This window comes from Apodemus sylvaticus, chromosome 12, assembly GCF_947179515.1.
Source record: "Apodemus sylvaticus chromosome 12, mApoSyl1.1, whole genome shotgun sequence".
NCBI lineage: Eukaryota > Metazoa > Chordata > Mammalia > Rodentia > Muridae > Apodemus > Apodemus sylvaticus.
The window spans coordinates 38,524,120-38,642,092 of record NC_067483.1 but is presented as its reverse complement, the minus strand read 5'-3'; the positions used below and the strand labels follow the sequence as shown (position 1 = coordinate 38,642,092).

The 117,973-nt window shown below is 47.8% G+C and overlaps 2 protein-coding genes across 6 annotated transcripts; one reads left to right on the top strand and one right to left on the bottom strand.

Annotated features, from left to right (window-relative positions):
• Nucleotides 1-46,919: 46,919 nt before the first annotated feature.
• Mfsd4a (major facilitator superfamily domain containing 4A) lies at nt 46,920-77,411 on the top strand. Its single transcript, XM_052201001.1, has 10 exons — nt 46,920-47,198; nt 54,807-55,005; nt 55,904-56,155; nt 59,764-59,929; nt 60,321-60,436; nt 61,393-61,566; nt 67,371-67,518; nt 72,004-72,074; nt 73,647-73,767; nt 75,288-77,411. Exons 1-10 carry the CDS (start codon nt 46,969-46,971, stop codon nt 75,341-75,343), a joined length of 1,533 nt encoding a protein of 510 aa, XP_052056961.1. The 5' UTR covers nt 46,920-46,968; the 3' UTR covers nt 75,344-77,411.
• Nucleotides 77,412-87,356: 9,945 nt separating this feature from the next.
• Elk4 (ETS transcription factor ELK4) lies at nt 87,357-105,817 on the bottom strand. 5 transcript variants are annotated; one of them, XM_052201263.1, is made up of 6 exons: nt 105,411-105,817; nt 100,262-100,468; nt 99,151-99,366; nt 95,806-96,675; nt 94,807-94,923; nt 87,357-90,639 (listed from the first exon to the last, which is right to left on the bottom strand). In XM_052201263.1, the coding sequence occupies exons 3-6, from the start codon at nt 99,355-99,357 to the stop codon at nt 90,541-90,543; spliced, it is 1,293 nt and encodes a 430-aa protein (XP_052057223.1). In that variant the 5' UTR covers nt 99,358-99,366; nt 100,262-100,468; nt 105,411-105,817; the 3' UTR covers nt 87,357-90,540. The 5 variants fall into 5 exon arrangements, with proteins under 5 accessions (XP_052057223.1, XP_052057219.1, XP_052057221.1 ...); XM_052201259.1 differs by lacking the exon at nt 100,262-100,468 and having other exon boundaries at nt 105,411-105,810; XM_052201261.1 differs by lacking the exons at nt 100,262-100,468; nt 105,411-105,817 and adding an exon at nt 105,167-105,243.
• Nucleotides 105,818-117,973: the final 12,156 nt, after the last annotated feature.

Here is a 117,973-nt window from a genome sequence, read left to right as displayed (position 1 = left end):
AGGGCACCGGCACCACAGCCTAAGCTGCAGAGAGGTGAGATTGCAGCGCGTTTGATCCTGAGATCCCTAGAGAGGGCTCCCTTCCTCTGTACTCCTCTCATGGTCCAGGGGCTCCCCAATGTTTGGCTGAACTTGAAGGGCAAAGGCCAAGGGGGGTTCAGCCCCATGACCATCCTAACCCCTGGGAGCCTGGGTTCCCCCTAACCCCCTTCCCCACTGACTGTGAATGTCGTGACTCAGAGAAAAGACAGAGAATATATTTAATTCATGTTGTACAAAAGGTAGTGGGCAGTCTCATTCAGAAAAGGGGACCGATAGGACAACGCCAGAGACAGAGGACTCTGGGCGTCTGGACTTGCTTGTACATACATACGAACCGTTAAAGAATCTGGTCTCTGCACAGGCTCTGGGCTGGGGCTGGGGGATTCTGGCCTTCCGTGCTACACTTGAGGTCATATCGACTCTGGTAAAGGGTACCCAGGGTCATGGGTGAAACAGAAAATGCCCGGGCACCTGTGTTCTGTGTCCTGCCCTTGGTTCAGGGTGTGCCTGCAGTGACCAATGAGGATAGCCCCGAGAGCATCCTGAGGAGGGGCGTGGGCGCTGGCTTCCATGGGTCACTCGGCTTTGCCAAAACAAAGTAGCTCCTTGGCTTCTTGGGATGGGAGGGGCACAGAGATACAGAGAGGGTTGGGCCAGGTTTAGTAATGTATACTCAGTGGTGCACTCAGTGATGCACTAAGGAAGCAGAAAACAGTGGGAAGAGCTCTCTCTCTCTCTCTCTCTCTCTCTCTCTCTCTCTCTCTCTCTCTCTCTCTCTCGTCTGTCTCTGTATGTGTGTTTGTGTGTGTGCATGTATGTGTGTCTTTGTATGTTTATCTGTCTCTGTGTCTGTCTCTGTATGCGTTTGTCTCTGTCTCTGTCTCTCTGTCTCCCTATTTTCTGTCTCGCAGTCTGTCACTCTGTCTGTCTGTCTCTCTCTCTCTGGGGATGGTGAGCAGGGGTGGGGATAAGTTGTCAGTCAGTATTGAAGTGCCCATGGCCAGAGCAGCGGCCAGTGCAGACCTAACAAGTTCTCTCTCACCTCCTGCCGCTCTCAGAACACCTCCCTCACATCTGGCCGTACCTCCAGCCCCACAGCTCTTAGAGTGCTGAGAAGCCAGCTGTTTTCCAACTCACTGCTCAAATTTGTTCCAAGGCCACACAGGATGCCAAGCCCTAAGGCATGCCTCCTGGCCTCACCTGCTCTGTGGCCTGGTACTTGAGGGCGCTCCTGCTTCCTTGACAAAGCCATGGAAGCTGCAGTGAGCCTGGGCTTGGTCCTTGGCCTCACACCATTTCCCTCATGAGTCCCCATTAAAGCCTCAAAGTGTGGAACCTCTCAGGCAACAACTGGTGATTCCTATAAGGGAAACACAGGCTGGGATCCGGTGAGAAAGTGACCACATGCAGCCTGGACACTGAGTGCTCCCCTCTGCCCTCTGACCCATGACCCCTGCCCTCTGACCCATGACCCCTGTCCTCTGACCCCTGCCCTCTGACCCCTGGCTCCTGCCCCCTGCCCTCTGCCCACCTGCAATATCTGGACCCATCTCATCAAATCTCCACCACAACCTCTTCCTCCCTGATCTCATATATAAACATTTCAGTCCCCAGGGCTGAAGTGACGTAACAAATTAGTTCTGTGAGCCCTAAGTTCCATCCTCAGGACTGGGGGAGGGGTGTGTGTGCAAATCATCAACAACAAAAAAACCTCCCTAGACTTCCAGAGCCCCGGGCCTGGGTGCAGCCCAGCCCTCCTTGGTCCTCTGGGAGGAGAGGGTAGAGGGACACCTGGGAAGCAGGAAGCGAGCACGGGGAAAAGCTGTTGGCAGTTTCCTGCACTGGGAAGGCCAACATTTATCCTACTGCGGGCCCACCGTGTGCAGATGCCGCTGCATCTTCCAGAACCTTCCTGGGCCACTGTCCGTGTGCGTTGGCTCTGGTTGTGGGGATTCAGGGAGAGAGAGGTGCAAGGTCAGGGAACTGTCAACCCAGAATGCTGGTGGCCTACGGGGTGGGGAGGGCGGGGTTTAGACCGGAAGGACAAGCTTACTCTTGGCTTGGATGGACCCAGGAGAGGAGAGCAGGATGTGGGAGTGAGGCAGGGCTGAGCGACTGTCTATGAGCTGCCAGGGCTGACGGGCTGCAGGAGCCACCGCTAGTGCCCTAGGGACCAAGCTGAGCCGCAGCCCAGGCCTGGGCCCTGGAGCCCTGTTTCCTGGGTACCCAGAAGTCATTTCCTGATAATGTGGCACTCTCCTAAACAGAAGCCTTTCTGCTGGAGACCCTGGTGAGTCATTGTTCCCTCTGGCATGGCATTTACTGTCCTTGGTGCTGGGTCAGGAGTGCCCAGGGCCCCATCTGACCTTCCCTCCCATGTCCACTTACAGCTGCTGATCAGAAAGCCCTGTTTGTTGCTTGTTGCAGAGCAGGGTCCACGCTCCCACTGACGGGACCTAGGGCTGGGTCGCTCTCCCTTCCAGGTACCATAGGCCTCTCCTACAGAATCCATCCCCAGACCCTGTTAGCCTTCAAAGCCGGAAGTTCCTTGGGCCTGAGGACTCCTCACAGGTTCAGACACCCTTCTTCGTAGCCACAGGGAGGGTCTGGAAGATGCAGGGATTTCTAGACCTTGCCCTGAAATATGGAGCCTGGGGGTCAGAGCTGATGCCTGACAAACCTCTCTCTTCCTCCCTCAAAGCAGTTTGGCTGCTTATGGTCCATTTTTCTTCACCTTTGTTTAGACACTTGCTTCCAATTTGGGATTCCAGAACCTCCTCTGAAGCCCCTCTGTACAGACCAAGTTATCAACATAGACATTGGTCACAGCCTCCATGCCTGGCCCTGTGCAGGGCACCAGGACAGGTCAGGTACATGACACCCCTCCATGCTTCTGCAAGCTCAGACCTGCAGGTCAAGGTGGCCTTTCTTCAGACAGATTTTTGTCAGTGACTGTGTGCCAGACAGTGTGCTTGGCTCTCTATACAGCAGAGAGCTAGAAGGGAAACAAGCTTTGGCCAGCTGGACACAGGGCCGGAAGTTCAAGATGAGCTAAGATTGCACCAGGACATGTGAGGGCAGGGGTGGGCATGCTGGTGTGGCCAGAGGTCTCTGACAGAGTCAGGGGAAGTAGGAAGGGTAGGCAAGGAGGGAGCTGGGGGGGACAGCCAAGGGCAGAAGGCTCCAACGGAAGTCCTGAAGAGCATGCGCCTGAAACGGAGTAAGACACACAGAGGCTGGGGCAGAACAAGCCCTGTGGTGCCAGAGGCCACTGTCCTCTGCTCCAACAAGTGGCCCTACGTCCCCCCATCTCTCCCTCCCCCTCCCGGCCCTACCCCTCACCAACCTAAAAGGGCAGCAGGCCCTGCTCCTGCGCCACCGGTTATGACGGTGGCTGGTGACCTTGCTGGTGCTCTGTCTAGCTACAGATGAGTGTGCCAACTCTCCTGGGACAGACAGGCCAGGGTGCGCTGGAACAGTGACGAGATGTGACACCACTGGCCACATCCCTCCATATTAGATGTCTGTTCTTGCCTTCCTTTTGGCCTTCTTCCTCCGCCCCTCTGGGGTGTCGCATACCCTGTCTTAGCTTCTTCTCCTGTCGCTGTAATAAAATATCCTCACAGAAGTAACTCGGGGGAGACACAGCGACAGCTCACAGTGGTTCAGTCCCCCACGGCAGGAAACCCGAGGTGGTGGGAGGTTGACGTGAAGGTCAGGTCACATCCACAAGCAGGAGGCGGAGCTTGGTGAATGCTTGCCCCCCCCCCTCCCAACCTCTCTTTCTCATACAGTTCAGCACCCACTTTTAGGATGGCTCCCCCCTCCTCAATTAACCTGTCAGTCACTCTCAGGCCTGCCCAGAGGCTAAGCAGCCCATGGCGGATGTGCCTGGGGGCTTGTCTCCCAGGCCACGCCAGGCTGACAACACTAACCACCGCAAGCCTCCCCTTTGTCAAGTTGACACTCAGACACATCACTTATGCCATAATCTCAGGACCATTTTATAATACAACCTCTCCCCCACCATCTAATGCAACTTCAAAAGACCCTAGTCTTTAATAATTTTAATAATTTTATTAATGTATGAGTTCCCTATCTGCATGTACACTTACAGGCCAGAAGAGGGCATCAGATTTCTTTTTCTTTTTTAATTCAATCTCTCTTTTTTTACACTCCAGATTTTATTCCCCTCCTGGTTCCCCCTCTAACTATTCAACATCCCATACTTCCTCCCCACCCCCATCTCCACGAGGATGTCCCCATCACCCACCCTCCACCAGACCTCCCCACTCCCTGGGGCCTCCAGTCTCTTAAGGGTTAGGTGCATCTTTGACTGAACCTAGACCCGGAAGTCCTCTCTTGTATGTCTATTGGGGGCCTCATATCAGGTGTATGCTGCCTGGTTGGTGGTCCAGTGTCTGAGAGATCTCAGGGGTCAGGTTAATTGAGACTGCTGGTCCTCCTACAGGGTCACCCTCCTCCTCAGCTTCTTCCAGCTTTTTCCTAACAACCACAGGGATCACAATTTCTGCCCATTGGTTGGGTGTAAATATCTGCATCTGACAGATTTCTTTATAGATGATCTTGGGCCACCATATGGCTGCTGGGAATTGAACTTAGGACCTCTGGAAGAGCAGCCAGTGTTCCTAACCAATGAGTCATCTCACCAGCTCCCAATTTAACACCTTTTAAAAGTCCAAAGCAATCTCTTATATGTGAGTTCTAATAAAATAAAAGTTACGCATCAGAGACCAAGCTCAGCTTAGAGAGGGGTTCTGAGAAAAGGGTGTGTCCGAGAGCAGCAAAAACAAATCATGGGTCTGAGCTGGAGGTCTGTGTTCTGCTCGAGACAGCCTTCCAGACTGCCTTTCTCTGTTCTGCTTTCTCTCTGGAGATCTCCAGGTGGCTCCCCCTCTCCGTTTTCTGCTTGAGACAGTTCTGCAAGCAAGTCTCTCTTGCTATTCTAAAAAATTTTCTGGATAACTCATCTTTTGCAGATCATAACTCCAGTCCTTTATTTTACACATCAATCCAGTCACTTACTCTGGGTTCCCTTTTTGATTACCCTGTGGGTCAGCAACCCGTGGCTCAGACCCTTGATTCTTTTTTCTTTTTTCTTTTTTTTAAATTTTTTTTATCTTTTTGGTTTTTTGAGACAGGGTTTCTCTGTAGTCCTGGCTGTCCTGGAACTCACTCTGTAGACCAGGCTGGCCTCAAACTCAGAAATCCGCCTCTGCCTCCCAAGTGCTGGGATTACAGGCATGTGCCACCATGCCTGGCTCAGGCCCTTGATTCTTAGGAGACAGCAAGCACATTTTTTTTTTAACATCGCAAAGGAATTCAGAGATCTGCCTGCCTCTGTTAAGCACAGAGGATAAGCTAGCTGGGTGGAACCCTACCCTGAAATTACCATTTCTACCATGCCTGGACCTAACCTTGTTCTGTCCCAGACCATCTTTTAACTCAGGAATCTGCCTGCCTTTGTAAGCATAAAAACCTTAGCTGGGCAGGCTCTCCCGCAGTCATCACTCCCTGAATCTCTTTGTCCCCCTCCTTAGTACCGTTCAGTCAATATGGTTCCTGGTGCAGCTGCCTCTGTTCCTTTAGCTCCATGAAACTCCTTATACAATTCATACTACATCCTTATGTTTTACATAGTTGAGAAATTATATATTTTTAAGCTCATGTTTTTAGAGCTCTTTTCCACAGCCTTAAGGGCTATCCTGAAGATCCCAGCATTTACTATTTTGCTAAAACATTATCCACACTCATGCTGTCTCTGATGATCATGGAGTCATTAATGTTAACAGGGAGGACATTCCTTGAAGGAAGAACATAAAATATGTACATTATTATGCAGCAAGCCTTATGCCCACAGCAAGCCTTATGCCCACAGCAAGCCTTATGCCCACAGCAAGCCTTATGCCCACAGCAAGCCTTATGCCCACAGCAGCATCAACACTCGTGGAGGCTATGCCCTGTCCCAGGCTTGGGAGCCAAGTCCTTCCACCCCACCAAGGCTATGCTGGATCCTGCAGTTACATACTTCTAACACATATGGCACAGAGTTAACACTCCTGCCCCCCCCCCAAAGAAGACCCAGGGAATAACAAGGGATGATCAGAACAATGGAAGACCCAAAAACAAACCCTCAATTCCATAGGTCTGTGTTTGGGACTTGGGGATCCTGATGAAGTCACCTGGGCTCCTAGGGGGCTGGGTAGCCCTCCATTCCTCCATATCTGATGCCCGTAGCATAGAATTCTCTCTTGAGTCAGCCCAGCTCTGCACGTAGGTTTCCTCAGTGGACAGCCCACATCTCTAGCATCTCCAATATTCTGTGATCTCCATAGCAACTTGTGAAGGCATCACCTTCACAATTTCACAGTTGACTAGCAGGGACTTGGACTCTGCCACACGTCTCCTGGCCACAGCCGCTTTCTGTAATAACGGAGCAGGATTCCACGGCCTCCCTGATTTTGTACCTTTTGTATTTGAGGGGGCACAGACCCCCTCCATGATATGGCTAAGGTTTTTTACTGTAGATGAAAGAAGGAAATTATCCAAAGACATCTGGAGAGTCCAAAGCAGAGAAAGACCTAGACTTAACACAGCCAGCAGACTGGACACAGCCAGGGCTGGGGAAACTGGAGAGAATTGTGAAGAGAGCAAGGTAGCAAGAGATAGAGAGCAGAGAATAGCGAGAGAGAATAAGGAAAGAGAGGGGAAGAGAGAGACAGACAGAGAGACAGAGAGAGACAGAGAGAGCAGAGAACAGCAAGAGAATAAGGAGAGAGGAGAGAGAGAGAGGGAGGACAGAGAGAGAGAGAGAGGGAGGGAGGATATATAGTCTGGCTGTAAGGCTGAGTAGCTGAGCATAGAGAAGCCTGTGAGATGGGCGGAGTTTAGGGGAGGGGAGGGGTCAGAAGGGCCGGGGTGCTACACTGCCCTGTGCTACATCATAGCTACTGTAGACTTTGAAATATGTTAACCTGTACTTGTGAGACTGAGGGAGCCTGGGCCGGCATGGGCTTTGATGTGCTGCTCATCCCCACCACGGGCAGCCAGGCGTGAAGTAAGGGAAATGACTCCTTGCGGCAGATGGGGACTGGTCTACAAGTTGCTAAGGAATTCTGGCTTTTATCTAAATGCCAGCAATCCTCTAGTCCATCTTGAGCTCACTTCTGGACATACGCACTGCCTTTTGGAGTTTGGGGAACTGCCCTCAGGACACCTTCCTTATTGTCCCCAGGCAGTACAGGGAAGGTTGCTCTTCAGTGCACTGACCTCTAGCCATTATAACTGCTTTCTCAGAGCAGCCTGAGAACTTTCCTGCCTTGAGTTCCTCTACCAAACAAATTGGTCCATTTTTAAATTCAATTTCATTCAAGTTCACCCCCCAGAAACAGGTAAACTGAAACCAGAGTCTGGGCCAAACATAACACAGTCCTCAGCCCAGCTCCTGTCACAGTCTTGGTCCCTCAGACACGTCATGAGCCAGGCCTCCATGGCCGGGGTTTCTGCTGGCATTCTGGACTTCCACGATCCCACAAGAACCACCCAGAAGCTCTGCTTCCTCTGGGCGAGGTCTTTATTGGTTTGAACTTTCAGATGGTTCCACATCCCCCAAAAAACAATTCCAGAGGCTTAAGAACCACACAGGCTCAGGCTGGCTCATCGTGGCATGATCTCACTTCTCTGGATCAATTTTCTGTCTTAGTTTCTATTTCCATTGCAGTGATAAGATACACACAGGCACACATCCCACACATCTCCCTCACACAATAATAATAATAATAATGATAATAAATAAAAATAATACTTATTTGAAGTACTCTGACAAAGGAAAATCCATGAAGAAAGGATTTGATTCAGATCACAGTTCAATATACAATTCACAATAGTAGTAGTAATAAATTAATGCTCTTTAAAGTACCATGACAAGGGAAAATCAACAAGGAAAGGATTTGTTTCAGCTCACAGTTCAGGGACCGGTCCTAAGGGAGCAGAAGCGGGAAGCAGGCAGTCACATGTCGTCCGCCGCCGTGGAGCTGCTGAGGGTCACTTGTTCTCTCCTTTACACAATCCAGGACCCCAGCTCACTCTCGGGCTGAGTCTCCGCACCTCCGTCTAACGACAGACTAAATGGTCCCCGTAAGTGCGCCTGGATGCTGCTCTCCAAGTGATTCTACAGCAGTGGCTCTCAGCTTCCCTAAGGCTGCGACCCTTTAATGCCCTTCCTCCAAAATAACCATAAACTTATTGTTCTTGCTACCTCATGACTGTAATTTTGCTAATATTATGAATCATAACTGTTTGGTTTCAGACCCAGGACAAGGGACTCAAGTGCATATTTTAAATATCAAAGCAGACCTGGCCTCCAGGTTCTCCCAGCATTCCTTGGTCCCTACCTAGCACGCCCTGCCCCCATTTCCTGAACCCCATACCCAGAAGGGACTGAGCTGCCCTTCTCCCAGAGGCTCTTCCCTATATAAGGCAGATACTATTTTGGTTTCCTTCTCTCCCTCAAAACCTCACCTCTCTTCTTTCCCCCCTCCCTCTCCCTCTCTCCCTCCCCTTCCCATGGTGACCCTGGCCTCCTTCCTTGGAGCCCATGAACTTACTCACCAGAGAGCAGCTTCCTAATAAACCTGCATTTAATATATTCTAATCTGGCTTGAATTGGTTTTTTTTTTTTTTTTTTAGCTTAGCAGTAAGGTTTTCCAAAGGTCTTAGGCGACCGACCCCGTGAAAGGGTTGTTAGATGCCCCTGAAAGGGATCATGACCCACAGGGAGAGAACTGCTGTTCTCCAGAGTGTCAAAATGACAACACCAACCATCCAGCAGCAATGCGGTAGCTGGTACATTGGCACCGGTTACGGTGCCAACTACTTGACAATGTAGAGGCAAACTTCAGAGCCAGCCTGGACAACGCAGACCTTGTCTCTAAAATAAATAAATAAACAGCCCAACCCTGGGTCTTCCCGAGGAAGGAACCTATGGCTGTGCCTCCCTATTCATCCTGCCTCAAATCCCCAAACCTCAAATGTCAAGTATTTCAGCACCCCTATCCACTTCCTGGTGACGTCAGCAGATGACCTAGTAGGCGTGGGCCGCACAGCCAGAGCCAAGCTGCAGAGCACCTGCTTCTGCTCCCCTCTGGACTGGAAATTTAGCATCCGGTGCCTCCTCCCCCGCTAGTGTCTCCCTAGTTCCCTCCCGGGTACCTGCCATGCTGTCCTCTGTGCCACATGTAGTATAAACGTAACTCTACCTTAACCCGACCTGCTCTCCGCCCTCCTCCTGTGGCTTTAGGATGCGGCTTTCGCCTCTCCTCCTGAGGTTTCAGTCTTTCGGGGATGAGGAGCTGCCCACTGGTCATTCTTTTCCAAGTCCCTGGCCTGGATGTAGATCATGGGCAGAGCAATTACTTAGCATGTGGAAAGTCCTGGGCTCTACCCCATCCCGCATCCTTTCAGATGCAGCAGTAATTTTTGGTAATGCCTGTATGTTCCCTTGAGGAGGACTTAGGGGACACGGAACTGCAAATCTAGGAGTGCAACAGATTCAAATTCCCATCCCTATCCGCGGTGCTCCCGTGGTCATGTCACGTGACCTCTCCGGGCCTTCCTTTCTCTCTCTGTGGAATTCCTAGTGACAGGTGGGCGCTCTTCACAGAGTGCTCCCAAGAGCCCGACACATCCAGGACTCCGTGAAGCAGCGGTCTCCGTCTCTACGCGTGTTGCTTTCTTTCGCTACACCGGGAACTCCAGCTTGCTCCCTCCCCAGGGATCCCAGCCGAGGAATTAAAACTAGAAATCGTGTTTAGTTTTCTTTCATCCTTCGCCTGTATGATCTCAGTAAGAAGGTATTATTGAAAATATCTATCTAGCAAGGCTTTAAAAGATGACTAGCCCAGAGGGTTTTTTATTTAAATTTTATTTTATGTGTAAAATTTATGAGTGTTTCACCTACACGTATGTCAAGTGCATGGGAAGCCAGAAGAGGGCGCCGGGTCCCCTGGATCTAGAGCGGCCATGTAGGTACCAGGAATGGAACCTGGATCCTAGGGAAAGACAGCCACAGCCTTAACCAAGGAGCCATCTCGCCAGCCCCGGGGGGATGTTTGTTTGTTTGTTTGTTTGTTTCCCCAGCACTTTAAATGTGGCTGCAGTAAACATAGAAAAGGAGTTCATGACAAACAGCTTCCGGTAACAGGTTACTCAGTGTTGCCTGGCCAGCTTCTGAGGGAGTGAGCACCCAGTACCTAAGACCATTCAAGCAAACGGGAGACCAGTGAAGAGATGGAGATTTCTGTAGGCACCGCTGCTGAGTCACAGCAGGCTCCTAAGGAAGACAACCAGATCCACTCCTAGCCTGACTCTACCTGCCGCGCTCCCTTCAGTCACCTGTCATACGGAAGATGCCCTGCTTGCTGAGCGAATCCGCTGGCCAGAGTCCGGGCCAGTCTGGATCTGCCAGCAGCAGGCCTCTACCTCATAAATGCTATAATTACTCACGGATATCCCCCTGTCTCTGCCTCCTGAGTGCTGGGATTAAAGGCGTGGGCCCCCATACTCGCTCATTTTTATTAAAATGAGTGTATTTATTTATCTTTTTAGGGCTGGACAAGATAGCACACACCTTTGTCCTAGCATTTGGGAGGCAGAGGCAGGCAGATCTCTGTGCGTTTGAGGCCAATCTAGACTGTAAAGCAGGTTCCAGGACAGCCAGGGCTGTTACACAGAGAAACCCTGTCTGGATAAACAAAACAGAAAAAAGAGGGAATAGGGAGAGAGGGGGAGAGAGGGGAGAAGGAGGAAGAGAGAGAGAGAGAGAGAGAGAGAGAGAGAGAGAGAGAGCTTTTTAACTGGGCACCTTGCCATTGTCCCAAGTTGAGGTGGGCGGATCACTTGAACCCAGGGGCTAGCTTGGGCCACACTGTGAGCGCTTATCTGAAAAAGAAAAACAAAGAAGAAAAATAACACTCTGAAGAAAAACAAAGCACTCTGTAAAACAGGAGAAGCTAAGATATATGTACAGGATCCTTTCCTCATAGAGCCCTGCCTAGTCACGCAGCCGTTTCAGAAATGACAAGCACGGCTCCAAGTGGGCGTTGCCGGCATGTGAGTGTCACGGGTGTGAGCAGAGATGCTCACTGAGGGAGCCGCTACCTCAGGGACCAGTCGGTCCTGCACACAGTACCTGCAGGTGTTTCCAGTCCCCTAAACGGATGGTACTTCCACCTCTAGGCTCAAAGGTGCCTGAAAGTCTAAATTAATTAACATAAACAGGAAGCACCTGCTATACTGGGACCCTGTTAGAACCCACCTGCCAGCCAGGCCCCCTCTCCAGCTGCATGCTGGGGCCCCACCCACCCTGCCAGGCCCCCTCTCCAGCTGCATGCTGGGGCCCCCACCCACCCTGCCAGGCCCCCTCTCCAGCTGCATGCTGGGGCCCCACCCACCCTGCCAGGCCCCCTCTCCAGCTGCATGCTGGGGCCCCACCCACCCTGCCAGGCCCCCTCTCCAGATGCATGCTGGGGCCCCACTTCCATAACTCAGCCTTCTTTAGCCATCAATGTGCGGTCCTGTTTCCCACTCTATACCTGCAGATATTCCTCGCCACAGAGAGGCTCTGGAGCCTTCAGCACATGCTGCTGGCTGGCCTGTTGGCATGAATAAGGAGCTGTGCCTACTCCTCAGCAAGGTGCCCATGGCCGGCCCTTATTTGCCATGCTCTAGTCTTACTAAGGGACGGCCCACGTAAAGGGGCCACATCCCTCAAGCCTTTGCACCCCTTGCCTGGACGGCCTTTCCACCCCTCTGCAGCGCCTCTCTCCCTGGTGCCACTCAGTGAGCCTTGCTCAGGCCCCTCGTGCTAGGCGCCCGATTGTTCAGGAAGTGCTAGGGATGGGACCCAAGGCCTTATGCATGTTGACCATGTGCCCTGCCACACACATAGTAACGTACAAGCCTAGTTCCTGAAACAGGCCCCAGATACCTTCAGAATGTCCCCTCCCCTGTTTTGAGTATCATATCAACCCATCCTATACTGGATACGAACCCAGGGACTAGCACGTGCGAGGTAAGTGTCCTACCACTGAGCTACATTGCCAGTCCCACTTTAATACTTTTAATTTAATTAGCATGCAAAGGAACAGATTTTCTCATGGCATATTCTTTGCACGTGTGTGTGTGTCTCTCTGTGTGTGTGTGGTGTATGCATGCACACGTGTTTGTGTGTGTGTGGTGTATGTATGCACACGTGTTTGTCTGTGTATGGTGCACGTGTGATCACCAGATGTCAACAGTCTTTGTCTCAATTGATCTCACCTTTTTTTTTCTTTTTTAAGCAGGGGGCGCTCCCTGGAGGTGGAGCTCCCTGATTGACTACACTGCCTGGCCAATAAACTGGGGATTAGGGTCTGCGTGGGGGGGGGGGTGCACCCCACCTTGTCACGCCGAGTGCTGATCCTTGCTTTAGCCTAAGTGTCAAGGAGCCCACTTAGTCTTCATGCTTATGCTGCACACGCCTTACGTGGCTGGGTCGACTCCCAAGCCTTTTGTTTTTCTTTTTGAATATTATTTGTGTTTTATGTATATGGTTGTCTAACGTACATGTATGTCTGTGTGCCATGCACATGCAGTGTCTGCAGAGACCAGCAGAGGGCATCAGACTCCCAGGAACTGGAGTTACAGACTGTTGTGAGCCGCCATGTGGGTGCTGGGAATCAAACCCAGATCCTCTGGAAGAGCAGCCAGTGCTCTTCCCTGCTGAGCCATCTCTCTGCCCTCAGCCCCGTGGCATTTTCACACATACTTTATATTAGATGCTCCCTCCACTTCCTCTCCCCCCTCCCAGCTTATACCGTTCCACCCCCAGAATCCCCCCATTACAGCATGTGTCTGGTATTACTTTCCCCTACCTTAAAGTCTCCTCCCACCATTATTGGGCCCCTTTTTACTTTCATGCAATCTGCTTACACTCACTCACTCACACCCACAAACACACACACACACACACACACCACAAATTAGAAGAAAATCGAGTTCCATGCGTGTCATCCTTGCACAAGGGCGGGGCTAATCTCTGTCTCCGTCCATTACACCACAGGTGCTGTCCATGTGAGCACATCAGTGTTTTATGAGCTGTTTCCCCTCTCTTTCTCTCAAGCATGCCTCAAATCCCCTCTCCCAGGAAGTCTTCCTTGGTGTTACATCCTCCAGTGACGATGGCACAAGGGGCCATGGGGCCCACTCACTGCCACAAAGGCCATCCAAATCTACACACGTTAAGCATCATAGTGCTTAGGGAAGGATCCATGAATCCAGGTTATCTGAAATTCTTATCTATTGTGGTCTGCCTCTGGTCCTCAGGGTGTCAGGACCTGTGGGGGTCCCTCTTGGACTGAAGAGGGCATGTTTTCTACTTGGCTGTGAGCTTCCTTGGGTGAGCCCTTCCCCTGAGGCCTTTGTTTGGATAGTTGAGGACCAAGCAACTCCTTTGTAAGTACTGAGGTGTTTTCATGCACGGTAGTCCAGTTTTGCTTTCCAAGGGCAGAAAAGACAAGTCTGACAACTCCTTTTGGTGAATGTGGGAACAAATCTGAAGCATTAGCTCTCTGTACATGGTGATTAAGCGAAGCCCACCCCTCCCCCAGGAACATCCACCAATAGAGTCCTGCTTCCCTCAGTCATAACTTGCATCTGTTTTGTCTGCCAGCTTAGGTTTTAATCCCATCCAGTGTTGCAGCTGTGAGCAGAGGCTCCGGGGCTGGCAGGAGAACCAGAATAAGCAGATTTGACTTCTAATCTGACTCACACATCTGTTCAGAGTACTGTCAAACTGGGGAAGCGTAGCTATGTGTCCAGCCTGTGCCTCTCCTGCTTGCTGCCACAGCTGCCTCGAAGTCCCCAGGGGTACCCCTCCCCCCACCGGGAGCCCACAGTTGGCCACCTGGTGAGGGGTGTCCCAGGAGATGCAGCCTATCCGTGGCAGGCGGATGCTTTCTCTCCTCCACATTGTTCTGACCCGAGTGTATTGTGTGTGCCAGGAGCAGGCTGCCACAAGTCTCCTGGCAGGCTCGCAGCAGAGTCAGGCACCATTTCTAGAGAATTATGAACGCTGAGGCTTTCGAAAGCTCCGCCATTCCTTTGGGTTGGCTGAGCTTCCAGAATCCAGAAGGACACTAACGGAGACTCTGGAATTCCTGGAGGACAGCTTCAAAGTTGAAGGTTCCAAGGACCTTGACAGACCAAGGATTTCCCCAAGGGGTCTCCCAGGCTGGGCCTGAAGCCCATGGGGCCTTGGGAATGGGAACTGGAGGAGATCTGGCAGGGAGCTGGTGGGCGGATAGTATACAGCTGGGGACATCGGGAGAACCAGAATTGCATTGTGTTTTATTCACAGCTCCTGACCCCTAGCCTGAGGATGGGAAAGGGCCTATCACCTTCAAAAACTCCCCTGAACCCATCCCAGAGGAAATGGAAATTCAGAATTGTTTTTGGAGCAGCTCAGTGTTTGCCAGTGAGTGAGTAATGAACTGCTGTTAACTGGCTCATGGCGGTCCCCACCCCCACAGCCAGGGAAAGAATTTATGTCTGTACATCTCTTTATCATGCTAGGCTGAGGTATGCACTCCAGGCAAGCAATGGCATGTGTGTGTGTGTGTGTGTGTGTGTGTCTGTGTGTGTGTGTGTCTGTGTGTGTCTGTGTATCTCTGTGTGTCTATGTATCTGTGTCCCACTGTAAGGATTAGCTCACAGCAAGACCAAAAATTGGGAAGTGCCTGTTTCTTATAAATAAATAAATAGTCTCGTGGAGGTAAAGAATCGGTCCAAACCACACAACTACTTTGTGGCGGAGCAGAGATTTGAACCCAAGTCTGCAATCAACACTCCAAAGTGTACATCCTAAGCAAAGTTATTCAAAGTTCCAGTACAAAGACACGAGTTGATGTCAGCAGAGCATGCAAGGCTTCTGGGCTCTGTTCCCTTGCCCTGGGTCAGGGCAGAGATCTCTGTTCACAAGGATGATTCTGACCTGATTGCTTCACAAGGTAAGAAACTGCTTGGGGAGTCTCTGTTTTCAGTCTTTAGCCAGAAAGCACAGCCCGGTCAGAGAACACAGGAGCCCCAGATTGCTGCTAGGTCTCAGGACCTTTGCCCAGAGAGGGTGACCCAGGAAAAACATTTGGTCCTCTGTGCCGGTTTTTTGTTTTGTTGCCAATTTGACACGACTCTAGACATATCTAGAAACAGCAAATTTCAATTGAAGAATTGCCGCCCCTCCCCATCAGATTAGCCCGCAGTAAGCCAAGCCGTGAGGCATTTTTTTTTTTGTTTTGTTTTGTTTGGTTGATGATTGATGTGGAAGGGCCCCGCCCACCATGGTGGTGCCATGTCTGGGCAAGTTGTCCTGGGATGTATAAGAAAGCAAACTGAATAAGCCAACACATTTTCTTGTGGTTTCTGCTTTGGTTCCTGCCCTGACTTCCCTCGGTGCTGGGGTGTGACTTAAGTTGTAAGCTGAAATAAACCCTTTCCTTCTGGAGTGGCTTTTGGTCACAGTGTTTCACCACAGCAGTACGAACCTTAAGACATTCTCAGTACACAGATAGGACTGATCATTTCAGCCCCACCACCACCAAGAGAGATGCCTGCACCAAAAAATCAAGACTAAAGGGACCTTCCCTCATGGGGAGATTTCTGTTGTGCTGACTTTGCCAGGAAGGAGAACTTGGGAACAGAGCCTCTGCAAAGCCCAGAACACATTCTTCAGAACTAAGTGTGCAAGACCTTCCTGCCTCACAGTGTCTGAGGGGATGCTACCAATTTACACCCCTGGGTCTCACCTTGGGCTCCCAGCAACAGAACTACAGGGAGGGGGCTATAACTCTTTTTTAAAAGACTTATCCCCTGGCAATTCCAAAATAAATGGAAACTTGAGCAGAAGAAGAACCAGGAATGGAATAGCTTTGTGGTGTTGTTGAGGATTGAACATCTCCATAGACCCCAGACTTTCACATTCTCAGGGAACTCTGCAATTGCAGAGTCATCAAAAGCCAACATGAGAATTCCATAGCCGAGTCCTGCTTGGACACTCTGCCACCCTGGGTGACTGAGGCTTTCTGGGCCCCAATCCTTCCCACCTTTAATGGGATAAGCTTGCCACCCATAAGCATCACTGTGGAATTCTGCAAAGTGGGCAGGCAGTAGTTTCTGAATAAACTAGAAGAGCCTTCTCATATGTTTTGGGAAATACCACCAGGGTACTTCAAGCAGTCTCAACATTTGGGGAGTTGAGAGCCAGGTGTTGTGTGAGTGGTCACGTCTCAGAGTGGCCTATCAGTGGCCTGGGATACAGATAGGATGGCACTGAGCAGAGACAAGGCTAGATGTTAGGTTGTTTTCATGACTCTGAAGTAGACAGCATAACCCTAGCCAGACAGCTTCATGGGTTAAGGGCACAGAGTTCACATCCTTCCTGGACAACTTGCTAACTGACCACCCTGGGCCTCAGTATCCTATGTGTAAAATATAGTAAATGTACTCACTTCCCAACACAGAAAAGGTTTGGCATGCATTAAGGAATCAGTAAATGTTAGTCACGATTGCCTATGGATGGAAAGCTTTTGAGTGTAGGGGAATCCAACACAGTCCAGAGTCTCTGCTTGTATCCTTGCTGCATCCAAGGTTAGTCCTCGCCGCCCAGGCTGCAAGTAACGGTGATGAAGAAAGCCAGGGATCGGAGTTCGCAGGCTGGGCTTTCTCCTCCTCCTAAACCTCTCTGTGAATGCGGGGCCAGGAGGAGGCAGCACTGGCTGGATGAGAGGACATTCCCAGGAGTGTCTCTTAAGCCAGGCTTCTGCCTCCGTAGACTCAGCTTCCAGAGCATGGAAGGCGGGGTATGGGAAGGAGACAGACATGCCGATTGTGGATCTTTGCCCCTGAGGATCTAGGGAAGGAATGGAATTCTCTGCCTGCTCTGTCCTGTAGAAATCCAAAAGGCAGTAACAGTCACCCTCCTCCACAGAAGTGCTCCATGTGGGTGGGACTCTACTCCGGCCTCCTCCCTGTTGCTCTGTAGGGGCTGGGAAGGTTCCTGGGAGGGGTACAAAAGCCCCTGGGGCAAACATTATGACTTAGTCTTAAGGGACACCACAAAAGGCAATATAGCCTTGCTCTCTGGCGGGCCAGCCATCTTTGGAGAGCCTCTCCGCTCAGCTTTGGCCATTGGGGAAAACAGTGACATCTACTGTGAAACATGAAAGGACCTGACATCCATCCTTGGAAGAAAGAGTGTGGGGAGGGGGGAATGGGTGGAAGACAGAGAGAAGGCAGGAGAGGGAAAGGGAGAAGAAGGGGGAGGGAGGGAGTCAGGCAGCAAGGCATCATAGTGAGTGCCTGAAATCCTAGCATTTGAGAAGTAGAACATGAGGATTAGGAGTTCAAGGCCAGCCTAGGCTACTAGAAACCCTGGAGAGAAGGAGGAGCTGAGGAAGGGAAGAGGAAAAGGCTGTCTTTTTTTAAAGTCAGTATTTATAGGAAAGATTGGGGTAGGCCAGGGGTAGACGATTTCCCACACAAAATGCTTTCCACACAAAAGGTCTTAGATTCACCCCACCACCACCACCAAAAAGAAAATGTCACCAGGTAGAGAGCCCCAGCGATTAGTGAATGCAGACTGTAACCACATTGGGCAGAACACCAAGACTGCACCCTAGTCGGCAACAGAAAGGAAACACGGAAGTGTAGGAGGACTTCCGGCTAACTGGCCTGTCTGCTGGTCTGCCAGGAGGCAGAGGCAGCAGTAGGGTCTGGAGTCACGCCCCGCTCTGGGAACGCTTATCCACATTCTGAGCCAGGGCCTGGCCTGCACAGGGCAGCACAATGACTCACACTACCAGGGCCACACAGTGGAGGAATCCAGGCCAGCAGGAAACAGGTGGCTACCCTGACACAAAGGAGATCCTGATTCTGTTGGACGGTGGTAACATTGGAGCCAGACTGAGTGAATTTCTGTAGAACCAGGAGAAGCACCAAGGTCTCTTCCCAGAAACTGCAAAGCCTCCCCTGTGGAGATAAAAGGGAGGGCTGGGAGGCAAGCAGGGGGTCCCACTGAAGTGCTGTGCAGCAGTGCAGGCTGAGGGGTGTGATCATTATCTGTTAGAAGCAATATATGTGCGTTAAAAAAAAATGGAGCAAAACACAAGCTTGGTTTGCAGCCCAGTTGGTAGTTGCTGGGTAAAGACCTGGGTTTGACCCCCCAGGATCACATGGGCTGGCACAGCCCACAGTCACAGCAGTTAAGAGGTAGAGGGAAGAAGATCAGGCGCTCAAGGTCATTCTTCGCATAGGAAATTCAGAAAAACCCAGGATGCATGAGCCCAAAAGGGGGCGGGGAGGGATAAAGAAGAAAACTAAATTCACTATTACCCATGTGCTAAATCCCCATAATTAATCACTGCCAATAAACACTTGGATGCTTCACTTTCAGACCCTCTTCTAAGCATGACACCAAAAAGAATGCGCAGAAGCTGGGCGGCACACATCCTTAATCCCAGCACTCAGGAGGCAGAGGCAGAGGGATCTCCATGAGTTCCAGGCCAGCCAGGACTACATAGTTAGGTCCGGTCCCCAAACACACATAAACACACACACACAAACACACACACACACACACACACATGCACACACACACACACACACACACACGCATGCACACATACCAAGACACACACACACACACGCATGCACACATACCAAGACACCGTGGAGTGCACACACCTTACCAGGTACTCTCAGGGATCATTTTTGAAGATGAAGTAAAAAGATCATAAGAGTCAGAAGTATCAGGTATCTGATTCAAAACATTTGCTGGACATGACGGGACCATTGTATAAGATCAAATCAGGCAAAATCTCAACATGAACAAGGAAGGGACTCACAACATTCTACCCTGGCTGAGAAAATATTGGCAACTGGAGGGATATAGTTTCTAGGGGAGAGAGGGTTATGTTTTCTTCAGGGGTGTGGCCCTCAAAGGCTACCCATACTTTTGTAGATGGCCCTACACCTATGTACATAAGAAAAGCACTTAGTGAACCCAGTGGGTAAAAACGTCGGGGCTGGAGAGATAGCTCAGAGGTTAAGAGCACTGACGTTCTTCCAGAGGTCCTGAGTTCAATTCCCAGCAACCACATGGTGGCTCACAACCATCTCTAATGGGATCTGATGCCCTCTTCTGATGTATCTGAAGACAGTGACAGCATACTCATATACATAAAATAAATCTTTAAAAAAAAAAGAAGGTATACAGGGACTGGAGAGATAAGTTTGGCTCCCAGTACTTACATAAGGTAGCTCACAGCTACCTGTAACTCCAGGTCCAAGTGACCTGACACTGTGTGTGCACTGCATGCTCATGGTACACATACATATACTAAAGCACACATACACAGAAAATAAACAAATAAAAACGAAAAATCATATACAAAATGGGCTAGAGAGATTGATCAGTCCACAAAACTTGCGGACCTGACTGCACTGCTAATACCCATGTAAAAAACTGGCATGGTTTTTTACACACCTGGAAGGCCCACCTAGTTGAATCAGTGAGCTCCAGGTTGAATGAGAGACTCTGCCTCAAAAACTAAGATGAGCAACAATAGAGGAAGATACCCAGTGTTGACCTCTGACCTCTATATGCATGCTAACACAAGATATCCAAATGCAGGTACACACACATACACACAGGAATACGAAGACACACCCGACACATACATGCACAATACATATTGATGGGTGTAGTAATAGCAGCCTGGTGCTCCAGTGGTGACTCTGGGGGCTGAAAAGACTGAAATGAGGGTTTCCCAAGTCCCATGTCACCCTATTATAACTCAGTGGTATATTTCTTAGCATGTCACAGGCCTTGGGTTTATCCATAATACCACATGCAAAATTATAGACACAATATGTAGCATAAGGGTAAACAGTAGCTTGGTGGGTAAACAACACTTACTATGTGAACATGCAGACCTGAGTTCAAATCCCCAGGACCCATGTAAAAAGGTGGGTAAGTCCTATAGCCCTAGCACTAGGGGCTGGGAGCAAAGACCGGTGGATCCTGGGAGGTCAGTGGTACCAGCCCTACTTGGAAAGGCAAACTTCCAGTATGGTAAGAGACCCTGTCCCGATGGGGTCTCTTCATGCATGTGTACGGATTATACAGGCATGTACCTCTACAGATACTACACACACGCACACATTTATAACACATGCATGGAATCAGACAATACATACAGGTAGTATGTATTTTTATGTTGTGTTTTGCAGTGCTGGTGATAAACCCAGGACCTCCCACATAAGAGGCCAGTGTTCCATTACTGAGCTGAACCCCATGATCCTATAGGCATATTAGTGTAACAAAATCCATATTTTATGTTCAAGATTATGCAATACCAGTTGAGCATCCCTAAACTGAAGATTCAAAATACTCCACAGTCTGGAACTTTGGGAGCATTGACATGACATCACAAATGTTGTATCCACACCTGGCCCTCACACGCCAGGTTGCAGCTAAAATGCAAGTACAATAAAAATGTTGTGTAGAATTACCTTCGGGCTAGGAACAGAGCTCAGTGATGGGGTGTGTGCTCATTGTGTGCAGTGCTTTGGGTTCATGTTCAGTAATTATAATGGGAGGAGAATGAAGAGCAGCAGCCACCACTGCCTTCAGGCAATGTGAGTGAAGTGTACATTAAACAGAAGTAAGGCGGAGACCCACCTGCTACCACATATGGCTGGGTCATAGACGCACACAGGCCCACCTTCAGCCACACCATGCAGGTTACCCAGAGACCCTCCAGCCACATGCTTGGCCCACAGCGGGAGCCACTACAATGTGCAAGTATGTGGCACACAAATGGGAGAGAAAGAAGTAGAAAGTTTGACACGATGGAGTGCAGATGCAAAGATGGAGTCTGTTATGAGTAGCCAGCCCCACCACCAGAGGCCGCGGTGAAGTCCCAGTTGGTGCTGCCACGAAGGGCCACGTCTGGGTCCTCGGTCATGCAGCAGCAAGTGTCGGTGTTGATGTCTGTGGCTCACATTATCGCTAGAGACCACGGGAACACCCCTAGTCTGGGCAGCCGCCTGAGACCACATAGATGTTCAAGTGCTATGTAGAACTGACGCCACCCCACACTGCCTGAGGTCCTCTGGAGAGCTGGCCCCACCTCTCCCCGGCTGCAGCGCTCAGGAGAGCGGGCCCTGTACCTTGCTTAGGCAGCACAGCAGAGCCTGCCCTGGTGTTGAGGCCTCCAACCAAGGGCTAGAGCATGGGATGGCTGACCCTGCCACTCCTCTGTGGTGACATAGGGCAACAACAGGATAGCCAGAAGAAGTCCCAGTGAGGATCCAAGATTGATGGTGTAGCAGAAGCCAGAGGCCTTGAGCCGGAGCAATGACTCACTGCAGTAAGCATTTGCAAGTGAAGACGTGTGGACAAAAGGGTGTACTGTGGGACACACTGTGACATACTACGGCTTCCATGATGAGAGGTTTTCTAGTATTTGCTTGTTTGCTTTATATTTTCTTTTGGGTGGGTAGGTTTCTAAAGCAGAAGTCAGATACAAGGGCCCAGGGAGGTGCATGGGACTGGGGTACATGGTGAGAAACTTGCAAAGAATCAAAACAAAGTTGGGAAAAAAACATATATAAGCTGTGATCTCAGCCGCAAGACATCTGAGATATGTATATTGATATTCTAATTTTATTTATATATATATATATATATATATATATATATATATATATATATATATATATATATATATACTTAAATTTGAAACCCTTCTGGTTCCAAGCATTACCTTTAAGGCATAGTCAACCTGTATTAAAATAGTTTCTGAATTCAGAGCATATGTAGATTAACATATAAATTATTTAAAAATAGTATATTTAGCAGAATATTGTGCTTGTAAATAGTAACTCAGGAAGGACTGAAGAGATGGCTCAGCACTGACTCCTGAAGTGGAAATTTTTGGTTGTATCATATGATGTTTTACTGACGCAGACCTGTGAGAGGACACGTGATGCTTAGAGAGACTATAAGTAAGACACAACAGACAGTGACATGGCACTTATGTAGCTAGCTGTGCAATGCTTTGTTGGTCTCAGGTCTTTGCTGATCTTTACTTCACAAAAAAAGGCATGGCAGAGAACGTCTCCTGGGGTCCAGATGGTTCTGGTCGCTTCTGCTGACTCATGCCGATTTGGTGGAGGCCTGGCTGTTTCTGTTGGTGTGTGGTATCTGCCGAGGTACATACCTGTATAATCTGTGCACATGCATGAAGAGGCCCCATCGGGACAGGGTCTCTTACCATACTGGAAGTTTGCCTTTCCAAGAAGGGCTGGTACCATTGACCTCCCAGGATCCACCTGTCTTTGCTCCTAGCCCCTAGTGCTGGGGGTTATAGGACTCACACAGCCATGCCCACCTTTTTACATGGGTCCTGGGGATTTGAACTCAGGTCTGCATGTTCACATAGTAAGTGTTGTTTACCCACCAAGCTCTCTCTTTAGGCCCCTATGCTACATATTGTGTCTTTATTTTTCTCCTGCACCATGCCTGCCTGGATGCTGCCATGCTCCCGCCTTGATGATAATAGACTAAACCTCTGAACATGTAAGCCAGCCCCAATTAAATGTTGTCCTTACAGCAATAAAGCCCTAACTGAGATACTCTGTAACTCTAGTTCCAGGGGATTTGATGATCTCTTCGGGCCTCCTCAGGCACTGCATGCATGTGGTATAAAGACATACCTGTAGGCAAAAACACGCATAGACACATTACAAAAAAAAAATCAACAACTTGGTTTCAGGATTCTCATTAGAAAGGGCCAGAAAAATGCCTCCAGCATGCTATGAGAGCAGCTGTTTAAAACCAAAGGTATTCAGATGTCCAGATTACCATACTTGTTGGGCCTGGCGACACAACACCTATACTTAGCCCTCTGGAGGCTGTGCCAGGAGGATGGAGAGACTTTGAGGCCAGCCAGGCAGCCCCAGCGACTTTCAACCTGTGGGCTGCAAACCTTGGGGACTGAATGTCTTTTATACAGGAGTTGCACATCAGATATACTACATACCAGATATTTACATTATGATTCATAACAGTAGCACAATTACAGTTATGAAATAACGAAAATAATGTTATGGTTGGGGGGGGGGTCACCATAACATGAGAATTAAAGAGTTACAGCATTAGGAAGATTGAGAACTGCTGAGCCTGGGGCCATGTGGTGTGACTGGCAAAAAATGAAAATTAAATTTAATAATTTCCATTTAGGTGCGAGGGTAGAGCAACATCACTTTCCGACAAAATGGACTCAGAAAACCTGCAGACCTAAAGATTTGGCAACATGAGATCGTGGACAAGACAAACAGAGAAAGAAAGAGAAGGAAGAGGGAGGATGGGGAGCTGGGCCTGAGCATCAGAGAGTGAGCATCAGCCAAAGTACAGGGCAGGAAGCATTCAGCCTAAAGGAAGCAAAAGGGCAGGGCTCTGAGTGATGGGTCAGGAGAGAGGAGCCCGACTCCGCCCTCAGGCTTGAGTAGCTTGTCTATGTAGGAGGGACATACTTAGGACTTCGTTCTTGAAGGGGTTAATCCAATCACTGAATTAATAATGGATTAAGGGATTGTCTTAGTCATTCTTCTATTGCTGTGAAGAGATACCACAACCAAGGCAACTCTTATGAAAGAAAACATTCAATTAGAGGCTTGCTTACAGTTTCACAGGTTTGGCCCATTATCATCATAGTTGGGAGCAAAGCAGCATGCCGATAGGTGCTAGAGCGGTAGCTAAGAGTTATGTCCTGAACCATAGACAGAGAGCAAGACTGGGCTTTTGAAATCTTAAAGCCCGCCCCCCAGTGACACACTTCCTCCAACAAGGCCACACCTCCTAATTCTTCTAATCCTATCAAATGGGTTCACTTCCTGGTGACTGAGCACTCAAATGAGCCTATGGAGGCCATTTTCATTCAAAGCTTCACAGGGGTCAATGGGTTAATATAGGGTTAATCAGGAGGTATCTGATGAGGAAGTCTCCTGTAAGACCTTGTCCAGATGTGTCATGTGCTCTTGTCTTGCCACACTCTGCACCGTGCTACCTGAGGACGTAGCGGTAGACCACAAACAGGTGCAGCCCTGACCTTGAGCCACACTGTGAGCCAAAGCAAACTCCTCTATTGTGTGTGCAGTCTGTTATGACCAATAAGAATTACTCTAAGACACGGAGCAAATGGTTGAGGTACACAGTGAAAAAAAGAATAGAATGGAACAGGAAAGAATGATGATTTGAAACTCTGAATCACAGAGGAAACAGAAGGAAGGAAATGGGTGCTAGGCTACTGGATGGCTTTGCAGTAGTCAATATTTACATAAATATTCACAAAAATGTGGACCTTGTGCTGTGTTTAAACTTCTAGAACCAACACATTATCAAAGTATGGAAGACCTGATTACAGTTAGAAAATTAAAATACAAAATTACTTTAAAAAAAGAAAACAGGGCAAGTGAGACAGCTTAGTGGGTATAGAAACTTGTCTGTAAACCTGACAGCTTAGACAGATCCCAGTGAATCTGGGAAACCCAAAAATAAGAACTGGTTCTTTTTTTTTTTTTTTTTTTTAAAGATTTATTTATTATATTTAAGTACAGTGTGGCTGTCTTCAGACACCAGAAGAGGGCGTCAGATCTCTTTATGGATGGTTGTGAGCCACCATGTGGGTGCTGGGATTTGAACTCAGGACCTCCAGCCCAAGAACTGGATCTTGAAAGCCAGTCAGTCAGTCAGTCTGTCTGTCTGTCTGTCTCTCTCTCTCTCTCTCTCTCTCTCCCTACACACACACACACACACACACACACACGATATATATAAAATTAAAAATGTAAGTATAAAACCTTTAAGAGTGGTGGTTTCACCAGGCGGTGGTGGCGCATCCCTTTAATCCCAGCACTTGGGAGGCAGAGGCAGGCGGATTTCTGAGTTCAAGGCCAGCCTGATCTACAGAGTGAGTTCCAGGACAGCCAGGGCTATACGAAGAAACCCTGGAAAAGAAAAAACAAAAAAAGAGTGGTGGTTTCCACCTATAATCCCAGAATCTAAGGGGTGAAGACAGGTGAATGGCAAGTTTGGGGTCGTTCTCAGCTACATAGTGAATTTGAAGCCAGCCTAGACTATAAGGACCACCCTGCCTCAAAAGAACAAAAGAAAAATGTATAAAAGAAAAAGAGAGTCAAGTGTGTTCTTGAATTGACAAAGATAATTAACAAATTTATTTTAATTTTGTTTCAAGTAGCTAAATAAAGAAGCTATCCGGTCATATCTGGAGTGGGGGCTGCTGTTTGGATGATGCATGTGAGCTCCACCCTCAGTTTTCACAGTCAGAAGTCAATGCAGGATGTTTAAATGCGAGAAGCCAAGGAACAACAGCAGGGGAGTGTTTTAGACGCCTGCAAGTTGCCTCTGGGGCAGTGGCTCGCAATTCCCTTAAAGCCTCGACCCTTTAATGCAGCTCCTCTTGCTGTGCTGACCCCCAACCATAAAATTATTTGTGTCGCTACCTCATAACTGTGATTTTGCTGCTGTTTGAACTATGACTCAAGGATCTATATTTTCTGATGTAAGACCACCGGTGAAAGAGTCATCAGACCCCCAAAGGGGTCGTGACCCATAGGTGGAGACCCACTACCCTAGAGTAAGCCCTCGGAGCTGAGAGCAGTTGGGAAACACGGACGGATGGTGGGCAGGACGGGCAGGACTTGTTTTGTGAGCTCTTCTGTTCTGATGTATTTTTAACCAAGTGCACACATGACGTTGATATTGAAATGAAGGAACACCATGAGACAGAGGAGAAGGCGGAGGTAGGAGCTTGGGGCTGTAGCTGAGCCTGGGGGCCAGATTCGGATGAATCATACACACCAAACCCAGAAAGACCAGGTCAGGCGGAAAAGCAGCTCAAGAGGCCATTAGCCAAGCCAGTGCTCTGATGAGGACATTAGCCAAGCCAATGCTCTGATTTTTAACAAGGAGACAGAAGATATTTCTGGAAACTATAGACCAAGTGGCTCAATATAGAATCCTGGCAAAATTCTTGCACAGATTATTAAACAGATGGCTTGGGAGTGTTTTGGGTTTATTTTTATTTATACTCTGCCTCATTCCAAAAAGAGGGTTCTGCAGTAGTTTATAGAGATATGTACAGTACAACAAGACAGAAAAATTAGCAAAGACAGGGTCTCAAAAAAGCTAAACACATGCCTGCGATTATAGCACTGGGGAGGTGAGGCAGGAGGATAGTCATGAGTTCAAATGTGGCCTAAGCTACACAGTGAGAACCTGTATCAAAGAAGAAAGAAAGAAGGAAAGAAGGCAGGCAGGCAGGCAGGGCAGACAGGCACACAGACACATAGGCAGAGAAGGCAGGCACACAGACACATAGGCAGAGAAGGCAGGCAGGCACACAGGCACTCAGGCAGGCAGGCAGGCAGGCAGGCAGGGCAGGCAGACACATAGGCAGAGAAGGCAGGCAGGCACACAGGCACTCAGGCAGGCAGGCAGGCAGGCAGGGCAGGCAGGCAGGCACACAGGCACATAGGCAGGCAGGCAGGCAGGCAGGGCAGGCAGACACATAGGCAGAGAAGGCAGGCAGGCACACAGGCACTCAGGCACTCAGGCAGGCAGGCAGGCACACAGGCAAGCAGGAAGGCAGGCAGGAAGGAAGGAAGGGCCAAGTATGGTGCTGTATGCTTAAAACCTCATCAGATTATGAGTTCAAAATCATCCTTGGCTAGTGAGTTAAAGGCCAATCTGGGCTACATAAGGTCCTATTTCCAAAAGTTAAAACAATAATTATACTGAGCAAGATAAACTGGGCATTAAAAGCTTCATAGTAATTGATCCTATTTATGTGAAATTCTCAGACTTGGGAGTGGGGAAATGCTTCAGTCAATAAAATGACTGCATCTCAAGCATGAGGCCCTGAGTTTGAATCCCCAGCACCCACGTAGATACTGTAAGGCATACCTGTAATGCCAGCACTGGGGAGGCAGAGACAAGAGGACACCAGGGACTTATTTGTCAGCCAAGCCTAGATGAATTAGGAAGCTATAGTGAGAGGACCTGTCTCAAAAAGTAACGTGGAGAATTACTGAACTGAAGAATATGCCTAATATCAACCTCTGGCCTACACACACAGACACACACACACACACACACACACACACACAGAGAGACACACACAGACACACACACACAGACACACACACAGACACACACACACACAGACACACACACACAAAGACACATACACACACACCAAACCATGAAAATCCATAGAGACAGAAAATAAGGCCAGGCAGCACCAATGGATCACAGAAGCTTGCAAAAAAAACAAAAACAAAAAAAAAAAAAAAAACAAAAAAAACAACTTACATGAGATATTTTAAAAGGTGAGTTTTGTGGTATGTGAATTATGAAATCAAAACAAACAAACAAAAACAAAAGATAAACAAACATACCACTAAATGGAAGTGGGGGAGAAGGACAGAAAATCAAGAGAACTAAATTGATAGACAGCACATAGATGATAAGATTCTTTGCTAGTAAGGAGGATGGTCAATAACTTTGACCATGCACAGTTACTATAAGCTTGGAAAATAGCGTAAGTTAAATAAAATACTAATTGGTTGCTCAGAGAATCACAGCCTTCTCTGCTCCCAATGTCCTCTAGAAATCTTTCCACGCACTCTCATAAAGAAGACACACACTGCATTGGCATCCCTGAGAACCTCAGGCCTCACACAGCTCTCTCCTGGGGACCCTCGAGTTAAACATAAATCCCAAGAAGTGTAATTCACTGAACACATTTAATAAAGGGCCTCAATGGTGTGAGCTCCACAGCGGGTCTTGTGACAGGGTCAGGAGCTTAGGTCTATAACCCCAGCAGCAACTTCTACCAGGGATTCTACCCTGTGGGTCGCCACCCCTTTGGTGGGTTCTATATCAGATAGCCTGCATATCAGATATTTACATTATGATTCATAACAGTAGCAAGATTACAGTTATGAAGTAGCAATGAAATCATTTTATGATTGGGGGTCACCACAACATGAGGAGCTGTATTAAAGGGTTGCACATCAGGAAAGTTGAGAACCACCAGACCTAGGTCCTTGCAAAGGAGTCTCTCAAGGTCCCAAAAGTAACACCAAGGAGCCTCCAGTGACCCTCGAGGAGAAAGGAAAAGGGTGTCCCAGAGTCACTTCCTCAGTCTTGAACACGCTCAGGGAAGTGCTGGTGTCATACACAGCAGAAGAGCCATAGTGCCTCTGAGAGAGCTCTAAAGGCCACACCAGCTGTTAAAGGATCTATTCAGAAGGAGGCACAAGTTCCAGCAGCTTTCTGACACCGCTGTGGCTTAACCTGCAGCCAGGGGAAGCCCTGAGCCCAGCATTCCTGTCTCCTCCAGAATGGCGCCCCACAGGCCGTGTTATTGTGTTGCCATGAGGCTGTTCTGTTGTTCATTCAATAACAGGTCTGTGAGCAGAGATCTGGCTTCTTATGGAGGTCTACCTATGGGATCAAAATGTCAATGTACGTGTTCTAGTCCCTAAATATTGTTATTTTTAAACTGTGGACCATCTGGCATCTTCTCAAACCTGTACATTGGAGTTCCTTAAAGCCCGTCACCATTGTGAAGATCTCTAGGTGAACCAAGTCAAGGCCAAGATGCCAGGTCCTGGGCTCCGTAACGAAGGCTCCCGCACAATGCCTATACAGTTCAGTAGCCAGACAGTCACACAAAGAAAGACATCATCATCCAGTTTCCTGTCAGACTGGATACTTGTCCATACTCTGCAGTAGAGTTTATAATACCTCGCCTTATTCTAGGATTAAATGTCTGGCCGCTTCTAAAGTTGTTGTTTTTATATAAACACCAGTGACGCAATAAAACAAGGCGCCCACAGGCTCTTACAAATACAACCTAACTCCGAGATGAGAGTAGGCTGCCCCACCCAAGGGCACTAGAGCCCCAGAGACAATCGACTTCCTCTATGCCTGGGCTAACTTCACTAACTGTGTGGTGGCATTAAAAGCCATAACTGAGGTCCATGAAGGAAATGAGAATTAAACAAGGCACTGAGTCACTGGCTGACCTAGCGGCTCATTAAATCCCTTGGCCCATGTCTAATTCCATTGACAAAACAGAGAAGGTCTGTCTGCTCCTTTTAACTTCCACCTGTTACAACTGGCTGAACGCCTCAGGCAGGCAGAGGTTAACACTGAGGAGAAACACACAGTAAAAAGCCAATGGACTATAACCAAAATGAATGCTACGGAAGATGTGTGCCAAACAATTGCTCCTTGCTTCCGCTGCTTTGGCGGCCATTAGTCACTGTTTGCTAAATTTTGCTTCCTATTAGTTTGGCTGGTTTGTGTGTACGTGGTGTATGTGTTTGTGTGTGTGTGTGTGTGTGTGTGTGTGTGTGTAGAGGTAGAGGCCAGAGGTGTTTTCCTTTTGCTTTTTAAGACAAGGCCTCACACTCTAAACCAGGCTGGCCTAGATAAAAGTCATCGTGTAGCCTCAAACTTGCAGCAATCCCACTGCCTCAGCCTGCTGAATTGCTGGGATTGCAGCTGTAAGCCATGACAATCGTCCTCACTTAGTGTCTAATTATGTTTACAAATTTTTGTGTCTTCTTGACTCTTCCAGTGCCAAGTCAAGATAATGCTCGTGGGGAGGGGGAGGGGAGGGGTGAGGTGAGGTGGGGGGGGTGCTCACCGCACTTCAGACAGAGGTCTAATGCCACCAATCTTGTCCACAGTACATCAGGCAAAAATAAATTAATACCACCAAGGATAGACATGGGCAATGCCCATATATTAGCCAGGCGTGACCATAGAAGGTGAAAGACCTTCTCTGATAGGAAGATATGCCCCTCACCTCTCCTGTTGACAGTGTGTGTGTGGTTTCTTCCTTTAACTCAAGGACTAAAGTCTTCTAAAAGCAGTATGATACCATTAGGTCCTTAAAGAACTGGACACTGGGCTATGTCTTACACAAGAAAGCCTTAAAATATAAAGAAAGAAACTTCTTAAGATGCCACTCTCATTATTACTAGAAAATGCACAAGACTCCAGACCATCCCAGTGGCCTGACACTGAGTCCTGTCTCTTTTGCTGATACAGAGCAAATAGTGCCCTCTCTGACAGAACTGTACTCAAGCTACTCACACACTCAGAAAAGAAAGAAAAGTTAGGGTCATATTCTGTATGTAGCCTAGGCTAGCCTAGCACTCACTAGGAAGCCCAGACTGGCCTCAAACTTGCAGTGATCCTCCTGCCTCAATGTGCTGAGCATTGAACCCCCATGTCAAGCCTCCATTTTCATTTCTATTATTACCAGGTTAGAAGGTTCCCTGCCTCCCTGCATCACCAGGGACTTTCAGATGCCAAAACAGGACCACACCAAGGGATTGTGGCTAAGTTCTGAGACTCTCAGGCCATAGGCAAATGGGACTCACTCATTAAATCCTCAGTAACAAATGTGGAACCCATCCTTACTCTGATATGGACATGGCAGCTGGTTATCACATGACAGGGCAGTGAGGGGATGGAGGAACACAGGCAGGCACCAAGGCAGCTCTGTATTGAGGTAAGGCTCAGCTCTTCTGCATCCAAAAATTGGAATCGGGACTATGGTGGTTTGAACATGCTTGTCCCAAGAAGTGGCACTATTAGGAAGTATGACCTTGTTGGGCTAAGGGGTAGCCTTGTTGGAGGAAATATGTCACTGTGGGGGTGGGCTTTGAGACCCTCTTCCTAGCTGCCCATGAAACAGTCTGTTCCTGGCTTCCTTTTGATGAAGTAGAACTCTTGACTCCTCCAGCACCATGTCTGCCCATACACTGCCATGCTTCCTATCATGTTGATAATGGACTGAACCTCTGAAAGTGTAAGTCAGCCCCAATTAAATGTTGTCTTTTATATGAGTTGCCTTGGTCATGGTGTCTCTTCATAGCAATGGAAACACTAAGACAGAAGTTGGTACGAGGTACGTATTGGTGTGATAGGCCTGACCATGCTTTTGTTTGGAAGAATGTGGATTTGGGGGCTTTGGATTTGGAAAACAGTGGAATGCTTTAAGTAGGGCTTCATGGGCCATCCTAGTAGAAATATGGAAGACATTGGTGCTAAGAGCGATTTGAACTGCGGGGGGCCTGGCTCAAGAGTTTCGAAGGAGAAGAATCTTAGTATGGTCTAGAAACTGTTTGTGGGATATTTTGGAGAAGAATGTGGCTGCTTTTTGCCCTTGTTTGAAGAGTCTATCTGAAGCTAAAGTGAAAAGATTCAGATTAATTGTATTGACGAAGGAATTATTTAAAAAGCCTAATTCAGACTTTATCCTGTGGCTCAGTCTTATGAAGAGCATTTTACTCAAGCACAGCAAGCATAAGAACAAAAAGTACAAAACGTATGGTTCAAATAATGCAGTGGCACCAGGAAGTGCAATAGAGCAGAATCCTGTGCTCAAGAAGATAAACAGATTAAGGGAGTGGTGATGGATCCCACCCAGCTAAGCTTATTGTTTGTGTCTGCAGTTGAACAATGGATAGTTATATTATCATGACCTAGTTTTTACTTTTATCTGGGCATAAGGAGATATGATTGTATGTCAAGTTGACATGGGATGACACAAGCTTTTGATCTGGACCTAGAAGCATAATCCAGGTCCAGGCATGGTACTACACACCTTTGTTACCAGGCGGCAGAGGCAAGCAGGTCTTTGAGTTCAAGGCCAGCCTGGTACAGAGCAAGTTCCAGGTAGAGAAAAGCTTAAATCCAGGCATGGTGGACCATGCCTTTAATCCCAGCATTCAGGGGACAGAGCCATGCAGATCTTCTGATTTCAAGGTCAGTCTATAGAGTGAGTTCCATGACGGTCAAGCTTAGAGAATGAAGGAGTTGGAAAACAGAAAGCTGGTTAATGATGTAACAGAACATGAGGACTGTGTTCCAGCTCCAACAAGCAGCAGAACTCAGCAGCTTCAGCCATGTGGTTCTGGCTTTAGAGTTAAGAATAGAAGGGACTACTGGGACAATTGATACTGGCTAGCTGGAACTAAGAAATTAGCAGTGATTAAGAAGAGATCAGCATCATTGTGGTGAAATATTCTGGGAAGTGTTTTCTGAAAGCACAAAAAAATTGTGTTCCACAAATAGCCAAGGTTGTGTCTCATGCCACAGCTGGATTTGATAATACATAAGAATGCCCTAAGTAGTATTGGTTTTGAAAGTATGAAGGGGTCATGGAGAACAGCTGAGGCTTGGTACTGTGAGAGGCCAGGGAAGACCATTGGTGAAGGTGCAGTTGAAGGGCCAGGACTAAATGGGTCATTGAAAAGAAGTTGAGGTTTGGCACCATGAAGAGAGTCTATGAGAGGCTACTGATGAAGCCTAGTTGCAGCGGAAGACCCCAGTGTATTGGAGATGCTAGTACCATGGGATGATCACCAAGAATAGCAGTAACAGTGGAGTGGAGTCAGCCAGAGCCTAGAGTGCTACAGAGGGCAGAGCTGAAGAAGTGATCCAAGTCCTTTGGAAGAGCCTAGAAGATAATGTGTGGATCCCAGGCAATGGAACAAGAATCTGGGAAGTTGAAGTTGCCTTGGAGACCCCAAGATGTTAGAGGAAAACTGCTAACTAGGAGTCGAACCAGCCCAAGAGAAAGGATTGTGTTGCAGTCAACAAAGATGAATGGAGGTGGACATCAGCATGGAGATGAAGAGTTTGGAGTTTTCCCAGATGACTTTTGGTCTTGATTTGGTCCAATATTTCCTCACTATGATATTTTGGAATAATAATGTATATTCTGTGATGTTGGAAGTATCTGCTTTTTAATTTTGGGTTTATAAGGGACTGAAGCTAAGTGATTAGAAGACCATCAAAAGAGACTTTGGACTTTTAACATTGTTGAGACTGTTATAGACTATAGGACTTTTGAAGTTGGACTAAATGTCTTAGCATTATGTTATGGCTAGGTATAGCCCCCATATAGACTCATGTGTTTGAACAAGCCTATAGGAGGCTAGGGAATGGAATGTGGTGGTTTGAATATGCTTGGCCCAGGGAGTGGCACTATTAGGAGGTGTGACCTTCTTGGAATAGGAGTGGCCTTGTTGGAGGAAATGTGTCACCGTAGGGGTGGACTTTGAGACCCTCTTCCTAGCTGCCTGTGAAACAGTCTGTTCCTAGCTTCCTTTTGATGAAGATGTAGAACTCCTGGCTCCTCCAGACCATGTCTGCCCGCACACTGCCATGCTTCCTGCCATGCTGATGATGGACTGAACCTCTGAAAGTGTAAGCCGGCCCCAAGTCAATGTCCTTTATCAGGGTTGCCCTGGTCATGGTGTCTCTTTACAGCCATGGAAACCCTAAGACTAGGACCAAAGGTGGAGAGAACAGAGATTGGCGTACTCTTTTCTATATTTCCTCACAATTTGGATGAGTAGCAGTTACACCCCCCAGGACTGTGAGGTACCACCCTCACTCTGGACCAAGTGGAAGGGAACCTGCTGCGTGGCTTAATTAAGATCCAGCGACTGCTGGCTGGCAGGGGGAAAGAAGCCCTAAGCTAGACAAGACTGGAGCAGGGCAGGGTTTAAGTAGAGCAGCTGGAGAATCCTTGCACACGCTCATTGCATCCCACATCAATAGTCACAGCAGAGCAATTAGGCTCCTGATGCACAGCAAGTGTTTGTCCACCCAAACCCAAGCCCATCTCATTCATTACTCTAGAGTAGCCGAGTCCTGCACTTGGAATGAAAACATGGCCTATAACAGACAAGACAGGAAGCCTTGATTCCATGGTGATTCCCAAGGAGGATATGATAGAGCTACCACTCCCAGTAGGTTTGTAAATTGAGGTTGACTGTGAGGCAGACAGGCTCCTGGGAAGGATATAGATTTGGAGGCAGATCTGGGCTCGATACACACTTCATTTACTACTATCTGGCTACATGACTGTGAGCAAGGCTTAGCCTTCCTGAGTCTCATTTTTTCCTTGTCTATAACAGAGATAATAACAGCTACCTTACAGAATCACTGAGGAGTAGAGATATTTGTGCAGATAAGAAGATATCTGTAATATGTGTATCCTGATGAGTTTTAACTGTCAATTTCACAACCTTGAATCACCTGGAAAGGTTCTTAATGAAGCATTATCTAGATCAGTTGGCCTGTGGGCATGTCTTCAGAGAATGAAGTCTTGATTGTTAATTGATATGGGAAGGCCCAGCCCGTGGGTGGCACCATTTCCTAGGCAGGGGTTCCTGAACAGCAAGGGAGGAGAAGACAGCTAAGAGCAACCAAACCAGCAGCATTCATAGCTCTAGTTCTCTCTGTTCTTGACTGTCAGGGTGCACATTAGGTTCCTCCTGCTTTATCTTCCCCACATTCAAAGACTTAGAAGCCAATTACACCCCTTCTTGCCCGAGTTGCTTTTTCTCAGAGTATAGTATCACAGTAACAGAAATGAAACTGGAGCACTGTCACTGTGCAGAGCAAGAATGTATCAAAAGCTAAATCCTAAGTAACGATCAAAGAGACAGGTATTGTTATGATGTATTTCCTGAGGGTTCAGTGATTAAAGGCAGCGCTCAGAGGTGGGAACTTATCAAGGTATTAATCAGTTGATGGACTCTAGATTGGAACAGACAGTTGCAGGTGTTGGAAATGTGGAAAAATGGCTCACTGAGGATGCGCCCTGGACAGATGTACGGTTTCCAGTCACTTCCTGCTCCAATGAGGGGAGGAGTTTTGCTCCTGCACAGCCTTCAGTCACGATGCTCAGCTGTGCCAGAGGCTTAAAGCACCAGATCCAGCTGATCACAGGCAGGCCGGCAGGCAGGCAGGCAGACAGACAGACAGACCCATTCAACCCATGCGCCAGCTGATCACAGAGAGACCTCCAAACCCTGAACCAGCTGATCACAGAGGCCTCCCAAACCCTGAACCAGATGATCACAGAGAGACCTCCAAACCCTGAGCCAGCTGATCACAGGCAGGCAGGCAGACAGACAGACAGACAGACCCATTCAACCCATGCGCCAGCTGACCACAGAGAGACCTCCAAACCCTGATCCAGCTGATCACAGAGGCCTCCCAAACCATGAACCAAGAAAAAACATTTCCTTGATATTGTTTCTCTCAGATGTTTATCACAGCAACAAAACTACAACTGACACAGATGGTCTAATTTAAAAACTATGCAAAAATCCCAGAATGGCACTGCACACTGTAATCTGAGTACTTGGATAAGACAGGAGGCTCTTGAGTTCAAAGCCATCTAGGGATACATAGCAAAACCCTGTTTTGTTTTGTTTTTTAAATTGTTTTTTTTTTAAAAAGCAAAAGTAATATCTACAAAAATACCAGTGACATTCTTCATACATATGAAAAAAGAAACTCCTAAAATTCATATAACATCACAAAGACACCCCCCTCCCCAACAATGCCAAACCAGTCCTTAGCAAAGAGAATAAAGGGGAGGGAATCACAAGCCTGGTTTCAAATCACACAACCAAGGGCATACCTTTAATAAGAGCGTTTAGAAGCTGAAATAGGAGGGTGGTTAGTTTGAGGCTATAAAGCAAAACCCTCTTCAAACACCAAACATCACAAAACAAGTTACAAGACTGTAAAAACCCAAACAACATGACCTTGACATAAGAACAGATCTGTCCGTGGAGGGCAGTAGCTTGCATACTCTTATAATCCTGGCCCTTGGGAGGCAGAGAGGAGAGGCTTGCCACCAATTCAAGGTGTCTATGGATTACATAGTAGTAAGTTCCAGGCTGGCTGGCCAGTGCTACAAAGATAAATGAGACAATGTATCTCAAAATAATTTTTTAAAGGTCATCCACAAAAAGACAAAGGCACCCCACGTTTCATATGTAAGTGGAGAGCAAGGCTGTGCCCTTCAGGGCTAGAGGTGACATTCAGCGGTGATGGAGGTCCCCTGGGATGGATCCCTAGCAGTGCAAAAACAAAAGTTAATGTAAAACTCCAGAGTGGGACCAGCAAGATGATTCCGGTCGTAAGTGCACTGGCGCCCTGAACTTATGTGCTGGAGGGAAATTTGAATTCAATGTAGTATAATACTTGTAATAGATTTAAACAAGATCAGAGATACTATTTAGAGAACAGATCATTAACATCTATCAAAAATATTTTTTTAGAGGGCTGGTGAGATGGCTCAGCGGTTAGGAACACTGGTTGCTTGCTCTTCCAGAGGTCCTGAGTTCAATTCCCAGCAACCACATGGTGGCTCACAACCATCTGTAATGGGACCTGAGGCACTCTTCTGGTGTGTCTGAAGACAGCAAAGTGTACTCATATAAATGAAATAAATAAATCTTTTTTTAAAAAAAAAAACTTTAAAAAAAAATGAACAAAATAGAGAGCTTATATTCCCTCGTGAAGAAAGCTAGGTCGAGAGCTCAGCACAGGAGAGCCGAGTTGGGAGCGGAAGCAGAGCCACACAGAACACCGCTTTCAGCTCTCTCAGCTTGCCTGGCTGGCCTGGACCAGGCTGGCCTCAAACTCACCTCTAGATGCCTGTGGCTGCCTCTTCATGCTGGGCATAGCCTTCAGCTCGCGTTTGAATCCAACCCAGGACCACCTGCCCAGGGGTGGCATCACCGATGGACTGTCCCCTCTCGCATCCTTCATCAGTCAAGAAAATGTCCCACAGACTTGCCTGCAGACCAATCCAATGAGGGGATTTTCTCAGCTCTTCCCAGATGTCCCTAGCTTGTGACAAGAGGACAAAAAGTACAGAGCAGAGTATCGCAGCATACACACATGGATGTGACAGTTATGCAGACGTTGAAGTCATTTACACACAGAAAAAAAGTAGGCAGAGCTCATTAAGGAACATTTCTTAAGAGGTGTGTGAATAGCTAAGAAGCATGGAAGGTGCTGAGCCGTGCAGAACACAAGGGAAATGAACACTAACAGCCCTGAGATACCAGTGCTCCCCAGCAGGACGGTCAACATTAACATGATTCTAAATGGCAAATGTTGAGAAGGCTGTGGGAACATTAGTAAGCCATGACAATCTTCCCACTAGTGCAGCCACTGTGAAAGGCCTGGTGTCATCTGCAGAGGTCTAGTATTCTGACCTAGAAACTCCATTTCTTGGTATATACTCAAAAATGAGAGCCACCACCCACCAAAAGACAAAATATGAAAAAGCCTTATTTGTCATAGATTCTATTTGGAAATGGTCTGAATGTCAAATCGGGGGCGGGGCGGGACCTCATTCTGAAGACCAGGCTGGCCTTGAACTCTCAGAGATCGCTCTGCATGGTGATCCACAGAAGAGGCTATTCCCTGGCAATGAAAAGGAGCCAGAAGCCTGTAATCCCAGCACTCTGGGAGGCAGAGGCAGTTCCAGGACAGCCAGGGCTATACAGATAGACCCTGTCTCAAAAAAAAAAAAAAAAAAAAAAAAAACCCAGACACTCAGACACTCTCTCACAGACGTCATTGAACAGGTGTTTTGGCACTTCTTGGGTGGGCGATAGAAATATCTTAGACTTTGATCTGACCAGAGGTCACAGAGATGTGCATGTGTGTCAAAATTCACCATGTCGTTTCTTTTAATAAATACACATTAAAATGTATGCAAGTTTAACTTCCTTTAAAAAGTAAACAAGCGGGGCTGGAGAAATGGCTCAGTGGTTAAGAGCACTGACTGCTCTTCCGAAGGTCCTGAGTTCAATCACATGATGGCTCACAACCATCCGTAATGAGATCTGACACCCTCTTCTAGTGTGTCTGAAGACAGTTACAGTGTACTTAGTTATAATAATAAAAGTAAACAAGCTTAGGTGTGTAACTCTGTGAAAGAGAGCTTGCCAAGCACACACAAGACCCTGGGTTTACTGGGTGACGGTCACACACACCTTTAATCCATAAGAGGTAAAGGCAGGTGGATCTGTGAGTTAGGGGCCAGCCTAGTGTACAGAATGAATCCCAGGACAGCCAGGCCTACACAGAGAAATCCTGTCTTGAAAAAACAAAACAAAAAACAAGAACAAGTTTTTTGGGGACATAATAGTCAGGTATCTTAGAGTTTTACTGCTGTGAACAGACACCACGACCAAGGCAATTCTTATAATGGAAACATTTAATTGGGGCTGGCTTACAGGTTCAGAAGTTCAGTTCATTATCATCATGGTGGGAGCGTGGCAGCATCCAGGCAGGCGTGGTGCAGGAGGAGCTGAGGGTTCTACACCTTGTTCAGAAGGCAGCAAGGAGAAGACTGATTTCCAGGCAGCTAGGAGGAGAGTCTCTCAAAGGCTACCCCAGCAGTGACATGCTTCCTCCAACAAGGCCACACCTCCTAAGAGTGCCACTCCCTGGGCCAAGCAACTTCAAACCACCACATCAGAATTTCCAGAATAAAGGTAGGAATGGTGATATATGCCTATAATTCCAGTACTTGGGAGGCTGAAGCAAGAGGATCTTGAGTTTGAGGCCGTCCTGGGATACACTACAAAATCTCATCTCAAAAACAAGCAAACAAACAAACAAACAAACGCAAAGTCCATGGCTGGAGATGTCGCTTGGTCAGTATTGGCCTAGCATGCATGAAGCCCTGGGATCCATCCCCAGCACTGCATAACCAGAGCACGCACTTACAGCCAGCACTGGGATCCACACCTCTTGCTCAAACAAGCCAAACAAAATAACAATAACAGAACTACCTACACGCTAGAATTTCCAGAACAAAAGAGACAATAGCTGTTAGGAGCCCTGGGAGCACCGTTTTAAAAGTCATTGGCCATCAGAGCACCCCTCAGAGGCTATGGGGACTCTGCAGTAAATGGGCAGCTGCCGGAAGTGAGAGCTGCCGGAGAAACAGTATCCAGTGTTTTCAAACAGTGATTGGCACTGAGGAAAAGTCCACGGGAGGCAGACTTCCTGTCACAGCTCTAAACCACTGATTACAAACCCGGGCCACCTCCAAACCTCCGAAGGTCACTTAGACACTGCCGCTGAGACATCCTGTTTCTCTCTCAGCAAGACTTAAGAATCTGCATTTCTAGCAAGTTCTTTAGGCATATTTTTGCTGCTAGGCCTCACAGGTGCTTTGCTAGCCTTCAGTGTGCCAAGTGAGGAGGGCTGTTTGTGTGTTGCTGAATTCACTCGGGATGGTCGAAGATTGCTGGAGATGTAGTCCTAACGGCAGAGAGCTAGCCTAGCACGCAGGAAGTCATGGGTTCAGTCCCCAGCCAAGTTTGGTCGCAGACGTCTACAAACCTAGCATTTTGGAGGTGGAAGCAGGAAGGTCAGAAGTTCAAGGTCATCTTTGGCTTCCTGTTTGGGGGGAAGGGTGAGATAAACGCAAACTAGAAGGACTGGCTTCTTACATCCAAGAAAGGATTCCTGCTCCCTAACGAATAACAAAAGAAATAATATTTCTTCATCCCCTCCCCCCAAAAAGAATTTATGGGGACTGGCTCCTATGCTGCATACTGTTGACATTTTTTTCTCAGTAGGAGTCACAACTCCCCCCCATTTTTGTACACTGAGTCTCCATTCCTACAGATGAGACCCCTCTGGCCACAATCCTGGGCACAGTCAGTCTGAGACTGCAGGGCTCAGGTGGAATTCCGCTTTCCAATGGGAGATCACAAGAGACAATTTCAGAAGTCCTTTGGACTCTCCCAACTGGGCCGGCTGCTGCTGGTTTTAACAGTAGCACAAATTAAGCACCAGTGAAATGCCAGGTCCTGTACAAAGGCTCTCCAGGGTGTTTTTCTTTTCTACAAGGTAGTGTCCCAATCATCTTTCGTCTTCCCACCCCTCCTGTCCTCCCTGGCACCGGCAGGACAAGAGGAGTTCACGTGGACATTTTGTAAAGGAGGCTCTCTGTGCACGCACCTGCCTCTGCTCTATTCGAGTTCATGTGTGGGAAGGTGGCCCAGCTATCAAGGTAATGTTCTTGGCACCAAGCTATTTCGCTTGTCCCGTGCCAACCCCAACCCCCCAGCCTACCGAAGTTTGCTCCACATTACTGCCAGAAGCGCAGTGACTTGTGGCCGTGGCGATAGCTGTACTGAAGGTGGTGAAGGGGTGACCTCATGCTCCAGGTTGGCCACAGGAATGGCAGCGTGTTCCGACTGACCTTGAACTACAGACTTCTTGGTGCCGCTCCAGACAGACCCGAGACTGCAGGGCTTCCGGGTTGCTTAGGTCACCCCGCCAGGCATAATGGCAGGCCCCAGCCCAGTAACAAACCCCTAGCTGGGGGCTTCTGTTGTTTTTTCCTCGTATGTTATTTTACTTTGAAGGTTTTCAATTCTAACAGGAACAGTAGCGAGATCAAGCTGGACAGTGTGGATTTAAACACTAAGGAATCCGGAAGGAATGGTGGACATAAAGGAGTATGGCGAGGGTGTGGTCAGTTTTCCCTCCTCCCACTGACCCCTCCAACCCCGGAAGCCCCTGTGTAAAGGATGGCCGGTTGACCGGAAAACTTGCGGCTATGTGCAGGATTTCAGTGTGGTGAGGGACTGGAAGATTCAGGCACCCAGCAAGAACCAAACTCCATGACCTTGTCCTCGAAGAAAAGCAGCGAACAAGAATGATGTTAGTCCACCAGCCCCGTGAAGGGACCCAGGAAGGTCAGAGGGGCTTCAGAATCAGTGGCCTTTGAAAAAGAGCAGGCTGAGCTTCAAGCTAGAACACCTCCATTCCTGTGTACTCTTTCTTGTGTACAGGTTTTTCACATTTGGGGAGAGGGGTGCCCCAAATTCCTTCTTAAAGTTTGTAAAAGATAGGGGCAACTCTCTTCCAGTTTTTAAGAAGAAGATTGTAGGTGAGGTCTTTGATGAGATCTCTGATGAGACTATAGATTAAACCCGAGACCTTACCGACTTTGGGCACCGCTCTATCAGTGTGCCTAGCCCTAAGAATGGACATTCAAATAAACAACAGAACTGGGTGGGGTGGCTTAACAGGTAAAGGACAAGTCTAAAGTGTTCCATCCCAAGAGTGCACGGGGTAGAAGAAGAAAATGGATCCTTGTAAGTTGTCCCCTAACTTTTGCACATGCACAGTGGTATATGCACAAGCCCTCCCCACAATCAACTAATGTGTTTAAATACATGACACAATGAAAATGTGGTGGCAAGTGCTTCTAATCCTCGTACTTGGGATGCTGAGACAGAAGAATTGCTGAGTTCCACGGCTGGCTGAGTCTGTCAAAAGTAACCAAGACCTGTCTTAAACAAAGCAAGAAAAGGAAGGAAACACAGGACAGCCTCTGTTCTTAGAGAACTTGTTTTAGTTCAGAGATAAGGTATAGAAATATAAAACCCAAAGTTGTAAAGAAGTTGTGCAAACAGCAGCTCCCAGGTGTTTATCCAGTTCTCACCGCCCTGTTGGCAGGCACGGCATCCTGGGTAGAGAGGCAGAGAGCAGGGGCAGGAAGCTCGAACTTGGGTTACTGCCCTGGAGCCTAAGAGCTCATGGGGGAAGCTCTGAAGACCTGAAAGCTTCCTGCTCACTGTGGAGGCCAGCAGCAGCAGGACCAACCCTGACTAAGAGTTGACTCAGAAGATGTGCAGGGTGCAAGGGGAACTGGGCAAAATTTATTTGGGGAAGGTCCCCAAAGGAGTCTGAAGACAGAATTACCATGAGACTAGCTTTGGTGGAGCTGGGGGGAGGGTCGTTTTATTTGATTATTTCTATTTAGTTTTCACATTTTATGCATTTATTTTAGTGTGTTGGGGAGTGTGGTCACATATGTACCACTGACAGGAATCAGTTCTCTTCTCCCACCCCACGGGTCCTGAAATCAAACCAGTCTTCCGGCTTGGCAGTGAGTGCCCTAGCCCACTGAGTCATCTCTCCAGCTCCTCAGAAACTTTTGGTTTCCTTTTAAAAAGACTTTTTATTATTATTATTTGGTTTGTCAAGACAGGGTTTCTCTGTAAACAGCCCTGGCTCTCCTGGAACTAGCTCTGTAGACCAGGCTGGCCTCGAACTCACAGGCTCCCCCTACCGCTGCCTCCCCAGTGCTGGGGTTAAAAGGTATGCACCACCATGCCTGGGATAATTTTATGTATATGGATGTCTTGCCTGTATAAATGTCTGCACAATACTTGTGTGCCCATTGCTTGCTGAGGCCAGAAAAGAGAGAGACTGGTCACAGATGGTGGTGAGCTGCCAGTGGGTGCGGAAAACAAACCCCAGGTCCTCTGAAAGAGCGGCCAGTGCTCCTAACCACTGAGCCACCTCTCCAGCCCCCAGTTTGTTTTTATTTTAAATGCACAAGGAGGGCATACCTTGACATCCTAAGGAACCATCATAGACTAAATCATGTATATCTCCTTTTTGAAAAAAAGGTATTATCATATATCAGTTACATTTGATAATGGGCTTCACGACCACATCTTTATATCTGTAGGTGATGTGCTTTGATCATATTCAGCCTCCTTGTTACCCTCTCATGCCCTCCTCCCACTCCCACAGAGCCCTTCCCTCTTCCCAACCAGTCTTCCGTGTACTTTCATATTGTGTGTGAGTGTGAATGTCTGTGTGTGTATGTATGTATGTGAGTGTGTGTGTGAGTGTGTGTATATGTGTGTGTATGTGTTTGTCTGTGAGTGTGTGATTCTGTGTGTGTATAAGTGTGTCTGTGAGTGAGTGTGTTTATATATGTGTATGTCTGTGTATGTGTCTGTGTGTGTATATGTGTGTATATGTGAGTGTGTGAGTGTGTGTATATGTATTTATGTATTGTGTGTCTGTGTGTGTGAATGTGTATATGTGTGTGTGTGTGAGTGTGTGTGTGTGTGTGTATCTTTGTGAGTTTGTGTCTGAGTGTGGGACTGAGAACCCTGAGCTGGGCCAAGACCTCAGAAAGTATTAACATCTTTTATTGGATACGGCAGCTGTAACAATCTCACAAACGACTAACGAACTTTATACCTGCATGCGGCTCAACCAATCCTATTCAGCCCAGTAGCAGAGGCCGGGAGGGTGAGAAGCGTGTCTCTCGGACCCTCCTTCCTCCCATGTAACTGTGGGGCTCCCTTGTCCTTCGGATCTGTGTGATGGATCTTGTTGGTGCACTCGCTCATAGCAGACTGATCTGAGTTTTCCACAGCTGAAGTTCTTAGCCAACCCCCCACCCCAATAAAGTCATCTGGTTTTCACAGCTTTTGAGCTTGAATTCTTCAAATGGAAGTGGAGAACGCGTGAGGCTGGAAGACAGAAGCCGTGAAGGAGAGAGGATGAGTCTGACCTTCCTAGGCACCTCTGGTCTTCGAGATCAGCTTCCCACATCCCCTGCCCCCGATCATCTCCCCAGGCAGAAGCACCCTCTGGCTTTTCAAGTTGTCCCCTTTGCCTACCACATGGATGACCCCTCTCCTCACCCGATGTCTTCACCCAAAGCCCCACATAGTACGGCATCCAACAGCCTTCTGACTGTAAGGAGGCAGAGTATGGACTCGGGGGGACATTCACCTCCTTCTTGCCGACTTTCCTTTACTACTGTTGTACTGTAGTATAACTTACACATGATAAAATGCCTACACCTTAAGTGTGCAGCCCAGTAAGCTTTTACAGGGTGATGTAGGGGTGAAGGGAGATTTCCTCTGTCCTTTGGAAGTTTGTTAGAATAAACCAAGGGACATTAAATAGGATAAAAGTTTGAACCCCATAGGGGTGAAGTCACAGGGGTGTGTTTACCTATTTAACCAATGTTACTTGGAAACTTAGGTCTCTCCTTTTCTATCGAGGAGGAGAGGAAAGATATGTTTGCACAATCTTAGGAGCATTAAGGAAGGAAGGAAGGAAGGAAGGAAGGAAGGAGGAAGGAAGGAAGGAAGGAAGGAAGGAAAGGAAAGGAAAGGAAAGGAAAGGAAAGGAAAGGAAAGGAAAGGAAAGGAAAGGAAAGGAAAGGAAAGGAAAGGAAAGGAAAGGAAAGGAAAGGAAAGGAAAGGAAAGGAAAGGAAGCCAGGTGGTGGTGGTGCATGCCTGTGATCCCAGCACTCTGGGAAGCAGAGGCAGGCAGATTTCTGAGTTTGAGGCCAGCCTGGTCTACAGAGTGAGTTCCAGGACAGCCAGGGCTACACAGAGAAACCCTGTCTCGAAAAAACCAAATCCAAAAAACCAACAAAAAAGAAAGAAAGGAAGAAAGAAAGAAAGAAAGAAAGAAAGAAAGAAAGAAAGAAAGAAAGAAAGAAAGAAAGAAAGAAAGAAAGAAAGAAAGGGAAAGGAAAGGAAAGAAAGGAAAAGAAAAGAAAAGAAAAAAAAGAAAAGAAAAGAAAAGAAAAGGAAGGCTATATATTGGAAGTGTCAGTCTCTAAAGGTCAATGGTAACCTCTATTCAGATTAAACTATAACTGTTCCTAGCACCCCAGACCAGACTTGGGCTGCGTCACTGTAACCAGGCTTATGGCCACTGTGGCTAAGAAGCCAGACAGTCGGGCGATGTCCCTGGCAGGTATCATCTAGAAAGTCATGAAGGTTCCAGGAATTCTACCGGGACACATAAAATCCCTGTGTCCAGATCACAGCATGCAGACCACATGTCCTGACTAACAGGGAGGGGCTAACAGGTGCAGCGTGGGAGGCTCTGGGGAACAGCCACAAGGAGGGACACTTCAGTTCAGTGCAAGACTTATCCTACCTACAGCTGTGGCACGGTGGGAGCGGGACACTGGAAATGACACGCAGGAGCCTCAGAGATGGCTCAGCAGTTAAGAACACTGGTTGCTCTTGCAGAGGACACAGGTTCGATTCCCAGCACCCACATGGTGGCTCACAGATATTTGTAACTCCAGTTCCAGGTGATCTAACGCCCTCTTCTGACCTCCACAGGCTGCAGGCATGCACACGTGCACAGACATACAGGCAGGCAAAGCATGCATAAAATAAACAAATCTTAAAAACAATGTTTTAAGAAATGATAAGAAAATGGCAAGCAAAGTCTCCATCAATAGAAATGTCAGTTAAAAAGAAAGCTATCGGGCTGGAGAGATGACTCAGCGGTTAAGAGCACTGACTGCTCTTTCAAAGGTCCTGAGTTCAAATCCCAGCAACCATATGGTGGCTCACAACCACCTGTAACGAAATCTGATGCCCTCTTCTGGTGTGTCCGAAGACAGCTACAGAGTACTTACATATAATAATCAATAAATCTTTTTTTAAAAAAGCTATCAAGCTACCTGGGGGATAATGGTGAGGAGATAGGGGGTCTGAGCCCCAAGTTACCCTTCCCATCTCTGAGCTGCTCTTCCTCTTAAATTTTACAGCAGTGGCTAATGATTATAATTTTTTTCAGAGCCGGGCGGTGGTGGCGCACGCTTATAATCCCAGCACTTTGGGAGGCAGAGGCAGGCAGATTTCTGAGTTCGAGGCCAGCCTGGTCTACAGAGTGAGTTCCAGGACAGCCAGGGCTACACAGAGAAACCCTGTCTCGGAAAAAAAAAAAAAAATCCAAAAAGTCAAAAAAAAAAAAAAAAGATTTATAAAAATTTTTTTCAGGTGATAACTTTGTACTTTATTCCACGTACTATAAATCCCACCCTTACTGCCATTAAATTAGCCCACGCCGTCACCCACAGATTAAATGAGCCAGAAGGACGCTGGCTGGAGCCTTCCTCTGATGCATAGTCCAGGACAGGCGGGAACAGGTATGGGGTAGCACTTGGAGGAGATGTGCCTGCAAGGGAAGTTGATTATCTCTACTTTATGCCACGTTGTCATGGAGGTCACCCAGCCAAACACTTCTGTGAACTTACAGCCCTGGTACCCCTGGATATGAGCAGGCGCGATGTCACAACCTCTACCACTATGGCACACCGAAAAGGCCTTAACTGCTCTGCCCCGAGGCTCTGGTGTGGTGTGGGCACCACATCCTAACTCCCTCAGGAGCAGGACCACACACGACTGTCCAGGGCCACTGGGGTTGGGTAGGCATCAGAGTCTTGGAGTGTAAACATTCCCTCTACCCTGACAGGGCTTTTTCACATGGAAAGAAAACTCTGCCTGGGGAATTATCTCAGAATTCCTCTGGGAGTCCTGGGGTTCCTGCCCTCCCTCGCTGCACTGGGAAGGAGAAATAGAGTCCTAAACAGGGCCAGGACCTCCTGCCTTCCATACCTGTGCTGGGACAGGTACAAGGTGATGCCCTCCCACCCCCAAGCATAGAATGGAGAAGACCTACGTTTCTAAGACTGGGGATACTTGCCTAGCATGCTGTAGACCTCGGGGTCAATCTCAGAACCTAAAAGTAAAACAAATGTCCAAGTTTCTGGGAGTGTTTGGGCTTTCTGTTTTTGTTTTTCCAAATGACAATTACTGGACCCCTTGAGATTCCAAATGAAAGCCACAAGAAAACCATGTACAGATAGGACCGCTTTTACTCCCGTAGGGAGTAAGGCGTGGGGGGGGGGGGGTAGAGGGCGGCGCTGGCAAACCCTCGAAGTCCACGCGGAGCAACCCCAGGACCAAGTGATGAGGATTCAGATCGCCAGGCGGAAAGGCTGCGCTGTGTAGGGCGCGAGGAGCCTTTGGCACTAGCTGACGGGTCGCGCTCCCGGGTGGGTTCCAGAGCGGGCCCCCCGGGAATGTGAAGTGAGGCGGGGCGGTCCCCGCGGCGGGACACGTGCGTCCGCGACGCCCCGGACCTCCAGGCGTCCCCGCGCTGGCCGAGGGCGGGGCAGCCGCGCGGCGCTCCCCTCCTCTCCTCTCCTCCCCGCCCGGCCTCCCGTTGGCCGCCGCACTCGGCCCTGGGCTCGCTGCGAGCTGCCGGCCGAGCCATGGGCTGCGAGGGCCGGGTGTCTGAGCTGCTCCGCCGCAACCTACAGCCCACGCTCACCTACTGGAGCGTCTTCTTCAGCTTCGGCCTGTGCATCGCCTTCCTGGGGCCCACGCTGCTGGACCTGCGCTGCCAGACGCACAGCTCGCTGCCCCAGATCTCCTGGGTCTTCTTCTCGCAGCAGCTCTGCCTCCTGCTGGGCAGCGCCCTCGGGGGTGTCTTCAAGAGGACGTGAGTGTCGCGCCCCGCGCGCCCCTCCACATCCCCGCAGCTGTGACCACCTGCCCAGCTGGGCTGGATCTTAGCCCAGGGGCTGCCTCCCTCCCCCACCACAAGCTCTCCCGGAAAACTCTCTCGGGACTGAAGGTGGCATCTGGGTTGTGTATTTGTCTCACTCACCCCCCCCCCCCAGAGAGCTCAGAACCCTATCACCCTCGCTCACCGAGCCCACCGGCCAAGGAGTGATGGAATGTGCAGAGATGCGTAAGACCCTTATTGCTCTGCTCCTCTGAGATTTTGTAGCCCCAGCGCCAGAGGTGGAATTGGCACTGAGGGGAAGACAGTTGGCGGTGCCAGCTCAGGGGACAGTTCTCAGTGACAGGGCTGGCCTGTGGTTTGACTAGGAACCCATTGGTGACCCCACTCATCGTGGGTGCACATCAATTGACACAGCTGATCCCTTTACCTAGATGGTGAGGCTCCTGGGGTCTCCTAGGAGAGACAGGGCACGGCTGTAGCTTTAGTCTGCGGAGGCTGAGCCCAAGTAGAGAAGTGCAGAGCCTCTCATCCATCCTCTGTCTCTGGTACCCAAGATCCCCCTTCTGTATCCCTCCACCTTGTTACTCCTCCCTGGCCTCTGCCAGGACAGAGCACTGGTCTCTCTCCCTGGCACTCAGAATGTTACCTTTTTGGGTGCCCTGCAGAGCCCCATTTTCCTGGTGTAGGAACTCCTCTTAGGATATTTCTAGAAAGGCAGACAGCCTTCAGTCTCTGTACAGCCAGGAATAGACCTAGAACTGAGACCTAGAACTGAGGAATGAATGTTTTGCACACCAGAGGCTGCTGTGTGGTCTTCCTTGTTCTATTTCCTAAAGGAGCAATTATCTGGACTGCAAAGCCACAATTGGGAGGTCTGTTGCAAAACCAGATAGATAGATAGATAGATAGATAGATAGATAGATAGATAGATAGATGATAAAAGACCTGTGTAGAGGCCATTCTGGGACAAAGGGCTCCAGGGCTCAGTCCTCCAGATGTGCAGCTGTAGGAAGATGTAATACAGGTGTCGGTATAAAATGGACCCCAGTCTATGCAATCCAGAGCCTGAGAATTGCACCTCAGCAATTGGAGGGTAACTATTTTCATTTCCCCCACATCCTCTTGCCAGTGCAAGAATTCTCAGAAGCAAGTCTCCTTGTGCCTATCGGCACTTTGTGGGTTTGGGATAGAATCGGATATACAGGGATTCTGAAGATATGGTCAGCTAGAAAATTCATGAAAAGGAGGAGAGAGTGTGTCTGAGTGCCAGAGGAGAGGTTCTGTTGTTGTTGTTTGGGGGTGCTGGGAATGGGACCCAGGTAGGCTCCCCGATGCTGGGCCACGCTCCCAGCCCTCGCATATATGCTATGTTGTGCTCACTTTCCTAGAAGGTTTTAGGAACATATGTAGCTCAAACAGGAAGGAGAATGAGGATCATTATAAGGGACAGGTTGGCAAGCCCACTTTTCTAAAATGGAAAGCAATATTCCCCTAACTAGGGCTGCCTCTCCCTGGCTTTGGACTTCCCTCTAGATCTCTTATCCACCAAGTCTCTGAACAGGCAACAGAGAGCGAATCCTGCAGCAGGAAACCACAACAATGTCAACCACAGTTGACTAATTGCACACTAACCATTGTGCAAAAGGTCTTATATCAACCCACTGGATTTTCACCACAGCCCTGCAAAGTAATGTTGCTATCTCCACTTTATACAGGAGGAAGTGGAGCCACAGAAGGATTAAGAGATTTAGCTAGGGGTGCTAATCCCAACTCTTTGGAGGCTGAGTCAAGAGAATCGTGAGTTGGAGGCCAGCCTGGGCTACATAGCAAGACCCTATCTCAAGCAGTCAAAAAGGAAGAAAAAGAAAGGCGGGAAGGAGGATGGGGAGGCACTTTGTCTGAATGTGGGCATTTGACTATAGTCCCTGATATCTTGGCAGTGCCTCCTGCCTTATGTATGTCAACAGCTGCTCTACAGATGAGCTTCCTCCAGGAGATGGAGACCCTGTGGGTCTTCATGGGCTGAGTATTCGTGAGCTCTGGCAGTGCCTGGGAAGGCAGTATGAGCCCCCTGGCCTCGGGTTGGGATCTTCCCGAGCTGGGTAGGGCTCCTAATGGTTCAAATTTAAATTCTGAGCTTTAGCACTCACAGCTTCAAGACAAAATGTCACCAAGAACGTTTTTGTTTGATGAAGAGCAAAGCAGGGTTCTAGTGGGAAAGAGAGGAAGTCCCTTAGTGTTAGCAAGGGCATCACCCACCTGGTTAACTCTGGGCTATCTCCCCACCCCCACTCCCAAAGTGACCAGAAGCTCTGCCAGCCCTGACTTGGCCTATAATGAGTGTAGCACAGCCTCGCCTGTCTCTGTTGAAATGCTAATGTCTCTGCAAGGAAGTGCTTTACAGCTTAAGTGATTACCAGTCAGTGTGCCAGGCTGGCACTGAGGATAGGGGATTGCCTTAACAAATCTCAAGGACCAGCTGTATAGAGTCGGTGTGGGAGTGACACACCAGACTGCCTTACTTCAGAGTTCTGCTTAAGTGCTATCTACTGCTTAGCCTAATCTGAGAGCTCTGGCCCACAGGGGCCTTCTAGAGACCTCCATAGGGCGGAGCATTGGAGTAAGTCCTCAGGGCAACATCAGTCTTCCTTCCCTACTCCTAGCAGAGACAAAGACCTTTAAAGCAGGCCATCTGCAGGCCCAGCAAGAGGAAGGGCGGCCACAAGAGCCTGAACTAGAGCCTCCCTTGGAAAAAATCTTGTTGAGCACAAAGAGGAAACCTAGAGAAGAGACTTAGAAAGTCACCTGGTTGGCAGGGTGGCTGGGCTTGTGGTTTATAAAAGAGGTAATAGGTATCTAGACAAAAGGTTAGGGGTTTTGTTGTTTTCTTTTTCCTGGTTTTGTGGGACCTGTCTAACCACCCAGGGCAGCTGGGAACCCCCTTATCTCAGGGACATCAGTAGATACATGATTTGAGATCTTCTCCAAAGACTCCCAGCCTCTCCATAGCTGCTCCCCCATACTAAGTGGTTTCGGGCTTCTTGATATCTACATTTGCCAATTGACACCTTCCTTATCCTTTTAAGTCGAATTCCTTATCTTCAAATCCCATGCTGCCTGGACTCAGCTAAGAATGTCTCCCCTGCAAACCCTTGTAGCAAACTGAGTCTTCATACCCTCCCTCATAGCCTGCTCCGCAGTCCGGTTGCATCTCACTGGGCCCTTGTGGTCCCTGGAACACAGCACTGACAGTTCTCCTCCCTGGACTGGGCTCTGATTGGCCTCACTTCTGGACAGCCTCTGTTTATCCCTTCATCAGCTTGTCCATCTTGCAGCATGCTATGAACCTTGTTAGAAACATGTTACATGTGCCAGAGTCCTAAAGGGAATTCAGCACTAGACAGGCTCTTATTTAAAAATTTCTCAAAACCAGGCATAGTGGTGTATGACTCTACAATCATTGGGAAATGGAGGCAGGAGGATCAGGAATTCAGAGTTATCCTCCGCTACATAAAGAGTTTGAGACCAGCCTGGACCAATTGAGAATTTGCCCCCAGCAAATATGCCCAAGGGAAGTGAAAACATTTGTCCACGCAAAAATGTGTCCATGGATGTTCACGGCAACATTGCTCATAATAAATAGGTGGAAATAAGGTATACTTTCATAAGCAGATGGCCAGGGAAATAAAATATGGCATGAATAAAGGGTTAGGCAGCCTACGGAGCCATCCTTACAGGGTGTCTCATTCAGCCAAAGCGCTGGGCAGGAACCAGCCGGTAATGAAAGGCCACACAGGCAGGGTATGAGACCGTTCACATGAGCTGTCCAGTACACAGGATCTGGAGTGGAAAAAAACAAAAAAGCCTCATTGTAAGTGGTAAGAAGCAGCACACTGTAAGGGGTGACTGATGGATATAGGGTTTCTCTCTGAGGTGACAGAAATGCTTCAAATTTAAGCTGGATACAGCAATACATGCCCATGATCCCAGCACTTGGAAGGGTGGTTAGGCAAGGCAGGGAGCTGTTAGGCAGGAGGATTGTGAGTTCTAGACAAGCCTAGACTATATAATGAGACCCTAGCTCACAAAAACAAATACACAAACCTCCATGCTTAAACTATGGTAATGGACTCACTACTCCCAATATGAGAATGAGTTGCACAGTTAAATAGTTGGATTTGACAGCACAGAGACCGTGTATCAAAGTTCTAATTGTAAAACATCTCAGAACTCAGCCCGCGAATTAATTGATTCATTCAACAAATGCTTCTTAAGCCATACGCTGATTCAGGGGTGAGGTCCCTTGCTCTTGCCAAGTAACCATTCTGGAGGGCAGTGTGTGACAGTGAAATAGGATAGGGACAGAGAGGGCAGAGCTGAGTTAAGGTGCGCTGGGGAGGTGACATTAGGGACTGGTTCCTGAGGAACAGGTCAGGCATGTCAGGAAGTAGGGGAGAGGTGTTCTAGGCAGACAGGCCTCAGGTTGGATGCATGGTACTTCTCACAGGCCTAGCACCCACTGAGCCGTTGAGGAAGGTGCAGCCACATCTGGGGTCAAACAGGCAATCCTGCCTCCCCAACATGGGACCGTAAACAGACCAAAGCATCGTCATGGAGGCCTGAGGTGACTGAGTTATAGGGAACCTTCCTTGTCTCCACTGACTGAGAGAAAATTGCTCACTGATCCTATTTCCCGGAAGGGTGGGCTCTCTGTCCCCTTGAAGTTGTTAGGGGGCTGACTGTGACTTCCTCCATTCCGTCCTCTAGTCCTTTCCACAAGAAAGGTGAGGTCCTGTCATCCCTGCCATGGAGATGGGGTTCTTGAGGAGAATATGCTATCCCAGACCCAGGCAGCGTGGAGTCGGGCCTCAGCAGCATTCTCCCCATCTGGGGGCAGAGGCAGGAGTAGGCTCTGCCTCTATGGAGTCATTCGGCCCTGCCTCTCTTCACAGAACCAGGAAACCAAGAACAGGTGCCCAAGGCACCGACACCCCAAGGTGGTCACATGTGTACCTGGCAACCCTTGCTGAGAGGGGGTTAGCAGCCTTCTCAAGGTCACATAGCCAAAGCCGCCCAGCAGGCAACGCCACCATAGTCACAGCCAGCCTGAGGGAGGACGCTGGTCCCTCCTCTCCGCTCACATTTACAACTCCGAGTGGAGTCATTAATCAGTAACTTGACCATTTATCGGGCTTGCTGGCAAGTTTCTTAAGCCTTGGAGGAAAGAGATGCCTTTAACTGACCCAAATTCACATCTGAGTTCCAGCAGAGGACAGGCCAGTGGCACTCAACTGGTCTCTGCCTCACCTGGGAGTCAAGACCCTGGGCTCAGTTATATAGCACTGTCTTCCTCAGTTTCCTGATCTTTAAAGTGAGATCTCTCAGGTCCTTGCTGCTGTTACTCTAGCTGTGCCACTGTGTGGGACCAGGAAGGAGGTGGGTCCCTGGTACATTCCTGCATCACTCCAGAGCTCGCACTAAGCATATGACAGCAGGAACAGAGATAGGTGGGGAGAAACCTAGAGTTGGCGCTGGTCCACGCCCTCTTCTTGCGGCCGCATATCCTGGGACCTCCTCCTAGCCTGGGTTCACTCATAGGTCAAATGGGCAGAAGCCTCAAATCCACCTTGCAGTATTCTCAGATGTACTAAGTCTATGGCACCAAACAAACTCCAGTGGCTTTCACGCACACAGTAACACAACCACTACCCGTCCTTTCCTTCCCCTACCTCCCTGTGGTTTCTTCCTGTCACAGATTGCCTGGTCTTAGGTCCCATCCCTCAGGATTTTGCTGCAAACCTGAGTACACTGAACCACTTCCACACAAGCCCCAGCCCCAGGGTGCCTGCTAGACACCACACACACACACACACACACACACACACACACACACACGAGAGAGAGAGAGAGAGAGAGAGAGAGAGAGAGAGGCCTACAGTCTCCCACTGAGCCTCTCTCTCCCACCTCAGGCCCAATTGTTTGGTTTCTTTTGTATTTTTGATAAATGGTCTTGCTATGGTAACCCAGGCTGATGCTGATCGATCTCTCCATCTTCCTCCTTCTGTCTCCTAAGTGCTGGGATAATAGGTATATGTAATGTATTAGTTCCTTGGAGAGCCTTTGAACTTGACTTGGTGAGGGAGGTGGTGGTAGTGGGTTGTGAAGGACACACAGAAGTGCCTTGTGCCATCCCTGATGTTGGTCTTTACGAGGTTGCCTGTCTGTCTTATACTAGGAGGGGGACAGAGAGAGTGGAAAGGGGAGGCCTACTGTCCTCACCTGGATAGGTGTCCCTTCTGTACTAGGTCCAGAGGAGGAGGCAAATGAAGTGTGGTACCACAAGGCAGGAAGCAGAAACTCAAGCAAGCACCGCAGGACGACAGCTGGGTAGTCAGGCTGGGGACTGTCAGAACAGGACCCGAGGGAGAGCCGCAAGCCTCCCTTACCAGTCTGTCTCCGATGAACAGACCACCCAAATTACAGCCACTTTCCCTCCATCCTCCTGAAGCCAGTCTACCCCAGGCTCCAAGAGGGAACAGACAGGGGTCATGAGCAGTAATCTCCCCCCACCAGATCAGCCTGGAAATGAGAAAAAATGACAAAATAACGAACTACCGCTCCCAACAGAACTCTTCTGATAAAGGCTTTAATCAGATACAAGGAGAAGGGATGGCAGTGTGCCAAGGAGATCAGAGTCAAGTGCTGACCAAAGACGGCTTGCTACATCTCTGGGGACCGCCCCCCTTCCCTTCCAGTGTTCTGGAACCTCGGGGGTCAGCTTGCCCCACCTTTCCCTTTTCATAATCTGAGGACGTTCTTCCATAACCTCCAGAACCTTCTTGCTGCCCAATTCTGCCCCCAACACAGACCGTTAGCCTGTAGACCGGTCCTAAAACACACAGGTCTTAGATCCTGTCTCTGAGCATTTGGTATCAGGCAGAATTCCCCACCAAGAGGACCTTGACATCAATCTGTCATGGGGACAGCCCTCAGCATGCCTGGAGAGGGCTGTTCTGATGTCTGTCTGAACTGGGAACTCTCAGACTGGTCTTAGTAGGAGTAGCCCCTGACCTGTGTCCTTAAAGAGGAGGCACTAAATTAACCAAATTCTGTGCTGTGGCTTTGGCCCTGGCAGCCTGGTCTTGCCTGGGAGCACAACTCTTGTCAGTTCCGGTGTGAAAAGCACATGTGGCTTACCTGACCCTCTACCCTTACCCAGCTGAGGACTGCCAGGCTCAGGCTCATCCTGGGTTTCAACCTTTATTTGTAGATGTATGGTACCGTTCTCTTGAGATGCTCAAAATAGCCTCCCCAAGAGGGACAGGAATATTATTGCATACATTTGCTTAGAGAGAATGAGGCTTAAACAACAGAACATGATAGTTGGCCTTTGTGGGCTCCAGTGTGGCATCTGGTGTACTCACGGCAGCCGTGAGAAACCATTGCTGTACTTAGGACCAGGGCCTACTCATCCACCTGCTTACAACCCCACAGCTTATGGTGGCAGAGCAGTGTCAAGGAGGAGGGGCCTTCCAGGAAGGCTCTGGGCTCCTCCACTAACTCCAGCTCTCCCCTGCCCAGCCTGGCCCAGTCGTTATGGGCCCTCTTCACCTCGACCCTGGTCATCTCTCTGGTGTTTGCTGTCATCCCCTTCTGCCATGACGTCAAGGTATTGGCTTCAGTCATAGCGCTGGCTGGCCTTGCCATGGGCTGCATTGACACCGTGGCCAACATGCAGTTGGTGAGGATATACCAGAAGGACTCAGCCTTCTTCCTTCAGGTGAGCCACACAGCGGGAGGCTGGGTAGTGGGCCAAGTGCAGGGAGCTCCCCAGACCCTCCCCAGCCCGTCCTGATCACTTACTAGCTGGGCCATACACCATCAGTAACCCAATGCCCGGGTTTGGGTTTCCTCACCTCTCCAGGGGTGATCTCTGCCTGCTTTGCTGCCTCTCCCAGGAACCCCGGTGTTAACAAAAGTTCTTTAACCAGGAGAGGCATTGGGGCTGAGGGCAGGCTTGATATCTGTCTGTTCTCCCATCTCTTGTCTCTTCTCTTTCCTTTCAGTCACATAGTGTGTGCTACCAGGTACTTCACAAAGCAAGTTAATGAAGGAGAGTTTGTTTTGGCTCGAAGTTCAGGGAAATACAGTCCACAATGATGGGGAAGGAACGGTATCAGGAGTGGCTCAGTCCACCAATCAGAAAGCCAGGGTTTGCCTGGCTGTTTTATTTCTCTATTTTAGTAAGTCTCGGGCCTTGGGATGGTCCCACCCATATTTGGACTGGGTCTTCCCTCATTAGTTAAGTTTCCGTAGAAATGTCCTCACAGACACACCCAGCGGGGTGCTTTCTTGGTGCCATGGATGTTTCTTAATCCAATCAAGATGATGAAATTGACCACCATGACAGGAGACAGCCCCAGTGGGAATTAAGGTTGGGGAAATAAAAGAGAGGATTAGCCACGGTCACTCCAGTTATCCCAGGCATCAAGGGTGGTTGGTGAGAGAGGACTTTCCTTGACATTCTTCCTTCTCTCCCCTGCTTCCTGAGTCCTCCTCCTAACTCTAGGGCCAGGCAGGGACTCCTGGGTGGGATATAATGGAAAGGGGAGGGGAGGTGGTACGCTCTGGATGCAAGTCCTGAGCCAGGCTGAGCAGTGCCCGTCCCCTCCACCCAGGTCCTTCATTTCTTCGTGGGCCTTGGTGCTCTGCTGAGCCCCCTGATCGCTGATCCCTTCCTGTCAGAGGCCAACTGCTTTCCTGCTAATGACACAGCCAATGCCACCTCCAGAAGCCATCTATCCCGGGTCCTGAGCCAACATCACGCAGCAGCCCTGCCTTGGATAAACCAGACGACCCTCAGGCCACCCCCAAAGGATGTGACCGAGAACCACGTGTCCTATGCTTTCTGGATCATGGCTCTCATCAACGTGAGTGTCGTTGGTGCAGCTGGGGTAGGGAGCTGGGGGTGGGGACAGTGCCTGCCACCCAGCCCACCCCAATAGCACAGAATCTTCAGACTCAAGGAACTTGCCAGGGTCTGCTGTGTGCAGGCAGGAGGGAGAAATGGCCTGTAGGAATCATCTCAAAAGTCCCTCACTGTGACTCTGTGTTAGCAGTTCTCAAGAAACAAAGGCGGTGGCCATATTTACACAGTGAAAATCAGGTGTCAGCTTCCAAGTTCTCTGAGGCCTTGTAGAAAAACAGACCTTTTCCTCCAGGGCCAAGAGCCCAAGGAAGGTAGCAGCTTCTCTAGGGTACTTCATCACTGCTGGAGATGAGTGGCTCAGGGGTGAAGCCTGCTCCTTGGGTCCCTGCTTCCTTGGACGGATAAGCCTGTCAGCTGTGGTAGAAACAGCAGAGAGACTGTCCTAGTTTAGATCTGTAACCATAATAAAACACTTGCCGGGCGGTGGTGGCACATGCCTGTAATCCCAGCACTTGGGAGGCAGAGACAGGAGGACTTCTGAGTTCGAGGACAGCCTGGTCTACAGGGTGAGTTCCAGGACAGCTAGGGCTATACAGAGAAACCCTGTCTCGAAAAAAACAAAAGCAAAAAAACCCCAAACAAACAAACAAACAAACAAACAAAAACACTCACCAAAAACAACTTGAGGGAGAAAAGGTTTATTCCAGCTTACACTTTAGAATCCATCACTGAGGGAAACTGAAGCAGAGGTCAGGGAGGACCACTGCTGACTGCCTCGCTTCCCGTGGCTTATCCAACTTGCTTTCTTAAACAGCCCCAGACTACCTGTTCTACCTGTGGTCTTACCATTACCTGTGGGTGACACTACCCACATCCACCATCAGTGAAGAAAATGCCCCACAGACACGCTCTCAGGCCAATCTCATGGGGGCATTGTTTCAGTTTAGGTTCCCTGTTTCCAGGTGACACAAGTTTGTGTCACGTTAACAAGAAACCAACAGGGCAGAGGCCACTGGCTCTGACCAGCTTGGATCCTCCCGCCCCCTTTGTGCACCTGACCAAGTCAGCACTGACTCCAGCTTCTACCTAGAAACCTCCAGGGCTCTGTAACTCAAGAGAATCCCATGTTAACGTAGGTGAAACAGAGGGGAGTCTGGGAACCCCCTTACCCACGAGGCTTGGGAGTAACAGCCTGGACCATCTTAAGTGCCTCCTCCTGGCTCTGACCCATCAGGGGGCTGGAAGTGAGAATATTCCAGGCGGCCAATGGCCCAGCTGTGGGACAGAGGGTCTGTGAGGAGCTCGTTACGTTGGCCCTCGGCCTCCCCGCAGTGGGCCTACCTGGTCCTCCAGAGGCAGTTGGCTACTATGAGGAATATATATAGTACTGAAAGGGTCCTAAGCCCCCTCCATAGTTGTATTAGGCATGCATAGTTGTATTAGGTGTCACACCTCCCTGAGGTCCTGATAAGGACCTAGAGAGAGGCCAAGTCTCAGCAGAGGCCCACCACCTCCAGCCCCATCATTTTGGATCAAGGCAGCTTTGAACCTGGGTCCTCCTAAGGGGTCCATGCTAAGGAAAAGATCCCAGCTATAAGACCTCAATGCTAGGACCCTGCAGGCAGGAAGCTGTGCCTAGGTCCAGAGTCTGCTCTCCCCACTAAGGTACAGACTAGAGGGGCTGTTTGCTACAAAATTCCTGGGACTTGCCTCATTTGTTTGTGTCTGAACATAAGTAGCCCACCACTGAAGGAACACAGCGGGGAGTGCGGTCACTTCCTTAAGATCACACACGCACACACACCTACCTGGCATTGGCTGGCATTCAGGGTGGCACTGGTGTCCCTGAATGGGATTCCTATAAAGGCTGGGTGTTCCTGCCAGCATGCCAGCCAATCTGCTGTGAAGCCTCTCCCTTCACCCACCTCCCTGGAAAGGCCTCCTGAGTGCCAGGCCTCCAGTTAGCTGCTTCCCCCTTGGCCTTCCCTCAGGCTTTCTATCACTGAAGCCTCTGTGTTTGCTTCCTGTTCCCCCAGTTACTGGAGGAAGGGCTGCGTCTTCCCCGCTAAGGTTAGACACCCCGCCCCCTTGTGTGGCATTACAGCTACCAAGGGCTGTTTGAACTTGACTCAGTAGTTGTAAACCGAGAGATGGGGCACACTGTGTTCCCCAGACTGATCTTATGCTCTCGTCTTTCGAGTAGCTGAGACTCTAGGTATGTGGCACCACACCTGACTGTGACCTTGACTGGCTTTGAGTGTGGAAAAGGGCTCTCTCATGACCACCACAGGGAGGTGTCATCTCGGGGTTGGGCGGCTCTTGGCCTTCGGGCTGGTGTGAGCAGCTTTCCTAGGGGTTTCTAGGAGCTCTGTCAGCGCAGTGTACTGCCAGGTGGGGTGTCTGCTTGGCTTTCATTCCTGCCTGGCCCATTTATGACCACACTTGAGCACTTCCGGAACTTTCTGGTGGCTCACTACTCTTCTGCGCCTTTCTAAGCAAAGGAGGCAGGTCACAGCCCAAGCAGGAAGGACAGCCGTTCGACCTGACAAAGGGCTTCCTGGCAGTGGAGGCGGGTAGACCTGGGCAGGGATACCTGAGGGAGGCAGTGACTGCTTTCTCCAGGCAACCTCCGAAGTGGGAGGAGTCTCCTGTTGGTCTAGGGAGCACTGTTGGGACTGAGTGGCTCAGTGTGAAGAACAGAGAACTGGGCAGGGGGAGGGGGAATAGGTGCTACCCCGTGCCTGAGTTTTCTAGCTTAGTCACCAAGCTCCTAACAGAGCTCAGTGCCCTCCAAGGATAAACCACCATCACTTCAGCGGCTCAGAGGCAGGAACATGCAGGCCAGAATGAACGTCAGTGCTGCACTCTCTGAGTGTCCAGTTCACCTTCCGGGTCTCTTCCAGTTCTAACTGTGTTGTCGTATAAGAACTTGGAACCCCATTTGCCCTATCTGGAAAATACGATTAAAATCTTTTCAGGATCTTTTTTTCCACACCTTGGTAGTACTAGAGATAAAATCCGGAGCCTTGTACTTGGTAGGCAATATCCACTGAACCACATCCTCTGCCTCCTGATTGCATTTTCAAAAATTATAGGAGACGTATGAGTATTGTGTTTGCATGTAAAATGTACCTTGTGTACGTGTGGTGACCACGTAGGTCAGAAAAGGATGCTGGATCCCCTGGAACTAGAATTGCAGACAGTTGCAAAGCACCACGTGGGTGGTGGGGACTGAACCCAGGTCCTCTGTGAGAAGAGTAAGTGCTCTTTACCGCTGAGCCATCTTTCCAGGCCCCCACCCCCAATCACATTCATAGAGCTGGGACAGACAAAAACAAGAGACACTGTGTTACAGCAGTGCTGGGAACAAGAGTGTTAGCAGCCAGTCACCCAGCACCTGGCCCGAGCAGCAGAAGACCCTTGTGAGTGCAGGCTTTGAAAGGCTTTTCTATCTTCTGTGGGGAATGGGTGTGGCCAGGGCCAGCAATGTTCACACCAAGCTCATGGGCTGGCAAAGGCTCTTCGGCTAGGTGGGCACCTCGGACCGTGAGCCTGCAGCATGGACCAAATGTAGCAGGCCAGGCCTTCCTGACCCTCTACTCCTCTCAGCTCCCAGTGCCCCTGGCTGTTCTGTTCCTACTGTCCAAGGAGAGGCTGCTGACCTGCACCCAGAGGAAGCCACTGCTCCTGTCTGCAGACGAGCTTGCGCTGGAGACCCGGCCTGCTGAAAAGGAAGACACCTCCTCGCTTGCCCCCAAGTTTCAGCCACACCCAGGTGCGGGCTCTTGTAATCTATTCTGGCTGCCCTAGTGACCCCATATCTAGAAGATGAACCTAGACCCCAGGGTTAGGGGTCAGAAACAATCTTTGGTCCTGGCAGTCTCTGCAGTAAGTGATGGAACCAGCTGACGGAAAGATTGAAACGGGCAGAGAGCCTCCGCCCTGCCCACTCTTCCCGAGTTACCCTCCAGGGGGTGGTCACTTGATCTCTGTGACCCTTAGTTCCACCAGAAGTGGGCAAAGAACAGTGGCTGCTCCTCACAGGTGCCTGGAAGGTAGAGGAGGTGAAGGCGCCACGCAGCCCGTGCTGGGACTGTCCTGACTGGGTGAGCAGAGGGCAGAGAGCAGAGGTTGATTCGGCCCTGGCCGTTCTGTGCCTCCTTCAGGGCAGGAGGACCTGTTCAGCTGCTGCCAGAGGAAGAACTTCCGGGGAGCCCCATGCTCTTTCTTCGCCATCCACATCACGGCCGCTCTGGTCCTGTTCATGACAGACGGGATGATGGTGAGCCTTCCTCCGGAGGCATGCTCTACTGAGCGGCCTCTCTGCTGTTTGTTACCCAAGTCTGGAATGGCAAGGAGAGAGGCACATGGAGGTCCGCAGGACTTCACCTGCAAAGCGATGAACCAGCGTCCTGCCCATCCCCCACAGGGCTCACAGCCCTGGACCCAGGACTCCCCTGTCCTTGCCCTTCATTTTATTAATTCTAGAAAGGGATCTGTCTGCTGTCTTGTTCCCAATTCTACATGAGCTAAGATTTTTCAGTTTCGGTGGCTTTGCTTTTGTTTGGGTCAGAATGGAATATAGCCTAGGCTAGCTTTGAATTCTTTGTCCTTCTCCCAAATGCACCATACGGGGCTGTGACCCACATTTTTGAAAGCTTGCAGCCCTGCTCCCTATAAGAGGACACACCCTGCGAACTCTGGGGCACTCGGTTTCTTGGCATGTGTCCCAAATGGGGCTTCATGAGCTAATGTCATAAACAAGCCACACTCCAGGCCAGGTGTCCATTCAGTGGGTGGCCGCTGTGACTCTTTTTAGTGCCCTTTTCCGAAGTCTCCTAACTTAGGGCAGTCTTGTATGGCTGAGTGACTGACTGCTGAAGGAGGGACACTCCTAAGAGAAGGCTCTATTCACACGGCCCAGCTCACAGCAGACCTGGTTCGCTTGATCCCCTCAAGGGTGAATATGGACCTGTTTCCTCTCTTTCCTTCATCTGTGAAGTAAGAGGTTAAGCCCCCTTCCTTCCTGTCTGCTCAGGCCCTGTGGGGATTCCCACGGGGACCCGTGACATCCCAGGTGCTGCTGTGGCAGCCATTCTGTCCTCAGCTTGGGAGTGAGTGCACCATATGATCTTAGCTCCTGGGGCATCTTGGGCTGAGGCACTAGTGACAGGGCCAGTTGGCCACGGCTGGGGCATGAGGGTTCTGAGTAAGGCTTGCTCTCCCCACTCTCCACAGGGGGCTTATTCGGCCTTTGTGTACAGCTACGCTGTGGAGAAGCCGCTCTCTATTGGACACAAGTCAGCTGGCTACCTCCCTAGCCTCTTCTGGGGTTTCATCACTCTGGGCCGGTTCATCTCCATCCCAGTCTCCTCAAGAATGAGGCCAGCCACCATGGTGTTCATCAATGTGGTAAGTGGATGAGTGGCCTCCTTTCCCTTCTTAGAAACACAGAATCTGTCTCTTTGGGCCTTACCACTGCCCAAGATGTTTGTTCAGGACCGTATTCTGCCAGAGTAGGAAGGAGGCAGAAATGGAGTGGTAGGACACTAGCACAGGCAAGATGGAGACCAAGGATGAGGCGCCTGCTCGTGTAGCCTTGGAAAGGTCCCTTCCCCGTCTGGGCCTTTGATTTTACATCTTCAAAGCTTGACCAGAAGGGACCATGGGTGATCACTATGGAGTGGAAAGCAGACCCCAGCTGACATCTGCAAGGATTAGGAGGGATGGAGGTCTCAGCCTTGGTCCTCCTGCCTTTCTCAAAGCACCCAGCTGTTTGGAGCCTTGTGCCAGCAGAGCAAGGTGCTGGAGTCAGTGCATCTCTCTCCAAGAGATGTTTAGATGGCCAGACTAGCCAGGCAAAGGAACTGGCTTGGCTGGGAGCAGGTTCTGGGTCAAGCATGGATTAAGATCTGTGTCCGATATTGTCTATGTCACTGGGACAAAGGACTCCATAGTGCAGAATCCCTTCAGTACATTCAATTTGACCTCCTACGAAAGCTTGGTTCACTTCTGTGACATACCTGTCAGTGTGTGTTTAAATACCTCCAGGGATTGAGAACTCACTACTTTTCTAGGAAATTCACAGTAAGAAAGCACTTCCTCAGCTGAAAAGATGGCCCAATGGTTAAGATCACTGGCTGTACTTCCACTCGGGTTCAATTTCTAGCACCCATATGGTAGGTCACAACTGTAAATCCAATTCTAGGGTACCTGACACCTCCAAATAGTGCCACTCCCTGGCCCAAGCATATTCAAACCATCACATCCCTAAAGCTTTTATCTGCAGGTCTTCTGAACTTCTCTTCTATTCTCCTCGGGCATTGTGTGCACATATATGTAGGCAAAACACCCATTCACAGGAAAGGGAGGAAGGAAGAGAGGAGGGGAGGAGGGAGGGAGGAAGGAAGGAAGGAAAAGAAAGGAAGATTTCTCAGCCAGGTGTAATGGCAGTGGGTCCCTACAATCCTAGCTCTTGGGGGAAGGGGAGACAGGAGGATTGAGTTCAAGGTCTGCCTGGGCTACATAGAATTTGTCTCTAAATAAACAAATAAACAGTAAATAAGTAATGCAATGTTTCTGGTTTTAGTCATGGAGACAGTACAGAATAGTTGAGAAGGGTCGGGGTTTGGATGAGGGCAGAGCTAAGCAGAAAGATTCCCTGATGGTTCATGGGTAGTGTGGGCAGGACCTTCCTGAGTGGAGGAAGAAGGGAGCAGGACCACATCCATCAGTACAGTGACGAGGTTGAGGTAGGTATAAAGAGAAAAGGGTTACTCTGGCTCTCACTTTGGTGTGTTCTAGTTAAGGAATGCTGGATAGCAAAGACTGGAGTAGGGCTGGGCATGTCATTAATGTCATAAAGCAGGAAAGAGGACAGAGGGGAAGCAGCACAGTCCCTTCCACAACATGCCTCCCGTGGTCTAAGGGTCCCCCACAGGGTCCTCCCACCAATATTTTAAAGCAGCTATGGCAATACCCTTGTCTTAGGGTTTTACTGCTATGAACAGACACCATGACCAAGGCATCTCTTATAAAGACAACATTTAATCAGGGCTGGCTTACAGGTTCAGAGGTTCAGTCCATTATCATGGGAACCATGGCAACATCCAAGCAGGTATGAATAGTACAGGAGGAGCTGAGAGTTCTATTTCTTCATCTGGAGGCTGCTAGGAGAAATCTGACTTCCAGGTAGCTAGGACAAGGACAAGCCCGCAGTGGCATACCTACTCCAACAAGGTCACACCTCCAAATAGTGCCACTCCCTGGCCCAAGAATATACAAACTATCACATCCCTAAAGACCAAGCCTTTATCTGCAGGTCTTCTGAAATGACAACAGAGAAGCATTTCCCCCTTAGAGCTGAGTATTTCCTTTGCTCACTTCTTGTGTTTAAAGTCGTCTTTGAGGACATCTTGAGCCCTCTGAGATTCTTCACACTAGTCCTTAATCAGTGCACAGCAGCACCTGAACACCCTATGGGAGTTTCCCCCAGCCCACCTATCACCTCCTTCCTCCTAGTCATCAGGTCGGTGTGCTCTGGCCCAGAGGCTCCACCACCTTGACAAACACAGCTCCTCATAGCTGGGTGGAAGAACACAAGCTTAGAGCTAGTCAAAGGCTTTCATAGCTTCTGAGTTCTGAGTTCCATTGGACGACCATTGGGTCAGGATGGATTTCAGCGTCTCTTGTTAAGCAGCATCAATGTCCAGCAGACTCCAGCAACGATACCTGCTTTGTTTCCTAGTTACAGACGAAGCTGAGTCTTTGGTGTCGGGGGTGGGGTGGGGGGTTGGGGAGTGGAGTTTGGTGCAGCTAAGGATGTGCTACCACTGAGCTATATACTGGACCCGGGAGCCAAGTTCTGAACACAACTGGTGGGCAGCAGAGAAGGGAGGAATGGGACGGACAGTTAGTTGCTGGGCAGAGAAAGACAGGTAGAGAAACTCCAGTTCAGTATGGCTCACGCTGTCAGTGGTCCAAGAGACACTGCATTGGTAGAGCAGCTTCATATGCCTGTCTGGAGTTCTGGACCAACATCTTGGTTTTTAGGACAATAAGCATCCCTAGCATGGAGACATTTGAATCTTGTGACTGTGACGAATGGGATGTAGACAGAACCCCCAGGATAAAATCCTGGATATGCTTGGAAACTGAGCAAGGAGGAAGAAAGAATAAATAGAGCTGGGGGGGGGGGGGCGGGAAATCTTTGCCAAACAAAAACTATGTTGTATTTGGAACCATAAATATATCTGTGATTTCTGCTCTTAATTCATCATCATCATTTGTGTGTGTGTGTGTGTGTGTGTGTGTGAGAGAGAGAGAGAGAGAGAGAGAGAGACATAGAGACATCGGGGCACACACATGGACCATGGTATGTCTGTGGAAGCCAGAAAACAATGTTGATGGTTTGGTTTTTTTCTTTCCACTTTTATGTGGGTTCCGGGGTGTTGTGTATGGGTGTTTGTCTGTGCATGTTTGTCTGTGCATGCCTGGTGCCCACGAAGGCCAGAAGAGGGCATCAACCCTCCTGATACTGGAGTTGACAGTGAGTCATCATATAGGTACTGGGACTCAAACCCATGTCCTCTGAAAGAGCAGCCAGTGCTCTTTAACTGTGAGTTATCTCTCCAGCCCCTGCTTTTCTGGTTTTGTTTGAGATAAGATCTTATTCTATAGCTCAGGCTTCTATTCATGTTCCTCCTGCCTCAGACACCTGAGCCCCAGGATAGCGGAGTGCACCACCATAGCCCAATGCCTTATATTTTTACCACTTGAAAGAAGTCCTTCAAGTTGCCTCTCCAGGGAGAAGGGATGTGTTCATCTTCAGTCACTGTTTCTTGGTGACATTTGCTTGGGCAGGAAGGGTGAATCTGGGGATGATTCTAGAATGCACCCTTCTGAGAGATCTTGAGGCAGAGCTAATGGGGTTCTTGTGCCTCCCTCTTCCAGTGTGAGAAAAGTTCCCCAGGATCCCGTTGTGACTCTCTGAAGGTCCTTTCAGCCTGCATGGTCCTTGTGGGTTATGAACTAGTTGTGATTTTAAGGTCTGTGTACATATGTTCCTAGAAACAGATATGCAGATATTTACCTGGAATGTTATCTGTTTCATAGCTCTGGGGATCAAACCCAGGGCCTTGGGTGTCCAGAGAAAGTGTTATAACTCTGACCTACATGCCCAGCCCAAACACAGGAACATTTACCCTACCAAGCTAGGACTTGATAAATAACATGAGGTTTCTATAGAACACAGAGCAGTGCCTGTAGCTCGGTGGTAGAGTACTTACCAAACCTGCACTGAGCCTTGGGTTTGTCTCCCAGCCTTTGGGGGAAACCACATGGAAATGCTAGAGTAATATAATATTTGTTGGAAACTCAACAGTTTGAAGTCTATTGTATCATTTCACCATCAGCCTTGGCATCCCCTTGCTAACTGAGAGAGAAAGAAAGAAAGGAAGAAAGAAAGGAAGGAAGGAAGGAAGGAAGAAAGAAAGAAAGAAAGAAAGAAAGAAAGAAAGAAAGAAAGAAAGAAAGAAAGAAAGAAAGAAAGAAAGGAAGGAAGGAAGAAAGAAAGAAAGAAAGAAAGAAAGGAGGGAGGGAGGGAGGGAGGGAGGGAGGGAGGGAGAAAGGAAAGGAAAGGAAAGGAAAGGAAAGGAAAGGAAAGGAAAGGAAAGGAAAGGAAAGGAAAGGAAAGGAAAGGAAAGGAAAGGAAAGGAAAGGAAAGGAAAGGAAGCCAGGTGGTGGTGGTGCACGCCTGTAATCCCAGCACTCTGGGAGACAGAGGCAGGTGGATTTCTGACTTTGAGGCGGGCCTGGTCTACAGAGTGAGTTCCAGGACAGCCAGAGTTATACAGAGAAACCGAGTCTCGAAAAAACAAAATCCAAAAAACAAAAAAGAAAAGAAAAAAGAAAAGAAAGGCATAACTACTCCTTGGTAATGGTAGAGGAAAGTTTTATTGTGGATAAAAGGGAGAGCATAGCCAGACAGAGATAGGGGCCAATGGGAGAGTCCAGAGTAAACATCATGACCCTGTGAGGGGATAGGGGAAAGAAGAGGGGGAGAGCCAGACCAAGAGGCCAGGAGAGTAGAGGGTAGACCAAAAAGAGACCATGTAACTAAAATGTATGGATTATACAGGGAAGGGCAGCTGTGGGGAAGGGAACCTCAGCCCCTGAGCCGGAGATGTTTAGGGTAGAAGGTGGGATATGCCAGCCATGTCTGTGACAGGCAGGGACTGGGGGATGCCGGGAGAACCTGGTAGTCAGTCCGATTCAATGTGTTAATAAGCACCTCAGCTATTTGTCCCTGGTTTGAGACCTCACACCAGCTACTGGTGTAAAGATAAGAATGTAGGGCTCATAGAGACAGCTACTTCAGGGCTCCACAGCTGGGAGGCTCGAAGCTAGGACCTGCAGTGGTGGGGGGGGGGGGGGGGGCGGGGACTGCAAATTCCAAGTCTTGTGTAGCTCTGCTTTCTTCCCAGCTGTGGTTTGTATAGAAATCATTCAATGCTTACATTAAAAAAAAAATTTTTTTTTAAGAGTTCAGAAACTGGGTTGTTTAAGCAAAATTCTGCCTGTGCGGTAGGGACCTTGGTGAGTCACAGAGATCTGAGCTGGGGATCTGATCCATTTGTTAACTCCAGCGCATGGGCCACAACGTTCTCCTGGGATTTTTTTTTTCCAGTGAGATTTAAGTCAGATCTCAGGGGCACCAAGCTGGTTGCCATAGCATTGATCCTCCTGGGTGTTTGTGTTGAATTCCCAGGGAGTAGGGACCCAGGGTCAGCCACCCATCCTGCTGGTGCATGGCTTTCTCACTCTGGACGCTAGAACTCAGATATCGGAGGAAGAGAACGGAAGAGTGGGGGTGTTAGAACCCACACCTCCACCACGAGGAGAGGGAATGTGGATGATCTGGATTCAAAGAAAACGTTGGGGACCCTCAGTGCTCATTCCCTAGCGTTTACTGGGTCTTGGGGCGGGAGGGTGCAGCTGCGCATGCGTGCAGGCAGGCTCAACTCTCTAGACTTCCTAGATCCTAAACCAGGAACGTTGCAGGTATCAGTGAGACCACATGGTGGCGCAGTGGACCACTCAGTCCTCCTGGGGCCAGCAAGGATGCCACTGCCGGCGCAAGTGTTCCTTCCTTTCCTTTCTCAGAGATGCCCCAAGCCTTGTGGCCTCTCTAATTGCTTCTGCCTCTGCTGTGACAGGTGGGAGTGGTGGTGACATTCCTGATGCTGCTTATCTTCTCCTACAATGTCATCTTCCTGTTTGTGGGGACTGCAAGCCTGGGGCTCTTTCTGAGTAGCACCTTCCCCAGTATGCTGGCTTATACCGAGGACATCCTCCAGTATAAAGGTAAGTGACAGAGGAAACCCCGGAGCACACTTCCTGCCGCAGGTGGACACCTCCTCTCCCGGCCCCAGCTTGCTGCAGGATTCCAGGCCTGGCCTTTCTCTTTACCAGGAAGATCAAAACACCTCCTGGCATGGTTGGGAACAGCCGTGTTTGGTCACGGATATCCTGCCCGTGGCTTGCGTGTCTTGCATGTGCCCTCGCAGGCCTCAGGGAAGTCTTGTGGTTTCCTTATCCATTTCCTCTTTCTTCTTCATGACTGCACGGTACTGTCTATGGATCTACAACTAACATTTTGGCTGTCGTAGTGTCTGATCTGTAATTTAGATGAAAAACAATTCGCGTGGTAAAATGAGTCAACGTATCAAGCGTCTTTGAGTTTTCTAGCTTCAGGGTCCTCTAAAAGGGTTCAACACCTGCCCGAGATACAGCTCAAATCAGGGGAAATGCTTTTGGCCGGTGGTTCAGGAGCAGCCCTGGCCATGACGGAAGTGAGGGCAGAAGCAGCATCAGCCAGTGGCAGCACCCATCCTGAGAATGCATCTGTGTGCTACTGAGAACATCATGAAGAACACGGTCCCTTCCCCAGCTCATCCTGGCGGCAGGGGAGGCAACTCCTGGGCGGGCAACATACTCAAACTCTCAGGAGAGTCAATTTTTTTTGGGGGGGGGGGTTTCAAGACAGGGTTTCTCTGTGTAGCCCTGGCTATCCTGGAACTCATTCTGTTGACCAGACCAGGCTGGCCTCGAACTCAGAAATCCGCCTGCCTCTGCCTCCCAAGTGCTAGGATTAAAGGCCTGTGCTACCACCGCTGCCCGTCAGGAGAGTCAATTAAGTGAGGGAACCTCATGTCTGTTTTTTTTAAAGATTTTTTATTGATTGATTGATTGATTGATTGTATATTGGGTACACTGTATCTGTTTTCAGATACACCAGAAAAGGACATCAGATCCCATCACAGATGGTTGTGAGCCACCATGTGGGTGCTGGCATTTGAACTCAGGTCCTCTGGAAGAGCAGCTGGTGCTCTTAACCGCTGAGCCATCTCTCAGCCGCTCATGTCAGTTTTGAGAGACGGGCTGACCCTCCAGTCTGGTGAGCTCCCCTGCATGACCCTCACCCCCCAGCTCCACCTTCCTGTCACTTCCCACAGCCTGGGCTGGGAGTCAGTCACTCCCATCATTTATTCGCTCATCATATTTAACAGTGCTGGACTCGTCTCCTTTCCCTTCAGTCTTGCCCAACCCCACTGGCTGAGTGTTATGACCCCTGTGGTTCCACACTGCACCCTGGGCCCAGGCGCCTCTGAGTGGAGATGTGGCCTGTTCTGACGTCACAAGGTGACTCTCGGTGCTGCGGCAGAGGGTCCTCTGAAGCACAGCTGGCTTCCACACCGCTAGGGAGCTCCTTCCCTCTAGAGCCTCTCAGAGCAGCAGTCTAGCCACACTAACTACTGGGACTTCCTTGATGACACAGAAATTACTCTGAGCTGCCATGCTTTGGCCACAGCCACAGCTGGTCTGGACTGCCTCCAACGGTTCCGCCATGCCCACCCCATGCCCTTCCAGGAAGTATGTCTGGTCTCCATAGAAAAGGGTGCTCTGTTCTCTGTGCTCCACTGACTCAGGCCTGTCCCTGCTATATGACCCATCTCACAGCTTCTGGACCTAGGGTATATCCTCTCCAACACAGTCCCAGAAAAGGACAAAGAGAGTGTAGGCTTTGAGGTCATCATGACACAAGCATCCACAAACACAAGGGATACCTCCATACTTGCAGGTCTATGACCTCAAGTGACATCATTTCTTCTCATTGAGCCTCAGTTTTCCTTTTTTCCCATTTTTTAAAAGAAATTTTTTTTTTTTATTTTACATATATGAGTACACTGTAGCTGTCTTCAAAAACACCAGAAGAGGGCATCAGATTGCATCACAGATGGTTGTGAGCCACCATGTGGTTGCTGGGAATTGAACTCAGGACCTCTGGAAGAGCAGCCAGTACTCTTAACCTCTGAGCCATCTCTCCAGACCCAGAACCTCAGTTTTCTTGTCTGTCACATGGTGGCTCACACCTGTAATACTAATAACATCTGGGAGGCAGAAGCAGCCACATCTCTACGAATTCTAGGCCAGCCAGAGCTACATGGTTAGGCCTGATCTCAAAAGAGAAGGAAGAGGAGGAAGAAGAAGGAAGAGGAAGGTGAAGAAGGTGGGGGAGAGGGGGGAGGAGAAAGAGGAGGTGGCAGCGCCTAGGTCTGTTGAGCTGGGTCGTACCTCAGTGGCTGAGCACTTCTCGCCTTCATGTGGAAGACTCTGGCTTTGCTCCCCAGCACCACAGAAACAACCGCAAACCAAATGCTGACCCCATAGGAATGTGGGAGAAATGTAAAGCTCTCGGTTGATTGGCACCCCTGGCAGCTCGCAGGCCTCCCTACCTCTCCGTCTGTGGCACTATCCCTGATGTACACACAAGGATGTCGGGGTGTTTCAAAACAATGCACAGAGCAGATGGGAGCCCTCGGAATTCAGAGATGGGAGTGGGCAGTGTTCAATCTGGAAATCTGGTCAGATGTGAGCCGCCCTGGACTGAGGAAAGAGAAAAGGAGAGGGAGAGCTGCTGAGGGAGGGTGTGCTCTGATGTGCCAGAGAAACAAGGGACAAGGCGCAAGCACAGGCAGAGAGACGGGGACTGGCTTGAGGGAGACAGAAAGATGTGGGCAGAAGTGCAGCCCTCAGTAGATGTGCAATCCTTGGCCACAGTACTAGTGAAAAGCTCTGGCGTGTGCCAGGGAGCCAAGGGGGCGGGGCAGTAACCCTCCTGGAATATTGTCTGGTGGAGAAGGAAGGCTATCAGCTAATGGGTTCAGATTGGGCAGGGATCAGGAACAGTTAGGACTGGAGGAGAAGCTGCCATTCCAGGTGTAGGGGCTGTGGAAAATATTCCCAAAGGAACTCTAAACTCAGACACACCACACATAAACTGTTAGAAGGAGAATCTTCAGCAGGCAGGTAATGGACCAATCAGAGACAGGCCGTGACAAAGGCTGTGACCACAGTTTATCCTGCCTGAAAGGTAGCTCCGGAGCCAGCAGTGTGAAAGATGACCTTGCAAACCACATAAAGCACTTAGACTTGTCCTGAAATACCGTCCTGGGTCAGGACTCTAGAAATGCCAAAGCGCAAACAGCAGGGGGTGTTATAACTGGCCTTAGATTCTGTATCTGATGCTAAGCTTAGGCTCTGAAGGTCTCTGGAGATCTTTCTGGAAAGGCAGACTATGGTCAGACCGAGAAGAGTTCTAAATGCCAGGCTCTATAACTATGAATGATTGAAGGTTTGAGAACAAGAGACATATAAACAGAATAAAAACAATAGGGGCTAGTGAGATGGCTCAGCAGTTAAGAGCACTGACTGCTCTTCCAAAGGTCCTGAGTTCAAATCCCAGCAACCACATGGTGGTTCACAATCATATGTAATGAGATCTGATGCCCTCTTCTGGTGTGTCTCAAGACAGCTACAGTGTACTTAGATATAATAATAAATAAATCTTAAGAAAAAAAAAAGAGTAGAAACAGTCCCAAAGTAGTCACAGGTCAAAGTCCAAGGTGTCTTAAGAACCCACAGTCCTGTTTTTCCACTGAGGTACTCAAAACGCCACTGGCACCCTGCCGGAAGAAGGCAGAACAAAATCCAAAACTGATGGTCCACAGTCTGCGCTTTCCTTCGTCAGAAGGAGAAACAGGGATTCTGGGATGGATGCTGTGGTTCCCAGTCTCTCCTGTACCTGGGTGCTGTCCGTGTACCACTGGAGTCAGGAACAGGGGTCCCTGCTCCATGCTTCTCCTCAGGGCGTCCACACACGGGGCAGAAAGGGAACGGCAGAGCCGGGGACTAGGAGACCTGATCTGATTCAGAGTAAGAAGGGGCTGGAAGAGAGAAGGCCTTCCTCTGGAGTTTGGGTGATGCCTTTTAAGACGAAGGCCTTCCCCATGGAGATCTTTAATGAAAGATCCTGGCTTGTTCATACTGCCTTGTTTGATGGTGGATATGAATGCATTCTCCTTACTCAGGTTGAAACAGGGACTAAATACCTTTTTTGGGAAGGAATGCCCAGGAGAGGAAGCTCATTGGCTGAACACTCTGAACTTATCTAGGTACCTCATTAGCATGGAGAACTCCAGGTGTTTATGCTCCGTGACCCAGTGCCCATGGTGCTCAGTAGAGTGTCATGGTTACGAGGTCCAGAGCAGGTAGAGGCAGGTAGGGACCAGCTCCACTCCTGCTGTCCTCAACTCTGAGATTCCAGGGGTGGGGGCAGGGGGAGCTCCTTACCAATCTTATGCCTGTCTGGTGACAAGGTCCCACATGCCCTATTCCGTGGTGGCCGCTCACACCTTCCAGCGGCATCCCAGAGTGTTCTGGACGCCGACAGCTCACACCTGCATCCTCAGCGTGCTCTCACTCAGCCTTCCTTTCTCGTTTGGCCAGGTTGTGCGACCACAGTGCTGGTGACTGGGGCAGGAATTGGCGAGATGGTCCTGCAGATGCTGGTTGGCTTGGTAGGTGGGGGTCCTCTGGGGGGGGTTAGAGGAGGAGTACCCCTCTAAGAAGGTGAGAAGATACAGCCAGCAGCTTCAAGTCTAAGCTGTCACTTCCTGAGTTCTGCATAGCCTGCAGGAACCCACCAGGCTGGGGCTAGCTGCTTCCCTTTCCAAACCAGCCAGACTCAAAACCCAGGTCTCTGGATGTGGGATATGGAGACCTTAATGACCAAATGCATGAATCCAAAGCAAACAGGACTGTCTGGGCCTAGGGCCAGGGCCCCTGCCCCCATGGGAATACTGTTGGCTCTCAAAGCCTAGTTGGTGTGCCCTGATGCCGGCAGTGTTCCTAATCCATCCTGCCCAGATTCATGTCTCCCAGTCTGTAGCAGTGCTACCCAGGACCCCATTCATGCCCAGTGCCTGCCCTGACCCCTTCCTAGCTTTCTGTCAATGTGACAGTGTTACATTTGTTTCCCAAGAAGTCAAAAATCAAAACCAACATTACTTTCCTTGACTTCCATAACACAGATGCCAGTGTTTTCATGGCACAGGATCCTGAGACATAAATAAACTTAGCAGCTTGCCCTAGGTCAGCTGGCTTTTAGTAACAGCCAGCAATGAAGCAGAGCCTGCATTGTATAGTACACACACACACACACACACACACACACACACACACACACACACACACGTCCTCATAGCCACTGGAGCCTCCTTTCTCTCTCTCCCAGCCTGATGAATGAGGGTTACATTCTGGATGTCCTGTGCATTGAAATGCTATGTGTGAGGTCTGATTTGGTGTGCTAGCTTGCCTTTCTTTCTTTCTTTCTTTCTTTCTTTCTTTCTTTCTTTCTTTCTTTCTTTCTTTCTTTCTTTCTTTCTTCCTTCCTTCCTTCCTTCCTTCCTTCCTTCCTTCCTTCCTTCCTTCCTTCCTTCCTTTCTTTCTTTCTTTCTTTCTTTCTTTCTTTCTTTCTTTCTTTCTTTCTTTCTTTCTTTTGTTCGTTCATCTGTCCTTCCTTCCTTTGTCCTTCCTTCCTTCCTTCCATTTTTTGGTTTCTCGGTGCAGGCCCCCTATAGCTCACTCAGAGATCTGCCACTTGATGTGGTGTAATGATTTCTTAAGTTGGTGGCCTATAAAAATTCTATTTGCTACTTTGACATATTCTAAATTTCATAATAAAGTTGATTCTGTCTCTGTCTCTGTCTCTCTATCTCTCTCTCAGACACACACACACACACACACACACACTCATACACACACACTCACACACCTTCTCCAGAGTTCCAGTTAGGCTTACGGGTATAGAAACATCTCATGAGTTTGAAATATCAATGATCACACGGCGTCTTCCAGGAAGTTTTAGAACATGGGGCTGAAAGAGTATTTGAAGTATAGACAGGTCCAGCCCTGGTTTACAGGAGGATTTGTCTTCACCAGATTTGTAGACTTTGGGGAGATCTCCCCCACATTCCTGTGTCTGGTAGGATGGCCCCAACTTGACTGAGACGCTGACAAGGGCCCAGGGCAGCCATTTTCTTGAGCACCGCCAGGCGGGGTTTAACAGCTGTTGTGTTCCTCTCTGGCAGATCTTTCAGGCCCAGGGCAGTTACAGTTTCCTGGTCTGTGGTGTGATCTTTGGCTGCCTGGCTTTTATCTTCTACATCTTGCTCCTGTTTTTCCACAGGATACACCCTGAACTCTCATCAGGTAAGAAGAAAATTTGTTTCTACACAGAAGGGGGGAAACAGAGCAGGGAGGGGAGAGACTGTGTCCTAACCATCGGAAGCACTGTTCTGCTCCAAATGAAATGCAAGGAAGTGTTTATTTTCCTACGGCTTCCCTTTCCCCTCTTCCTGATTTCCCTGTGATTGTCCACCGGAGTCTGAAGGCAACAGAGGGTGAACAGGCTGACTCACGACTTCTCCATTAGCGGAGGGGCACGGACAGTGAACCTGTCTTCCTGTAACCCCTTTACAGTGGATCCTAGTGCCAAAATCTGAGTGTGTGAGAGGGCAGAGCCTGCCTTCCTGGCTGAAACCTGGCCCAGTGGCCTAACTGGCCCCTTTCTTACAGTTTGGGGTTTTGATTCTTGTCCAATTTCTTCTTCGAAAAAGATTTTGGGGGTGGGGGGAATAGCAGAAGAAAGTTCCTTCAGGACAGAGACACTCCCAAGGATAGTGTCCAACCTGGAGACCCCGGGCCGGGGTAGCACCAAGGCTATTTTTGTAACTGTGCAAGTTCCTTGCCTGGTGACTACAGCCATAACAGGCTGTTCTTAGCAGAAGTTACCGAAGCTGTGTCAGCACTCTCTCTTTGAAAACAGAATAACACAAAAAGATTGAAGAACTCCTCACAACCCTCATGCATAGCCGAACGTGGTGGCACATGCCTTTGATCCCAGTGCTAGGGAGACAAAGGCAGGTAGATCTCTGTGAGTTCGAGGCAAGCCTGGTCTACTAAGTGAGTTCTAGATCAGGGTACTCATAGGTTACACAGTAAGACTCTATCTCAACAAAAACCACCTCAAGACAAAATCAAAAATTGACTACAGAGGTCCAGCAAGAAGAGAGGCCACAACCGCCTCCCAGAACAGCTTCTGAGATGGCAGGTGGTAGCTTATACCAAGCCAGTCCCTGTATAGAGAGCATCACTTAACACATAGTCAAGACGGCTCAGCATGTAAGAGTGACACTGATGCCACCAAGACTGAGTTCACTCCCTGAGACTCACATGGTGGAAATAGAGAACTGACTCCTGTAAGGTGTCCTCTGACTTCCACACGAATACTGACTGTGGCATGCATATTCCCCCACCACACACACACACACACAATAAATATCCCAATAAAGACTATGCCTTTGAAGAAGACAAAGAGGATGATGATGATAACGATGATGATGAGGTGATTGTGAATATCAAATAATATTCACAGTTCCCATGTTCCTTTCTTATGGGAGACAAATAGGCTTTCCCCCCCCCCAGCCCTAGACACTAGTCTCAATTAACTGTCTCTATTCGCACTTCACCAGAACTTGATCTGATTTCCCACAGTGCCCTACGTGTGCGTGTGTGCACCTGTGAGAGCGTGGGTGAGCCTGCACCCTAGCAAGCGCCAAAACAGCAGAAAAGCCTAAAGCTTGCTTGCTTTCTCTCGAGAGCGAGCTGTTGAGGAGGAAGCTGGGGCCGCCCACATTTGCTACCCGTGCTGTTTATGTTTTCTTTCCTAGTTCTTACCCAAGACAAAGCCCTTGGTGTGGAGAACTCTGAGCGCTACCAGAGGTGAAGAGCTCAGCTTCTGAGCAACAGGGTGACCAGACTGACACAGGAAGCCAGGGTCGCACAGGAGGCTTCTCTTGCCGCCTTCTTGTGTCTTCCTTCCCTGAGTCTTCCCTGGACAAACCCAGAACCTGCCTGACACTTTAGTGTTCTTCCTCTCTGGTCTGGACTTGTTGTCCTGACAACCAGACAGGAAGATGAAAGACAGCCCTCACCCCTCTCCACACCCCACGCATGGGCTAAACTCTGGGTTTGAGATCACTTTTAGTTGAGGTTTGAAAAACATGCTAAAATCGTAAGTCATTAATCATTGCTAGGTGTAGATATATTTTAAATCAATCAAAACCTTCTGGCATGTTAAAAAAGATTTATGTGCTCTTTCCTTACTTACCCATGGTCCCAAGTCCCTCACATTTCCGTCCTGCAGAAATCAGTTTATTTGTGTCCTAAGACAACAAAGGAAATGTTGAATCTTGCTCTGAGACCCTAGTTCAGTGTTGCACCGGGCTAACTCAGCCAACCTTTAGAAAGCTGACTGTTAAATCTTCATTTTGAGAGCTAGTAGCTATGACTAAGACTTAGATTATTATTTTTATTACCATTGAGATGACATTTCTCTGTATAGCCCCAGCTGTCCTAGAACTCACTCTGTAGACCAGGCTGTCTTGGAACCCAGTCTATAGACCAGGCTAGCCTCAAACTCACAGAGATCGCCTGCCTCTGCCTCCCAAAGTGCTGGGATTATAGGTGTGTACTGCCACCACCCAGCTTAAAAAATAACTTGTAACTAAACAAAGATAATACTCAAATCATCGCTGTATAATTTTACACGACTGATGCTTCTGAGCCCCATAAGCCTCTTAGAAGCTGCTCAGGAGTGTCCCTGGAACCAAGGCGGTGACATTTCTGTGACAGAATACTGCTGGTTTCCTTCCCCAGCTCTCCAAGTCAGCCGGCTGGTGGCTGGTAGTCTGAGGTCAACTATGGCCCAGAAATGTCAAAAGCTGTGCCCCGGGGAACAAACAGGTTTTCCAGCAACTCGCTGCTAATGGGCAGTGCTAATTGGTTCAGGAAACACGGGGAGGATCAAGTGGACAGCCTATTGTTCCTCACCAAGATCCTCAAGGTACAGAAGAATTTTAAACAATAGCTCATTTGGAATTTTATACCTTTTATAGATGAAAATTTTATACTGAGTCAAGGTCTTTTTTCTCCATATAAATTTAGGACTATTGTATAATTCAAGCCATGCAGTATACCGAGAGCCGAGTCAGTATGCAGAAATCAGTATCTGTCAGGAGTGCCCTCTTCTATACAGATCGTAGGCTAGTAATACAGAGAATACAAGAAGGCTCCCCAGCCTGTGCAAGGCTTCTGGCATCACCGACATGGCTGTCACAGAGGCTTCTGGGAGGGATGAATGTTCTGTCACAGTCATTGGTTTATCCGTGCATTCTCTGCGCATACACATGTGTTCATGTGAGGAGTGGATCATGGCCCAAGGGCTGTAGTTCACACACCAGACACCAGCAGAGCAGAGACGGACCATCTAGGTGTGACCCCCGGAAGCCCCCCTGTCTCCCATCTCCAGCCTTGCTTGTTTTTTACCAGTATGTTGGCATTTCTAAAAGCACCCTACCTCACAGGAATTCTGAGGGAGTGTAAGAGTGTATGGAGCATCTGCTACACGCCCTATGTGGGAACTGCCTTCCAAATGTTCACGTTTTTACTGTTATTACTTTTAACGCCTCATAAGCAGCTTAGAAGCCATCTACATTTGGTACATACTTTAAGTCAAACAAATTTAACTTTGAAACACTGATGGCCTAAGCAAATCCTTTTAACTATATTTATAAATACTTGTAAAAGTACCTCATACTAGCCAAATTAAAATCTAACTGGGAAATCTAACTATGGTGACTGACCTGGGCAAAGAGAAAGTTGTTGTATTTTTCTTGTAGTTTTTTTTTTCAAGAAAACATCCTTTTTATACAAATCTAGAAAGAAGAATCATTGGTTATACCTACATTGGTGATGATTGATGTGTTAATACAGAAAATAAATTTAAAAGAATCTAATACTTTCCTAAAATAAAATATTTTAAACCTAGTAAGTGTGTTATGCATCTTGAAGGGCAGTTGACCATTTATTTATTTATTTATTTATTTATTTATTTATTTATTTGGTTTTTTTGAGACAGGGTTTCTCTGTGTAGACCTGGCTGTCCTGGAACTCACTTTGTAGACCAGGCTGACCTCGAACTCAGAAATCTGCCTGCCTCTGCCTCCCAAGTACTGGGATCAAAGGCGTGCGCCACCACCACCCAGTGCAGTTGACCATTTATACTGAAGATCAAATGGTTTAATGGTCCCCAGAGACAGGCCTCTCTTATAGGTTCACGTGATGCGCATGTGCGCGCACTCACACACATGACCACTATATATGTATGTGTATGTATGTATATATGTGTGTGTGTATGAACATGTTTGGAGTATGGGGCAAGGCTAGGGATGGTATCTGGGCTTCATGTAATCTAGGCAAGACTCACCACTAAGCCACACTTCTAGCTGTCAAAATGTTTGTCATTTCAGAGTGTTATGATGTCTCCCTGTTCTCAGATTCCTTCTGCAGACTTGGGAATCTAAGCCACCACACACCTTGCTCCCTAGAGGAAAGCACGGTGACATAAGGGGGTTTGTTTGTTGTTATTTGTTTATTTTGTCTTTTCGAAACAGGTTTTATATTGCCCAAGATAGACTAAATTTTGCTTTGTGGTTCAAATCACCTTGAACTCCTGATTTTCCTATTTCCACACCCCAAGTGCTAGGATTGCAGACATGTATCACTATAGCCATTGTATGTGCATCTGGGGACCAAGTTTAGAGTACACAGGAGAGGCAGGCACTCTACCCGCTGAGCTATATCCTCAGCTCACAAGTTTCTTACAGAGATTGCATTTAATCAAACAAACAAACAAATAAACAAACACACCCACCCACCATGTCAAAGCAGAGGCTCCGGTGCAGTTTCAGCAGTGAATGAGAGTTCCTGTCTCACGGGGACTGCAAGGTCAAAGCCACAGAAACAGCAGGGAAGGGGTGGGCGTGGGGATGACAAAAGATGCCCAGGCTACTTTACCAAGAGGACAGGTGCTTCCCAGGAGCAAGCCAGGAGGGTGGGTACCTAGGAATATTCCTGACAGGCAGAGGCTACAGCAAGGGGAAGGGCCTTGAATTGGAATGTTTCATAGAATCTGAGGAGCAGCTGGCAGGCTGGTCTGGAGCAACTGCAAAGCAGGCAGGCAGTGTCAAGAAACAGGGTGGCAACCTGGCCGGGCCCGGGTCACACAACTGGGGTAAGAATGTAGCTTTTTCTGGGGGACATGAGCTCATCAGCAGACCATTACATGGCATGGTCCACACATTTAAAACCGTCACTCCAGCTGTTTGAAGATGGTGGGGCTGAGGTCGGCTCAGATACAACTGCAGGGCTGGAGAGGTGACAGACAGTAACTTGGGCCATGTTGGAAGCACTGGAAATGGTAAGGGTGAATTCAGCTGGAAGGTCTGAGAGAATTTGCTGTTGGATTGGGTGTATGAGAAAGATACCGGTCTCAAGCCGAAGGCATCGGACCTGTGCCTGGGTGTGAGGCCATTTTGAGGCAGGCAAGCACAGGGAAGACGCCACTTGGCTATACATACAGTCCTTAACAAGCGGAGACCTTGCTACCATCAGGCTGCACACGCCTCCTTAAATAAAGCAACTGGCAACTCTAACCTGGCGCGCCCTTGCGATCCTTAGTAATTTCCCTTCTGTGGCCAAACACATCTGAAACACCTTGGGATCTGGAACAGTGGCCCATTAAGCCTGGACTGGTTTGGGGCTCATATACAGTAAAGCAAACTATGCCCTACAAATGAAGTCTTAGGGAAAATCCCTATTTACTACCATTCCTGTATTATTAAATGAATATATGAAGATCAGATGCATTATGGGAAAGGACTGTGAACTAAGGTTTATATAACTCTTACATGCCATACCACGCCTGTGGAGGTCAGAGGACAACTTGAGGTGTTGGTCCCTGCCTTTCCGTCTTGTCTGAGAAGGGTTCTTTGCTACTGCACAAGTCAGGCTCGCTTCTGGTGGATTCTTCTGTCTCTTCCTCCCATCTCTGAGAAGAGCAGCCATTCCCAACACATGGGTTGTGACCCCTTTGGGGGTCGCCCGAGTATGCTGTAGTTGTCTTCAGACACACCAGAAGAAGGCATCAGATTCCATTACAGTTGGTTGTGAGCCACCATGTGGTTGCTGGGAATTGAACTCAGGACCTCTCGAAGAGCAGTCACTGCTCTTAACCACTGAACTATCTTGCCAGCCTGAGGCCATGTCTTTTTAAAAAACAGTTCCGCACATCAGTTTTTGGCTTGGATATCAAGTCAGCTGCTAGACTTGGTAGCTAGAGTTTAAAGAGAAATTATGTAACTTACAGTGTTCACAAAGAAGGAATGAAATCATCTAGTTAGTGGTTGTAGGGACTGAAAGATGGAGCCTGGAGATTCTTCAAAACCTAGAGCTTTAGGGAAAGAATTGATGCTGTAAACATGAGAAGCCAGAGGTAGGGACCCATTCAGCAGTCAAAGTGCTTTCATGGAAGGTATGGGAAGAGCATCTCAAGGAGATGTCAGTGCTTGTGAGAGGACTGAGAAAACACTGGGCCAGATGGGAGAGGGACTTTGGTCAATGACCAATGTGTTCAAAACATATGGGATCAACACACATGCCATCCCATACCATGGCCACATCCGCCAGGAGCCTCCACAGCTGTTGGAATCCTTTACTTCTGTGAGTCTTCCACTATGACAGACCACTGCACTTCTGAGTGACTCTGATGAAGTCACTACACGATCCCTTCAGTGGCAGGTGTACTGTGATGATGAGTGTGTGATCCCAGGATTCTGAAGCATTGGCTCCTACCTGAGAAAGCCCAGAGTGCCAGTGTGAGGATGTTTGCCATTAGACACCTCGATGAAACACAGATGAAATAGGACCTGCAGTCAGCATACCTCATCTCTAGTGCCAACAGCTGGAGAGGCTGAAATGGTGGCTTACTCAGGCTTTTCCACTGAAGGACCTGGAGCTTTGGGTATTCTAAAATGCACTGAGGCTGCAAGAAGCAAAACTGTAGTTCTCAGATCCTCTGAGCTTAGTGTACCACGACGTAATGCATTGAGCAGATTCCCAGGAGAGCCCTTCATCAGCTCGATGGTGTGGTCAAGCCCTGCCTGAAGACACTCCCAGGGCCTGACTCCTGCACAGCAGCCATCGGGTGTGCTCTTGGTGTTTCCATCTGGAGTGAACTTGCACTCGTTGATGTGCTCAGGCCGCCCATGTTCCAAGCCAATTCTAAAAACTCTTAATTTCACTGCTAAATTAACCGGTCTCTAATTTTCTTCTCACAAGCTCTCCAAAGAAAGGGGGCTAGGGAGGCCAAGCACTGTGGTAACATCTGTAACTAGCACTCAGGAGGCTGAGGCAGGAGGACCACAAGGCTATCAAGGTCCAGAGCAGCCAAAGCTACACGAGACAATGTCTGAAAACATAAAAGGAGGAACGGCTGCGACATTTTAAAACACACACACACACACACACACACACACACACACACACACACACACACACATGCTGAAGCACACACATTTCAGGACCAGCAAGATGGCCCAGAGAATAAAGGACATACCACCAAGCCTCTGACCCCCAGGACACACATAAGACAGACACTGATTCCCAAAAGCTGTCCTGACTGCATGCGTGCACCAGGGCACACCTGCACATACACACCCAGACATAAAATAAATAAATGTGATACAGTTTTAAAGATGTCACATGACAAAGTGTTTCCAGCCCACTGTCCTCCCACGACGACAATCATCTCACCCTCCTCCTCTTCTGAGCTGGCTTTAAATGTTTTATGGAGACATAACAAGCGGCTGAAGACCGCATTTCAGGATACCTACTGAATTCTTTCCTTACCCAGCTAGCATGGATGAAAATATCACCGACTGCTGTGGCGGATGTGAGGGAGGGGAAGGAAATAATCACTCCAAGTCATTTTGTTAAAAATATTTATTTTAAAAAAATACAATTGTTGTCCATATCTAGTTGCACATGTATCTATCTATAGACAGATCTCGATAGCTCTGGACGTGGAGTAAACGTGCCAGAGTGCTTTCTTAAAGCCAGCATCCTACATACAAGCAAATCCCTCTGTCAGTTCTTACATAAAAGTTTTAAAAACCGCATCATTTTCTTAAAATACACATGATCTTTATAGAAGTTAACGACGCTTTTGCATAAAGCTTAGAAGCAACAGAAATAAGGGCCCCTCACGGGTAACTTGGGGCAGTCCCTTGCAATGCCAGCAAATGGCACCCGGCGAACGGCCATCTTTTCTTTGAACAGCAGTGCATCAGAAAGCCCTCAAAGTGCATATGCGTCCTTTGCCCCACCTCCCTAACTTCATGACATTTGTCACCCAAAGGCAGAACTCAAGACTCTGCACCGGGTTCACCAGCCCTAAAGCCACACGCCCTTTGTCTCTGCAGTTGTGCTACTGGGGAGCTAGCTGAGATGACCATTCTGTCCAGCAGTAAGAACAACTAATGTAAGGACTGTTAGCAGTTACCATAGTAATTGCTTTTTCAGGAAAGAACAAAGAGAGATTGGAATACTTTGCAGGTCTTAGAGTAAACTAAACTAACCTGAGTCATACCATTACTGGCGCCCTGACAGTTACTCTTGTGGGCAGGTTTTGCTCACACCTGTCTAACGATCTCCTTATACAAAGTGGTGACACTGAGTAACAGGAGATGCACAGTTCAGTACAAGAAGCAAGGGGGGCACACACCCAGACAGCGGCTCCTCTGGGGGACTGGGTACTCTGTCAAGTCCTTGTTATCACCCATCCAAACTCACACACAGGAGCCTGCCCCCTCTTCCTGTGCAGACACCGGTGTATAGACACTGCAATCACGCCATGGCAGACACATGCTTTTACTACATTAGAGATTAACTGAATGAGAAACAAGAGTTTGTTCTTTAATGTTATTTACCTTTTAAATCATGTTCACGCCTTAAATCATGTAACTGCCGGGCTCACTGTGATTCAACCTCCTAGCACACATGTAAAATCACCCACGGTCACTTCCCATCCATCACAATTTTCATTTTTTTCCCCAAGACTGGGTCTGTTACCTCAGACTGGCCCTTAACTTGCCAAGGATGACACTTTGAACTTCTTGATCACCCTGCCTCTACATTCCTAGGTAGAGGATTACAGGTTTGAGCCACACTCCTGGTTTAGGTAGTAATGGAACTCAAACCTCGGATTGGTATGCTAGGCAGGCGCTCTACCAACCGGCCTAAATAAAACTCCAGTTTAGGAGGCTCTTTTGAAAACAGAAGTTCTGATAGGACTCATGGGAAATTATTGGGTTGCTCTTAAATGCAAACTTAAGCCAGATGTGGCAGCATGTGCCTGTAGGCCTAGCTATGCAGGAGGTTGACACATGAGGAGACTGTTGTAACTAGTAGTTTAAAGCCGGTCTGAAGAACACAAGACCCAGCTCATAAAAACAAAACCTGCTTAAAAAAAAGAAAAGGAAGGGGGACCAATTTGATTATTTTGGTGAATAAAGGGAATAATTCTAAGAAACTCATTTTAACCCAAGATTTTATGTTTAGAACCAGAGATAATCAGTAGCAAAATAAACTAAAGCTTCTTTAAAAAAAAAAAAAAAAAAAAAAAAAAAGAAGGTGGTTTGTGGTATGATGTGTGTGCAGATGCCTGTGGAGGCCAGAAGAGGGTGCTAGACCCTTTAGCACTAGAACTACAGGCAATTTTGAGTCGCCTACTATGGATGCTAATAACCAAATTCTGTTCCTCTGGAAGAACACCCAGTGCTCTGAACCAGTGAACCTCTTAAATATATATATTTTTAGGCAGGCTCTCACGTAGCTCAGGCTGGCCTCAAACTCATTTATGTAGCAGCCAAGGACGACCCTGAACTCTATGATGCTCCTTCCCACATCTGCCCAGCATCAGGACTACCCACAGGCACATACTACGACTAGTCCCACAGAGTTTTATGTTTAGTCTTTCCAATCCACAAAGACACACAAAACCAGCAGAAGCTAAGTGAAGGGCCTCAGCCACACCTGCAAACAGGCCTCCAGGACCCAAGGCTCCTGTGTGCATTTCCTACATGCGTGTTCATTCCAGCTGAGCCCTGTAATGCTCAACAGAGTGGACTGAGCCGTGCTATTCTAACATGTATGCAGCAATGGTGGTGGCAAATGCTGTCAGACAGAGGCCGCCAGTAATACTGTCGTCAAGCAAACAATGAAATGTCTCAGAAGGGTCTGTGTCCCCTGTGTAACAGAAATAAGCAACAAAGGAAAATAACACAAATTGTTAGCAACTGTATACTTTTCAATTTTACAGTGCAATCTACCAACTGCAAATAATCTTTTAAAATTCTACATTTCTACAAAGCACGATAGCAAGAGGTCTTGAGCCATTTACACCCCAGCTCACAGGGCCTGCCTCACAGAGCCTGGAAGGAGGGCTTGGCAGGTGTTTCTCGGCTCGCTTCTCCAGACACTAAGTTCCCAAAACTAGAACTGAGAAAGAAACCACATTTCCCTGACTGTCAATATCCCGAAGCTGAAATCAAACAAAATAACCATTAAGTGCTTCCAGTTTTTAAGATCAAAAACAACTGGGCATGGAGATGCACACCTTTGATCCCAGCACTTAGGGGCAGAAGAGAAAGATCTATGTGAGTTCAAGGCCAGCCTCTTCCACATAGCAAGTTTCTTTGAGCTATACAGTGAGACCCTGTCTCAAAAACTAACCAACAAAAACAAACAAACAAAACAAAACAAAGAGTGCTAATACAGATCCCAAGAAAGTGCCAAGTGATTTAATAGCAGTTTACAGCAGACCTGGGCCTGAAGCTGGCAGAGTGAACGCTTCTATTGGCAGGGCCTCTGGACAGGTGCCAGGCCCTCCATCACCCCCTCATCTTATTGAGAAGATCCAGGCGCTGAGCATAGCTCGTAATCCCTGAAGGGGGGAGAATCAGTGGGTTTTACTAAGATGGGAACAAGGCAAAGATGAGACCATTCTTCCTGATCCCCTTTAAGGTTTCTGCTAATGCTGCTTATACATGGTTTGAAGGATATATCATGCCAACGAGCCAGGACTCTTACAACCTAGACACCTCCTGGGAACTTCCCAGCGGACCCAGAAGCAAACTAGGAAAGTTTTTCATAGAAAAGCAAACTACAGAAAGTTTTAGGCAAGATGTCCTTATGCTTAATGTGTGAAGAGAAGAGAGGCAGATAAAGTGACTGCAGTATGGCTAAGCGTCGGGTCCTACCAAGTTGGTCATTGGTCTTTAAGGCCTATGATTCCATGCATTTAAAACTGAACTGAACAAGGCACTGTCTTTAAGTGACACCAACAGATTAATAACCATCTTAGGGGATGAATATGCCACCTTCTGAAAAAGATTCACATACCATGGGGCAACATGGCAGACTATACACAGAGATGTACTCAGGCAATACCTCAGGACTTAGTGTGCTCAATTCCAACTTAAGTACTTCATGAACCATCCAGGTATGCATTACACTTAACATTCAAGAGACTGCAATCTCCAGGAACTTCCTAAGCTGTCATTTAAAGTTATGGGGAGGAGGTGTTGCTAAGGGCAGTGCCAGCAGTGGTCACTTCTTTAGCACTCTGAAGGCCCCTGGTTCTGTCTCCAGCACCACAGGATCGAGTCAAATCATGTTAGCAGGCAGCTACTCCCCGACAAATCACTCCACCTAAGAAACCGCTCCTCTCTAGCAAGCTGGCGACTCGCCGCATTCTGTTTCAGCCTCGTAGAGCCGCCTGAAGCACTGTCGGCTTCAGATGGAGCCCTTGCTGCACGCTTACAGATGACGTCTTCTGTGTTTACAGGTGAAAACATGACTCTGATAGTGGCAGGTTCCACAGAACAAGAGACGCACCATCACCCGTAAGCATCCCCGCCCCAAGATGGAAACTGCACCTTCAGTAAGTAGTTCTGATAACCTGAGAGAAATAATGGGGTGGTACTAGTTCTGAAAACAGCAGGTCCAGAAGGAGATTAACAACATGCCTGCCACAGAAGCCAGCCTCTGGGAGAGTGTCTGCGGAGAAGGAACATCATGTCTGATCCTTCCCAGCACTGTGTGTCGAATACAGGCTTCCATATTAGAATCCATTTTAGAAACCCTAGACAACAGAGGTGAGCATCAACAGTTTAGTCTTACTGCTTTGGGAATTCACTCTGAGCCTAGGTTTCTGCCGCAGGTCTGCACTTGTCTCTACACTTGTCCAAGACAAAAGAATGCCACGGCGGCACAACTCCAAGTTTTTAGCGCAGGCCAATGACACACATGTAGTAAACAGGCGAGAGTCCGAACAAGCCATCAAGTAAACTATTCCTTCAGATGCCTAACTGTTCCAAATGAAAAACAGAACAAAGACAGCCCTTTATAACCCAGGAAGAAAGCTGAAGCTGGTATAGATTTTAACATAAAGTCATTTGATATAACTACGAAGCTGTTCCGTAAATATAACATAAGACCAAAGAACTCTGTAAGAAGACTGTAAAAATAAAAACGTCACATGTGTGTAATACAGACATGAAAAGGAACAGGCTGTCCGGGGATGCAGGAAGTCTATAAAGCATTTGGGCTTGAATCCCCATGAGAAACGATTAACGGGAAATTTGAAAAACAAAACTCCCAGAGAATGTCAGGGCTTTTTTAGAACTCTTCCACACCTCCCTCTGCCACATATATTCTCTCTCTCTCTCTCTCTCTCTCTCTCTCTCTCTCTCTCTCTCTCTCTCTCTCACACACACACACACACACACACACACACACATACACACGTTTTTAGTGACTGCATGTTGTCAGTGACTTAGGACAGTGTTTGCTGCTAGGTGCAGAGCCACAGACTGGGATGCAGGAAGGGCTCAGCAAGACGGAATGCTAGCCAGAGTTTATTTTTTATGCCAACCTTACCCACTTTGTATGTTATAGTAGCGTGTGCATGTCACTTTAATAAAGTGATACAGATCAATTTTTCAGAGGAATTTCTATGTTGAAAAAGTTTCACTGTGCCAAACACAGCAGGTCACGTTCATAATCTCAGTGCCTGGGCTGCACAGGCAGGAGGACCGACAAGAGATTGAGGCCAGCCTGAACCACAGACCCAGTCTCAGAAGAGAAAAAAGAAAAGAAAGAACAACAACAAAACGTTTCCTGATCAAGGTGTGTGTTCCAAAAGACAGACTGCTCTGCAGTTTCACTGAGAGCCTCAAAGGGACTTTGAAAATATTAAAATCGGAAGCCACAGTACCACAGTACTGCAACTCACGCAGCCAAGACCAAGGTGAAGGAAGAAATATTGGCTCTTGTCAACTTGCGGCATTACCCCTGGAACACCAAGCCTCTCCTGCCATTTTTTTTGATTTCTAGGATGGTACATAAATCCACAAGGAATTTTCCAGTTTAAGAAGAAAAGTCCAGAGTACTCCATACAAGTTCATGGACTTACTACTTTCTCTACAAATTTGAAGAAACAGCCAGACCTAGTAGTACACACTTGTAAATGTCAGCATTTGGGATTCAGTTTATAGCCAGGTTGAGAGACAGAAAAATCCTATCTCAAAAACAAAAACAAACAAACTAACTAACAAAAAAACAGAGTGGAAAAAATTATACTTATATTTTAACTGTTAAAATGTGAAGGAAAATAAACTTATATTTTAACTAGATGAAGCATTGGCCTTTTGAAGGCTTCAAGATTCTATTACATATTTTTTTAATCAGTAGAAACTCCTACCCTTATTTGAACATATAGACTACGCCACAGGACTGTAATAACACAATAAGACTACAAGAAGTCACTAAAAGATTACTTAAGTTAAACTTGACATTTTAATTTTGTATTTTAAAAACATCGTCATGAGTAAAAGTACAGTTTAAGTGAAAACCCACCCAGGGACGCAGACACAGGGGTGTGTGGCACTGCTGAGCGGCTGTGTACAGCCTTCAAACCCACCCCAGGGGACCCACGGACACCCAAGGGAACCAGCAGACCCTCCAACCCAGGCCTTCGCAGGAGACCCTGAGACCCCAACTCTCACACCTTCAGTCACTGGGTTAAGCTGGGATGGCCCAGAGTGGAAGAAAGGCTCCACTGCCTCAGAAGAAGCCTCAAACTCCCACTCCCCTCGCCTCAGGCTACTGGTGCCTGGCTTCCTTCGCCCTAGCAAGGTGACTGGTGGTGCACACCAGAGATGAGTTGAAGGGATAGCATCTCTCCCTGAATATATCTGTTGATGCTAAGAACTCTATGGCTATTCAAACCAAAACAAAGTTCAGACTTTTTCAGGAAGGAGGTAGTCTATAGATAGAAATGTCTGCCTCACACACACAGCAAAGTTATACCAACTTTAACAAAAAAGGACACACGCGTGCACAGCCCAGGCACATGCTCCCATAAATCCATCCAAAGGCAGGTCTATCCAATCCCACAAGGCCTCATGGTTTCTTACAAAGTTGCTGAGATTTTTGCCTGTTTTTTTGAGACAGGGTCTCATGTAGTCTAAACTAGTCTCAAACTTACTATGTAGCTGAGGCTAGCCCCGACTCTTGATCCTCCAGCTTCCATTTCCCGGGTGGTGGGATTACAGGCCTGTGCTACCACACCCGGCCTGAGTTTAAATGGTGCCCTCGGACCCAAGGCAGCTCTGTGCTAAGACAGTAAATTACCAAATATTTCATCTGTGAAAACAAATCAATGGCTTTTCTCCTTTAACTCAAGAAGATAAAAATATTTTTATGTATTCAGAATTTCAAACATCTAGTTAGGTCATCTATCAATACTTACTTAGTTTACACAATATTAACCCACTAAATTACTACAAAGTGCTGCTGAGGGTAATTCCGAATATGCATGCAAACTAAATAATGCACCATGAGAAGAAAGCCCATTACAGTACCTATTCCCATCGCTCTGAACCCAACTTCTCAACACTGCTATTGCACATCCTGGGAACAGAACTCCTGGATAACCACAGACGAACCAGTATCAGGTCTCTAGCTGCCCCTCTAAAAGGCACTGTGGTCCTTCCCTCCCCTCCCCAGCCCAGCCAGCACACACTTCCACACTCAAGTGCCTCTGCACTGGACAGCCAATGCTATGCAGCTGAAAAGATGCCACCAGGTTATCAGTGTCATTCTGAGCCCACAAGCCCCCTCCTCCTTCATGCCACTCAGGTCATGTCTAGGGTTTAATGGGCAGGGGGAAGAACGTGTGGTTTAATTTAGTTCTGGACTTTAGAGTCAAAAATTTCAAGATTCCACTGTGAAATTAGCATCAACTCGAGATCAGTGTATCTGTACACATCTGGCTCTGTCTTACCACACAGTATTCCATAATATGCAGGTGAAAGGCCCCTACTTCTCATTACTAATTTTATAACCAATTTCCTATGTATGAGAATGGCTAGTTGCAATCTGATCTTCTGTAAGTTAAAACACTTTTGGAAAGAAATAAGCACGTCTGTATCTCCAGCTAACTAGGAAGTTTCACTTTGGAGTTTGCCTTCCTGATTACACATAAACACTGCTTCATCCTTGGACCTTAGATTTAAAAGGAAGCATCATGTTAAGTGCATAGCAGAAGTGAATAAAATTGGCAAGAAGAAAGGGGGCGCCGGGCAGTGGTGGCGCACACCTGTAATCCCAGCACTCTGGAAGGCAGAGGCAGGCGGATTTCTGAGTTCAAGGCCAACCTGGTCTACAGAGTGAGTTCCAGGACAGAGCTATACAGAGAAACCCTGTCTCGAAAAAAACCAAATCAAAAAAGGAAGGAAGGAAAGAAGGAAGGAAGGAAGGAAGGAAGGAAGGAAGGAAGGAAGGAAGGAAGGAAGGAAGGAAGAAAGGAAGAAAGAAAGAAAGAAAGAAAGAAAGAAAGAAAGAAAGAAAGAAAGAAAGAAAGAAAGAAAGAAAGAAAGAAAGAAAGAAAGAAAGAAAGAAAGAAAAGGGGCCTGTCACCCTCGGGGTCTTCTAGATGGAAAATATCCCACCTCCTGTCTCTGGGTATTTACTGAACCTTTTTGGTTCAATTTTCAAACCACAATTCTAATCTCCGGAAAAAAAATCACCACTTGCATGCTGTGCTGCATGGATACAGAACCATCCCACTCAAAGCACACCCCAGAGAGCTCTGCTCACAGTGGGATCTCCTGTCCTCACAGAATGTTCCAAAACCTACATTAAAACTGAGCTTCCAAAGTCTTGTGCTAGAATAGCTCAGGGCCTGGTGACAGGTTCAGACATGATCATAGGTGCAGATGGCACAGAGATCTGCTCAGGTAAGTGCAAACAAGATGCCTTTCTGTGGAAATGCCATGTCAGAGCTCACGGCAAAACAGACCCCCAGCAGGGCCAACCCACCTAAGGCTTCTCCCAGTGCTCCCGAGCAGCTCCCTTCAGACATGCAACAGAGCAGACTACTCACTACTAAATAGACTTCTAGCCCCATTTAAGTAGTATTTTTGTTGTTTTGAGACAGTCTCACTATATATATATATATCCTAGGCTAGGCCTTCTTCATCCTTGGTGTTCTCCTCCCGCCTCAGCTTTCCAAGTGCTGAGATCGCGGAAGTGGGCCATCATACGTGGCTAACAAGTATTTCTTTAAGTAACAGATTCTAGGCATACTTTTTTTCCCCTGGCCAAAGGGTCCTAACATCCAGGACCAGTGACTTTGTTCTGTGACTCTCTTGAGAAACACAGCTGCTGAACCCCAACAGACAAAGGTTTTTGCACAAAACTTAAAACAACAACAAAACAAAACAAAAAACAGCAACAACAACAAAACACCTTTTTAAAAAAGAAGTGAGGCGGAGCTTGGGCTCCGATTAAGGCATTTTCTGTCCAGTCCGACTTTTCGGAGTCCTGAAAAGGCTTGTCAACAGGCAGGGGAACCACGACAGTCTGTCATGAGCTCTGCAGAACTATCGCGCTTTTGAACGGAGCATGGTGGATGTCCACGTCCTAGTTCCTTGGTCTCTTAGTCCACAACTGCACTGGTTATGTCTTCTGTAGGTCTGGAGAAAACGGCCCCGGAGTGGAAGGTCCGTCCAGGCCAGAGAGAGTGAATGGGCCGTGACTGTTGAGTACAGAAGGAAACTAGAAGGAAACAAATGCAGGTTAGCATCCAGTCCTAATCTCTCCTTCCATGTTCGGTCCCTCCTCTCCCCCAGGGCAGAACACAGGACACTTCAAGACAAAGGCAGTGACTGTACCACGGGAGACTGTTACATTTCTTGTTTACAGTTATCATGTGTGGTAGGGCGGTGGAGTGCCCCACACACAGGTGCCAGGGCGGCAGTGTGAGGTGAGAGCTCTGTGAAGGCAGCTCTCTCCCCACACCTTTACGTGGGTTCTGGCCATCAATCAAGCTGTCAGACTCACACAGCAAATGCCTCACCCAACGTGCTGTCTCGAAGACCCAAGATATTGTCATAGGAAAAGCAAACAAAATGTCCTCTTTGAAGCTATTGGTAGCCACTGGCAAAGGGGAAATCAGTTTTATCCACGAACTGTCCCTGAGGACATCAACCATGCTCCAGGGCTGGCCCTGTGTCCAGGAGGAGCCGGGCGACACAGACACCATGCTGTTGCTGTTGTTACTGTTGTGCTTTCATTTCATTATTCTGTCTAACTGCTTTATCTTTAGATTGTTCTGATTTTCATTTCTTTGTTCTGTGTTGATTTAAAGACACACACACACACACACACACACACACACACACACGAGACTAGAGAGAGGGTACTTGAAGTTGGTGGGTAGGAAGAGAGAAGGATCTGGGAGGATTTGGGGGAAGAGAAAAAATATGATCAAACTATATTGTATTAAATTTTTTTAAATAAATTTTTTCAAAAAAATATATTTGTCCTAACAATGTAAATACTAACTTTTTCCAATCTACCTCCAAGGAATGGATGACGCCCTGGCATACACCTTACGTTTACCTCAGAGGTTGAAGTCTGATAAATGATAAGCTCACGAGGGTGTTACTCAGTTACAAAATCAACTGTGAATCCCCAACAGGAGATCCAGAGAGGCACAAGTGCTCCAGGGCCCTTACCTGGGCAAGTGCTGCCTGTGCTTCCTGAGAGCACAGGGGTCAGCTCCAGGCTTTGCCTTTAACGGTTCAGCTCACTGACACTCCACTTGTTCTGAGGAGAATCACTTCCCACACAGGAGGAAGTAAAAAATGTAACTCGGAACTTCCTAACATCTTGGTGGGGAGACGACACAAAGTACATTTCCTAAACATCGTATGTGCAATGCTAGACAGCGCTGGTTCAGCAGGAAAGGCTGAAAAGTGTCGATTATGAGAGGTAACTGATAACAATATTCTCAAGACTTCCCTCTTTTTAAAAAACAAAACAAAACATAGGAGGTGGAGAGATGGCTTGGCGGTTAAGAACACTCTCTGCTCTTCCAGAGGTCCTGAGTTCAATTCCCAGCAACCACATGGTGGCTCAGAACCATCTATACTGGTATCTAATGCTCTCTTCTGGTATACAGGTGTACATGCACAGAGTATTAATACTCAAAAATAAATTAATAAACCTTTTTTTTTTAAGGAATTACAAGTGGGAACCTACAAACAATTAAAGAGAGAAAGGCGGTAGGCAGCATCTTCCCACAGCACGAGTGCCCCGAGTCATGCAGCACACACTTCTATCAAGGGTCCTAAGAAGATAATGAAGCTGAAACGTTCTATCAACAAAGCAATCTGATAACATGACAGCTATCCTAGAGTCTTGGTGCAACATTTTCTTTGGGTGTTTGTGTAAATAATCTATTGTAGTGCTACTTGTGCAAAAGTACAGCTCATAGAGTTGTGTACAGCACCTACACCCAGTAATGAAAAGTGTCACTGGCTTATATACTTACCACTTACTACTACTACTATTATCATTATCACTGTCACTATCATTATCATTATTATTATTATGGAGTGTTCTCTTACCCTCAGTAGGCTTAGACACACATCTCCTGTTCCCAGGCTGTTTTTAGACAGGGTCACACTGTAACTTAGGCAGGCCTGTAACTATGTAACTCACACTCACTGAAATCCTACCCAAGTCCCCTCAGTGCTGGGACTGCAGGTGTAAAGGGCTATCTCCAACATGTTTTCTCATTTTGCATAATAGGCTAAACCATCATGTTTGCATAAGCACATCATGACAGCATAAAGCAAAACTCAGTGATTCCTTTCCCAAGACACACTCCCATCAACAGCAGAGCACATGTGCCGTGCAGATGAGGAAGGGGACTGAGAATGAAAAGGTTTAAGCAAGAAAAGAAGGGAGTGGGACATTAACTAAAACTACGTATTACGAAATGTTTAATGGAGCCAGACTAGCACACACCACTAGTCCCAGCACTTGGGAGGCAGAGGCAGGAGATGTCTCAGTTTGTGGCCAGCCTGGTCTACAGAGTGAGTTAGCCAGGACTACACAAAGAAACTCTCTTGAAAAACTAACAAAATATTAATGGAAATCAACTACTTTAATTAGTAAGCTAATTAAAGAATATGATTTTTAAGGAAGTTTCAATGAAGACACCTTGCATCATGGGTGGATAATGCTGTTCCCAGAAATCATAAGCAATTAAACAAATTCTAGTGCCAAGCATGGGATGCCTCCTTAAGAACTGTTGGCCAAAGAGTTCTCAGGGGCTCTGAAAACACTGTAGGCTATTGCGACTGCTCTTGGTTGCCCACCAGTTGCTGAGACCTATTCCTAAAGTTACCACACACTGTGGTTGCAGGTCAGAGAAACCAAGCTGCAACTGACCTGGAAACCTCCCTCCTGCTAGCTAGCTCTCACAGTGCTGGAACGTGGTGTGTAGGCTACTAGAAGAGACAAGCCATTGGTAGCCCTGCCTAGCAATGGATCTCATATGCTGAAGTACTGACTTGCCAGGCAGCCTATGTCCACCGGTGCTACTGTCCTGTGAATATTATGGGAGTAACAAACCGCTTTTCTAATTAAGATCTAAAGCCTGATCCATGGGAGGGAATCCATGCCTCCTACTGTAAACCTGGTCAAAAGCCCGCGGCTAGGGAGGTCATAGGTCTTAAGGAGACCCACTGTTATTGTTTTGCTAAAAATGAACATGTTATCCAACAGCCTTCTAAATACTTACCTTTATAAACACTCGGTGATGAATGCAGTTCTTGACCCTTATAAAAGCAGCTTTTAAAAAAAGCAAACTCAGTGTCTATGTGTGCAGGTTTGTATGTGTGAGTGCAGGTTCCCAAAAAGGACAATGGGACCTAAACTCTGGTCCAGGGCAAGAGCAGTACACACTCTTACCACTGAGCCTCTTCTCCAGCTCCAGAGAGGCTTCTTTGTGCAGTGAACAACGGTTAGTACCGAGACTCACAATGGGTCTAAGTGCAGTGAACACGTGTTGGTGGCGTGCACAGCTATTAATGGGACATGTGTATCACACACCCCAAGACTCGGGGACACTGTGGAAGAGGGGGTAGAAAGAATTTAAGAGCCAAGAAGATGGGAACAGTGCTTTAAGATACTGTCTTCTCAAAATGATACCGTCTTGAGTTCAGACACTCATAGCAGCTGTGGGAAGATCAAGTAAAATCAAGGAAGTCTACTTTCCAGCGCAGATGGGAAGGAACACGTGAGGCCCCATCCTAGCTGAGGAGCTATGATAGTTACAGCGGAGGACTGAGGAGGACTCATCTTTCTTCAGGGTATAGTCCCGAACCCACTCATGCACAGGCAAGTAACCCTAACCCCACCCACCTCAAAATAAGACCTGAAAGTAGGAGAAGTATTGTGAAGAGGAGGGATGGAAGGCTCCGAAGACAACAGGAGGGGGTAAACAGGGAAACAGGTTGTATATGTGTAAGTATTTCTAATCAAAATGCACTAAATGTGTCCTCATCATGGCCCTGTGTGCATGCACTGCTGTTATGTACACAGACTGTCTGACTTACAGTGCTTTGACTTAATGTAGCACAAAAAAGCCATATGCATTCAATAGACACTGTGCCTTGAACATCAGTGTTTTCCTGGGCTAGCAACACAGAGTATGAAAGTTCCTCGCTATGCTGGGCAGCCACTGAGAGTGACAGGCCCCAATCACCCACTGCACCGAAAGGAAAAAGGCAACCAGTACCCAGCCATGGTCTGTGAAACAGTCATCAAATGGGAGGTGTGTGACAATGACACTGGGCAATGGGCTATCACCTCTGCCCATTTCCACACTTAACATCCCCCCGTTACAGGAGGGCACTTTGGGTAACTTACCTGGAAAAGCGTATTAGCACCTTGCAGTCTGGCTGGGCTCAGGGGAGCAAATGGGCTGAGAGTGCTCCAGAAGTGGATGCTGGAGAGCAAGGGGCTCGGAGTCAGCAAGATGGGAGTCTGCAACACACAACAAGACCGACCGCTCACGGGCTTGCAGGGACTGTGCTCTGTCCTTCCCAGGAGACAAACGGAACCCACATACTATAGCCTCCTCCCCCAAACGCCCTACGGCCGAAATGTTATCAAAATGAAAAGCTGAGTCATTTTATAACCTAGGAAAGATAAGCATCACAATAATCACTGTATAACCAAACTTATAGGGTCTTTCCAAACTAGAAAACAAACCTAAATTCAGTTACAACAGAGCACCAGCTGAGTACCTATAATGTCAGTCCATCTGGGGTAGTCTTATTCCAGAGCTGTCCACGGTGAGCAAGTTAATACCTAATGCTAACTAGATTCGCTGACTACGAAGGCCACACCACCCTCCTCTCAAGGTTCTCAGTCCCTTCTGCTTTCTCCTGATGGCGACAGATATAAGGGAAGAGGTAGAACACTGTGCAAATCAATGAGTTCTGCTTTATTTAAAGAGGGTCTCATGTAGCACAGGCTAGTCTCAAACTGGCTATGCTCGCCAAGGATGGCCTTTAGCCTCTGATCTACCTGCCCCATCTCCTGAGTGCTGGGATTCCAGGTGTACAGACCCCATGCCTGGTTTACACAGTGATGGGGGTGGAACCCCAGGTTCTGTCAACGCTACAAAGCACCAACCATCTGATGTATCATCTGCCTGAGAACAAGGAATTTTAAAAGATGAAACATCTAATCTCTATTGTTTTGAAGATTCTAATTAAGGTAAGGAAATGAGTTTCCCAGGTTTATATATAATCTTCCTAAGACAATCAAATTACCAGAAATTGAAATCTTTCAGGTATAAATTCTAGACACGGCTTAAAGGGTGAATGGATGCAGTCACACTTAAGAGAAAGAGCAAGCTACCTGTGAAAAGAGTGCTGGTGTGAGAGACGCAGTCGGGAGAGATGGGCTTAAGATCCCCAGGGGGCTGGGGTCACTGCCTGTGACCACAAGGGCGGGCGTCAGTTCTAACCCTTTGGGCTTCTTAGATCTTGATGAGTTATTTGTTTTGTCCTTTTCTGGCAAAGCTGAATCCTCATTTTTAGGCTCCAGTGACAAGTTCTCTGGAAGTTCCATTGGCTGGGAAGCCACCGATTCAATGTCTGTGTCAATGTCTGGGTTAGAACTCAGTGGTGGAGAGGGTGTCCTGGAAGGCTCCTTTAGAGGAAGGGGTATGGATGGTACTGGAGGAGTGGGGTTAAAGGTGGCAGCCAGAATGGATACTGAGGCTGGGGCTTCCAGGGAAGGTAGTGTGGGAGAGACCAATGTCTCCAACGCCTGGATCGTTTCTTCAGAAGATGGAGAAATACTAGGGCTTGTTGAAAAGGCAACGGCGACAGGCTCAACAGGTGGCTTTTTGGCAGGTGTTGTCACGAATTTGATGACGGACGGTGTTGGCTCCTGAGCTTTCTTCTCTGCTAGCTTTTCTGCTGGATTCTCTATCTTTATGGACTTGAAAAGCTTCTTATTGGAGGTGTTCAGAGAGTTGAGAGTAAATGAGGAATACAAACCAGAGTGTATGTAGTCATTGCGACTGGAGGTCTTGGCTCCAGGCGGAGGGGGCCTCTCCTTCCCTCCACACTCGGCATCTTTGGAACTGCTGGCTTCAATGGAATTTAAAGTTTCACAGTCTCCCTCAATCCTGCCTACCGTCAGCGGATCCATTTTCAAAATCTCTGGATAGGAGACAAACTTGTACACAAACTTCTGACCATTCACCTTTTTAATGATGTTCTGTAGGTAGAGAAGATAAGCATCCTTATACTTTCACATAAATTACCTCTCATGGTTCATGAAAAAGGGGGCCTATTTCCCTCAAATAGAGGGAAGTGCTCTATTTGAGAACTAGACATAGCTTTTAAACAACTTTAAAAGCATCTACGTTCATCAACCCATACCAAACACAGTCCATGTTCAGAGAAATTAAAGCAGTTCAAAGCCTCATTAGCAACTAGACTAAAATATCACATAAAAGCCGAGACTGTAACTGTTTGATGCTCTCAGCCAAATAAATGCCCGTATTATGTCAGAACTCACTAACCTTAGGTCCCATTGGCAGAAGCTATAAGCACTCTGAGAAACTAAAGGGTCTCAGTATGACCGCACTGAGGTTCCTATTTCCTTCAACTGAGTCTTGGGAAAGCTGGTAAGATCAACTTCTGAAGGTTGCAGGAAACAGCTTGGATTCTTATTCTAAGTCTAAACTTTGGAGATGTTTATTTTTCTCCAGTGCCCAAGTAAATATTCAAAGTCATAACACATTAAAAGATATAATTTTGGGTCGAGGAGAAGGCTTGACAGGTAAGGGCATTGTCTATGTAAGCCTGAAGGATCAAGTTTGAGCCCTGGAATGTAAAGAGCTGGATACTATAGTAGGGCCATGTGACCCCAGCACTCCACAGAGGTGGCAGGCAGCAACAGGAGACCTGCCAGGAGGCTTGCAGGCCAGCTACCCTGGAATATGCAGCTCAGCAGCAGAAAGAGACACTGCTTCAACAAGTACAATGGGCAGGGAGAACACACCCTCAAAAGCTAGCCTCTGGAGGATGGGGGAGACAGCTTAACAGATAAGACCATTGGCTGCTATAGGTAGGTGTGGTGGCACACACACCTTTAACCCTGGCATTCGGGAGGTAGAGGCAGGAGGACCTCTAAGTTCAAGACCAGCTAAGTCTACACTGAGAGATTCAGAACAGCCAGGACCCTGCCTCAAAATGAATGAATGAATGAATGAATGAGGTACTGGCTGCTCTACCAGAGGACGTGGGTTTGATTCTCAGCATCCATATGATAGCCTACAATCATCAATGACTTCAGTTCTAAGGGATCTGACATCCTCTTCCTGTCTCCTTGGGTACTAGGCATTCAAGTGTCACATAGACATGCTACAGGCAAAATTCTAATACATATAAATATATCTTAAGAAAACAAGACACTTGTGCCAGACCTCCGCAGATGTGCCATGGCATAAGTGTGGACTCTCTCCGTCACACACACATAACATAAATTTTAAAACCTTAAGTATAATTTAAACTAAGAAATCAACTCTAACCAGGCAGTGGTGGGTGGTTCATGCCTTTAGACCCTGAACTCAGGAGGCAGAAGCAGGTTTTGAGGCTAGCCTGGTCTACGGAGCTAGTTCCAGGGTAGCTAGGGTTACCCAGTGGAAACCTGTCTCAAAAAAAAAAACAAAAAAACAAACAAACAAACAAACAAAACAAAGAGGAAGAGGAGAAAGAAGAGGAAGAGGAGGAAGAAGAGGAGGAGGAGGAAAAAATAACCAACTCAATTTTAAATAGTGTCTCTTGCTGATCTAGAACCCACGGCAATCCTCCTGCCTCAGCCTCTTAAGTGCTGAGTTACAGGTAAGTCACCATACCTGGGGCAGGCAACAGCTATTCTTTAAAGCATTAATTTGTGTTCCCTAGACTAAACTAAGCAAATAATTCAATCCACAAGTATATATGGTGAAATTTTTTGTGTGCATAGATGTGTGTGGGTTTTCCCATGTGTGAAGGCAGGTGTGCGCCTGTGTGTGCATGGCGGGTAAAAGCCACAGCTGTCGGCGTCAGTTAGGGTTGCTAACTTATAAAGCCTGGCTAGCAGCCCCAGGGATTCCCCACTCTCTCCTGCCCAGCACTAGGATACAGGCACACCACTCCTGGTTTTTTATATGATTGCTGGGCAGCAAACTTGTCTGGTCACCATGCTTGCACTATAAGTACTACTAACAGCCATCTCCCCAGCCCCCCCCCCCTTTCTTTTAATGGAGCAGAGCATGCTAGCTTCACATTTGTTAAGTCATCAACTTCTGGTCATCATGCCTACACCTCCTTAGTGTTAGGATTATGGGCTTGTGCCACATGACCCAGTCTATGCTGTGTTAGAGATGGAGCTAGCCTCAAACCCTGCTTCATATATGCCAGTAAGCCGCCTACCAATTGAACTGCAACCCTAGCCCTAAATGACAATCTTTAAAGTAAATTCTGACATATATGAGTATTTATTCTCAAGCATCTCCAGTATTCTTTGTATTCCAATCTCATACTTTCCCCTTTTAAAGAACATCTAAGGGGCTGGAGGGATGGCTCAGGGGTTAAGAGAATGAACCTTAGCTCAGTTCCCAGCACCCAAGTAAGGTGGCTAACAACTGTTTGTAGCTCCAGTTCTAAGGGAGAGGGCGATGCCGGGGTGAGGGCAGGTGTTTACCTTTACGTAGTAATATCTCAGGGCTCGGCTGAGTTTGTCATAATTCATATTAGGCTTGTTCTTGCGAATCCCCCAGAGGCGAGCCACCTCCTCCGCCTGCAGAAGCTTGAACTCCCCATTATTAGATGTCCAGCAGATCATGTGCTCGTTCTGAGGCTCCTGCAGGAGCTGGAGAAGGAACTGCCACAGAGTGATGGCACTGTCCATAGCAGTGGGCTGAAGGAACAGAGAGGTGAGACGTAAGTGTCCCTGCACAGCGCTCCTGCAAGACATACTGTCCCACCGCCACTGCACACTCCAAAATAGATCACTGAAGGGCTAGGGAGCTTGTCCAAAGACACACAGCAAATGCTAACACTGAGTCTTAAGCCTCGGCCATCTGAGTCCAGAGTCCACATTCTCACATTTGCTATGCTACCAAGGGTTTGTTTTATTTGACAGTGCTCCCTATGTGGCCTCAGCCGGCCTTGAACTCACGGTTCTCCCGCCTCGGCCAGCCAAGTACTGGGATTACAACTGTGTACCACTATGACCAGCTCCCTTAAGGAATCTTTTTTTTTTTTTAGATTTTATTTTTATTTGGAATGATGTGTCTGAGCCCACGCTCATCCCATATTTGTGAATATGAAAGTGGTGACCACAGGGCCACAAGAGGGTGTCATATCCCCCAAGCTGGAATGCTGGACATGACTGTTTGGAACCAAACTCGGTTGAGTTTGGCTCAGCAGTGAATGAAACAGGTGCATGCCTGAGGCCTTGGGTTCCATCTGCACCATGACAGGAAGGAAATGCTACCTTAAACAGCAAGCAGCTTTCAAAGAAAATAAAGCTAGTTCTATAAATGATAGGTGTGAGCTAAAGACTGGAAGTCAGAGGGTCAGTTCTTAACTTCTTTTTTAAACAAGTTACTTTTTTAAAAGATTTATTTATTTTTATTTATATGAGTACACTGCAGCTGTCTTCAGACGCACCAGAAGAGGGTATCAGATGCCATTACAAATAGTTGTGAGCTACCATGTAGTTGCTAGGATTTGAACTCAGGACCTCTGGAAGAGCAGTCAGTGCTCTTAACCGCTGCGCCATCTCTGCAGCCCCAGTTCTTAACTTTTACCTTAAAGTCTCATTATCATCACATCCTCTCAGAAGACCGCCAGTTCAATATACGGCCAATGAGCCCATTGTGTTTCTCTGACAAGATGTGCGTCTTGGGTGGCCAGGAGGCTGGTGTGGAGGGATCGATTTGTTCCTAATCCAACTGGTATTTCTCCTCCAAACGTTAAGCGTCATACCAGGGCAGTTTACATACAAATTGGCAGCACTGAAAATTCAACAAAATGTTCCGCAATTCAATCTGCAGTTCTGTTACTGTTTCACAGTCTGCTGAGTTTCTTCCTTTATTTAATTACCAATCAGATCAAGAACAGAAGGAAAATCCTTCAATATTCGGGTCTTCCTGTTCAGGCCAAAGTTTCCCATCCCAATTCCAGCAAGCCTGCCATTAGAGCTGGCTAACCCTGTGCTGTAGAACTGTTCAGAGGACTGCAGCTGCATCAACCGTACCGCCACCCTGGCTTCCGCCACTAGACCTTAGTCCCCCTGCCGCTGAGACTGTCTCAGAGACATTTTCCTCTCATAGAACTTCATGAGAAGAATTCAAATGGCAGCTCTGACCAAATCAACATGTTTTTTTATATGTGACAAGTGACCAAACACCTTCTATAAAATGTAAAATCAGGGCGGATGGCAATGGTACACACCTTTAATCCCAGCATCTGGGAGACAGAAGTAGGCAGACTTCTGTGAGTCTAAGGCCAGACTGTTCTACAGAGTGCAATCCAGGACTGTTACACAGAGAACCCCTATCTTGAAAACCCAAGATTAGGGCTGGAGAGATGGCTCAGAGATTAAGAGCACTGACTGCTCTTCCAGAGGTTCTGAGTTCAATTCCCAGCAACCACACAGTGGCTCACAACCATCTATAATGGGGTCTGATGCTCTCTTCTAGTGTATCCGAAGGCAGTGACAGTGTACTCAAAGTAAATTAATCTTTAAAAAAAACAAGATTAATTAATTAAAATTAGAAACACCTCCTTTAGGAATGAAATCTCAGTGGGATTTCAGAGAAAGGTTTAAAGGTAAGTCAATTCTAATAAAACACTACAAAGACAGGCAAATTAGACTATATCAAAAAGTTAAATTGTGCTGTGAATATCAGCCAGCCAGAAGACAATCCCCTTCGAATGTTCTAACACCAAAACTCTCAAAAATCATGTGTCATAAAAGGTACTTGCATCCCAAACTCTTATAGCATAAAGAAAAGGCAGGCACAGGTGTCTCTCCAGAGAAAAGCTGAAAATAGCCAATAAGCACACAGAAAGATCTCCCCATTATTCATCATAGAGAACTTGAAAACAAAAAACACTGCATGACTATTTTAAGCGGAAAGGGCAACAATAAACTGACAAGGACAGAAACTGAAACTCACACGTAACTGGCAGACAATCTAAACACAATCCCTCTACTGCCACATTTACCAAGTAGCCATGTACACACCTACATAATAGAAACGTATGTCCAAGTTAATTCCAGGACTAGGAGGCAGAGGCAGGCAGAGTCTGTGAGCTCAATGCCAGCCTGGTCAACATAGCAAGTTCTAAGCCAAACAGAAATACACTGCAAAATTCTGTCTCAAAACAAAAAATCAAACCAGGAATATTCGCAGCAAAATTATTCATAAACCTAAGAGTGGAATCAACTCAAATGTCCATCCAACTTTTGAATGAAATATAAACTATAGCACATTCATATAATGGAATATTACTCAGACGTTAAAAGGAATCAAGATGGGCAGAAAGATGGCTTGGTTATTAAAGCATTTGCATATAAGCATGAGGGCCTAGTTCGAATGCCCAGAATCTACATAAAGCCGTAACAAACACCTGTAACACCAGTGCCCCAAAGAGACATGGGCAGGGGCAGCTGACTGGGGTAGAAAGACCCTGTGTCAAACACAGTAGAAGGTGAGGACTTACACCTGTGGACTGTCCTGGTACATCATGCTACACAGAAGGACACACACACACACACACACACACACACACACACACGCACACATCTACTCTTTTAAAACAAAAGAAATTAAGTACTGATGCAACACTGATGAAAACATGAGAAAAGTAACAGCACTAGCTGCAGCCGTGGCCACAAAGGGCCCGTGCATGGCTCCAGTGACAGGAAATGCTCAGGTCCGACTGTCTAGACTTTTGAGCGGGCTGAGGGAGAGGCATCCAGCAAAAGGAGCAGAGAGAACCGCAGAAGGAAAGCAGTGACCACCAGGTTCTCAACTAAGACTGTAGTGACTCCACTCTATGCATTACAACACACTCAACTGTATGTTCTCTCTCGGCAGGTGACGTGAGACATGGCTGAAGCTGTCGAAGACAAACAAACCTAACATAACCGAGTTACACAACTCAGGCATGAGAAGACTAAGCCTAACAACATATGACTCAGGACAGATCAGTGAGCGCCGGCGAGGAAACTGTTTGGGCTTCTAGAATTTCTCTCAAGCATGAAAATACCTTCCAGTCACCTTTAGTTCCCGCTTTTGACACAGTCTCTGCGACAGTGAGATAAGAGATGCCTCCCAGTCAGAGCTGCTGGTGAGACTGCAGGAAGCCCAGGCCCCTTCAGTCTGCAGTCCTCTCCCCAAGACAGAGACCTCCTCTGCACCCAGCAAGAGTGCTGCCATCTTTAAACACCAGAGGCTGAGTGACAGCAATCCACAAAGAGCTCCTGTCATAAGTGAGCTCGCTAGATGTCTTCCCCGGGGCTTCCCTCAGCAGAGCTAAAACAGTGTTTATTATTGCCAGTAAGTGTGTCGGGGGAGGGGCAGCCCTGTCACTGTTCTGAGTTTACACCAGACAGGCTTCTTTTTCTGATGATGTCTATTCTTACTGCGAGTTACTTTTTTATTAGTACTTTTCCAACTTTGGCAATTACATCCTAGTGCAGCCTGCTAAAATTACTCCAGTAAACAGGGGCCTAAGGGAAGAACACCCTTTACCCCAGGAAGATCTGCGAGAGCCCGCCTTTAATTCTGGCACTCAGGAGGCAGAGACAGGTAGATCTCTGTGAGCCCACGCCAGCATGTTCCAGGGCATCCGTCTGTTACAATAAACTTGTATGTCTCAACACTTTAGGAAGCAGAAAAATCAAGAGATCAAGGCCATCCTGACCCCTATGAGATCATGCCTCAAAAAAAAAAAAGAAAGAAAGAAAGAAAGAAAGAAAGAAAGAAAGAAAGAAAGAAAGAAAAGAAAAGAAAAGAAAAAGCACACCACAAAAAAATTAGTCGGGCTAAAGATCAAACCCAAGGTAAACGTGGGCTCTACTACTGAAATACAGCCCTTAACCCATGATTCAATTTCTGTGTCAGGTTATTCTTTCAAAAAACTCCTACATACACCATTGAAACTCTTCATTTTAGCTCCTACAAGGGAACCTCAATGATTTCCTCAACTATGACAGAGAACATGGTGACAACACGCGTTTATCCCAGCACTGAGGCAAAAACAGTTCAATCTGAGTTCCAGGCCAGCTAGGGCTACATGAGATACTCGAGACCCTCCCCCACCCCCAAAGTACAGGAGCCAAGTGGAAATCAAACAGTCTGGGGTCACGCCTTTAACCCAGGCTCTCCTGGGATGAAGCAGGGAGGACTGTGGGTACGAAGCCTGGGCTACTTATCAACGGAGAGGAACAAGACAGACAAATACCAGACAGGTACAAAAACAGAGGCACTGTCTAAGTACTAACAATTACAGCTTCAAAAGGATTTTTAGAAGCATAATGGAGGCAGACTTAAATGGACCCAAATGATAGTATCTGATCGTTGAGAGGTTAAATGCTTGAAAAGGTTTAACACTCAAAGACCAATCTCTAAACTACATGGAAAGAGAGGGCTTTGGGAGGCGGAGAGCAGCTCGGCGGAAGAGTGCTTGTCTTGTCTAGCATGCTTGAGAACACAGGTTAGATGGCCAGCCCTGCACCTAGGTAAAGAAAACTGCTGCTTCCTTTCTCGTAGAAGTGCGAGGGGAAAAGAACAGGGGAGCCTGGAGAACAATCAGCTGATGAACACCTGATGCAGGCCCCAGTTTTGATACCTACCCTAAGAAGGAAGGACAGGAGGCAGAGGGCAACGGTGATAGCCATAAGAGGATATTAAATGTATACTTTTTTTCCCCCTTTTTGTGCTGGTGACTCAACACAGTACATGCCCTGCCTCAAATATATAACGGTTATCCCAAAACTTAAGACGGTATTTCCCAAAAAAATGTAATGAGCTCCGCGTAAGCAGTTTCCATTTGAAAATGAAAGCAAGGATCAAAGAACAAAGAGTTCCTACGGGGAAAAGTTGAATCATACTGTTTTAACAAAAACACCACTCCTAGCCGGAAATATAATAGCTCCACGTTCTGTGCATAGGGGGGAAAGAGAGAGGGAGAAGAGCTCTGACCCTAGAACGACACACTATTCTTGTCGACCCTGGCACGGCAGCCGTTCTGCTTAAAGAATCTTAAATGACCTAACCTTCACATTACAACGGCTCGAGAAAAAGCCAACCGTGTCTTCTGAATTCGCCCAACAAATTCCCCTTATTTCTTGTCGATGCCCGTTAAGACACCTCCCCACAAAGACGTTTCCAATGCTTTTGCGAGGAAAAGCTTGCCACAGCTGTACAGGAAACGAGGAGGAGGACTGCTGAAAAGTAGAGAAAGAAAAACCTGTGGCCGGATGGACAGCGAGCTTGGGGAAGGGAAGAATGCGGCGTGACGCCGCGCGCCCCGAGATCAAAGTGCGGGGAGACGCAAACCTCCGGCCCGTGGGCGAGTCAAGAAAGCACTTTCACTTTCCAACTTCCTGCCACTACAGCAAGTTAAAACTGTTCCCCTCTGCCCCACCCAGGCAACAAAAACCGCTGCCACCTTCCGCCCAAGGGACTTGCAGGACCCACCGAAGTGCGGGAAAGGCGGAGGGGGCGCTCCGGCGAGCACCTGAGCTCCGCGGAGCTGCTCCTAAGGAGAGCGCGCCAGCAGGCCCCGCCCTCCCGCCAGGTCCCACCCCCCCGCCACCAAGCTCCGCCCCTCCCGCCGCCCGGTGCACTTCCTGCCGCGCCCGCCACCTCCGCCCGGCCCGCGCTGAGCCAGGCTGAGGGGCGATGGTGCGAGACCCCGACGGGGCGTGGGTGTGCCGCTCACCAGGCGGGACACAGGAATCCTTCTCGGCCTGGAACGCGGTGCTAGACTCTGTCGCCGACAGCTCCTCACACTAGGGACTCAAAGTCGGCGAGGCAAACAGCGGCGACCCCCGCTCCGGGGCCGGAGAAAGCGGCGGCGGCCGAGCCGAGCCAGCCGCGTGCCTGCCGCCGCCCGCATCTCCCGCTGCCGCAGGTCTCGAGCCCCGCCCTCCGCCCTCGCCCACGCGGCCGGGACGGCGATGTGGCTAGTTAAGCTGCCACTCGCCGTGCGTGCGCTCGACGTTCTTCACTACGGCCGCCGTCTCCTGTCGTTCCACGGCCTCCGCCACTCTCAAACCCCCCCGACACTGCCGGGGTCCCTTCCTCAACGCCGAAGCCCGCGTCACTTCCGGGGGAGGGGCCGAACCCCGAAGCCTGTGTTTTGTTTCTGGCCCAGGGCTCCGGTACTTTCCCTATTAGTCCGTCCGGTGAACTCGCTCCAGGGACGACTCCTGCTCTGCGGGACATTCGTGCTTCCCCGCAGGTCCAAAGTCCGGTTTAGGACGGGTTAGGGCTCCCGGGATAGCAATCTGGGACGAGGACTGTAGCGGCGGAGCTGACGTGTGAGGGCAACGCCCTCTGGTTTACACTGACAGCTACCACCACCACTTGACCAGTATCATTGGCAAATGGCCTCTCTGGAGTGGGAAAAGCTTTCCGGTTTACCAATTTAGCTCGTTCCAGAACTTTAACTTGTTGTTGTTTGGTTTTAGTTTGATTTTGAAACAGTACCTGTAGCTGGTCTGAACTCATAAGAGATCCTTCTGCTTCAACTCCCGACCCCGAGTGGTGGGATTACAGATGTGCACCACCACATCCAGTCTAAGTGATTTTCCTTAAGAATCCAAAACACCCAGTTCATCGTCTGTAAAGTCACTGTGAGAACCTAATCTTGAAGAGTTGTAACAACCAAATAAGGGATACAGAAATCAGCACCAAATACAAAGGTTCACAAGATAGTTCTCAGTATGTTCGCTGCTGAGGCGGTTGAGAGTTCCATCTTGTCTCCCTAACCCCACTAAACGAATGTGTGTTTGTCTATATAGGCTTTTTGAGACAGTTTCTGTAGTTCAGGCTCCCATGGAATTGACGGCCACTCAGTTTGGGCTTGAACGCTCAGCAGCCCTGTCTCAGTATCAACACTATAAAGATGTTAAGCGTAATTTGTTCTTACAAATTTGGTTTTTGGAAGCAAGGTCTCATGAACTTCAAACTGAGGTTGACTTTGAACTGTGGCCCTCTTTCCTCCACCTCCCAAGTGATGAGTTTACTGGCTCTTAACACCAAGCTCAGTTTCATTCATATCTATATCTGTGATTTCTAGTCTTTGAGAATTTCATCCATGCATACAATCTATTTCCATCATAGTTGCCCTCCCTCACCCCTCTAACTCCTCCCAGATCCCCCTATGTGCCCTCTCAACTTCATGACCTCTTTTTTGTTGTTTCCTAACCCTCTGAGTGCGTTAGTGTTGCCCATATATGGAAGGGATGGGTGGGAGAACAGAGGGAGGGAAGGGGGACTATGTGACTTTCAGGAAGTGGGAGGACCAGAAAAGGGGAAATCATTTGAAATGTAAATAAAAATATATTGAATAAAATTTAAAAAAAAAAAAAGAAAGAAAACTGGCTCATTCTGGCAGACATCAAAGGCCAATAGCTCATGGGGCTTCTATGCTCTGTTCACACTGGAATGTTGACTCTTTGTTCTTGTACAGCTCTTTAGCAGGCAACCATGGCCGCTGTAAATTCATGAGTGCTATGGTCATGTCCAGAGGAGTCCAGCCACCCCAGACCCCTGGCTCTTAGCAATCCTTCCGCTGCCTCCTCCTTAGTGCTCTCTAAACCCTGGGTGGAGGTGACAGGATATAGATGTCCCATTTATAGTTGAACACTCCATAGGCATTGAATCTTTGCATTTGACCAGATGTCACTCTGTATTATCTAGTATCCAAGGCAAAAAGAAGCTTCTCTAGAGAGAGCTGAGAGTCGCACTAATCTATTGGTTTAATATGTATGTACAGGCCAGTCTGATACTATGTCCATCTAACAAAATAAAATAATAGTAGTAGATTCCCTTGTAAGCCTATGAGCTCCTGGGCTTCTGGATCTTGGCTAATTATCCTGGAGAGTAGAATTTCAGCTCAACCAGGAAGCAGTTGGTCGCTTCCATAATTTTCATGGCACTATTGTACTTGCCAAGCCAGTTGTTACTGTGTCTCATTGGGGTTCACATCTGGGTGTTACTTCCCCCCAGAAACCTGCATAGCACCTTCCAGTATTATGAAAGGTAGTCAACAAGAAGGAAGCATCCTGGTCAGTACCTACCCAAGAAAGAGAATATCAGATCCCAATCCCCCGGAGCTGGAGTTACAAGCAGTTTTACGTGGGTGCTGAGAACCCAGCTCAGGTCCTCTCTGGTCTTAACCGCTGAGTCGTCTTTCCAGCACTACATAGCTATAATTCTCAAAGGAAACAAGTCACGCTTGGTACAAGAAAGTAATTGTACTAGCAGTGCTAGTGACTGCTGAACAAACCTCTGAAGAAATCTGAAGAACTTCTCTTTAACCAGTTGCCAGACAGCTCAGAGTTTGAGTTACTGGTTTTCCTGGGTGTTTGCTAGTTGTGTCGCTTTCAATAAGCTGGTTAACTTCTCAGATCTTGTTAGCTGACACATATCAAAAGATGGTAATGTACATCATCAGATTAAATGCAGGGCATAATTTCTGGGTGGTACAAAGTAGACACTTGGTAAATAGTGATGTCATTTTTATTTATTTATTTATTTATTTATTTATTTGGGTTTTTTTTTATTTGTTTTTTTTTCAAGACAGGGTTTCTCTGTATAGCCCTGGATATTCTGGAACTCACTCTGTAGACCAGGCTGGCCTGGAACTCAGAAATCTGCCTGCCTCTGCCTCCCAGAGTGCTGGGATTACAGAAATGCGCCGCCACCACCAGCGGCTGATGTCATTTCTTTTTATCTATCACTTCTTCCCTGCCATTGGCCTCCTGGTAAAATTAATTGAGTACTCTGCATAAATGCAATCCTGTTACCCCTCTGTGAACTTTTGAAAGATAAGCATTACTTCCTGTGTCTGCAACCTTCCCTTTAACACAAAGTAACCAAGCCTGTGAAACCACTTTGACTAAAAGTTGTCAGTTTTGCAAAACTATTTTTGGAGCTGAGTATGGTAGCACATATCTGTAATCCTAGTACTCAGGAGGCAGAGGCAGGAGGAGTGCAAACTGGAGGCCAGCCTCTTCTGCATAATGAGTTCCAGAACAGCCAGGGCCACATAGGAAATCCCTGTTTCAAAACAACAACCAAAAGAAACTCAAAACCTAATTTGGGCAAACTAGGCATGATGGTGCATGCCTGTAATCCCAGAGGCACAGACAGAAGGACTGCAGGGCTGAGGTAACCCTGAGCTACAGAGAGCATTCTAGGACACTCTGGGTGACACAGCAAGACTTGTCTAAACAAACCTAAAACTGAAAAAGACAAAATTTCCCAAAGGACATGAAGATATTTTCATTCAGAAACAAGTGTTTATGTCTAGAGTGGAGGTACTCTATTGTAAGGTCAACTGTTTGGGAACCTGAGGCAGGAAATGTAGTTGAAACAATGTCTCAAAATAAATTTTCTCCAAAGGGAATGTAGCTCAGTGATAAAGCTCATGTTTGACATGTGGAAGGCCCTGAGATCTTTTCGTGTGTGTGTGTGTGTGTGTGTGTGTGTGTGTGTGTGTGTCCATCTTTACCTCTAGTCTCATTTTTCCTACAATTTCTTAGAAACTAAAGGGGGAAAATAAGAATTATTAAGGTAGACAGTTTGGATATACCCGTTGGAAATATTCACTTGAAAAGTTAGATTTAAGGCATTTAAAGGACCATAGCAAGAGCAGTGAAGGGGTCTGGAGACCTGCAGATGTTCCTGCTACCCCTGAACCAACAGGAAACATCTGTTTCAGCCTGGGGCCAAAAGTTGTGTCACAGTCCTTTTACACTGAGCTTATAGTACTATCAATTACAATGTATTTTTGGAAAGAGCCTGCTTTGGGAGTTCTGACATTAGTCATAGCAAGTCTGTCTGCTTTTAAATTTACTTTTTTTTTTTTTTAAACGCAGTACGTGTTGACAGCAGAGAAACCAGGGAAAAGTGAATTTCCAATCAGAGAACTAGAAGTTGGGGAACTCATTAATGTGCCTGGTTTTCCCACTCAGGAGTCTGTAAATAGAAACTGCACAGTTCCTCCCGAGACACATGGGTCTGCTTTTGCTAAACCTCATGGTAATTGGTCAACCGAAAATACTGCTGTTTTGTTAACTGTTTTGGTCATTTTCCACCACAGATGTATGCTCCGTCTTACCCTCAGCTGCTCAGGGCCACCTCAGTTCAAATGGTGGATGTTACTAGAATTGAATGATTGCCCCGTCCCTCAAATGTGGCATTGCACACTCATCCCGGCCTAGGAACCCTTGATTACCTTTCCTATCCCAGAAACACCTATTCAAGATCATTCTCAAGATGGTGTCCCTTTCCTTGTTCCTATTCACTGCCCTGTTCTTACCCCAATTAGTTTCCTTCTTCTTGATTCTGACTGACAGAAGTAAAGGTGGAGACTGGGTGTAGGGGCACGCTCCCAGCACTCAGGATGGAGAAGCAGGCGGAGTTCAAGGGCAACCTGGTCTACAAAGCTCTAAGCCAGCCCTACACAGTAACACTGTCTCAAAAAGCAAAACAACGAAGTAGCCATTTAGTCATCTGCAATGTCTCTTTAAGTCAGAGCGGTACCAATAGCACCAGCAGAGAAGTTCAAAGCAAATTAATCTCTTCATGAGCTGCACATAAGATTAAAAACCAGAGATCCCTGGTCTCTCCTTCTGGGACTCCACACTCAAAGAGTGAATTTCCTGAGAGAATGCTTGTGATATCCTTTCTGGATAGCACTTTCAATTTCTTTAAAAATAAAAGAGACTCAAAATCAGGTGTACTGGCTGGTTTTGTGTGTCAATTTGACCAAGCTAGAGTTATCACAAAGAAAGGAGCCTCCCTTGAGGAAATGCCTCCATGAGAGCCAGCTGTGGGGCATTTTCTCAATTAGTGATTTAGTGGGGAGGGCCCCTTGTGGGTGGTGCCATCCCTGGGCTGGTGGTCCTGGGTTCTATAAGAGAGCAGGCTGAGCAAGGCAGGGGAAGCAAGCCAGTAAGGAACATCCCTCCATGGCCTCTGCAACAGCTCCTGCTTCCTGACCTGCTTGAGTTCCAGTCCTGACTTCCTTTGGTGATGAACAGCAATGTGGAAGTGTGAGCTCAATAAACCCTTTCCTCCCCAACTTGCTTCTTGGTCATGATGTTTTGTGCAGGAATAGAAACCCTGACTAAGACACCAGGTGTGCTGTTTCAAAAATGTAATGCCAGTACCTAGGAGGTAGAGGAAGGACCAGGAGTTCAAGGCCAGCATCAGCTAGATAGTGAGTTTGAGGCCAGCCTGGCCATCATAAGATCCTGAAAAGGAAAAGAAAAGGAAGGTAGAGAGGGAGGAAGAGAAGAGAGGCTCAAACCTTTCCCTTATCGGTTGTGAAGGTTAGAGTAAAGGGGAAAGTTAATCAAATTGTGCTTTGAGCCCTTATTAAATGACCTTACAGATATTGTATGTGTGTGAATTAAAAAGAAAAGTTACTATTGGAAATAAATGCGGAGTGGCTGTAAGTTGAGCCTGGTGGGTGGCATCTGCCAAATCCATAGCCAGGTCTAAAAACTTGCCAAGCAAAACCAATAAAATGACGTTTAGAGCTATCTTTCACCAACAATATTACTCTGGGCAAAGATGTTTCCTCCTCATTAAGATAATTCAAAAAGTATTCAGGGTTAGAGAAGAATCTCCACAGAAAGGTCCTTTAACATGGTACTTGTGGTCTCTAGACTGTGAGGTAAGGCCAGGCACCATCTTCCAGCCCACAGTGTGCATCATTTGCAGAGGACTTGACAAGACATGAGTTACCACAGTTACAAGCCTCAGGGCATAGCTATGACCTAAGCCTAATTGCTTCACAAGCACAGCTAGGAACAGAACATCATAAGGCGTGGGTTTTGGTCTCTACACCCAGTCCGCTTGCGTCTTTCTCCACTATTTTCAACAAAAAATAATTTTGTTAGTCTGATACATGTACTTTTCTGGGCTTATAAAACCTGATATGGAGGCTAGGTGTCGTGACACATCCTTTTTATTTATTTATTTATTTATTTATTTATTTATTTATTTAGGTTTTGGTTTTTTGGATTTGGTTTGTTTGAGACAGGGTTTCTCTGTGTAGCTCTGGCTGTCCTGGAACTAACTCTGTAGACCAGGCTGGCCTTGAACTCAGAAATCCACCTGCCTCTGCCTCCCAGAGTGCTGGGATTACAGGCGTGCGCCACCACCGCCCGGCGTGACACATCCTTCAATTCTCAGCACTCAGGAGGTAGAAGCAGGCAGATCTCTGAGTTCGAGGCTAGCCTGGTCTACAGAGCGAGTGTACAATAGCCAGAGAAATTACACAATTACACAGAAAAACCCTGTCTCAAAAAGAAATGTGGAAAAGAGAAATTATCTCTCTGTTTCTAATTGTGCCTTGGAAAAGATGCTCCTTGGTTGATAAAAAATTTTGACTTTTAATATTGGTCACAGTTGAAGATTCTTGCTAGAGGGTGCACCTCCTTGCAGGGCTCATATTACCCTGAATTTTAAGCTAGAGAGGTTTCCCTCTGTAAAAATCTTTTGAGAAGATTTATTTATTTTGTTTTATGTGTGTTTTGCCTGCACGTATATCCTCCTTGCACCACATACAATGACTGGTACCCAAGGAGGTCAAATAAAGAGGGTTTTGGACCCCGAGAAACAGATAATGGTGAGCCACCTTGGGGGCTGCTGAGAATTGAACCAAGGTCTTCTGTAAGAACAGTCAATGCTCTTACCCGCTGAGCCAGCTCTCCAGCTCCCGGATTGTATATCTTAAAAGCATTAGCTATAAGCTTTTCCTCTTCGATTAGAATTAATTTGAGAGGCTGAAGAGATGGCTCAGCAGTTAAGAACAATTGCTTTTTCTTCCAGAGGTCCTGAGTTCAATTCCCAGCAACCACATGGTGACTCACAGCCATTTGTATGTGGGATCTGGTGCCCTCTTCTGGCCTGCAGGCGTCCATGCTGGCAGAATGCTGTATACATAATAAGCAAATCTAAAAGGGGGAGGGGGGACTGGAGAGATGGTTCAATGGTTAAGAGCACTGACTGCTCTTCCGAAGGTACTGAGTTCAAATTTCAGAGACTACATGGTGGCTCACAACCATCTGTAAAGAGATCTGACACCCCCTCTTCTGATGTGTCTGAACACACAGTCACAGTGTACTTAATGGCTCAACAGTTAAGAGCATTGATTGTTCTTCTGATGGTCCTGAGTTCAAATCTCAGCAACCACATGGTGGCTCACAACCATCCATAATAAAATCAAACACCCTCTTCTGGAGTGTCTGAAGACAGCTACAATGTACTTACATATAATAAATAAATCTTTAATAAATAAATAAATAAATAAAATAAGAGGACCAGTTCTTTTCTTCTAGGAATTTTTCCCTCTTGGTCTAGTATCGTTGGTGTACTTTGTCAGAAACATAAGAAAACATGCTTGTAAGCCAGGCAGTGGTGGCATACACCTTTAATCCCAGCACTTGGGAGTCAGAGGCAGGTGGATTTCTGAGTTCGAGGCCAGCCTGGTGGTCTACGGAGTGAGTTCCAGGACAGCCGGGGCTACACAGAGAAACCCTGTCTCGAAAACTGCCCCCCCCCAAAAAAAAGAAAGAAAAGAAAACATGCTTGTGTCTTCCCACAATATCAGAATTCATTGAACAACAGTAAATTCACAAGCTTTAGCAGTTTCAAGGACAGCATTTGTCACATGACCCACCTGTCTTGGGAGCCTGGCTGAGGTGAATGCAGGGTCTTTGATTCTAGTCTTAAATTACTAATACCAATCCTCACGTCAAACAGCACACAGTAACCACATCTATATATCTGTGTGCATCTGTATGGGTTAGAGAATGAATAAGAGAACGAATAAGAGTTAGAGAGGCTGTGTCAGAGTTCAAGGGTTTGCAAAGTAGGCTGAGAAAGTCTGCACTGATAAGAACACGAAGCAGAGGTTCAGGCTGTGGAATTCAGCTTTGAGGCAGAGTTAGGTAAGTGACGATGTCTTAGCCAGTGTTCTATTGTTGTGAAAAGACATCATGACCATGGCAACTCTTTTTTTTAAAGATGCATTTATTACATGTAAGTACACTGTAGCTGTCTTCAGACACACCAGAAGAGGGAGTCAGAGCTCTCGTTACAGATGGTTGTGAGCCACCCTGTGGTTGCTGGGATTTGGACTCAGGACCTTCCAAAGAGCAGTCAGTGCTCTTACCCGCTGAGCCATCTCTCCTGCCCCAACCAGGGCAACTCGTATTTAAAAACAAAACCAAACCAAAACAAAACAAACAAACATTTAGTTAGGGCTGGCTTACAGTTGAAAAGGTTAAGTGTAGTTCATTAGCATTGTGGCAGGAAGCATGGCGGCCCTCAGTGTCACAGCCAGTCCTTCTCTCTTCACACTTCGGGAAGAACTTCAGAACACGAAGCTAATTTTCTGTTGTGTGATAAAATGCCATGACCAGGGCAACTTAGAGACGAGTTCATTTAGGCCTATGGTGCTAGAGAGCTAGAGTCCACAGTGGTGGGGACTGGCAGGCGTGGTGGGGGAACTGGCAGGCATGGTGGGGAACTGGCAGGGGTGGTGGGTGCTGCGAGAGGCTCAGGGCTCAGTCTCGAGCTGCAGGCAGAAGGCAGAGCATGTGAACTAGAAATGACACACCTTTTGAAGTCTCAATGGCCACACCCCAGTGACGTACTTCCCTCAGCAAGACCTCCTACACCTACCTGAACTGTGCCACCGACTGGGAACCAAGTATTCAGATGTCTAAGACTATGGGGACATTTATCATTCAAACCACTACACCCCCAAAACAACATAAAAATTGACTCCATAAAGTTGTTATGTGCTGTGCTGTGGCTTGTGCATACCCATATGCACAACACACACACACACATAAATTATAAATGCATAATTTTTCAAAAAGAAATTAACTTGATTGTGGTATCTCATGTCCCACTCTGGTGGTTTGAATATGCTTGGCTCAGGAACTGGCACTATTTGGGGGTGTGGCCTCGTTGGAGTAGGTGTGTCACTGTGGGCGTGGGCTTTAAGACCCTGTCCTAGTTGCCTGGAAGCCATTCTTTTCTTAGTGGCCTTCAGGTGAAGATGTAGAACTCTCAGCTCCTCCTGTACCATGTCTGCATAGATGCTGCCATGTTCCGTCCTTGTTGATAATGGACTGAACCTCTGAACCTGTAAGTCAGCCCTTGTTAAATGTTGTCCTTATAAGAGTTGTCTTGGGGCTAGAGAAATGACTCAGTGGTTAAGGGTACTGACAGCTCTTCCAGAGGTTCTGAGTTCAATTCCCAGCAACCACATGGTGGCTCACAACTATCTGTAATGGGATTTGATGCCCTCTTCTGGTGTGTCTAAAGACAGCTGCAGTATACTCATATTAAATAAATAAATAAATAAATAAATAAATAAATAAGATATTTTAAAAAAGAGTTGTCTTGGTCATGGTGTCTGTTCACAGCAGTAAAACCCTAACTAAAACACTTTTGTTTTGTTTTGTTTCTCTAGCCTCGAACTCAGAAACCTGTCTGCTTCTGCCTCTTTAATCCCAAGTGCTGGGATCAAAGGCTTGCAGCACCACTGCCCAGTTAAACACACTTTTTTTTTTTTTTTTTTTTTTTTTGGTTTTTTGAGACAGGGTTTCTCTGTGTAGCCCTGGCTGTCCTGGAACTTACTCTGTAGACCAGGGTGGCCTCAAACTCAGAGACCACCTACCTCTGCCTCCCAAATGCTGGGATTACAGGCATGCGCCACCATGCCCGGCTCTAAACACACTCTTAATAAATAAAGCAATTTTTTTCTCTGTGTAGCCCTGGCTGTCCTGGAACTCACTCTGGAGCCTAGGCTGACTTGGAACTCAGAGATCTGCCAGCCTCTGCCATCTGAGATTAAAGGTGTGCGGGGAGAGGGGGGGGGGCGCCTAGCCAATTGTTCAATTTCATGTATCAATTAAAACCTTAAAAATGCTATTATAATATACACAGATTAAGGGAGCCTTCCTTTTGAAGGCTGAATACCCCAAGCCATACGCCTACAGGGCACCTGCTCCTTCCGCCTGGATTTTTTTCAGTACCAAGCTTGACCGTGGAGCCTTGAGCTTGACCAGCAGTGCTCCACCACTGAGCTGTAGCCCTAATCTGTTTCCACTCTCACTAAATCTCCCATTTTGAGCCTTGAACTTGGGAACTTCCTGCATTAGCTCCTTAGCAGCTAAGACCACAGACTTGAACTCCCAGGCTCAGCTAGGTCTGTATAACTGGTTTTTAAACAGTATCACTGTGCTGCCTAAACAGCATCACTGTGTTTGCCTCGGCTGGCCTGGAACTTGCTATGGAGACCATAGCTGGCAGTAGACTCACAGGCATCGCCTGCCTCTGCTTCCGGTGTGCCATCACACCTGCCTTCTGCCTAAGTTAAAGCAAACAGAAACAACAAAAACGGGCACAACTGATAAAAATAGTAACTTCTCTGGCAGCAGTCTCCAAGTCCTACAAACTCCACAGCTCAGCTGTCCCCACCTTCCAAGATGTTATTTTTTTAAAATGAATCTAGTTTTATTTTATATGCATTGGTGTGAGGGTGTCAGATCTCCTAGAACTGGAGTTCCAGACAGCTGTGAGCTGCCACGTGAGAGCTGGGTATTGAACGGAGGCGCCCTGAAGAGCAGCCAGTCCTACTAGTTGTTGAGCCATCATTCCAGCCCCCCTCCAATGTTATTTTTAAAAGGAGGCAGATGATAATGCAAGAAGTCTATTTTTCAGAAAATTTCCGAACGAAGCCCCGAGCCATGTACCGCCATTCACTCCCTGAGAAGTGTGCAGTTTAACCGCCCCAGGGACGGCAGGAATGCAGACTTGCACCTGAAGAGGAAAAGAAAAGGTAATCGTTTACTCTGCTTCACCTTAGCCCAGCTCCCACTATCTGAGGAGCCTCCTTCCTTCCTTTTCAAGGGAGCACCATGGAGTCAACCTGCGTACCTTCTGAAACCCACTGCAGGGATGGCTGAGAAGACAGAGAATCTAGTCTATGGTGCCCCCCAACTTGTGAGCTTTCCCTCACCAAAATGGTTCTTTATGGCTGGAGGTGTGGCTCTGTGGGAGAAAATGTGTCTGGCACGTGTGAGGTTTGAAGTTCAGTGCTCAGAACTGAAAATAAAAAATTCGAAGGGGGAAAACACTTCAGCCAGTTGTGTATGTTTCCATCAAAAGCGACATCAGCCCATTATCATCACACTAGTGTCCGGGGAAATGCTGGTGCATGTGCAGCACCTTCTGAGCTGAGGAGACCAGAAGAGGATGGCAGTTCTCCTGGAGCTGGGGTTGTAGATGGTTGTGAGACCCCTGACATGGGTGGTGGGAACTGAACTCGAGTCTTCTCCATGGCTGGCAAGCACTCTCAACTGCTGTGCCGTCCGTCCCTGTAGCCCTGCATTTACAGTCTTGATCTCCAAGGAAGGTTTGAGGTAAGACTGCTCCAGAGCATCCGCAATTGAGGTGAGATTCGATTCTAGCTTTAGCATCTATGAGGTCCAGCTTACTTGGTGTTAGTAAGTCAGGAAGTGGCTCCAGAGTCCCGAACCTCCTACACAGCTATGCTACATAATCAGGGTTCTTCAGAGAAACAGGAAGGAGTGTGTGTGTGTGCACGCGTGTGTGTTTGGTGTAGAGATCTCTGATATGCTGGTTGTGACAGCTTGCGGCTGATATCCCACAGCACTGAAGAAGGGAAGATGATGGTTACTATTTCCAGCCCCAGTGGCTATGCAGTGAAACAATGTTTCAAAAACACCAAAAAGAGGAAGAAAACTTAGCATAAGAATTGGGGTCCAGTGGGGGTGGGATAGGGTAAGGTGGGGGGAGGGGAGGGACGGGTGGCTTAGGGGTTAAGTGCCTTTGCTGCTCTTTCAGGAAACCCAGGTTTAGTTGCAGCATAAGCAATTTTAACTTCAGTTTCAGTGGATCTGGTGCCCTCTTCTGGCCATTATGGGCACTGCATGCATGTAGCACACATATACATGCAGGCAAAACACACATAAAATAAAAATAAATAAATTTTAGCTGGGCAGTAGCGTGCCATGCCTTTAATCCCAGTGCTCAGGAAGTAGAGAGAGGTGGATCTCTGAATTTGAGGCCAGCCTGATCTACAGAGCAAGTTTCAGGACAGCCAGGGCTACACAGAGAAACAGTGTGTGGTGGGGGGAAGATTGAAGAAATTGGACCTTTAGGGAGCTGGGAAGATGGCTTAGTTGTTGAACTGCTTGCCATGTTAGCATGAAGACCTGA

Excerpts from the sequence above, each read along its gene's own strand:
- Elk4 (XM_052201263.1), bottom strand. The coding sequence starts at position 99,357 with ATGGACAGTGCCATCACTCTGTGGCAGTTCCTTCTCCAGCTCCTGCAG. Across the intron at positions 96,676-99,150 it reads TGAGATATTACTACGTAAAG|AACATCATTAAAAAGGTGAA; the intron begins GTAAACACCTGC and ends CTCTACCTACAG. Across the intron at positions 90,640-94,806 it reads GTGCTAATACGCTTTTCCAG|TTTCCTTCTGTACTCAACAG; the intron begins GTAAGTTACCCA and ends GTTTCCTTCTAG.
- Mfsd4a (XM_052201001.1), top strand. The coding sequence starts at position 46,969 with ATGGGCTGCGAGGGCCGGGTGTCTGAGCTGCTCCGCCGCAACCTACAG. Across the intron at positions 47,199-54,806 it reads GGGGGTGTCTTCAAGAGGAC|CCTGGCCCAGTCGTTATGGG; the intron begins GTGAGTGTCGCG and ends TCCCCTGCCCAG. Across the intron at positions 67,519-72,003 it reads GGACATCCTCCAGTATAAAG|GTTGTGCGACCACAGTGCTG; the intron begins GTAAGTGACAGA and ends TCGTTTGGCCAG.